We start from the raw sequence: 142,891 nt of genomic DNA on the forward strand, positions 1-142,891 counted from the left end.
ACTCCAGCATGCAGAAACTACCCTTATGGCAGGACCAACCGAAATAGGTTGCAAAGTCTTGTACTTGAGAGCAACCTGACCTGGGAAACAGGCAGAGAAGTTCACACGCAAGCAATGTTCAATTGTCTTCTGAGGCTCTCAGAGTGGATCAAGGCATACTGGAGGACACTGCAAAGGTAAAAAGCACACTCAGTTGGTGAACTGAACTAAGTGGCTGAACAAACATTTCCCCTGTTGAAAGAAAAATCTTCCCAGAGATGCCTTTGGGATTCCTGGGCAGCACACATGAAAGAAAAACAAAGCAGAGATTGTCCCTAGAGAGTAGATTATGAAAATTACATTAAGGCCAGTCTCTACAGGACACTATTCGGTGCCAGGTGGGTACTCTTTAGTCCGCAGGGTGGATTTTAAAAAAAAAAAAAAAAGAGAGGGAAGACTAGGATTGTCTCACCATCCCAGTAAATTACATAGCCTCATAGAAAATCACTTTTTTCCAATGTATCAGTAGACAACTGCAAATTGCTTATGCTAGAAGAACTCTGGCTATCGAAGGTGTGAGACAAATAACCTGTATCTCAGAGATTTCTAGTCCTCAAACCTGCCACATTTTGTTGTCTTGCCCTCATTACTCTTTATGCACAACAGTCTTCCTATAGGAAAGAAATCCGGGTTTTGTTCTTCTTTCAGCCAAGCTCTCCACTCTCAATCAAATCTACAGAGTCAACAACTTTTTATGAGTCCTGATGACACCCATCACTGGTAGATCACAGGAGGACTAAATCACAGGAAGACAGCAGAAGTACAAGCATACCAAAGAAGAATAGTTTCAGACCAAATTCAGAGTCTTGCATAAATCTCAAGACAGGCTCCCAAGTCCCAGCTCATCAAGATGAAAATGTAGCTCCTAATTCTTCCCATATGTTTCAAACAAAATGTTATGAATGAAAGATGGATCTTCTTCGCAGTTGTTCCCTTCCAGCACAACCCACCCAACTCCAGATTAACCCACTTTGTTCTAGTTCAGTCTCCTCTGTGTGGTCAGAAGCAAAGCAGGGAGCTGCGCCAACAGAGACACTGGACTTCTTCTCACCAAAGGAGCAGGCGCATGAGGTAGAAGGCAGCACATGCTGAAAAACTCAAATGTTGAAACACGTGTTTTTCTCCAGCAAAATGAGAGAGGGAGGGGTTGCATGGAGTGAGGCAGTGCAGTTCCTCTCTTTTATGTTGGGAGAGCTGCCAAAAGAGAAGTGTCTTTCAAACAAAAGTGAGGCATGGGTAGCTTTCCAAATATTCTCATTTATTTCCGATAGTTGTCTTCATTTAAGGATCAATGTGTTTTCTCTTGAGTCTCGCATAGCCACTGGCTGAAGCAACAGATGTACCACACTGATGATCCTGAAGGAGGAAAACACATCTGCCTGCAGTAGCTTTTTTGGACTCTGAGGACCGAGTGTGTAAGCCTGTGGGAACTCCACAGACACTTGAAGTCCTAATTTATTCATTGTTGATTTATCTATATACCTTTATGCAAGAGATTTGGTGATACACAGTAATGTTTATAGAAAGGTTTTAGCATATAAATTACATCTGTTCCCCATTTTAAGATATCAAGAAAAAAAAAAAAAAGAAGGGGCTTTAGGTATCTGCAAAGTGCCATGACGTTAGAGACTTGTGTATTGAGGTAGGCATCAGACGTTTTATAGTGTACACAATTGGCACACCTGGGAAAATGCATACACTGCCAGCTAAAATGCCTAATCTTTTCTTTAGCACATTTGTGGTTTAATTACAAAAGCCTAGTGAACAATTAAAAATCAGGTCAGCACACAGCAGCACTACCAGCCTTTGATGTGGGGTCAGTATTGGTCACAGTCCTGTACTCATTACATAGGTTAATCAACTTAGTGGAGTAAATATGACAGGACTGACCAAAAATCCGTGTAATTACCACCGCTCTGAGAGCACTGGCAAGCAGGGCTGGTTTATTTGTTTGATACATGAGCATTATTTTTTCTAAATAAAACATACATCCAGAGCTGTTAGTGTAAAGCAGATTTGTGTCTTCCATGAGCAGCCCCTCTGGTTGCTGCTGTCCATCTGCACGCGCATGTGCATGCAGCTGGGTGTGCACCCACCCACACACAATAGTTTCATCATTAGGTTTATACCAGTGACTACTTCTGCCCCTGCAGCGTCCCACTGACCACAGCTGATTATGTTCTGTGCTGACTTGCAAAGCCACCACGCAGACTCCGCTGCAGTAATTTCGTACGAAATGACGCACACATTGCTGTTCACCTCAGAAAGAGAAAGGCATCTGTGTAACAGTGGCTCTGAAATGGGCTGGGAATATATGGCAATATATGTTTGTGACGGCCCCAGCCATCTTCACCCCCTAGCCCATCTCATGAGGCCTAATTTTTGTCAGGGCAAATTTTTGGGCACTTAGTAGAAATGGATCGCTACGCCAGATCAAATATGACTTTCTCTTGCCCAGACATAGATTCATCTTGATCCTTGGATAAAGGAAGCCCATCACAAGCCTCGGACAGGTCATACTCGGTTCAGCTTGAGGGATGTAGCTAAGGCCAAAATGTCAAAACCCTCTGGACTGGAAAAGAGAGATTCCTGCTGGCTTTCAGGTAGGATGCACAGTGCTTGCTTCCTGCCCTGAAAGCCAGGAGTTATCAGGCTGTTCAGCCTGGGATTTTTGCAATAGGAACCCAATTCCCCCTGAAAGGAGAGTGACAGTTAGGAGGTTTGAGCTGGGATTTTTGCAACAGTCACCAAACTCCCAGGGAAATTCAGCAAGAGCTGAAGAGTTTTGATCCCTCACATGAAAGTTGATAGCAAATTAATATGCATTTCAATAGGGGTAGAAGTAGGTCTGGGTGCCACACTCCCATAAGCTCTTCCGCAAATCACAGCCTTAAATGGTAATATTCTGATAGTCCAAATATGTGGGGTTTGGTAATTTTTTATAATTCGTATTAGTCATAATTTTCTTCTGCCTTTCAGTCCCTATGAGATAAAAGAAGTGTGGCTTTACAAGGAGCAAGATTTACCAAAATAGCCCCAGAGAATTTTTAAACCATTTTCTACAATATTTCCAAATTATTTCCCAGTTTTCTTTCTGTAAAATATATGCCGTACAGAGTGCAGGACTGTGGGCACTGCCCCGGCTGAGCATTTGCCTGGGTCAACGCGTGTGTGTTTGTGATGGGTGTTGCCTGAACCCTATCGATTACCTTTGCACATCCTCCCTAGGAGCAGCCAGCCAGCCATAGGTGACAATTAACCGAGGGGGGAAGCTGCAGAAACACGCTGGAGGGTACACATGGCCATAAAATGACATGACAACAGAGTACAGCACGGCATTATAGTGGCATGCTGTGTTTTCATTAGGGTGTGTCAAAATATTAAAATAGGACAATAAAGAAGAAAAGGTTTTTGTAATAAACCATGGGTCGTCCCTTTGTAAAACAAAAGGTTAATTGCTGTAGAGGCAAGGTCTGTGTCTTCTTGTGCTTTCTTTCTGGTGTCTATCTCAATGGCCTCTTTATATACTATTGGAATAACAATAAATAACAGGAGCCTTTAAGTGCTGCTACAGCGTTAATGCTTACTACTAGTAAAAGGCGTTGATGAACAGCTATTTACTGCTCATTTTCTGTTTGAGTTCTACTCCCTACAAGACTCTGCTCTCTCATTCTCCCCACCCACTGCATTTAAACGAACAAACCACGTTTTCTTTATGTCATCTCCATCAATCCCAAGAGCTTTGATCACCAAAGGGAACATGCCAGTGCTGGCAGTGCTCTCATTCTGGGGGAAATGTTGATATTTCAAACTTATTTTTGGTGTGCATCTAAATGACAGCAAGTATTTTCTATTGTTTTAGTTTTCCAAGGGAAAAACCACTTTGGTCAGGATAGCTTATTTAGCTTACGTTTAACATACCATTTGCAGTTTCATTTATTTTATTTTTAAAACTGACTTTTAAACTGCTTTCTAAAAAAATAAAATACAAACCTTCAGGGAAAAAATGCTTGGAAACAAAACACAGAAGCTGCTTGTTGTGGCAGTAATCAAAAAGGAGGTATTAATATCTTGCTTTTATATTTTAAAATAAAATTCACTGAAATGCTCACAAATGTACTAGACTTTCACTTTTTAAATAAAAATGGCATTTTTGGTGGAAAAACATTCCAAATTATTTTTCATGGACTAGTTGAAGCTACCAGGGACAAGCACAATGTCTTCTTGCTATTTCTCACCTCCCTATTCCCGAGTTTTACCGGTAGCTATTCTGTGGACTTCAGCTGGGTCACCATAGAAATATGGGAACAGAAAGTGTGTTACGGCCCTCTTGAACTGAATTAGTTGAGTACAAATACTCCATTAGGGACTATATAAATGTGTATCAGTAGCAGATTGGGTAATGAGTCACCAGAGCATCCCTATCACCATTCACAGTGGCAGAGCTGGTCCCACGCCGACCATTTTTCCTTTATCTCAAGAAACCTTGCTTGGCTTCCTTGTTATTCCCAAGTCTGGAAAACAGGCAGTCCAAGGGCAGTGCAGTGCAGAGCCAGCAGGAGGTGCTTCTATAGCAAGAAAATCCATCCAACAGACTAAATCATAGATATGTGGCACTAAATTTCCTTTCCACTATAATATAATAAACATTTGGCATACTCAAAAAAAGGGAGTTCAGCATAGCAGGGAAACTGGTTTGAGCTTTTCTACCGCAGAAACCTAGACAGATGCAATATTTCTCTTGTTTTTAAGCTACTGTAATCAAGCAGATTGCGAAAGAGGAAAAAAAAAACAACCAAAAATATGTTATTAGGCCCTAGTAGACTTGCAATTTCTGAATTTCTTTTACAAATGCCCATAGAGTATTCCGTCTTTATCCTCCCAAGTCACTGAGAATAACACATCAAAGAGCATGTTTGCATTTCTATAATAGATAACAGCATTGACATAAGCTTCAGGGTTCATACAAACTATAAACTGAATTACCAATCTCCTATCTCACATATTTATAAACTGTAAGTTGAGCCTGGAGAAAAAATTCCAACTCCAGGTGAAATAATTATTCTGGAGCTTTGAAAGAGTCACTCTGAGCTGCAATCTGAATTCCATTGGATATGAATTATCGGTTTGGTTTGTACCAGCCTCTGCTTGTGTAGTGGGAATCAAATGGTAACCCAGACTCTGCTGGTCAGTGCCGCAGCAAGGTTGGCATCGTCATTTGAACAAGGGATTTTGTAAAAGCCAGGGGTCTCTTAGTCTCTCCTGGCTGAGGAAGGAAATTATTTGCTGCTGCTGCCATGTTCTTGCATTGCCTCCAAAGCCTGCTGTGGGAGCCAGCTCTCTTGCAATCCTCTGAGATGCCAGAGCCTCAACAGAGCAAGCCCTGATAGCCCAGAGCTTCTGCTTACAAACCTGAAAGCACTGTAAACTATGACACTTTTCTCCTTAGGCCTTAAGGAGGAAGAATATAACACCCCTTATTTTTATGAACCAGAAAGCTCACACAGAAGGGGCCCATCTTTGGAGAACCTGGGCACGTTCCAAGCTTCTTTGACACCAAAACATCAATGAAGCCAGAGGACCCTGCCTAAGAGGCAAAGGTCAGTGCAACAGATAGAGTGCTTCCACAAGACCACAGGTAACCCAGCAGTAAGTATGCCCTGACAAGGGCATAACTGGGAAAAGTCAATGAAAGCTGCCTTTCTCCTGCTGCCAGGTGCTGGGTTGAGCGTGACTCACCTAAACCACAGGGCTGAGACCATAGTTCTCAGATTAGGACGCACGCCAGTGAAATACAATGTCTGGAGACAGCATGAGTCACTCACGCATCAGCTCTCTATACAACCACATTGAGTTTTTGTGCACTATATTGTCAGAAAGAAAAACAAAGTGAAAAGGAAAACATTGCTAAAAAAAGGCTGTCATGCTGTCTCACACAAATAGGTTAAAACAGAGACCAAAACCCTTAAGCCAATACCACTTCTGGAGCTCCAACACTGGTCTGAGCCATCAGCTCCTCGCCGTAACTCCCCAGAGCGTCTCTTCTCCTGCTGCTACTGTTCAGCATGCCCAAAAGGAGAAGAAACAATAGCTGTCAGAGGAAATAATGGTATGGGATTTGAGGCAGAATGGTTTTTTTTCTGGGTAGTTTGACAAAGACTGACTGGAGTCTAAGGTGGACACGTTCGTTTCTAGACCTCACACAAAAACAGTGGACCCAATTTTTTAACATGAACTTCTCACTAGGACACAAGAGTCTTTGGTTCTGGAATATATAACAGTGCATAGGCATTTAAGACATGCAAGATTAGGGGACTTTAATTATTATGGTTTTGTTTTGAGAATTCAGACCTTCCCTCTTACAGTCCTAAGAAACTATCTTGTCAGAAATGGCTCTAATTTTTCATCTTAGAGACTTTACAGTGTGGTTCTTCACCACAATACAGATAGGAACAATCCTTTTCCTTGCATCATCCCCTATTGCATTATGCAAACTCTGGAAATTCATTAAATCCAATGTTATTGAACATGAATGAAGAGTGTGCCTTGGCAGCCAAGAGGGCCAGCCATGTCCTGGGGTGCATCGAGCCCTGCATTGCAGCTGGTCAAGGGAGGTGATTGTCCCGCTCTACCCTGCGCTGGTGCGGCCTCACCTCAACTACTGTGTGCAGCTTTGGGTGCCACACTACATTAAGGTTATAAACCTACTAGAGAGTGTCCAGAGAAGGGCCACAAAGTTGGTGAAGGGTTTAGAGGGGAAGCTCTATGGGGAGCAGCTAAAGTCGCTTGGTTTGTTCAGCCTGGAGAAGAGAAGACTGAGGACAGAGCTCATCGCGTTCTGCAGCTTCCTCACAAGGTGAGGAGGAGGGGCAGGTGCTGACCTCTTCTCTCTGGTGACCAATAACAGGACCCAAGGGAATTGGGCAGGAAAATGTACCAGGAGAGGTTTAGGTTGGGTATTAGGAAAAGGTTCTTCACCCAGAGGGAGGTGGAGCCCTGGAACAGGCTCCCCAGGGAGGCAGTCACGGCGCCAAGCCTGATGATATTCCAGAAGCATTTGGACAATGCCCTCAGTGACATGGCATGAATTTGGGGTTGTCCTGTGCAGGGGCAGGAGTTGGAATTGATGATCCTTGTGGGTCCCTTCCAGCTCAGGACATTCTGTGATTCTATGATTCTATGATTATTAACTACCTTTTCAACTGAAATCATCAACCATTTTTAGTTCAGTGATAGGACAAAAAGCTTTTCTGTGAGGTTTTGCTAATTTACTAAGTATTTACTAATTTAAAAACCTTTCCTGACAGTCAGGACCAATTTCAAACCAGACCAGGTATAACACACCTGAAGTTATGCCTCTTGTTGACAAAACCAGCCTATAAAATGACTTTTTGGAGATTCTCTTAGCCTCGTCATCATGATCGATTCTTGTCCGCTTACTACCACACCAGTAAGCGCAGAGTTGGCGTTAGGATTTGGGGTTGAATCAGTGAAAGGATTCTGGTGACAATAGCAGCATTCACAAGCTCTGTAAACATGGCATGGTTTATTTAATTCAGCAAACACTTAGCTTTGGCGGCAGAGAAAGGCAAAGCAATGTAGACAGAAATATTAAGGTAGAAGTGCAAAGAAAAAAAATTCTCCTGGCTAGACCACGTCTAGATTCAAAGGAAAATTGATGGGGGGAGAAAGGGAGTGGGATTTTTTTTGTTGTTGTTCCTGGGTTGTTTTTTTCTGAAACAGAGTCCTGTTCTTGTGCTGCAAGTGGCAGAAACACGAGGTGAGGATCATTAGTGGTGAAGGCTCTGCGGCTGACAGATTACAGGACAGATTCAGCTCAGTCTCTTTAAATTTGCTTCTCTGCAAACTGAAGCACTCTCTTATTTTTCTCATTGGAGACATCATCTAAAAGGATCAATAAAGGGGAGAGAAGCGAGTTCAGCTTTCTGAGAAACAGAGACACAGCACTGAAAAGATGCTCAAAAAGGGACTAAAAAGTACTTGACTCTTGAATAGGTTAGTATTTTAAAAATTGGACTGTATAGGTGAAAGATGAAAACCCGTTCCAGTAGAATAGGCAACAACACTTTAAAATGGAAGTTTACAAACAAGAGCCCCTTTGTATAGTGGCACAGTTTCGTTTGGGGTTTGGAGGGTGTTTTGTTTCTTTCTGGCTCCAAATTGCCTTAAAAGAAGCTAAAAATAAATTTGGCTCCAAAATCTTGCTGAAAACATATTTTTAGGTTAAAACACACAAGAAAGCACATGAACAGGATGGGATGGGATGTTTGACCAACTGCCATGTCAAATGATTTCAGAATTTGGTTGTAATAGAGAAGTGGGTCAGATCCTCCTGTATGTCAAGGAAGCACCAAAACAGCCCCAAAACTTACACTGCTCAATAACGTCCAGGTACAATTATTGAGTGTCCCTCACACCTCCACATGACATCTTATTGTCAGGTGTCTTACTTCTTTTCTCCAAATGGCTTGCAGCTTTTCTGCTTGCGCTACTCCATAACCATCATAGCTGGCAGAGGTGCTTGGACCAGATGCTGTGAAATTTGAAGGAAGAAGGGCTCCGGGATACAGCATTTACTATGAGGCTCGTCCAGCTTTATGGAGAGCTCTCGCCACCCTTCCCAGGACAGCATCAGCAAAGGCTCTTCACACACTGCAAAGAATATATATCTAGGCTGCAGCCAGCAGAGGTGGGTTTCTGAGAGAGGAGTTGGGCTTGCAGAATTGAGTGAACAGTTTTGTGTTCTTCTAATAGTTTCATTTGGTTTAGGCATTTAAAGCCTTACAAACTTAGAGAGGCCTCCTTATAGTTTTTGTGTAAATAAAATAAACCAGTGTTCCTGCAAAATTCCTGCCGATAAAACCTCCCCATTACATTGGTGTGTCTGAATGGCCTGACCTACTCACCATTACTGAACAGATGGTGGACTGTTTACAGAAACCCTCCTAGGTAAAGTAAGTAGTTAGTGGTATAGTCCAGCACAACAGCTTGTTTTCATACACAGTAACTTGCACAGAAGAAAGCCTTTCATTGGAAAGGAAAAGTATAGCCAACAAACTAGTCCATTTAGGTGTACATGCATTGCCCCACAGCTACGTGAACTAAACTCAGACAGGGAGAGGACGTAACAACAAATAAAAAACTCCGGTTCAGGGCCTCATGCCTTTCCCAAGGAGAAGGCTGAAAACTTCCCCTCAGGACAACCCCTCCCAGTCTCCCAGCTTGGCCATCTAGTTGAAATAAATACATTTTCTATCCTCAAAACCAAAATCGTACCACATGCTGTTATGCTGTATGGCCAAAGTGAGTGCTGTTGCTCTGAGAGGCCCCCACCGGCCTGCCACCACTCTCCACATGAGCTAATCAAAGAGCGCAAGCAGCACTTATGAATTAAAATACAACATACATTTAGTATTTGTGACTATCATGGAGCTGCAGTGTTACAATTGCCAAGAAAAAGGCCTGCCAAATAGGCTTCACCTGAGCAAAGAACGGGGAAGAGCAAGGTTTCTCCTGTGCCAAGGCAGGAAGTTGTGCTGCCAAACCAGCAAAAGGAGGTCTAGTCTGGACCCTTCTGGGTCTGCTTGCCTGGGCAACTGCCTTGGCCACAGACATGTTCACATTGATGCTGCTCAGCCTACTTATATATGCTAGTTGTATATATACATGTATATGCACATGCACATACAGGTGCATATTCAGACTCTAATTGGGATTCGAGTCCTGTTGTGTTCCTCACAGAGGATACCATGGGCCTGCTCCAAGAGGCAAGTCTTTGAAACCACAAGCAAGGATTAATTTTAAGTAACTGCTGCCAGGACTGCTGAAAGTATGTGCCTGAAAACTCTTTCATTGTCCCTTGTGCTGGAATCCAAGAGATTAGGCATGAGCAACTTGGCCTTGTTCAAACGACTTCTTACAGGACCCTAAGCCCAGGAGCACCATGGCGGCTCTGGCAATCGCTCCCTCAACTTCTGCGAAGAGTTCGTGTTTTCTCCCCTTTACCAAAGACCAATTGACATTAAATCCTTCTATGTCCTGGTCAATGCTGTTTTCTTTGTTCGCTTCATGTCTCAGTCTTCTAAAACTGGGACCAAGAGACAGGAAGTGACCTTGAGGCAATTTTCAGTCTGTTGCACAGACAAAAGGCAAAAGGCAAAAGGCAAAAGGGCCTGTGCCCCTGGGACATCCAGCGCAGGTGGAAAAAACTCCCCAGAGGACAACTGTGAAGGCTAGGTCACATCTTGTGGCGAGACCTAGGGCTGCTGTAAGCCTCTAACAAGCTATGCTTTCAGAGCTGACCACCTATCAAGCTCTTCCAGCCTTGGGATGGCCAGGGAGCAGCCATTTTCAAGGATTTCCCCCATCTTTCATCCATCTCCTTCCACACTGCTCAGTTTAGCCACCAGTTGCGCCTCAGCCTTCCCACCTGCAGGAAAGCTGCTGCCTCCTTTCAGAGAGCCGAACTCTTCTCCCCTGCCCAGCTAATGACATGGCTCCCCCATTGCCTGCCCACCAGCCAGGCTCCTCTTGTGCACCTCTGCCAAGCACACTGCCATGCTGTGTGCTCTCTGTCCTCAACCAGCCTGGCCCATCTTTCCTTGAAACCGCTTCCAACAATCCCGTCAGGCCACGGCCATTTTCTTCCTGGGCCTGATGGTAACTCATGGTTCTCTCCAGGACCCTCCAGCCACATAGCAATCTCAGAGGAAGCTGAGCACCTGAGTCAAGCCTAAGCTGTGCTTCTTCCGCACCACCCAAGGATGGCTGACATTTAGGCTCCTGGCAGAACAAAAAAGCTAGAGAAGTTAAATGTTAACTATTGCATGCTTACTAAATTATGTTATATTATATTAATCTCTCCATTACCATAGCGATGGATTTCAGAATCAGCACGAAAGTTGCTGCTGCTGCTGCTGTTTCCTTCTCCTGGGTATTTGTGCTTTTGACAGGAGTAAGGCGCAAAGGATCCCTGCTCACACGACGGACAATAGCCACCGCAGGCAGAGGCCCTTAGCCTGGGCCGAGGGTGCTCACTGGGGGCTCTTGCATTTATGCAGAGCCCCACTGAACCGACATGCAGGCGTTGGCCCAAGCACAATAGTTACAGGTGTTGCTCCACACCAAGTTATGTTTAATGCAGGGGCCTAAATCACACAGCAGATGAGGAGAGCTCCCTTTGAAAAGGCTTACGAGGTGCCACCTGTTTCCCAGGTCAGAGTCAGGACTTTTGAAAGCACATATGTTTACAAGATCCAGATCAACTGAACAAAGTAACATTAATAGGACCCCCTCCCCTTCTGGGCCGTTGGGCACAAGGCAGCTGCCCTGATGCATGGCTTGAAATTAGCAGCAGCTCCCAGGGGATGTTGCAGGCTTCCCCAGCTGCGGGGAGAGTTCATAGGAAGGATGTGCAGCAATAGCAAGGGAGACGAAAAGTGTAACTGAGAGAACAGGGAGCTTCTGAGGTGAGAAGAGGCTGAGGGATAATTCATTTCCCAGATGAGGATAATTCAAATACGTTCAAAGATATGAGCTTCTTCCAAACAAGAAGCTCCTCTGGAACAGAGACCTCCTAACTCAGAGAGCATCCCATGTGCAACAGAGGCTGCACAAGCACCTCCACAACCCACAGAGGGGGAGCAGATGGGGGGACCTTCCTGCCTGAATAAGACCTTCGTTCGGACCCACAACATCAAATCCACCAGCACAGGTCAGGGTGAGGATGAAATAAAACCAGGTCATTGCAATGCTGTGCAAGAGCTTGCATAAAACAATTGACCTGAACACCCCCAAAAGTTGCTCTGCACCCTTCCTCTGGGTCTGCCTCTGCAGCCTGCCTCAGCTGTTTTTCAAAACACCATAGCAGTTCTTAAAGTGCCACCATTTTAATGTCTACCTACAAAACCTCCTGATGTGTAGGGTGAACCACAAACTACCTTAAAAATGCAACATAAAATTAAAGAATTCACTGTTCATAGCTCCAGGTAGGGAACCGAGTAATTAATATATAGCTTAATCTACAGCTTCTGCTATCCTTACACAGCTCTAGCGCTTTGGCCTGCAGCCCCTTTGCTTTAATTGCACTCGCTAAAGATAGCACTGTTCTAATGCAAAATAATCTGGTGAATCCTACGCCTGTATCAGGGCTAAATGCAGGGTGCGTAACAGGAAAGGAAGAGAGCTCAGCAAAACAAGCTGTTTGCTTGCATTCAAGGGAAAACAGAAAGGTTTACTGAAGGTCAAATATATCACAAATTAAATTAAATCACATTAAAAGCTAAATTTTCTAATTATCTAATATTATTTTTGTTACAGTGAACGTTTCATGGATGATCTTTTGTTAACATACAATGTTGAGCCACAGCCTGTCTGCATGCCAGGGATATCCTTTTTAAAGAAATATAAATACCATGCAACACTTCTGATCTTTCTCATATCAAGATTTTTTTTTTTATGAGACAGTATTTAGATGCTTCATGGCCAGCAAACATAAATAAAGGTTATAAAAAGTAGTCTTGGCTGTGAGAGAGGTCTGAAAGACTGAATTCCTCGAAGGACAAATAAACCAGGGGAAGTTTTATTTCATTATCAACATAGTAGAGGCATACACACATCGGCTGGTATTAATCTTGGCTATAGCTTGAGGCCAGTGGCTGCCGGCATGCTGCGAATTCAAATTCTAAAGAAAAAAAAAGTGATCCTCTTGACTGATATATTAAATCTCACTTTAAGTTAGATTGGATTGCAGACATCTGACTTTTCTGTCACAGCACATGTTTGGGTCGGTTTCTGCAGTTTTTGGTTTCCCACTCTGCACTCCTCTGCTGTGTGACCTTCGTGTGCCTGGAAGGACTGCCAGCAACTGGAGGTTCAGGGAGGACTTTTTAAGATGGAGGTTATATCTGACCAGTCATGTTTCATAGCCAAAATGAATTTGCCTAATCCTTTTCTGAATCCATTCATTCTTTTGGCCTCATAACATCTTATAAGAAGGAGCTTCATGATTTAATTACACATTGCATAAAACGGTACTGAAATTAGTAGAAGTTATACTTTCTTTTAGCCAAGAAGAGTATTATGAGCTGGAGTCCCTTGTTTGTTTGAGAAGCCTTGCTGGGTGGGCAAGAAGAGTCAGTTCAGCTGCTGGAGGTCCACCCAGATATGCAAGTTTTGCACGGCTTTCTGTGGAGATACGCAAGCCAGGAGAAGGCTGATCAGTCATGGTGTAAATGGCCGACATGGTAGCTGAGCAACAACAGCCATCATCTGGACCGTGTCTGGATCCAACCTGGCTGGTCTCAGCAGGTCCCACTCTCCCATTAGCCTTCTCCAGCAGGGTAGAAACCATGCTCCTCATTAGGCAGGGCTTATTCCCAGGGGGGTTGAGCACCCACAGATCTGGCTGAACTCAGCAGGAAATGCAAGTGATCCAAGAGACTCAGGCTAGCACCTCATGGGCAATTTTGTGAGGGTAAGCACAACCATTCACTTACTGTTCTTCATGCTGTCCTTATTGTCATCCCCCTCTTTTTCAGTCAGGATCTCATCTCTATGTCCCTGCTCCAGCACAATTATGAGTCAAGGTCTGCAGAATTTGACCCAAACCTCCTCGTGTGTAGTGTTCACCCTCCTTTGACATCCCAGCCACACCTGCAGGAATTTTGCTCACATCCCTTTGCTTCCCTCAGCCTTAGAGAGCCTCCCTGAAATTCTGAATTGCAAGCCAAAACTGCCCATTTTCCCAGGAGGTGGACACAGTAGCCCATGAGACCCAGGCAAAGGAGAATGGAGCTAAAGGTGAAGGGGCCAGCTGCAACTTGGACTGATCTCGCTCTTCATCAAAAGGTAAGCCCTACCTGCTGTCCCCATATGCCACGCCTGCCTTCCAGACACGATGAAGACATGTATTTTTGGATCATTACCAGACCCAAAACTGTGAGGCTCTGATGCTGAGATGACAAAGCTCTGAATGATACCCCAGACTCTTGCAAACTCCTAATTGTCTTCTTCTGGCACTTCCTTAGCAAACACCACTGCCTTTGACTGGCATTCAGCTGTTACTGTTTAATACCTCTGTCGGGCAAATTAATGGCGGTTACTTCCCTGGGAAGTAAGAGATGATACTTTAAAATAAGACCCACCTCCAAATAACTTCCTCAGCAAGAAGGAAAATTCACCACCTCATTACTTGCTTCAAACGCTTCTCCTGGGGGAGTGCCGCACGTTTCTCCGAGCGCAGCGAGATCCCTGGTACAGCCTGGCTGCTGTTCCCCCTCCCCATCCAGCTGCGTATGGGCGATGGACTTGGTCAGACAGAGGTCAGAGAATTGAAAAAAAAAGTAAACAGGAGTCATGCACTGGGAGCACACATTCATTGCATTGCTGAACTGTCTTACTAACCCCGGAGAAGCCTCCCACACTCCCATGCCGTTAGTGCACAGCTGCCGCTGGAAAGTTGCCTGCGGAGCCTCCCTCCCCTCCCACCTCTTTCAAAGGACCTTGTCTGGAGCTACCCAGCTTCTGCCGGCAATATTTGTCAGGACACAGAGGACTACTGTCACTTAAAAACAAGCGAGGGATTACAAGATGCTTTGATTTTGTTGGGAGCACAGAATGGGAACGGTGGCCTTTTCAAAAGCGAGGAGGAAACGCTGGTGCACAGTCAGCTTTGCATGTTTGTTATATATTTGGCAGAATATATCAATTGGTTTATGCTGAATTCCAAAACAGGCCTAGCTATAGCCATGCCAAGGGATTTTGTACAAGGATGACTTCTCCACCAAGCACCTCATGTACTTCTGAGACTACAGATACTAATTTTGCACTGTACAAGCAAGTACCAATAGAAATAAATATTTTCAGCGTACGGCTTCCAACGTGTGCACAAAACCCCTGGCAAAAGCCCCTCCATACCTTTCCCTGGTGCGTGCAAGAAGTCGCAGCGTGAGGCACGCACCGGCAGTTCTGAGTGCAAAGCTAGAGGAGCAGAAGCAGGACTCGGTCGGAGGAGCCTTTGAAAACCTGCCCACAGACACTGCCCCCGGGTGCGGCATCCTGGCTTTCGGGGATGGAGAAAATCTCATCCGTTCAGGGCCACATATAGCATTTATTTATTCAGGAGCAGAACTTCCCCCTCTAAGAAAGTAGGAAATGTTGACGTAAATGGGCAAAACTGCTACTCTGCAATTAAAACACACTTCTTCAGCCAGAATCTCTCATAAATGTAGGGTCCAACAAAATCACTAAAGTTTGAATTTTCAAAGGCCCCCTCGGGGATCTAGTACTCTACTCCCTTTGAACATCTCTTCGGTCCTTTCCAGAATCCCAGCCTAAAAATCCCTGCTGGGGGGCAGCACATTACTGTGCTCTTTTCAGATCTTACCTTTAATAAAACATTAACCTCACATTTTGCATTCTCCCATGCATGGCTTTCTGGGTTTGGTTCAGACTCTGAGTCCTGCCTCCCCCTTTTATCCACACGCTGCGGATTATCTGATCTGATGAGTCATCAGAAATAATCCTGCAGTGGCACTGCTCGATGTAAGGGTTAGTTCGCAAGCTACTTCATGTCACCATTTATTTGAATAAACCATGACACTTCCCCTGTATTTCATCTCGTGCTTAAAGAACGAAGAAGAAAGCAGCTCCTGAACTGCTAACTATTTTAATCGCAAAATAAGATAACTTAACATATTCGTGAGATCTGAGCCACCAATGCCTTCTTCTAAACAAAAGCTCTTACAGCAAAAATGTGCTGGTGAGATTTGCCCACTAAAATCTCATAAAGCCCGTGTTGTCGCAAGGGCTAAGGAAACCTAGCTCTTTAAATAGAGTAATTCTGGGCTAAGAACATTAATGGCATCCCAGAACTGGAAATCTGGATGTGTAAATTAAAAAGCAAAAAGCACATATACACTCTTAATATCCTAATACCTATTACATGTGATCTCTTTCAAAGTAGCTTTAAATGAAAAGTGCAGTTACTCTTTGATATAGCTGCTAGAAACACAGCCAGGATGCCCTTTGTTATAATTTTAAAAAATGAGCCCGCGTTTCATAAAGACTCATAATAACTGAGTTTTCAAAACCAGCACATATTATTCCCTTTCTGTTTTTTCCTCCATTCAAAGCATGAATCTGCAGGATATACAGAGCTGCTCCCTTCACTCGGCAGCATCCTCTTGACTTCACCCAACCATGGACCATCAGAAAGAAACCCTTCTAGCCACCATGATGCGTGCAGTGAGAAATCTTCCCCACACCACCCCTGCCTAAGTCCCCCCTGAGGCATCCGGGGACTGGCATCACTGCTTCATCATCCAGGACCTTGCAGCCCCAGCAGTGCCTGGAGACCACAGCAGGCAACCCACGCCGATGAGCAGCTGGATGTGGGTCATGGGGCTATAGGCCACAGCGTCTGCAACCCAAACCTGGCCCCAGATCCAAAGCCACACCAGCTATCTGGACCCTGCATTAGTAAAAGTGCTGAAAATGGACTGCACTGCCAAAGGGACTGTCTGCCTGGTACAGCACAAGAGTGAGGGCGCTTTGGTTTTTGCCCAAAACCCATCCAGATCTGTTATTTACAGAGAGCCTCTTACACAGTACATCACATTTATTCTCAGAGGGTGAAAAAGAGGCTTAGAAGTATTATCCTTGTTTTAGAGGCAAGGAACAGGTCTGTATTTCTGAATACATTCATGCATCCTGAGGCAGCCCGGGGCTGGCTCCCCGGCGGTGCTGTGCAGCAGCGGCGCGCGCGGGAGACCGCAGCGATAATGCTGCAGAGCCCAGGGCTAATCGTCGCATCCCTGCTCTGGCCCTGCTCACCCCATGTCCTGACAGAGGAGGATTTATTTGCTTCAGAAGGAATTTGGGAATTCAGCCTATATATTCAACTGGCACATAAATCACGGATGTTATCTAAATATGGTGGCATACGCAGAACCAGGGAACACGCGTAATTCCATCACGTTGCCTTGAAAAGGCACTGTAAAAGCTCGATTTGAGAGATTTTGAAATCCGACAACCTTTTTTGTGCTTTGCAGTCCTGAGGGAGCAGCAGGACCCCAGAGGTGGGTGGCCATCCCTGCGGGCCCAGGGTGGGCAGGCTGTGCAGGGCGGTGGTGGGGCCCCCCGGGGCTCCCCTCCTGCACCCCAGCTCTGCCACCCATGCACCTCGCAGCTCATAAAGGAGTTGTGCTGTGCCTCAGCAGTGGGGTGTACGCCCGTCCCGTCGGGGAGCCACAGGGCACAGCGTGGGCTGCTGCAAAGGGCGTTCGCCCCCCAGTGCACTCACCCCTCGGAGGGGCCAACCTCGACATTCCCACCGCCACTCCCCTCCCGGCAGAGAAAAAGCCGCGGAGGGTTTGCCTGGAAAGCCTCCCTCCATACTGGGACCGGCCTCTTGGGCCCGGGGGGAAGGGGGCTTTTAGCCGTTTGCTCGTTTGTCGGTCACCATAAAGGACTTTCCCCCGCGGGGCCGCGCAGCCCCGGCCGGGCCGGGCGCGGGGACGCGCCGTCGGGCGGCACTTCCAGGCTGAGCCCGCTTGGCTCCACAGCCCGGTGGTTTTAAACAAAAGGGTTGTTTTTTTGGTTTGGTTTTTGATTTTGTTTTATTATTATTATTTTCTTCTCAGAAAATAACTGCAACCCTCTTTGCAGGCATATATTTTGTTTTTCCTCCCGGAGAAAACTAGCCCCTTCCCGCCTGTTCCCCCCCGCCCCCATGTGCGCAGCGCTCCCCCTCTCCCCGGTGCCTCCGGGCTGGCACGCGTCCAGGCCGGAGGATTTTTTTTTTTTTGGTAGCATTTTTTTTGTTTTAATTTTATTTCCACTGCACATTTCGGCTCCAGCTCCCCAAACTCTTTGATCTCCCCCGCTGTCTCCTTACCCGGAAGAAAACCCTTGCCCGCTCAGCTGGGAGCTCGGCGCACACGTGGGCGCCCTGGCGCGCCTCCATGCTCCTGCCAAATTTAGTCACACAAAGGGCCCGGGGGGGGCTGCCGGGGGGGGATGAAAGGGGCCGCCGGCGGGACATCAAAGGCGCCGCCGCCCCGCCCCGCTCCCGCCCTCCCCTATATAGGGGGCGCCGGCGGCGGACGCCGCTTCGCACGCCAGGGTGTCCCGGGTGTCCGTGTCCCCCCCCCCCCGGCTTATTGCGCCCCGGGGTTGGGGGGGGGAGGATCGTCCTTGGGACGCATGTTCCCCCCTCTCCTCTGTCAGCCCACCCTGGGAGGCTGCGGGCGTCGTCCCGCTGCTCCGACGGCTGGTGCTCGGCCCGCCCCGGGGCCGACGGCGGGGTTCCCCTTCCCTGTTCGCCCCCCGCGCCCCGGGATGGGCAAGCCAGGCTGGCCGTCGGGGGGTGCTCCAACCGCGGTCCCCCTCAACCCTGAAATGCAAATAAAAAAAAAAAAAAAAGAAGAAAATGAAAAAAACCACAAAAAACTCTAAAACGCCAAAACCCGCTCAAACGACCAAAAAAAAAAAAAAGCTAAACTGCAACACCGTCCAAAGCGAAAAAAAAAAAAACAAAACCAAAAACCGAAAACGCGAAAATACAACACGATGCTCAAATGAAAATAATAATAAAAAACAAACCCAAACAACAGAAAAAACAACCCCAAAACATATAAAGCGCAAAAATAAACCCTGTGAAAGTACTAAGCAGCCGGTGCGGGGCCAGGCGGGCGGCGGCAGGCAGCGGTCACGGCGGCGGGCGCGCTCCCGGCGGCGCGGTCCCGCCGGGGGCGGGAGGGGGGTACCGCGGGGCGCCCCCCCCTACCCCGGGCCTTGCCCCCCACCCCCGGCTGTGCCCCGCTCCCCAGCCCCACGAACTGCGAGTAGAGCGACAGCTTTGTGTTGTCTCCAGTCAAATCTGGCGTTGGAGCTGAGGTTTCCTGAGTTTATCCTCTTGTCATAAATCATTACGGTCTCCACCTCCTCCCCCCCCCCCGCCCCGCCGCCCCCACCCCGGCCCTTTTCTGCCTTCAAAATCCTTCCACCAAAAAACCGATCCGGGAAAAACTCCAGCCCACATGAAGGGGGAGAGCCCGGGACGGCGGAGGGGCGGGGGGAGGCTGCTTTTCCAGAGGGGACCCGGTAACGAAGCAGCCGGGTGGCCGCGCTGCCGGCCCCTCCGGCGGGGACCCCCGCCCGCTCCTGCTCCTGCTCCCGCTCCCGCTCCCGGGCCGGGCCGCCCCGTCGGGGGCGGGGGCAGCCGTCTGCAACGCTCTGGCCCTCGCCGTAGGGCTTGCTTTTCCGAAAGGCACCGCCCGGTGCCCCTTCCCCCGGCCCGGTGCCCGATGCCCGCCGAGCGCCGGGAAGGGGATGAGGGGCGGGAGGGGTGCGGCGGCACCTCCGCGCACAAACCATCCCCGAGTCGCCGTTTTCCAAACAAACCGCTTCCCAACCGCCTCTCTCCAGCCGCCCTCGGGAGCGAGGGGGCTCCCCGCCATCCCGGCAGCGCTGCACAGTTAAGCCCCTTCCCAGGGTTTACATGTCTAAATTTCTTTCTTTCTCGATTATTTATTTTACGCACTTGCTCGACTTGACAAGTCCATCCCTCGTTTCCCGCTACCTGCTCCCTTTCTCGGGGTTTGGCGGGTCTCATTTCTCAGCTGGATTTTAATTACTCGTTCGTGGGCAACGCTGCGGAGACCCCCGAGGGGCGGTGCGGGCAGCCGGGCTCAGCCCACCCGTGTCCCCGGCGGCAGTGCCGCCGCGCCGGCCGCTCCTCGCGCCGCGCCGCGCCCGGCATCTGCTGAAAACGGATTGAGCATCCACATGTTCCCGTTTTTCCGTCTCTCGGCGCTTGAAGGTTTAGCAGCCTCGCGGGGCATGTGCAAAGCGCGAACCGCACTTTTCCGATGCCAAAATCACGGGAAGTTGTTTCCTGCAAAATCTGCGCCCACCGCGTTCGCAAAAATAAAAGGAGTTGCGGATCCTGACGGTTCCCAAAGGCAGCGCCTGCTTTTGTTTGGATGATTTTTATTTATTTAATTATTTATTTTAAAATACACTCGTGCCCTGCACCGGGGCGATGCCGTGTCACCCGGGAGCTAACGGGGCAGCCCGACCGCGGAAGGAACAAGACGGGGCGACGGGGGAATCTTTGGCTCTTTTACCGCTCTGAAACCGGGGCGAGCTCGCCCCGGCTGCTTTTCTCCCCGTGGCCCGGGGGCTACTAGGCATTCCTGCCGGGAACTTGCGGGATTTCATGGCGATGCGTTAATTCTGCCCTTCGTCCGAAGCGGGCCCGCGTAGCGGCCGCGCAAATCCTCGCAGCCTCCCCCCGCTCCCCTTCCCCGAGCAGCGCCATGTGGCCGCAGCCGCCCCGCCGCACCCCTCCAGCCCCCCAAAAGGGAAATCTCAACAAAGCAGCCCGAAAAACGCCGGTCTGCCTGCCCGGGGGTGCGGCGAGTGCCTGTGCCCCCCTCGGCGGGCTCCCGGCTGGGGAGGGAAGCGGCAGTGCCCCGGCGCAGCCCCCCCACCCCCCGCTCCGACCTCCGCACCCGCTGCTCGGCGCAGCTTGAGCAAAGTTTGCCCGGGGCAGCCCCGCACCCGCTCCCCACCAAGCCGCCGGCCCACCGCCGCCCCCCCGGCCCCGGGCGCGGTGTCAGTCACGGCGGCGGCTCCTTTCATCTCCGCCGCCCCCGCCCCGCCCCGACGGCGGAGGGAGGGCGGCGGGGCGGGCGGCAGCGATGCTGAAGTTGCCGCCGCCGCCGCCGCCGCGCCCCGCGCCCCACCGCCGCCCCCCGTGGGGAGCCGCGCCCGCCGGCTGCGGCAGGCGGCCCGGGCCCGGCGCGGAGCGCGGAGCGGAGGCGGCCGGGGGCGTGGAGGCGCCGCGCCGGCAACTTTTTTCCTTGCCCGCGGGCGCGGAGGGAAGCGGGGGGGCGCCTCCCTACCCGCTCCCTCCCCCCTTCCCCCCTCCCTCCCTCCCGGGGCCGTTTCTTCCTCGCCCCCCGCCCCCCGCCGAGCCGAGCCCAGCCGTGCCCGAAGCCGCGGGCGAAGCGGCGGACAAAGGCCCGGTGGGTGCGCGCCGCCGCGGGCAGCGCCGTCCCCGTCCCCTGGGGCGCCCCCTCCCCCTGCCCGCCCTCTCCCCCCACCCCCCCACCCCCAGCTATTTTAACTCGGGCCCGCCCGGGTGGCGGCAACTTCACTCGAAGGCGAAACTCGGGCGGGCTCCGCTCCCCTCCGCGTCCCCTCACCCCCAGGGTGAGCCCGGGCCCGGGGGTGTGTGTGTGTGTGGATGGAGGGGGACGGGGCTCCTGGGGGGCGGTCCCGGCGCGGTCGCTGGGGGCGGGCGGGACACAAGCGGGTGTATTTCGACTTATTCCGGCCGTGCGGGGCGGCGGGGCGAGGCTCCCCGCGGGGCCGGTGCCGTGAGGGAGCGGGGGTACCTCGGCCCCGAGGAGGCGGGCGGGCGGGGGTCTCCGGCTGCCGAGAGCAACCCCGAGGACTTGACGGGATTTTTCCCTTCTTCTCTCCTCCTCCCTCCTCCTCCTCCTCTCTCCTCCTCCTCCTCCCTCCTCCTCCTCCTCCCCCCGCTGCTCCTCCCGCTCCCGCTCCCCTTCCCGCGGCGGGCCGGCGGCCGCAGCAGACGCCGCGCTGCCGTGAGGATGCCGCAGCTGCCGGGGGCCGGGGGCGGCGGGGGGGACCCGGAGCTCTGCGCCACCGACGAGATGATCCCCTTCAAGGACGAGGGGGACCCCCAGAAGGAGAAGATCTTCGCCGAGATCAGCCACCCCGAGGAGGAGGGCGACCTGGCCGACATCAAGTCCTCCCTCGTCAACGAGTCCGAGATCGCCCCCGGCGCCAACGGGCACGAGGTGCGCGGCCGCGGGGGCTGCGCGGGGCTGCGCGGAGCGGAGCGGCCGCGGGGGCGCGCCGTCCGGAGGGGAGGGAGGGAGCTTCGGGAAGGCACCGGGGAAACCCCTGTTTTCCAAATTTCCCCTGAAAAAAAACAAAAAACCAACCTTCCCACGCCTTTCCAGAGGGGCGGCAGGCAGAGCCGGGCGGGCTCCGCGCCCCTCCGCACCCGGGGGTGGGCTGGGGGGGGCGGCCCCTTCCGCGCTTCGGCCCGGGACGAGAAAGTTCCCGCGAGTCCCCCGACGGTGCGGTGGCATTAGACCTCAAGCAGCCATGACATTTCCTCGGTGAAATCGGCGGGGTCGGAGCATTAGCCGTAAACTCTTTAAGGGATTTGCATAAAACTGTTTGGGAAGAAATTCCCGACGCTAAAGCAACTTCAGGGCGAGCGGAGGTCCGGCTTCTTTTTTTTATTTATTTGATTTTTAAAATTTTCTTTCCTTTTTTTTCCTTCCCCCCCCCCCCCCCCCCCCAAAGATCTGGTAATAAGGGCAACCTGATTTTCATTATTATTTTTGATATCTTTTTACCAAGTGTGTTTTGACCGCCGAAGCTCCATATATTTTCCAGAAATAAGCCCCTTCAGTTAAATGTAGGACGCTTCTGCTGGAAACACTTCACAAAGCCCCATAGTTTTCAACGTTGTCATAAAACAATCGTTTACACGAACGTTTCTGGTACGGTTGCCTTCCAAGCGATTTAAGAGGGAAAAGAAGGATGTTCATCTCTTGCCCTAACTTTTTTCTTTCTGCAAGAAGCTGTAGTGCTGTGATCGATAAATGAGCATCCATACAATGACTTTTCTTCTTTTTCTTCTTCTTTTCTGATGGTGGATTCCCTGTGGTCAGGTTTCCAGGCAGGCTCAAGCACAGGATTCCTACCATGATAAAGGCAGAGAGCACCCCGAGGAAGGTGAGAAGCGCACGGTCACGTCTTGTGATATTGTCCTTCTTAGTCCCCCCATGACCCTCCGCATGGTCCTCAGACTGGAGCTTGGTTTCTGTTGGGAAACATAAATTTAATACCTTTCAGGGAAGGGGGATGCCAGGGTGCTTTCAAAGCGTATTTTAAAAGGAGGTGAATATGCAGCCCGTTTATCTTGAGTGATCAAATGGTATTTCAGTTGTTTAGAAACTGATAAGTAGGCCAAATGGATCTTTGCTGAAGAAAAAACTATTTTTAGGTTATCAGCTTAAACACATCTATCTCTTCACTCATACAGTGCAGCTGAGTTGTGTGCGTTCAGAAACTCTGTGCTTTTTTCCTCATGCCCAAAGTCTGTTGCTTAAATCTCCTCTTCCAAATCTAAGCATGATCAGAGCTCTTGCTTTTTTTCATGTACCAGCTGGTTAATTTTGATTGAGGAGGACAGAGGAAATAACAGAGTTCGCTGGATATCACTTCGGAAGCTGGACACGCGTACAAAGAATGTGTGCTGTGAAGGATGGAAGATTGTGTTTAAAATGAAATGCTTATCATCACGACCTAAACCAGATCATAAATTCCATATGAAGGCAGACACAGTTCAGTCCTGGTGCTTTCTGGGACTCTGTGGTGATCTTTCTCCAAATTGGTCATTAAACAGCCTAAAAGCAGTAATGTCCATGCTTGTAGCAGTTTGGCAGTTGAGGCAGCTCTGTATAGTTTTCTTTTCAGCCTTGCATCCTCATAAAACCTCACCCTCGAGTAGTATCATTATCAACAATCATGTAAGTGGGGGACCTGTTCACCCCGCTTTGCAGGACCTGGACCCAAAGTCTTTAATTTTCCTGCAAAATAGCCTCCCTCGCTTGGCTTCCCTCTTGACTGTAGTGCCAGGTGTGTTCAACAGCCCCCTGCCTGGCCCCCAAAATCATTAGGGTCTCCTTCCAAGCCAGCCCCTGCCCTCTAATTGTTGCCGGTGAGCACGGCCCAAATGAATTGTTCACTGCACACAGTGGCTCAGTGAGAGAAGGAAATGATTATATCTAGTTATCACTGGCCTGTTCCTCCCTTTCCTAACAATGATGTTGGAAACCCGTACTGGCAATACTTCTGAATCCACAAATCCTAGAGGGATGTATAAAATGGGGGAAAACCGCTACTTGAGAAATGTGATGTCATTGCTGATGTTTCTGCCTTGATTTGAAGAGGGGCTGGCAAAACAAATTGGGTACTCTGAGGTTATTCCATATTTTAAGCATAAACTCTTCAGAGAGAGTACTTGCTCCTTTAAGAATTAACTCTTCTTAAAAAATGTTATTACAAATTGCTGCGGACCACTTTCTGTCAGAGGTAGTTTCTATGAGCAAGGAAATGTTTGCATGCAGAACATTTTTATGAATGCACAGTACCTGTTTAAGTGCTCTAACTTATGAGAAACCCTATGTGGGGAATAATGCAATCATTGTTTCCTCTTCCATAGGAAAGCATCCAGACAGTGGCTTATACAGCAAGGGACCATCATACTCTGGTTATTCTGGGTATATCATGATGCCAAATATGAATAACGACCCGTACATGCCTAATGGATCTCTGTCGCCACCCATCCCCAGAACAGTGAGTTATCTCTTCCAAAGACTGGTTTTGGCGAGCTGGGTTTCCTCCTGTTTGGTCTGCAGCGCGTGTTCATGCCGGGGTTTTTTGGGTAGCTTCAGTTACAGTGAAGATCGCGCTTCTGCTGTTCAGAGCCTCCATCCAGTGGAGTTTGAGAGCTCTTAGAGGTGTTGGTCGTGATTGCGGTGGAAAAGCTGAGATTAACGTCTGCGGTGTCTTGATGTCCTTTGAACAGGGCTGGGAGCTTTGGGAGGGGGGAACCCTGCTTGATGACTGTAGGATAATATATGGTGGAATGATGTAAATGCTGCCTTTGTAGTGACTGGGACAGATGTGAATTTTCTGGCTTTAACTCTTCGTTTGTTGAGGAAAATCGAGGGTTGGAAGCAGAACTGCTAAAGTTACTTGTCAGTAAGATGAAAAGATTTGATTTTTTTTTTCCCTTCAGACACGGCATTGCTCTTTGCTGGTTGATGTTTATTTCTGCCATCAGTTGCTCTGCGTGGAGGCTTTATGTGTCTGGCAGTACTGCTTTGAAACGTACTCTGTATCTTTAGCCACAAATTGTGAAATGGTCGTTTAGGAATTAATGTCAACCGTGACGCAATAGTTACAGCTTTCCTTTACGTTGTGGTGGGCACTGATTCTTCCAGGTTGGTCCCTCTGATTCCATTGCTGTAGATGCACGTTTGATGGATTTTAATGTACTTTTAATTATGGATAGTCAATTCCCAATTATTTTTATAAACCTCTTGGTATGTGTATAGAGCGATGGGGAGGCAATGTTAAAATGAGCTGTGGCAATTATATTAGTAGAACCAGAGTGGAGCAGGAAACAAATTTGCTTGTAGGTATCCTGCTGAAAAAATGCCGCTGCAGTTGTGTGTGCTGTGATATGAGAAGTTGGATGCTCTTATTTCCCTGTGATTAAGCAGTTTTCCGTCTTACTGGCTCTTAGATTTTTACTTGGCTGCCTCTGTCAAACAACTAGCATTGTTTTGCTCTCCAACATTCTTGATTTTTCTTCAGGGTTATGGCTTTTGACTTCAAAACCAAAAAAGAGGCGGCCTAATCTATATTGGTAATTTGACAGTAGCAAAGCTGTCATTAATAAAATATTAAATTAGTGGATGTTCGGATTCGGGATGACAGGGCATTTCAGCACTGGGCAACACACGGATTTGCCCTTTTTATATGCCACCATTTGCATTAGAAAGATGCAAAACTTCATGCAATATGTTGCTTTCTATAACTGTTTTTAAAAAGGACCTTGTTTGTGTATAAATTACAGTTCAGAGACCTTCAGCCATTTAAGGTGAAGCATGATGACCGTGGTCTCTTGATATTTGTTGTTGTAGTCAATGCTGCTCTACAGAAAATTTCAGTTTGGATGTACTGTGGGAAAAAGGATGCAGATTCTCAAGAGGGTGCCGAGACTCAGACCTGCCCCTTTGAGGAGCGGGAAACTTTAGACCTTTTTTTTACCCCCTCTTTCCCACGTTACCTTTCCCAAGAAAGTCCCTAGTGCTGGTGCAAGGCTTTGAACAACAAAATCCAGTGTAATTATTCACTGAGGATTTTCTTCCGTGTATGCGTGCCGTGGGGCTGCCGCTCGCTACTGATCTGGCATCGACGCCCCCAGAATATCGGCTTCGTGCAGAGGCTGTCAGGTACTTGAGGAACCATCCTACGTGGGTACCTTGGAGGGGAGGAAGGGGGGAAGCGCATCTGCTTTCTAATTGCAAAGCTGCCTACTGAACATCTGAGGGGCTAATTTAGTTCAGTGTTGCTCTTGCATGTTAGAGCAGCACTGCTATTTCAGTAAAATAGTGCTGTTGCAGGGCTGCAATGTTGACATAAGCCTGGAGTTCTTTCAGTTTAACCACAAGGCTACACGCTTGAGTTATTAAACAATTTTTTTGTTTAATTGAACTATAATCTTTGTTACTCTCCTAGCTGACAGCTGGGTTTTAATGCGTGCGAGATCAAAATGCTGCATCCAGGAGATGACATGCTTGCTCGCTTCATGGCTAACCACAGCCCCAGCACCGAGTGCTGCTGCCTGTTCACCTTTGTGGGGTCCCAACGGCCACCCCGCAGGTTTGCTCTTGCTCCCCTTTTCGGGGGATGTGCCGGGGCTGGGGGGTCAAGGGGCAGCCGAGGTCAGCAGGCTCTGGAGGTGGAGGTCTCCCCTGGGGTGTTATTCCCCAGCCATTTGTGCTTGGAGCGGCCCTGCAGTGTGTACCTGCGCCCTTCCATTTGCATGACAAAGCCGCTTCTTGTTGATGCATCTGTTGCCTGGAGGTGTTAGGCAGGATTAAAAAGCCGCCCTGGGGCGCTGATACGTTTTTCGGCCCTGAGCAAACCCTTGGAAGGACTTGGCTGCCTCCAAACCGCCCCGGGGATGCACGCCTGGGGAAAGGCTGGGACCATCTCTGGTGGCCTCGGCTCACAATGCCAGTGCAGAGAGAGCAAAGCTTTCTTGGAATGGGAAAAAAGTTACTTTCACCAACATATGTGGGGAAAAAAAATGCCTTTTTTTAAAAAAGGCAAATGCTTTACATTCTAGCTCTGTAAAATTGGAAATACAAATCTGTAGTCAGACACAACATGTCTAATAAGCCTCAAAAGATAAAAACTGTAGTGTAATTTCAGTGCAGCTTTTGGAGGGGAGAGGGTGTACAAGAAGGATTTCAAATTTTCCTAAATCTGTTTTTGTTAGCATGGTCTCCTCATCCTTTTTTTTTTTTTTTAATTCTTTTACTTTTTTATCTTTTTATTTTACTGGCAACTGATTTGCCTTTTAAAAGTTGGATTTGTAGGAGCAGGAGAGTGTTAATTATAAGTTTGGGTACAACCCTCGCGCTGCAGTACGTATTATTATCAGATAGCTGGGTAAGTGAAAAAGCAAAGCAGTTGGTTTGGGTGACTGCAGAATTGGCATGTGATGGTATGAAAACCACACTAACACCTGGTGAATGTGCATCCTGTGTGCTTGAGATATCTTTTGGTGGTTTCTCAGCATCATGGGGGTACTGAAGATGGGAGATGGAGACAGCTGTTTGTTTTCTAACATGTGTGGGTTTTTTTCTTACTTTTTCGTTAACAAGACTAGTTTTGGGGTTAAAAACCTTTCTCGTCTGTGTGGTGGGAACAAGGGGACAAAGGAGGTGACTGAAGAATAATTTCTCTGTCTTAAATTCATGCAGAAAATAATTTTGTCTCTGTTCCTCCCTCTTTCCCAGTGAATTAAACTTTCTGTGGGAAAATAGAGGATTTCTGCAATCTCCCTTTTGTCTGTCCTTATCTGTTCTTGGGGTCTGGGTTTATTTTTTTGCAGCTAAACTGTCTCTTTGTAGCAGCTGGAGGTGTTAAACAGGTTGGAGGATACAATCTATAAACACCTTACAGTAGCTTGCAAAACACAGCATATCCATTTGAAAACAACGAGGAATTCTCCTAAGAGAGTTTGAACACCAGGAACAATGTTTATAGGAAGGTCCCCTCTACCCTGCCCAAGTTCTGGATGTTCCATGCATGCTTCTGCATGGCAAGGGGTATGGAGTAGCTCCTGCCTTGAAGAGCTAATGTCCCAGGAGAAATTGTGCGGATAATATGGACAGGAGGAAGGACGAAGGTAGAAATAGCAAGAATGAGTGGTTACAAAGCCTCGGTAAGAGGGGTTTATTTTCCTAGCTGCATCTTGCTGTCCCTGTGAAAGCAGACTGGTTCACTTGCTTGAGGGGAATTTTTGAGACCCCGAGGGGAACGTACATGAGCGTTAGAGCTAGCATATCCAGCTGCAGAAGGACATGAACCTGATTTTTCATAATATTGTCTTTTCCTGAGAGTCAGCTTCTGCTGAATGTGCAATTGTAGGCACTTGCTGGGAGCTGTGGTCAGCTGAAAGCTCCCTGGCCCCATATGAAATGGGCTTTGTAGCACCGATGCTGGGGCTCAGCTCCTGGCTCCTGCATCACCCATCAGAAAGCTTTGCACTAATTCCTGAGCTGGTGTCGGTGCAGGACGCTCTGAGGGCTGTAGGCAGCTGTGGTCCTGCCGCACTTCTCTTTCCTTCCTCTGCAACCCCGGACCCGTGCCTGAGCAAACGGATTGCATGGGCAGCCAGAGCTGCTCACCCAGCACCGAAGCTCTGCTGCTTCACCCTGCGTGGCGCTCGTCTTCTCAATGAAGTGAATGATGCCGATTAGCTCCTTAAATAACTTTGAAATCAGGTGCAGAGGAGCACAAAGCTTTCTGACTCTATGGAAGCAGAACTTGCTGGGGTTTATTTATGTTCACACGGGGAGGAATTTTGGCACTATTTGCTAAGGGACTCGGTGAGTCGTTCCAAATGCCAGCACTGGGGGAGAAGAGGAGTCTGCTCAGCGCTAATAGAGGGACCTCGCTGCCACAAACGTGTCTGTCAGCTGCTCTGACTCAAGCATCACAGCTGGTCAGTCTAAGATACAAGCCAGCTCTCCTTGAAACACAAATGCAAGCCATGAATGGTCGTGGGCCAAGTTTGTGTGGTGCTTTCTTCTTCCCCTTAGTGAAATGAATTCTCCGTTTGGAAAAGGGGGCAGAAGAATTTATTGCAGTGCCTCTAGGTTGGCATTTGTCCGAAGCTTGATCTGGTTGCTTGTGTTAAGATGGCACGGTCCAGGCAGAGTCTTATGTACCTATGTCCACCATGAGCGTGGTCTTTGGGCACATACTAGTGAAGAAAACAACCCTTCTGCTTTTGCTGCATTCTCCTTGTCAGGGTGATGCAATTAGCAAATCTATCTAATTGTGAATGGGCAAGGGGGAAAGAAAACATTCTCCTGACCTCTCAGTCCAGAGGCAGCAATTGTGTGTGTCTGGCTTCAAAGGAGACGCAATCAAAAACCCCACCCATTACAAATCATCTGAGTTGGAGCTTTTGTATATCAAGATGTGTGTATGCTTATGTCCTAAATCTTGTTTTCCTATATATCTAGGAGCTAATTCAATATCAACTGTAAAAGGTGGGTCTGCTGCTTTCATTTTAAGGTGGTGTAAAAGCAGAATGTCGTTTCTGTTGTTTCGGTGCTGTGCCACCTCTTCTCCAACTTAATCCCAGTCCAGAAGAAAATGTTAAAAAGAATAGCTTGTTATGGGCTGTGAGTACCAGGGAGGATACAGCTCAAGAAGAAAGCCTGAAGCTCCACAGGTTCAGGCATCAAAAGAGGAAAAGACTCTCTACAGATACTTGCAGCGCTGCATGGCTGTAGGCATCAAAATGCCTGGGTACCGCAGGCCTGGCTCCTCCTGAGTACTTAACTTCTGTTTATAGTCAGGGAAAACTCCTGATACGTGGAGGAAATAACCCACACAAAAGCATTTTACTGCTGCTGTAATATTTCTAAAGTCCCATTAGAGGCCTGTGCTTTTTTTGCTAGTAGTGAAACACTGTCTGTGTCTCAGAAGATGACACACGTGCAAGAGTCTGCTTTAATACAGACGCTGAACATGTTGCAGCCCGAGGTCTGTACGTCATGTGGCCCGCTGTGATCTCCTGTGTTGCTCTCATATGGACAGACACTGATCCAGCATGTGGCCGGTCCAAGGGAAAAGCTGCTGCGAGCGGGTGGTTTGTGAGTCCTCGACCTGGCGGAGGCAGGGTGTCCTCCCCTCTGCTGCAGGTCAGCCATGTGCCACGATGCTCCAGTTGTGCATAAATCACTCCTGTTTACACCAAACTGCCCACGTCCTGGCTAGCAGGCAGTTATTGCTAAGCTACTTCTGGCCGTAAGGCTCATCTGGCCGTCAGGTTTGGTCCCCTCTTGCAGGATGCTGGGGGGAAGGTGGTGCAGCTGCTTGGCGTGCTGCTCCTGCCCGGCCAGTTGGGGATTAGTGCCTCTGTCACTCCGGCCCTTCATAAGCATTAGATTCACTTAAGAAAATTGCATTCAGAATAACTTAACCTAGCAACCCGATGGCTTCTATTTTGAGACTTGGATCTTGTGGATATGTTTATTTAGTTTGGGTTTCCCACTTCAAAGGAATCTGTCCTCTCAGCAAGAACGTGATTGAGCACTTAAATAAAAATGTATTCATTGAATCTTTGGGATTGAGCTAAAAGTGCAGTAGGGAGTTAACATGTGCGCCAACTGTGCTAATTGGTCAGGGATTGCCTGTTCTCCTAAAGGGGAAGAAAAGTGGTCCGAACAGCCTGAGGAGAAGTGGCATGCTTTCCTCAGCCTCTGGTGGTGGTGTTGCTCGCCGATGCTTCAAGTTGAGATGAAGGACATAGAATATCTTCGCCTGTGATCTTCAAAGACACCAAATCCCTTGTGTAGAAAAGCATTTTCATGGAGTTGAAAGGTCGACTTGACGTTTGTTTATTTTCTTTAAGTGGATGTGGGTATAGGTGAAGTTGAAGCATAAAATCAATAGGATGAGCTTAGTCAGCACAAATTACAAGTGTGAAGTTACGAGGCTTTGATTGAATATTTATAAAATGGGCAGTTTAACTTAAAAAGTAAGCGTACTGTTGTCACCAGCTGTAACGCATAAACCAGAGAATTGCTTTGGTTAGGAGTTATTAGGCAAGCCAGAGAGCAGTTAATTCCCAAAAGCGTCTGTCTATCCAAGCACTTGCAGTACTCTAGCCCTGTACTTCAAACAGCGCCGCGCAAGTCAGTGGGCAGGTCTGGTTTCCCCAGGCTGGTGCCAGGGGGAGAAGTCCCTTGGGAGCCTGTGATTCCATGCACGTGTTTGCCATGAGTACCATCTGAAAACGCTGGTGCTTCGAATGAGCAGGGGTGCATGTGTGTGTGCTCGTGGTGCAAGGGTGCTCTAGTAATGCTGCTTTGGCAAAGAACAGAAGAAATCTATTTGCTAGACCTTTTTTTTTTAAAATTCCTCCTTGCTTTCTGAGTAGGGAAGCTTTAAAGTTGATTGAAGCAGGCTGCTGCTGCATGTCCAGCGCAGTGCCAGGCACTGCACATAATCAACAGCCCTGCTCTAAGAAGCCTGTAACTGTGGCTCATGGGAGCTGCAACAAACCCCATGGTGTCAGCATGGGGAGTGAGATTTCACAGAAATGAAAGGCATGATGCTGAAATCCCATTGATGCTGATGGCACTTCAGCTCCCCCCTTAGCTGACTTGAACAGAGGTCTGGATGGGGATGCAGGCATTATCCAAAAAAAAAAAGATGTCTGGAAATGGTCTGATTCATCATGTACATCCAAAAAACAGGGAAAGGGAACATGGGGCTTTTGTTGGGCAGTCCAGTTGGCTCAGAGGTGGAGAGTGATAAGCTTGCTATCCCTGTAGGCTCTGTGTTTCTGGGTTGGGGTCTTAGTGACACCAGCTTCTCAGGGGCAGCACTCTGTCTCAGTAACTGGTCACTTAGCTATGCTATAAGGGTCTATTTCTTCAATTTTCTGCCTCTTTTTATATTTCAGAACTGCCTTAGAGATTTATCTTTGTGACCGTCTGTTGTCTGTCCACAGTTTTGGCGTATCTTCTTGCCTTGATCTTTCTTCATCCCTCCCAAATCTTGCGTTGGCAAGCTTTGTATAGCATAAAAAAAGTACAATACGGAGGTGATGATTAAAGGTGTCAACGCTTGTCCAATGCAGGCCGCGCCTGGGGAGAAGGCCTTTTCCCTGCTGATGTGCTAAAATGCAGATAAACTGTGTCCAGTGATGCAAATGTGTTTACTTTGTTAAAGTGCCACAATCCAGCAATTAGTTTAGGGTCTCTAGTTTCTGAAGTTTGGTTGGTGCTGTATCAGGTTTAGGAAGCTGCAGTTCCAAGCGGTAACTGTGGTTTGGTTGCGCCCTATCCTCCCACCCCCGGTCCTATACTTCCTTCATTGCAGTTTCATATAACTCCCCACATACATACCCCCACAGTGAGGAAGGTTCCTGCCACTGACGTGTGCTACGTCCCACGCAGCCATGCCGCAAAATGGTGCTGCAGTGCGTCTTCCCACCACATGGCTTTCCGAATTCATTTTTATGTAGTGGCTTCCTTCTCACAACTATGCCCTCTCCTCAGTTCAGGGCTTGTGGCAGCTTGTTTCATCGTGTGGTGCTCCTTGCAGCCTGATAGGCGGCGTTTCTGTTTCTTAAACCAAAGAAACACTTGTTAAAGAAAAGTTGAGGTGGAGCGGGACAATAGCTGGGCTTGACACAGTGCAGGGACCCCTCTGGATCGGGGGAGACCCTGATTTCTCTCCTCAATATCTGCATATGAATTAGCCCCTGCAAAGAGTAAGAATTGTCCCTAGGTTCACATACAGTCCCTCCTCTCACAAATATAAATGCACATGCAGATTCAGCCTCTTGAGGAGCTTTTGGGAGTGAGCAGGTGGGTGATGGTCAGGTGTAGGAGCCCGGGGTGGTGGGGCAGGCTGCAGTGTGCCCGCATCCCCTCCAGGCTGCTGGGGGTCGGCACCGAAAGGAAAAGCGAGCTCACTGAGCTTGCGCTGGGAGAGCAGTCGAGGATATTGAAGAAATAAGCTGTATATTGGACGTACTAAAATACATTTTGAAAAACATAAGCAATTAAAATAATTCATCCTATAGAACACCCCCTAAAGCTTTTCGTTTTGCTACCCTCCAGCAGTAGCGTGCTGGGTTGTGTTTGTGTCTGTGCTTTACTGCCCTATTTCCTCCTGCACACAACTGAAATTCAGCTTAAAAAAAGTTTGAACTGAGCATGTTGGATTTGAAAAATTTGTTACTCAAAACCCCTCTCTTTCACACATTATTTCATTGCTTAAATACCCCTGGTACAGGAAGAAAAGGAAACTGCTGGATTTAAAAGGAAAAAACCACAAAATTTTAAAAAGCTTAGCTCTTAAATGTGTGGATTCTTCTGGTTTTGTTGGACTTTTTTCCCTCTCTTAGTTATTTTGAGGATATTTTAAGATAATAGTGCAGAGATCCTGTTTGAGATGTAAATCTTCAGAAGGAAAACTCAGAATAGGAGAAACACACAAAAAAGCTGATTTATTAGGCAACTCCCCAGACAGTTTGACAACACTATTGCAAACACATTTTTTTTTTTAAACTGGCAACTACTAAGCTTCTTATCGGAGTGACCTGTAAAAGATGACTTCATACTTTGTAATAAGGAAATAGTAAGAGACTCTTGGAGAGCTGGTCAAAATGCTGTTTTGCTTGAAACTTTTTAAATTCAAGGGCCCTTCTAAAACAACTTGTGTAAAAAGCTTTCCCCCTTCCTTTGAAACTTTAAATCCTTCCTTTTTTCCCTTTTTCTTTCCAGCAATATGTGTGTAAATGAGAATATTACAGGCTAATGATGCAGAACAATAAATATTCAGTTGGGAAATGTGGTTTCATCAAAGCCAGTTCAGAAACCCCTGTGTTTGGGGCAGAGGCAGGCTTCTTAGGAGAAGGAGATTTCAGAGGGGGGTTTGTGGAGCTTGTCTTCCAGCTCTGACTCCAGGACTGCACGTAAATATGCTCTGCTGGTTAAACAGTTGTGCTCGCTGCTCAAGAAATACCCTCCTCCATTAAATGACTCTTTCTGGCTAGCGTCTTCTGGACAAAGCATTTCTTCAGGTTCAGTTGGCAGAAGAGCCTGCTGCGTGGGTCTCGCGTTTCTCTTCTGGAGGCAGCGTTTCACAGCCTGGGAGCCCGTAGCTCACAAGTCAGCCGTGGGCTGACATTGGCCGGTAATGCGTTACCTGCATCCCCTCTACTCTGCTGGGCTCCGTGGGTTCTCCCAGGAGGGGACGCCTGGTTAAGACAGTGACTGAGATTTGAGCCTAGGGGGTTAAGCCAGGACTGGGAGAGCTGCCTATAGTAGTGCAAGTGCCGCTGGTAGGTTGTAGCTGTTTCGGGGGTGGAGCAAAAGTTTGTGCCTGTGCAATTAAGCATGAAATAGGTAAATTCTGTGTATAATTACCCAACGTAGAGTCTAGCTCAAGGACGTGACCTGTGGAAATTGCAGTGCATCGGTGGCTGCCAGCAGATTCCTGGGAGGTATCCCTGGCGCCCATGCTGGCATGTGGTGGTGGTGGGGTGTCATGTCCCCTGCCTCCCCACACCCTGCTCCCAAAAGCAGAGGCACAGTCTGGGAGGAGACCTCTGCAAATGAGGACCTGAAAAAAACCGACATTTGTTCATAGACTTAGAGGAAGTTGATGGCAGAGTTGGGAAGAAAATCCGTGTTTCCCTAAGTTCGCGTCAGGAACCCACCTGAAAGACAGCTCGCTTATAAAGATATGTTTCTTGGGTTGTTTGGTTTTGTTTTGGTTTTTTTTTTTCCCATGAACACAAACCAGAAGTCTGAGAAAGTATAAACTGGGATGTGCATGGAGGGAGGAAATAAGAGGATTAAACCGGGTGCAGATAAGGAGAAAGTTGGTGTCAGTGCTGGCTGTGGCTGTGTTTCGTACCCCGCCTTTCAATTAAGGTCCAAACAATCCTCTCAAGTTTCTATGTAAAAGCAAGGAGTGTCTTAAGGAAATTAGCTTAAAAACTTTTTGTCAAAAAGCAGACTTGTTTTTTTCTCATTTTCCCTCCCTGCCATCGCAGCAGCACCCATTATCTTCCCACTCTGTTTTCTGTTTGCTCTCCTCCCGCAGGGGGTGCAGGCTGCTTGCCCTCAGCATCATTATTTGCATCCCCCACTTCCGTCTCAGTCCCTCTCTCAGAAATTCAGCCTAATCACAGTTAGATAACAGTGCGCTCCCTCTCCCAGGAAGCTGCCACTGGTCTGTGGCTCTTGCACACGAGGTGCTGGGGATGGCCGACCAGGCTTTCTCAGCCAGCTCCCCTGGGCACCAGCGTGGTGGGGCTTTTGTCATTTAACATGGGGCTGGGAGGACGTTGCTCTGCTGCTTGTTAAAGTAGCTGTTTGGGATGGCATCTCAGCAGCGATGGCATCCATCTTCCTCTTCCAGCTGCGGTGGGCACCTGCCGTGGCCTCAGCGACGTCTGTGCCTTGTGCCTCAGCAGCCTCCGGTGGGAAGAGTGGTTTGCAGATGAGGTGCTGGCTGGTTTGAAGCTGGAGCCTTTAAACTTCTGGGCATTCTGAAATACCAGCTACTTTAATGTGCTCCAGCGAGCACAGCTCTCAGCTTCCTATCTGTGTTTCTTGAGCAGTGTGCCCCAGTCGCATTGCCTCCCTGGGGTTACCTGGGTCATCGGTGGTGTTTCCTTTTTCCTTCACAGCTCGGTAGCTGCAGCCTATACATGGTGGCCACAGCTGGCGGCTGCATATAACCCAGCACCACAGCCAAGCCTAAAACTCGGTTTGCTGCAGTCGTGCAGGTTGTCACTTTGCAGGGATCAGGATTTAAGGAAGTGGTGAGGTTTGTTGTCAGGTCCCCTGGCCCTCTCTGATGTGGTCACTGAAAAAGCCTGCATGAGGAGAAGCCGTGCCACTGCTTGGACATGGAGAGCTGCCTTTGAAGGTTATGTGGTGAGCTGCGCAGTATGAAAAGCTGGCCGGCAGCCTTCATGTGTCTCTTTTGGGCTAAATGGTGTCTCTTACATTTCAGTGAATAGTGCAAAAAAGTAGCAATCTTTCAAGCAAAAGTATCAAGTACCAAATGAATCTCTGCAAATTAACTGGAAGGGAAAATAAGCGGTAATTACGGTAAAACATACTTTTTCATCACAGTAATGGTTTGATGCTGAAAGGCAGGGTTGCAGCATCACGTAGAAGTGACTTCTCTGTTGCTGTTTCTTCATAGTGGTGAGTGTTTTGGAGACCTTTGCAATGCTACACATGTTGCTTGCTCTGTTTCTCGAGGCTGGCATTTGTTTCCAGGTACTTGGGACTCCTCGCGGGATAGGCAGAAGTTGCATTAGCTGCCCTGGCAGCAGATACCTCTGCTTACAGTCACTGCTCCAGCTCTCTGTATCTTGCCGCTTTTTCCTCAGTGTTGCTTTATGAGCATCCCCCTGGTTATCAGAGTGGACACCAGAGCCACAAAGAATTAGTCCTGATTTAAGAAAGCAAGCTGTGCAGAGGAAGCAGTAAATTTGCTGGGGATAGCAGGAGAATAGAGGCAGGGGCAATAGAACCCCAAACCTGGGATTAACACAGAAAAGACTTCTGTCTTAATGCTACTAAAAAAAATAGAAGCTTTTATATCTTGGTAAAGAGCTTGCTACGTTTGGTTCTAGTTCCAGCCTCAGTGTGGTTAGTGTGTGCTAAGGAACAGTCAAAGTAAAAACGAGACAGTTTCCCAGCCTTGAAATGACAGGGACATAAGCTCTGTGTCCACAGGGAGGGAGGGCAGATCCTTTTGCTGTTGTCTTTGAGTCCGGGTTTTAATGACTACAGGGGAAAATGGAGTGTTAGAACAGCAGAAGAAAAACGATACAACTAAGAGGAAATTATTTTTATTGCTAATACATGGGTGCTTATAATGTTTAATTCTTTACAGCTTATAATGTTTAATTCTTTACAGCTTTTGCTTTATTTGCACATTCTTCCTTCCTCACCACTCTGCACATTGTAGTGGCACCTACCACATTTCAAAATTACTGCTCTTAAAAGCTCCTGTTCAGTGGTTTTAGAATGAATAAAAATATTTGTCGAAGTAGCAGTGGTGCTCAGACTGGTCAGTGTACGGACACAAGAGTGGTTCAGCTGCTGCACCCTCCCAGGCTCTCGCTTTTTGCATCCTCCTTATCCCCGCTCCTTTCCACTGATAAGTTTTAAAAGTTCTCCGGGAGTATTTTTTCAGGGCAGTGTAGACGTATGTTTAATCAAAGTTCAGGGCAGTCTTTCTCGATGAGATTTACTTTTGTTTTCACCAGTGAAGCCAGATGAGGAGAGAGGAGGAGCGTGGGAGCGTTCGGTGCCCCTGAAAACAATGTTGTGTTAAGGATAGTTTTAAGGCAGCCTAAGAGTTGCCTGTATGACTGCAGGAAAGGGAATCTCAGAGGAAGCTTTGCGGTATTTTACACTTTTAGATCATTATTTATCTTTTTAGGAAACTAATGGGGATTTAGTGTTCATTTGCCATGTACCATGTGCCTGGTTTAGGGTAAGTGAACTGCTGTCAGTTTACTACAAGTTGCTGCAACGGGAAGGTGACAGCCTGGACATCTGCATTATTTTGCCCTGCATCAGGTGCTAAAAGACCCTAAACGTACCATGAGTCACAATATTTTTTCCCAATTTGACTCACTTGCCCAATCGTATTTTTACTTCAGCCTTTAGGCTTGAAAAAGCATGTGCATAATCAGTTCATTTTGTGTGGTCTAGGCTATAAAAATGCCCCCTCTGTTCTTTCCATATGAAAAACGTGTTTTTAATTTTGGGGAACTTATATAATTTTCTGTGCTTTCTTTTGTATCTCAGATTGAAAACAAATGCTCCCTTCCCCTAACTTTGCATGTTCCAATTATGGAGTTGTGAAAATAAGTCATCCTTCAGCTTTTGTTACTTTAAAACAGCTATCGGTGATGTCAGAGTCAATACTAAAAGCATTAAGAATGCTGGCAGAATGTAATGCAGCTGCAATCCAACATGATGTTGGAAATGGGGTTGAGAGCATAAAGGCTTTCCATATTCCCAGGGCGCACAACTGCTCGCGGCCTTGGCTTTGATCTCTTCAAAGGCTGCTGCCTCCTCCTAGATGGAGAGACTTGGCTGCCACTCGCTCGCATTGAAAAAAGGCAGAGGTCTCTATTCAGGCAGAAATCAATCACTGTGCAGAAACAATTATGTGTAATTCAACCATCATGAAAACAGGGCGAGATTATGGGTTTGTTACCTGAGTGACTGCGTGGAGATGGGGAGCAGCGGACGCGGGAGTCCTGCTGACATGCCACATCTTGATGACAATTATAGACACATGAATGATGTGGCGGGCGGGGGCGGCGAGATGACAAATGCTGGTCACGCTGTCCAGCAGAGCAGAAAATGAGGTTACAATTGGGAGATAATGTTTGCATATGTAACCATATTTCAGCAAGCTGGGCAACTTCAGGGAATAGTGGAGACGGGCGATCGTAAACAAAGTCGATGTGTGCCGTGGCTATCGGCTTTCTATGATACAGAAATGCATATGTGCAGTGAGAAACCTGGGTGCTGTGTCCTGATTCCTTGTTTAAAAGAGCCTAGCAGCATTTTTTAGGGGGGCGGGAAGAATTGCCAGGAAAAAGGAGAAATCTCCCGAGTTTGGCCCTCAGAAGGCAGAGGAAGCGAACAAAAATCCTCTTCTGTCCCTCCGTATCTCGGGACAGGGTGGTATTAACATGGCAATGAGGGATCGCTGTTTACGAGCAGCATTGACGAGCACGTCTCGCGTCTCCTGCCTTCCCCTCCCAGCGGGGATTTAGGCTGGCCTCGTGGTAGCGCATCTCTGAGCGAGAGCGTTTTTAGATTTGCATGGTAACATTTTGGCTGCAGTAGGCTGTCGGTAGTGTGACGTGATGCTCAAAATATCTTCTGATGTATAATGGCCTCCTTTAATTAGAAACTTTTTTTTCTTCCCGAGTGGTGAGCAATAGCTGACTGTCTTTAAAAAAGAGAACTGGTGTGTGTAGTATCGGCCATGAGAATATTTATTTAAAGTATTATTGCCTATAAAGTCTTAAAATAGTTTTCCTCCCAAAAAGGCAAAATAAAACACAGATGACTGATTATAAAATGGTATCCCCGCTCAGTTTGGTACACAGGACGAGCTTTACCTTTTATACTGCTCAGGCTTAGACATCAGAGGCGCAAGAAGCTGCTTTGAGTTACAGATCTTCAAACAATAAGTCAAAACAAAAAATCAATCCCTCCAGTCCCTGGGTGCAGTTAGCTAAAGATAAAAGAGAAAAATAAAGTTATGCTAAAGCAGATAGAGGAAAGGAACAGATATGCCAAGGAAACACAGAGGACAAGTGCAGAGTTGAAGTGGGCCTAGCGTGAGCCAACATCAATGAATTTTTATCTTATCAAAAAGTTTTAGGGTTGCCAATTCTTTTCAAACTGGATCCACTCTGCTCCGGGGCTGCCTGGAGCGTTGTCTTCAATAAAAGTTGCTTCTCCCCACCCTCCGCACACCTCCCTCTCACTGCTAAATGTAGTCACACACAGGGATTAGGCTGCACCTCACTCAAGGTACGAAACTTCACTGCAGACTTCAACAGTAAATTAAGGACTCTGATAATCCCTTGTTATTACAAATAACAACTGAGATTTCCTTTTAAGTATTTGGTGAAAGATGCATAATCTCAAAAAAAGTAAAACCGTTTCCTTCTGGTGATATTTCCCCCGATCACTCTGCCTCTCAATAAATTTAAATTGCAAAGGAATTTTTAAAATAGATTTTTAAAAACATTGATGGAACTTTTTAACCCCTTCTCGTAGCTGATTCATGAAATTTTTAATGTCCGTTAACTGTCTTGATTGAATCAAGTATGTGGCTTAAGCCTTAACCTGCAAAGAGGGGAGCATTGCGCCCCAAAGTTGTGATACACAAGCTAAACCCCTCTGTGTCCCTCTTCAGGATCGACATCTTGGGGTGCAGTTAAACCAAAAAAGCCTTCTTTGGAAAGAGGTCTGTTGGCTTTGAGCTTCTGTTTCTATTGCATCTTTAAAGGTGTTTGTAATAGGTGCCAGCGCTCACGTTCGAGTCCTGTCGGGGGGAGCTCAAGGCGGCTGTCGGCATCCCTGGCTCAGGAGGGCCGGTGCTGGTACCTGCCCACGGGCACGTGAGAGGCAAACAGGAGCGGGTAATGCTTCACAAAATAGCTACTGCAACAGCAAAAAACACATTTATCCAACCAAAAGTGATTAATAGGCATGGATCGTGCATCGTGTGCATAAATACCTGGAATGCACTAGTATTCGAAGGATTTGGGAAAGTCTAGTTGATGTACAACTTCAGCCCAGTAGCTGATGTCTCAGGGCCTGTTTCCCGTCTGCAGTGCAGCATAATATCCATTTCATAGATGAGACAACAGAGCAGAAGAGGAAGAATAAAGGATTCAGGATATGCAGATGCAAGTAAGCTGAGGCATGGGTATTGGTGTTAGGTCTTGCTCTTCACTGAGAATTTGAGGAGGTGATTTCAGGCAGCTTCCTGGTAACCTGGAGCTGGCTCGTCTCACTTCAGGCTGCTGAACTGCTGCCTTCGCTGCCTTGAGAAAAACAAATCATGCTTTTCTATGTAAACGATTGCATGAGCTGCTACAGAGTTGTTTATAGGATTACAAACTGAACGAGAAAAGGGTTAGTGAGCATAGATATTACTACAAGATATGGTATGGAAGATATAGCCTACAATGTGAAGAAATGATATCTCCAGTCTCTCATTTTGATAAGGTAGAAGTTACTGTAGTAACTTTACTGAGAAGAAACATTCAGCCAGTTATTGCCTTTAAAGAAACATAAAAATTATTCCCATTCATCTCTGGGTAGATTGCATCTTAAAGATAATTTTTTTAATTGCTTGAATAGTTCTCCTTACAGTTGTCTTCTTTGAAGTGAAGAGCAGCGTGGCATGATACCTCTCATCAGGAGCGGCTGCACGAGGGGCTGAGCTGAAGCTAGAGGCTGCCTGGCTACAGCTGGATGATGTGGAGCTGCTTTCATCCTTTACGAGTGTTGGTTTCCTCCAGTCCCAGCTGTAGGTGAAGTCTCGTCAGCCGTAATTGTCAGTATCTCAAAAGAAATATTTTATGTTTTGCAGAGGCAAAAATGGGTCCAGGGCTTGGTACTCAAAATGCTGGGTATGGGGCGTGCTGCTTACCCACTGGTCAGTAGGACGAAGACTAGTAGTCCTTGGGACAGCTGATGCAGAGCAAAGATTACTGAAAAATAATAAATCTTGCCCAGAGAAAAGGGGGACATACGAGGTGTGTTGTGATCTTTTCTGTGTCCTTCCTGAAGGGATGCTAAGCACAATCTCCCAAATGTGCTGTTTTGAATCAGGGTGAACTAGGAGACTTGCAGGGCTTAAACAACCCAACCTGGATGGAAAGTGCCTTAACTGCACTTACAGAGTATTTTGCTTTTCTGTGTTTGTGTGAAGTGCGTGTTGAATAGAAACAAAGGATGGAGGAGAGGTGAATGGGAGCTGCAGCACTCTGCCTATCCTCTCTGCCCCTCCTGCCCTAGGAAAGCAAGCCTGCATCTAGTCACTTCGGGAAGCATCAGCCATCTCCCTTTTCCATTGCAAATATGATGATTAAAGTACTGGAGCTAAATGTGTTGACTGGGCCTGGTTCCTCTTGGCGTGGGGCTTTTCTTTCTTTGTCTTTTTTGATCTGGCCTGGCTGAGCATCCCAGCAATAGCAGCTAATTGATTTAGCCTGTGTCAACTCGCTGCAGTACAGAGACTTGGTTATTTCAGCTCTCCCAGTATAGTATGCAGGGAATAAAACCAGCAGCCAAACGCTGCGTCAGGCTGGGATGGAGCAGGGGCTAAACACAGAGCAAGGGCATGGCGCAGAGGTGCGTGGCGAGGAGCCGGTGCTCCATCCTGTAGCCTCTGAGGAGCCACCGGGAAGCCGGAGCTTGCAGGATGGCGGGGCAGGCGTGATTTCTCAAAGCTGGCCTACTTAGCCTCTAAAGTAAACACCAATTTGCGGTCTCTTAGTAGGGAGGGAGCAGTCCAATAACGCCAGAATAACTTTCTTGCCAGCAACGCTCGCTGTTCAGGGCAGCATTTAACTTCATCTAATTGGGACAGTCCGCTTGCAAAAATGGCAGACAACCTGAAGGTGCCAAATGATTTGTTTGACGCCTGTGATACGCAGCCCGTGTCTCTCTGGGTAAGATAACCCTGGCTGGGTCCTCCCGCGGGTGGCACAGTCTCTGGGGGCAGCTCATTGGCGTGAGCAGGTAATTCTGGCAGAGACGGGGGCAGAGCCCTTCTGCGATGGGAGTAGGAGCGTCAGCAGCGTGCAGGGAAAACGGCAGAAACGTGAAGCTCTTTGTGGCCACGAGAGCAAGGAGTGGCCACCCTTACCTCCCGGCAGACACGTTTCTGCCCTGAGGTTGCTCCAGCAGCAAGAAGCCCTCTGCGGACGCGCTGGCTCAAAGGTCTGCCCTGTTCAACTTCGGTCCCGGTGGAGCCAAGCCTTAAATAACAGGCAGATGTTTGCAGAGCGCGTATTATGGAAATCAGACCAGTCATAACTTGACTGCTCTAAAATAATGTGTGTCTCTTTAGAAGAGTGGCGGCTTAGGTTTTTTTGGCTGGAGGCAGAGACAAATTTGTGTGCACAAGGCAGTGGCCTGTGTGGGGCAGCTGGGGGCCAAGCCGTGCCATTCCCACCCCTCGGGGTGCTCGGGCTGTCCCGAGGCAGCCCCGGCAGCACATCCCCTGCTCCCGTGACAGGGTTTCACTCCTTCCTGCTCCTCATGGCTCCCCCCCCACCCGCCCCGAGAGAGCGGCGGGCGTCGTGGCAATTAGGAGGTTGCTGTTGTGGCAATGAGGAGGTTGCCGGTACGGCTGTGCAGCTGCTGATTTGCATGTCTGCCTACGTCGGGCAACTTTCATGTCGCTCCGCTTTCCTCCCCGGGGCCGCCAGTGTGCAGCCGTCTCCCGTGAGCTCCTTCCCACGCCCCGGCAGGCGCTACCCAGCACGCACGTGACGCGACTCCTGCCTCCGGTACCCCGAATCGGTGGGTCCAGCTCGGCGGAGTGGCTCAGCAGCACGCAGCAGGTTGGAAACTTGCAGCTGCCTTGCAGGGTTTTGCCTTTCCTCATCCTGACAGGTAGTTGCGGGGAGCGCTGCTCCGTCGTTAGTGCTTGCACAGGGTGGCCCCGAAGATTAATTTGATTTTAAAAATAAGCCTTAGTCTTGTTATTGGAAACTTACTTTATTTTCTACATTTCCTGCCCTTCTAACCCTCCGTCCATTTACGTCGCCCTCTCTTCCAGAGGAGGTGTCGGCACAGCAGGAGGAAGGCTGTCTCCTGCTCTCCCGTGGCAGCCTCATCAGCTGGACCTGAAGAAGTATTGAATTAGCTTTATTATGCCGCTGATTTGAAGTCATTACTGGTGTAAGCCGATGCAGTTCCATTATTGTTGATGGGATTGGGGCTCTTCATGTCACAGGTGAATTGGACTCAATTAACCAAAGCCGTGGTCTTAATTAGAAGCTTGGCTTTCAGTGGCTCCTCCTAGGTGCTGGAGGTGGGACGCCCCTGCCTTGCCTCGCTGCCCCACAGGGCTCAGCAAGTCAATGGGGGAAGGTGCCATTTCGTCCTGTGCAGCATCCACAGGGACCATGCGGCATCCTTTCCTCCTCGTGCTGTGCATCCCCTTGGCTTGCTCTGGGGGAGAGGAAACCCAGCACGAGCTGCGGGAAGTGCAAAACCACCCCTTTGGGCTTCCCGGTGCAGAGCCTGGGGCCTGCCTCAGCTCCAGATCTGCCCCTGTAGCCTAAGCAGTCCAGCCAGTAGGTAGGTGTTTTGTTGTTTACTGGGGAGGTGGTTAGTCAAGGGTTTTGACGGATGCTTGGCTTGGCAAGCTAAGCAGGAGATTTTGTGTTTTCACTAGCTGACAAATTTTCAGTGACCCTTATTAAATACTACTTCCTACAGCTGTACCTGGCTCTCCTGAGTGCCTGGATGAAGCAACACATCCATAAGTGCTTTATGAAGAACATGAGGCCCATTATCCCACTTACACAGGGAGAAACCGAGGCACAGGGAAGGAAGCATCCACGCATGGGACAGGCCAGCGGCACAGCTCCCAGGGAAGGCCAGGCTCCTGCCCCCCACTCGGCTGCTCTGGAGCAGGGACCACTACCCAGCAGTCTTGCTAACGGCCTCCTGCAGCCTGCTTTTGCCTTTCTGTAGGAAAATGTGACTCTTGTGAGGCATGCTCGTGCTGGGTGCCAGTATGTGGGACCATCCTGAGGGCATGCCCATTGGCCTTGCCCCTGCTGTCGGAGGTGACAACGGCCCTTCTAAAAGCATGCACCCTCCCGCTAAACATAGCATCAGTGCAGGCTCTATTTTTAGTGTGCATTTTAAGTGTGCTTTTCAGCAGGAGCCCTGCAGGATTTCGGCAGCAGACCCCGCAGCTGGGCTTCCTGGGAGTTCATGTCCTTTCCTGGCGAGGAAGGATGTGCCGGGAATGGAGAGCTCACATGGTGCTCGCCGGCGGCCCCCTTCACCGCGTGCTCGCCTGGCTGGCTACTGTAAAACAGGCAGCGTAGCGGCTGATTGCTGCCTCCTGCTAATGAAGAGCTTTTTCCTCTGCCTGGCTGCTGGGTCTTTTGTCTTTTCTCTCCCCTCCAAAAGCTGGTAGGAGCGTAGCTGCTTGGTGACCTCTGCCCCCTGCTCACGTGTGGCCACAGTTGGCCAGCATGCTCCGGAGTCAAGAAGGACTAAGCCGTAAGTGTGGGCAAAGGTTGGTTTAACCTGCAGCCTCAAGTAAATCCCTCTCAGACCACTTCCCCCGTTCTATTTAGGATTTGGTACCATTGCTGTTGCACCCCATTGTGAGTCTAGCTGTGGACTGGCACTCCCTCTAGATGGTGAGGAAGAGGTGAGAAGATGAAGTCTTAGGCAGCAGGGAAGGCTCAGTGTGCCATGGTTTTAGGCTTTTTGCATGGGCCCAAACTGTTTTGAGCCAGTCCTGTAGATGCTCACCCACCCGATTGTACCACAGGCAGCAGCTTTCCTTGGGCCAAGCTGGAGATTGCACCCACCAGCAGCCTGGGGGGAACCATCCCTCCCTGCTGCACGGCTGTTTGGTAAGGGCTGCTCTTTCTGGTAGCCATCAGGAAGGACTCTGAGGTTCCCTAAGAAGTGTCTGGGTGCAAGATAAGGATGGGAGACCCATGCTTAGCACCTCTGAGTTTGTGATCTGCAAAATATACTTGGAGCTGCGCATGTAGGCAGTACCGTCCTGCATGTGGCCTGTGCCTGGGGGAGGCAGGGGAGAGAAAGATGCTGCTATTTTTGTTCCAGCAGTGGTTTATGATGGTTGTTTCGTTGCCTAGATAGGTTATGGTGGGTGGCATTCACATCAGACACTACCCCACACCCAAAAACCAGAAAACAAACAAAAGCTGAGATAAGCAGTACTTTAAGGAAGATCAAAAACTCGCCTGTGTGTTTCTTCTTCTTGGGGGAACCTACAGTCCTACTGGCAGATCAAATGCAGGTTTATGTATGTATACACAGGGCTCTCAGTGGGCCCTGTTGTTGCCCTCTAAAAGTAGCAAATGAGCAGTATTACTGAGAGGATGTGACAGGTTTGGTATGAATCACCCCATCAGCACACAAGAAAAGTATTCTCTGAAGAGGTTACTTTTGTCCCAATGTAGGTGGTCAAACATGGTCCCAGTGTTGCTGGGACAGTGCAGTATATGGTGGGAGACAGTAAAATGGCTGCTTTTCAGGTGGTAATTGCACAAAACACACATCTTGTTACTTTTATCTCCTTAATGAACCTGCAGCAGCGCACGTCATTACTTTCTAAGCCTGCTTTATTCTCATTTCAGCTTGGCTTTACTGGAGCGGCCCTGGTTTGCTCTCAGCGTACCGTGTACCTGTCTGTGTATTTCCAGCCCTGTTACCCCAGATGGGTCGAAACCTGATGGCTGAATAAAAAGTATAACGTTGTTGAGCTGCATTTTCTTGCTGATGGTTTATGTGCATCTTTATTTCACTTGCATAACTGGCATACATAGGGGCTACTTTCTGCTGCTATTGCTATGCAAGAAGTCAGTCTCTAAACTTAGCTCTGATTCAAGCCACCTTCCCCCGACGACGCATAGCACTTCCCACTGTCATTATTGACAGGCGGGTTTTATTCAATTCACATCAAAGATCTTCTTTCAGTGCTCTTCGGTGCCTGTGTTTCTTTCAGTTTTACACTCCGTGTCCCTCGCATGGTGGCCCTTCTGTCGCAGCGGTGCAGGCAGCGGGGCCGGTGGGTGCCTGGCACGTGTGGCTGCGGGAGCTGCCGCTGGTGTTTCGCAGGGCACAGAGCTGACTCTCCTCCAATCTAAGCAAAATCCTGTGCCAGCTGGGTAATGGGGAGAGATTAATGACTGCCTTGGAAGCCAGTTTTCCAGCATACTGGCCGGAGGGCAAGCATCATGATAGTTGTAGCAGCTGGTTTGGAGAGGAGGGAAATGAGGGGAAGATAAAATTGCACGCCCAGAATGCCAGGGTAGCCTGTGTCCATGCTTTGATGTCTTCTCCCTCCACACCCTCCTGTGGGTTAAAAATGAAACTAGACTGCATTTATAATGGGTGTGTGAATATCTGTATTTAGCTCCAGCAAGCAAGCTCCCGGACTGGATCCTCATGTGTGGACAGATACAGTTTGGCCAAATGCAGGAATGAGTATTTTCTGGGCCCTCGTTGTGGGGATGGATGGACACACACCCCCACAGACACATCATCTCATCAATTCAGGCATTGCAGCCTAACACATTCTGACACACATGTGCATGCTGGGTTATGAAAGGGAACAAAGGGAGATTAAACGTCCTTTTATTCCTCTTTAATGGTCCTGAAGGGTGTAGGTCAGAGTGTTGGATCTCCCTGTCCCCCTTTGCCACCGCTTTGGGGTTAGGGCTGTGGGGAGATGGCCCTGTTCAGGTCTGCGGCGAGGATGCAGGCACCCTGCAATAAGGAAATGTAGCTGCAGACCAGCCTTGAAATCTCTAAAATCGATTTGTGCAACTGGAGAAGCGGAGGTGAGCATCCTCCCTGTGATGCCGGTCAGAGGCGGCAGGAGCCTTCCTTGCACCCTTGGGAAGGCCAGGGTAAAAGACAGGGTTTCTCCAAAGTGGCGGGTGGGTTGTGTACGCGAAGGTAGGTAGCTTGGAGGAATTCAGTCTTCCTCCTGTTACTGTGCAACACTTCTGCATCCACTTCTGCACGGCACGCTTTAATCAGCAGCCTTCCCCCCTTGGCCCCCAGGCCTCGAAATTCCACAAAACCCAATTAACAGAGATGAGAGAGCTCTAGCATGTATACATATGAAATTTCAGAAGGCTGAAAAAGAGACTCTTAATACCATAAAGCCTGCCCTAAAGTAAAATTTGCATCTGAAATCTACATAGTTAACCCCCGTGAGGAAGACAGCATAGCTGAGCACAACTTTTTTCCCCCCGGAGGGGTAACTTATCCAGGTCTGCTCAGTTTGGCATCAGCCTGCTTGCAGCTGAGGAGTGCTGCAGAGCAAGCCCCGCGCCTTGCGTACAGCCTGCAGAGAGCACCTAGGAATTGTAGCTCTAACTTTAGAGACCATACTGCAGTGGCCCGAACAAAACAAAACAACCCCAGCCTGAGAAGATCATGTGAACTGCTCTAGGTTGGTGACCAAAAGCAGGCTGGGTGGATGTGGAGCTTGTGTAGACTCGTTAAAGGAAGTATTCAAGACTGATCTAATTATCACTTACAGATTGAGCACATTCAACCCAGGGCTCCAGGTGTTTCATGCTTTACTAACCTGGTACTACACTGGCTTGTTTAAATTGCCATCATGAAATGTCCTGAGAAAGACCCCCCCCCCCCCCCCCTTTAAAATAATTACAAACAAACAAAAAAAAAACAGCAAATCCAGTCCTTTCTGTATGGGTTCAATATTCAGAGGGGAACTGGGGATAAAGCTTTATTCCCCTTCTGTGATTTTATCTATCTCTTTTGCTATCTTGTTTGTGTAAGATACAAAATTTCTCCTCCTATTATCCTACTTACAGCTTAATTGCGTACTAATTGGAGACTGTCCTCCTGTTGCTCTGCTCTTGTTTGAGTCTCTGTACGTGCATCTTCCATAAGAGCGATACACAAGTATTCTCTTCAATTAAGAGAAATTAAACAAGAGCTGAAAACTCTCACCTGAGTGCTTTACATGATTCCCTTAGCTGACAGTGATGGGTTTGGCTTTAAAGTGTCTGGTATCTGGGGAGGGCGGTGGGGACTGGGCAGTGTGCTGGGAACACAGGTAAGTATTTCCCTGCAAAAACACGAGGCCTCAAAGCTGCTTTTTTTATTACCTCCGGATTCTGCAAAGGGCTGGTTATCTCACGCTGCGAGCCAGCATGATCAAAGCCCCGGGAAAGGTCAGGCATTCCTCCAGGAGTGACACTCGGCTGCCGGCAGCACTCCTCCAGCCCACGGCTCCCACAGCCCAGTCTGCGGCACCGCACTGAAATCCTTTATCTCGTTAACGAGTGAACCTACAGATTAGCCAGCCTGGCCTTAGCTTCATGTCGAGAGCATGTAACACCTGGCCTGGCTTTTCTGAAGAGGAAAGGTGGTTTTTTTTGAAAAAAAAAAAAAAAAAATTGTGGGGGAGGCAGCATTTCCTTCCTCTGACTTAGTGCAAGAGAGCTCGATGCTGAGAAAAGCTGTGCTCCATCTCCCTGCAACACCGAAGGAGCTGCTTTCCTAATGTTTTCAGCTCCTAGTTTTGTGCAAGTGATACAAACGGTGAGTTCCAAAATATTGGGTGTATGAGAAATTATCCACAGTATCTTCCTCCGAGAGGTATTGACTGGCATTTAATTACTCATTTTGAGCTGGTTGTTCCCCATGAGCAGCTTATGCATGGACAGGGACGTTTGGGGAGGGCGAACGGAAGGAAGAGATGTTTGAGAAGAGCAAATCCCATCTCTGCTTCCGTGCATTAGATGTCATATTTTTGCATCTGTGCTAGTCTGGTGGCATGAGGGGCTGCACCTTTCGAGTTGGGGTGATGTGGGTTCACTCCGTGGCTCATGGTCCCATCTCTGGCTGTGGCTGGGGGTGACTGTCCTGAGCCCGGTTGGTTGGCATGGTGTTTTTGCCAGCTTTGTCTTCAGGCGTGGGTGCTCAAACTACATGAAAGGCAGGGGGGACTTCTGCCTGCGATTCACGGTGTGATAGTGTCTTGGCTGTGAGCCGGCACCTGTGAGATGTGGGAAGCATGTTAAGAGCCTGAAATTTGGGGTAATTTTTATTTTTAAATGAGGTTAAGGTATCGTTATCCTAGGTATAGGATAGGAGTAAGAGAGACATATACATGCTTTCTGTCCAGCAGCATGCAATATTACACAGCAAGGGCACTTTACTGCCATAAAAGGGAAAAAAATTTTTTTTAAGAACAGAGCACTTGATTCCTTGTTTAAAGGTCTGAAATAGATTCCCCTGAATCTATCTCCAAGGTTGTTTCTTGAATAAAGGGGCAGTAAACATTTGCCTCATCCACAAATAAATGTGGCAAACTGTGCAACTAGCTGTGGACAAGCAACCTCTGAAACCAACTGAAAATGTGTCTGAGTGTAGCATCCCCCAGGCCTGCAGCCAGAGCACCCACCTCTGCCGCCCAACCTCCAGATGCTCCTCAGATCCCAGAGTGTCAAGCCAAAAAGCATGCTCCCTCTGCAGGGGAGAGGGGAGGGTCTGCTCCTGACCTCTGAAATACAGTGCTGGGAACGGGGAGGGAGCCTGCCAGTTCTGCTGGGAGCAGGGGAAAGAGAGAAGGAGGGGGAAAAAACAAGATTTAAAATTAAAATCTTCTCCAGTATGTGGTTGCAGACCTTGGGCATGCTTCTGGGTGGTGGCAGTGGGAAGGATTGCTGGGTGGGACTGTCGCTGGCTGAGTTCGCCCACCCCACCCCAGGTGCTGCAGCGGTTTCAGGGTTTACTGCCCCATGGCAGCGCGTGTACAATGGGCAGGTCTCGTGTAGGTCCCTTGTGTGTCCACCCCAAAAAAGAAAGGTGTTAGCATTGCGTTTGGGCATCTCTGGCACTCAACTGTTCGCCCTGTTGGCAGTGGAGTGGGGAGAGGGACTGATTGCTTCCCCAAGCTCTCCTGGCATGAGCTAATTTTTTGCCTGATAAATTGTTTAGCGGTGTCTGGCAGAGTCTAACGTGGCTGTATTTCTCCCAAGCACAGCCTTTACTGCAATGGAAAGTACTGAGGAGGGATGTGGTTATGATAAAAAATTGTCCCCCTCTTCCCTCGCCATGCTTTGGGGGGGAGTTAATTGCACAGAGGAGCACTAATTGCATGAAAAATCAAACTGTTGGTAATGATGGGCTGATGGTAAACTTCGGAACTGCCTCTTTAATGAAACCAAGCATAACTCTTATATAATGTTTGTTGAGTTTAGTAGGATTGAAATATAATTACGGGGCGACCCGTTGCTACTAGCGGGGCTCTGTGTGCAGCCGTAAGCCCATCTGGAAGGGTGATTTATTGGAGGCTTGGGCAATCTGGCAATTTAGGCTCTTTTTTACGATGTTTAGACTTCTACCCATGTTATAAAGTGCAGCCCAGCATTTTTATGAGGATGTAGGTGCCTGCTGCACAAAACTTAGGTTGTGGGCTGGGTGTGGTTTTTTTCCTTTTAAAAGTGATTTTTAAATTTTAAAGGGCAGCTCTTGAATTAAAAAAAAAAATCAAGTCTAGCAGCAGGCAGAAATATCCTATGCAGGATTTAAAAGGCATCATGTGTGTTGTTGATACCAGCAACAATTTTTTAAGCCCTGTGGCCAGCTGGGGGAAGCAGCTTAGTAGTAACAGACCAAATTGAGTTGGGTGGGAAGGGGGAGGAGGTGAGCCCCATGTTTCTCCCCATCTCATGGGCTGCCCAAGCTGGGGCCACCCCAGCCACCAGAGAGCCTTCGGGTCAGTGCTCTGGATGGCTGTGTGCCTGTATGGGCAAGGCCTGAAAACTGAGGGAAATGCCTGTTTTTGGGGAGCCTGAAGGTGCTGTGCAGTGCAGTAAAACAAGCTGAGTGGGGTCAAGGGTGTCCAGGCAGCTTCCTGGGGGCAAGCACAGGGTGGTGGGCAGAGGTGAGGATGGGTTGGAGCAAAGCCAGAGGAGAGCCAATGCCACCAACACTGGGAAAGATGCATTTTGGGTCTGAGCACTCCCTGGGTCATGAGGGTGTGTTTCAGCAGGGATGGGAGCTCTCGGAGGCTGATCTAGCCCCAAAGCTGACGTAGGAGCATCCTCCAGGGCTCCTTTGTTGGCTCCTCTCTTGCAGCTGGAGGCAAGACTTGCCCTGAGGTTGCTGTGACTGCTTTTTGGGGAGGAGAGAAAAAAATTATTCCTAAGGTGCTCTGGGAGACAGCAGGCACAAAGAAGGAGTGCTCCATCTTTTCTGGGTACCCCTTTTCCCTTCTTTTTTCTGCCTCTCCTGCAAACAGGCTGGCAGCTTGCACAGGCCCATTAAAATTTACAGTACTCCCCTGACCTGAGTCTTCTCCCACTGGCAGCCCATGGCTGAGAGGTGTTGGTCCCTTTTCTGTATCTTCTGAATTGATGATTGGCAAATGGGACTAAAAATACTGAGCGTTTAGATTATGTGTCGGTAGCTCAGCGTCCAGCAGTGTTTTGCAGTAGGTTTATTGATCCTTTTTATGCCAAGAGTCCAAATGAAACAGTCAGCATCGATGGTTTGGGCCAAAAAAAGTGGTTGCAGCCCTGCTCCTTTGAGCCCGTGCCTTGTTGAAGTCATTCTTTGCTCCTCCTTAGCTGTGTGCTGTGATTTTTATATTTTTAGCTACACATAATGTAATTTTAGGGCATGTTTTTGTGTCTAATTGACGTGACGAACCCTCGTGGGGCTGATCTATAAAATTAAGTTAGTAGCTTTTCAACACTTTTGTTTGTACTGAAATCATCTTGCACAATGTGGTAGAGAAATAATTCCTGTTGTGACCTTCCAGTGATGGTTCAAATAACCTGTCTAAGAGACATCCTGTTTCTGGAGGGCCCTATTGCTTTAATTCCTGTTAAAATAGGGTTTGCCTTCTGTGGAACAGTGCTGCAGAAATTAAGTACTTGCAAATGCGTTTTACCTCCAGATAAATGTTGCAGTTTGCATTTTCAATCCTAGTGACGCTTTAGCAGACTGCTGCTTTTGGCCTAATCATTTGTACGTTTTTAGGGATTTTTTTTTTTTGTAGTTTAAAAATGAATATTTTATTTTAAGCCTTTGGACCATCTTGCCCACATCCAATGACGGCTGTCTAATGAGATGAATTTTTACCTCCACTAAATGGTTATATTGTTTGCACTGATGTATGCTAAGACTTGATGCATTAAATCTTTGGTCATTAGCAGATGCCATTAGCAGAAAAGTCCAAATCACTTAGAGCAGGGGCTTAAGACTTTTCATTAAAACCTGAATTTGCATGCTATTGGATAAATCTGTTAATATGGTTTAGCTGGACTCAGGGAAGTTTTGTGAAAACTTTTTCCAGTGCATACAAAGGGTCAGTGGTGCCTGGGAGCCTCGAGTTTGGAGAAACTGGCCCTTCTGGTGTTTCCTTCGTACCCCATCATACACTGAGTGACCTCTGTGTCGATCCCACCCAGCCCTGCCTGCCCCTACCGTCCTTAACGCCATGCACGCAGCCCCAGCTGTCGGTGTTGGGCTTCAAGCTGGGCATGCATCGGCTCCCGTTCTGCCAGGAAATCCCCCTGAAGCGGCTAAAATCCCAATGGTGGAGGCTCCTTCTGGCAAAGTGTGGACAGCCCTTCCTGGCACTTCGGGGCCAGAGGGGGTCAGGCTTGGTGGTGATTTCCCCACAGGAGCCTTTCGGCAGTGATGGCGTGGTGGGGAGCAGGACTTGCCAGGAGCAAGGACCAGCTGAGGAATCATTAGTGTAGTCAAATTTATCACTCTTCCTTCTTCACACCCATTTCTATCTTCCCCCCCTGTTTTTTCAGAAGGCTGATGAAGCAGTAGCACTTCTGAAAACATCAGTCACATTTGGGTAGGATGGCCAGCAGAACTTTGTCTCTGTTTTGCTAGAAGTAAGCAGTTGCTGCCAGATCAACCTCTAAGCTGCAAATTCAGACATGGTGAACAGAGGCTTTGGACTTGTAAAGGTGTGTCAGGTACTTGTACAGGCATCCGTACCTTCTATGAGACAGAGCTCAGATGTCTTCCTGATGCATGTCATGGTCTCGCATTTTCTTAGTCAAGAACGTTTCTATTCAGTGTGTCTTAAAAATTGCTGCTCAAAGAGAGGTTGACCCATTTCTCAGTCTTCTGGGTCTCTTTTTTGATGGCATGTGGTGTTGAATAGGCTGTAACACGGAATTAATGTATATACATTTACTGGAGGTCCTATTTCAAGCACTTTTGATCCATTGCCTATGTGATGCTGAAAGGCATCTTCCTGTCACCAGGGTGCAGGACGGGGTTTTTTCTCGGTTTCCCCCAGGAGCCTTGGTCCGTATCCTGTGGGACATGAGGAGGCCGATGAGGAAAAGTCATTCCATCCTGTGACGCATGTTGTCTGCCAGAACAGGAACGCCAGGCTTCAGAGGCTGCTGTTGGACCGCCTGCTTTCACACAAAATGTGTATGTTTATGTAGTAGGTGGTGTTTCACTTGCCCGAGTGGTTTCCATGCTTGATTTAAGTGGGTGCTTGAGGGTGCAGAGGAGCCCCTGATTTGAATATCGGACCGAAGTGCTTCCCTTTGCCCAGGAGAGGCACATTAGCTCAGGGGTCTGAGTACCCCGGAGAAGATGCCGAAGCTGTTGTGAGTGGGGATGCTGATAACCTCGAGGCAAGCAAAACAAGCTTGTGTCTTTGTCTTAACTCAACAGGCAGCTCAAGCTCTGGTGACAGAAACCAGAGCAGTGTTTTCCCCAGGGAAGAGCTGAAGACTGCACAAGAGGTGACACCAGGATGGGCTCCAGCATCTTTCCCCTCTGCCCAAAACCCCTGGGGGTCCCTGGCACATAACACCCCTGCTGATCCTCCCACCCCCGGCATGCAGCCAGGCTTCAGGCACTGGCTCCTCTGATGTCCCATGGGCTTCCTCTGCTGGTTTAGGGCAGCCGTCCTTATTGTCAAAGCAGTTAATAAGCCAGACCCCTGCGACTCTGAGGCTTGAGCTTGAGCTTGTTAAAACATTGCAGTGCTTATGTTACCCTTGGCCAGCAGAGGACAGAAAGGGCTCTGGACAGGTCAGGAAATGATAGGGAAACATGCCTTTTCAGCTGACGGGACTGGCTTGAGTGTGACAAGGGTGGACGAGGCAGGAGTAGGGATGATGTGCGGGGTAAAGGCTGGGGAGCCACGGCCTGTGGGACGTGTTGCCATCTGGGAGTTAAGTCTTTCCAGAGCTGGCAGTCCCCTTTACCAGGTTTTGGGACCACTTAGTGACCCCTGGGGTCAAGTGTGATTTGTTGCTGCAGGTTGCCGCTTGTTGGGTGTGGGCTTCTTGGTGCATGTGTTTACATCAGGAAAAAGATGAACTGTTCAGGACCAGTTAAAAGGACCATCATGTGGGAACCAGAGCTTAAAACGAACATTGGCTGGCAAATTGTGGAATATTTACTGGCAATTAATGGCTGTCAGAGAGGACCCAGTACTGAGTTTGGAGAACAAAATAAAATGGTGCAAAATACTTTAACAGGGAAACCCTTCCCTGCAAACAGGTAGCTTTGCTGGCTATTTAATGCCCTATCAGTCATTAGGACATATTTCTAAAACTAATGGGCTGTGCAACATAAGTCTGATCTGTGTACATGTGAACTTGCAGTATGTAAGTAGAAATGGACTTGTCCTCCCCTGGTCGGAGCCTTGCAAGACCTTCCTGGCTCCCTGCATGGTTCACCAGCACTCCAGGTCTCCCGACAGCCTTCCTGAGCAGGCGAGAACAAACAAATTAAGAAGTCACGGGAGAGAAGAAAACAGAGATAGCAGGGGATTTCTAATCAAGCTATTTTAATACTGGGTGTGCGTTAATCACTTACTTAATGGCAGTGCTTAATGAACGCTTGAAATAAAGCATGTTTCTGTCAGAGATTCAACACCCGTGTTTTTAAAGCTGTCTTGAGGGAACTCAAATGTTTATTACAATTTTTCAGCAAAAACCCGTCACAGTTGTGCTATATTAATTTCCAAGATTGAAGGGGTGGGGGGGGAGTGTTGGGGGGGGAAGTTGGAAAAAGACAAGAATGTAGACAAGCCATTAAGTGTGGTGGTTTCTCACTAACATCGCAATTAACCTGAATCCGGTTGCTGATTGTAATCCATCTAGATAGATGCTTATCCCAGGCTTTATCAAATCGCATTTACTCTTTTCTTTGCAATGCTCCCCTGGCTCTTGTACTGAAGTTTTTATCGCGCACCAACCCTTTGGGCTTCAGGCAGAGCAGTTTGCTTCAAATCCTCTTGCCTCTTCTTGTACGCTGCCTGTGTTTCCAGCCCCAAAACCCCCAACACCCCCTTTGCTTTGGGTGCTGATCTTTGTGCCCGCAGACCATAGCACAGTACCATAGGCCATGAAGCTGTCTTTCCCATGCATTGCAGCCGCAGCTGGTTGCTGCTGGGGTTCCCAAAAAGGAAGGCAGTCTGGGCAGCTGGAAAAGGGGCACAAACTTTTCCTCCTGAATAACCATGGGAAACCCTAGCAAGGATCCTGGGTGCCTCTTTTGCCTGCTGATGCACTGGCAGCTTCTTCTCTTCATCTCCCGGGGGTCTTCTGGGCTGCTGCGGTTCTGCAGTCACCTGATGCAATGTGTCTTGGGGAGGCGGGGAAGTCTTCAATGACTGACTTAAAGTAACTTTCTTGTTCTCCCCTTCCCTGGCTCCCAGCACTAAATACGACTTAATTACCTAGCAAAGCGCTGAAATGCAGGATGTGAGGAACAGGGGGACCAGGACGATGTTTTTTCTGACTTCAGCCTGCCATCAGTTTACCTCCTGAAATGTGCGATTTTGATTCTAGTTTTGTTCTGACTAAGCGTTAGCAGTTGTAAATCTTCACATTGAAGTGGATGCAGCGTTTCACTTTGCCTCCTTACCGCAGCAGGTCCCTGGGGTGTCACCCCCTCTGTTTGTAAGCACGAAAGGTCAGTGAGATAAATCATCTCCCATTGTCAAGATGTGAAGCAGGGTAAAAAGACTATGCCATTTTTATCTGGCTTTCATAAATCACAATATTCCTAAGCCCCTGTTGCCTGTGAATGGGGTGTTCCTGTGGGCATGCTTTCCCCTCCCTGCTCCTTTTAGCCTCAGGTGAGGCTAAAAGTAGGGTTACCAAATCCACCCCTTCCCCCATCCGCTATGTAATTTTCCCAGTTGCACTGTCTAGCAATTGGAGGAGGTGTTGAAAATTAAGCATAAAATGATCTCTGCTGTCAAGAGCCTAGAGGGATGTTGGCTTTGGGCATAAAGCTATTTGCTCTAAATAAATGGTTTGGGAACAGGGGGAAGTAACCTGAGCTCTCTGTTTGTTCGGCTTGCTGCACCTCTGCAAAGGTGTCTATGGGAAGGGATTGTACGATGGCTCCCAGGGAGGTGGCAAATTCTAATTGCAGTTATTGCTGGTGTTGATTAGCTTGTTTCATCTATTGGTAACTAGTTCTGGCCAAACCATCTTACTGTTGCCTCCTCTCCTTCCACCTCTGGTCTCCCTGTGCTAAAGTTTGTCTATGACGACAGGTCCATGATGAACCAGGACATGGGCCTGGATTTGACCTTGCTCCAAAAGTACATTCTTCTTGGTCTTGCATTTTTATTGCAGCAGCTGGTTGGCAAAGGCATAAATGCAGGGTTAGTTTAGCCATTAAAATGCTATCGCTATTTTGAGAAGAAAACTGAAACTGCTGTCTTCTGGGTTTTCTAAAACCTTTTGCCTAAGGATGATCTCAGGGCTCTAGAAACTATAAGTTAAATAAGCTAAAAAATGGACGGATTTTTGGTGTCTCTTTAGGTCAAGGTATCCTCGAATCCTCCAGCAAGTCATTGGTCGTTTTATTTTGCTCAGCTGCTGTAGCAATAGTGGAAGAGTGTGGGTTTGGTTTGGTTTTGGGTTTTTTGGAGGAGCTGTCTGTTTTTGTGTTTTCCCCCCTGAATTTAACATTTGCTGTCAAAAACTCAAAGCCACATTTTTTTCAAAATTACCCTCTCTTTCAGGAACAAAAGGGAATGCATGCATTTCTCAAGTTTTTGTTTGTTTGGGGTTTTTTGTTTTGTTTTGGTTTTGTATTATTTTAATTGGCTTATTTTAGGCTGAGTTGAGAAGACCATCTGCTAGTCCCTGTACCCAACACACAACTTGTTGACAGGAGAGGAAAAGTAGACAGGCTGGGGCCTTTTTTGGCTTTTTAGAAGCAGGTTAATGTTTAAAGAAAAAAGGAAAAACAAAACAAAAAACAACGCATCACCTCTTTGGGTGTTGACCCAGGGACGCCTGGGTCTTATGTGCACAGGCTCACTTGCTTGTGGCTCCCTGTGAACTTCCCTGCCTGCCTGCGACCTCCTTTGTAGAGATGTGCCTCCTTTGAAGGATCACTACTTTAGTATCTTTCTCTGTACAGCAGCTGGAATAAATGGTCACCCCAGCTCCAGCGGGAGCTCCCAGCTGTCCACCTCGCCCGGCGCTGACCTACAGGCATTTTTGCTTTTTATAGTTTTTGCACACTTGTTGCATATAGGATACCTTACAGGTGCGGGCCTTTGCTGAGGCATTAGCTTGCTGTTTAGAATTTTTTTTCTGGCATCTTGCTTTTCAAAAGTCAGGAAAAACGTGCTGGGTTCAGACTGAATCCAAGATGCAGCATTTCACCATCAACTCACCAGAGATTAATTTACGCTGTCTCAAAGTGTACTCCTTGGATGAGAGGACAGCGCTCATTTGAAATGGCGAGTAACGCTGCTGTATTTGTGTGCTGGTAGAGGAGCTTCGCCGCCGGCGCTGGGTGCTGCACGTGGCACAGGAGCCGCTTCCCGCAGGGAGGCAGCAGCTGTGCCAATGGTTCCTTCCTCCCATCCTCGCCCTGCCCAGAATGCCCGAGTACGATTCAAGCCTGATTCTTGCAGACTGTGATTGCTGTTTGCAAGAGAAGCATTTGCTCTTTTACGGACTTGAGCGGTTGTTCCTGCGTTACCTTCACGCAGCAATAGTTTTAAACTGGTGGCCGGTGCACAGTGAAGTTCCTGCTGGGGTAATGCCCGCTGCTGGGTCAGAGTCCTCGTCCCTGCGAGCTCTTATCCTTTGCTCACTAATGTTTCATTGCAGATTTTAGTTTTTGGTTTGTTTTTTTTTTTTCCAGTTTGGTCATAAAACTGAATAGCAGCTTCATCCCTGCACTAACTGGTCAAATAATTCAGCTCCTGCTGTTTCCAGTAGATGTATTCTCTCCAGCCCTGCCTGTTTGCCCTGTTGGTGTCCCTTCAGGGGACCATCCCCTGCCTGCACTGCCTCACCTCAGCCTGAGCATGTGCTTGGGAGAAATAAAAGATACCAACTGTGAAGGGCAGGCTGATGAGCAAACATCCAAGCATCAGAAGTGTCCCAGGGAGGGCCAGGGAGAGGTCCTTTGGGTGCAAGGCCAGCTCCCAGAGGATGCTACTGCAGGCTCTGCTGCGAGACTGTGCTGTGGTAGCAGAGCCCTGATGGGCTCCTCTGCCTTGGAGGCCACCAAGGTTTAGTTGCTCAGGAGTGAGTGTCGCTTTGGTCTGGATCCTGTGGGGTACAGCTGGGTGTCCCCAGGCCAACAGGTGTGGGTGATCCCTTCAACATTAACCTTTAACGTTCATAACGGGTTATGACACCCATGTGGCAAGGTGCCGTAAAGCCTTACAACTTTGAAGCCACAGGTCCTCATTTTTAGCTCCTTATTTATTTTTTCCAAATTGAAGATCTTGACCTAGGCTGTACATTCAATTTCCTTTACTTTCCAGGGTGTGTGAAGAAGCTTAGGCCCAGAGTTTAATGAAGATGACAGAACTGATGTGGTGTGGAAATATACCACATAAGCTGTGTTGGAGCTGTGTTAGGACCTGTTTCAGTGAAGCCCAGCTTTTTCAATTGTCTTGGAAATGAGAATTGCATTCTCACCTGCTTTATTGTGTTTCTAGAAGCTGCTTACCTACCAACTTGCACCAAAATACTACATTTTGGTGGGTGGATGAAGTATAATTTCTGTACTGAGATATTGAAGAACCTCATGTAGGACAATGGGTAGTTATGTAATTGTCTCTTTGAAGGTGTGTGGACTGACAGGATTTTGCAGGGGAAGGTTTTTAAGGTTGTATTGAGGAGAACAGGTCCTCCGCGAACTGTGCCTATATTAGATGTAAATGTCACCAGTGTGCTGGGGAGAGCCGTGGTGGTTGCTAGCTTGGTTAGCAGGGGCTGACCGAAGCGTGAGGGACCAAGTTCCCCCTGCATGGAGATCACATTGACCCAGACCAGTGGTCCCTGGGTTTAGGTCTCTGTCAGTCGCTCAAGTGTTTCTGCAGCTGTACGCTCTGTCTTCAGAGGATCTGGGGAGGTGAATGTAGTAGGCATGGCATGTTTGTGGGAGGAGGAGGAAGCCTATGGGCAAAGACACTGGGCTGCGGTAGGAGGATTCTAATTAGCACTGTCTTGTACCTCAGCCTGAGGTAGGGTTTTGGCCATGTCACTCAGCCCTGAAAAGCCTGTGGGGCTGTAATGCCCACTGAGAGCTGTAGGTGGTGGAAGGGGCTTCAGCATTGTCCCCAGTCCAGATGTCCCCAAGAAGGAAGGGACAGCATCTGTGGGAACAGCTGGGGCATGTGGGGCCACTCTGCTCCTCCGCTCACCCCAGCCCAGGGCTGGGAGTGTTAAGAGGGCCCCGAGAGGGGCATCCAGGTCTGTGTAGAAGATCTTGGTCTCCTGCCCTGAACCTTCTCTAGGAGAAGGGCCTGGATAACCCATCTGGGTTGACCTGTAGGGCAGGTGCCATAGCAGAACTGATTTAGTCCATAGGGCTTTTGGAAAATATGTCATCAGGCCTTCCTCATCCTGGTTTAATTTCGCACGTGTCGCCCTGTGCTTTCTGCCCATCAGTCACTGTGATCGTCTTGGTGGGAACACAGGGAATGGGGAGCCTCGGCCTGTTCCCACTGAGCCCCTGTCTGGTGGCACATCTGGGTGCCCGGCAAGATTTAGATGGCCAGAGCTCCCTAGGTCCTCCCAAAGTGGTGCGGGGCAGGCAGGCTGGAGAGCTTTTTATTATTGTTATTATTTATTATTACTTTTTCTTTTTCAGTTTCTGGCTCTGCAAGACCCCCACATGCTCTTAATGGTGATACGGCCCGTTTATATGTTAATTTTAAGCCTGCTGACAAGCGGTTTGCTTTTCTCCTGACTTCTCACGGTTCCTTTGCCCGTTGAAAGCCGCTGCCTTGGGCTTAGGGGATAAGGTGTTGAGAATTAGGAAAAAAAAAGAAATCTGCAGGGTGCTGGAAAGCAAGGGGGTACGGGGATTGCCTTGCTCAAAGTACAAATAGGTGATTTCTGAAAGCAAGTAACCCTGATACCAGAGGCGTGCATGACAATTACATCCAGTATAATACAAAATGTTAATTACTGAATTTTGAGAAATTAATGCTGATTAGCAGCTGCATGTGTGTGACCTAAATACATCTATTGCTTGATCTTTATTCATAATATACAGTTTATTGTTGATAAAGTAATTGCTGAATGGTGGGTTGGCCCACAAGCCTTGCAGCTAAAGACTGAGGCCTGGTTTGTAAAGCGTCTGAAATTTGTTGGCATCTGTTTTTTGTTGAATTTATACAAACAGGGAAGATGAACACCAGTCTGAACTATCCCCTTTACAACTCAACTCATATATATTACTGAGAATTCATATTGCTTTTATTATTTGGTCACAAAAATGGACCTAATGCTTGTTGGCTTTAAAACACCTACTGGCGCTGCTTTCTCTCTCCGTCTTGCAAAATATAAGACAAGGCCGAAGCTTAAATTAAAATCCTCAGGTTCTTATCTCTTTCCCACAGGAAAGCAAATCTGTGTTGAAAACCGTAAAATTAAGAGGAGAGCAAGGATAGCATAATTTAGCAAAAATTCATGGCACCAGATTCTGAGCTATATGACTGGAGGGATAGGTCAGACATTAAGAAGATACTGCCTGCTAATGCAAGTTCCTTAAGGTAGAGCTCTGGAAACAAGGCAAGCAGAAAAGGCAGCACTGGTTCCCATTTGCTCCCTTTCCTCTACTCCTACCGGCCTTAACAATAAATCGAGTTGTCCATTTAATAACCCCTCTGCTTCTAGAAGTCCAGACAAATCCTGGGTTTGTGCTTGGAGTATTGTCCTAACATCTGTGTGTGCCAGGATTTCAACAGTGAGCTCAAAGAAAATTAATTTCACTGGGCTTTTAAATTATTTTTTTCTTTTCTTAATGCCTAGTATTTGACAGGCTGTCATTGCCAAGTTTTATCAGCATTCCTTTCTGAAGGACTACTGAGCTTTTTTTGACCTTTTTTTTTTTTTTTTTTTTGTTAATTTTAATAAAAACCTGTTTGGGTTGTAAATATTTTTGCTAAGGGGCAGGATACAGTGTGGCAAGGGTACAAATGAATAGCACCTGTTACACGCTGGCATCGTCACTATGTCTCATCCTACCATGGGAAGAGCAACTTGTGTTTCAAGCAGTGTTAATACAGCAGCATGTTGCCAGGATGGACAAGCCCCTTTATCTTGCAGCCTTGATCCAAAAGTGTGATTTTGGGCAGCATCACACGGAATGCCCCCTCCCCTGTGCCTCTGTGGGAAGGGCTGATGGGAAGCATGCATCTTGACCTGCATGGACATCGCTTTATGGCACCCATTTCGGGACCCTCTTGGGCATTTGTAGCGCTTCTGATTTCTCCTTGGCATGACGCAGCGAGAGGCGTCCCAGCTGTCCCTGGGCAGTCAACGGGTCTCCTCCCTAACTGGCTCCTCTGAGAGGCTACTGCCAACCCCTTATATATGAAATCAGGCTTTGAAGGGTGATTTTTCAGTTACCTGCTACCCAGACCAGGAGGTTTCAAGTGGAGTTTGTAAAATTGCCAGGGGAAAAGCCCTCCGTACCGTTTGGCAAGTCTGGGGCCTTGTCCCCTCTGCACCGTGCCACAGTTGTGCAGGAGAGCAATGAAGAGGAGGAGTGAGATCGATGATGCTTGTGTTGCTTTTAGGCTGGAGATGTGGCAAACCTGTGCTTTATTTAAACCTAGGGTTTTTTTTTTAATGCTGATCCCGTAACCAAATGGTTTTTTCAGGGCTGCTGCTGGCTCTGATGCCCCTTGGTCACAGCCCTCGGTGCGCGGTGCCTGCCCAGCATGGTGCTCCTCCCGCCCTGCGGCTCTCCGGCCGCTGCTTCCCCATCCCCATCTCTGTGTCTCCCAAACGCCTTTCCTCCTGCTCCTGGCCCCACCCATTTCCTTGCATTTTCTCAATCCCTCCTCAGGCACCGGTGGTTCGAGGACACCGATTCCAGCAGCAAACCGGGTTGCCATCTGGCAGCTCCAGTGTTGTCCCCCTCCTTAGTAAATACAAATACATAAAAATTGCATTTTGGAAGTGCTTTTTTTTTTTTAATGCAGAAGCCCCACCTTGCTAACAATAATGTAATTTTTCTTTTCTTCTCTTGCAGTCAAACAAGGTGCCAGTGGTTCAGCCTTCTCATGCGGTTCACCCCCTCACCCCTCTTATCACCTACAGCGATGAGCACTTTTCCCCGGGGTCGCACCCATCTCACATCCCCTCTGACGTCAGCTCCAAACAAGGTGAGCCCATCCCGTCCTGGCAGAGACGCAGGGCAGTCCCAGTGCCCCCCGTGCTGCTGATAGGGCTTTATTCTTAATATTTTAGAGGGAGGGTTCCAGGCGTGCATGTCAGCTTTCAGAGATGGCAATTCTGCCATGATGGTGATATTTAACTTGGGCTTTTAAATCTTCGTGCTCTTTCTAATGTGATAATTCGGCTTTATTCATCAAAATCTTTTAAAATCTCAATAAGCAGCAGCCAGTCTTCACCACCCCCTGTTGTGCCTGAGGCTTGCAGTGTGCAGATGCAGAAACGCAATCATCCTTCACCTTCCCAAAACTGGGAGAAAAGTACTTCAATGGTGGTGTTATTGAAACCTTTTCTTTCTCTCTTTTACTCAAAATTGTATTTTATGTCCTGGTATTCTGGCTGTCCGAATTCTTCCGTGCATCAGTTGGTGTAGCTGAAGCGTAGCCCATAAAATACAGCTTTGAGCCTGCGCAGGATAAGGCTTTGCAAACATGACATTTTTTAACCTCTGATGCCCACTGCCTTCTGCAGAAAGCATTGTGTTAGATGCCAGAGTTGCTGTGTCAGTTTTTTCTGTGCCCCTAGGACCCCTTAAAACAAACAAAAAAAACCCCCAGATCCTTGTCTGGGAGCGTCAGACCACCCTGCTCCGGGTTGGTCTGTGGGCCCCCGGGGCAGCGCCGACTGTCTCCGAGGTGCCGAGCCCAGCCTGCACAGAGACCTCCCGCCCAGCGTCCTGGTGAACCCTCCCCAGGAAACCCTTGGGTGTGTTTGCTTGCAGTGGGATGCAGGAGCTGGGGGGGGGGGATGCAATTGTTGTTGGGGGGGTGCAGGGGGACGACTGACCCTGGACAGCACAGGTCCGAGCCAGGGTTTGGGTAAGCCGCCCGAGGAGAAGCCTGCGCAGGAGAACTGGTGTCGAGGAGGGAAGGAGAGGGAGCAGAGGGTTTACGAGGACATTTGCTGTAGTCGGGACGCCATTGCGTGGGTGTGAAGTCTGTCAGTGCCAGGGCTGGGGCTGGAGGGTGCCGCTCCCTGCCTCTTTCTGCACGTGCGTGTCCCACCACGTGGTGTGACACCTAGCTGACAACTTCATGAAGCTCTGCTTTACCTGAGCACATGTCCACATGCACAGTTGTCCTGTTTATCTGGAGAGGTGTCTAGACACCACCATTCAGGGAGAGAGACTTTATTTTAGTTCTGACTTGCCCTGAATGCCTAGTTTTTATTTTGGCCTTGCCCTGCACATAATAACATGGGCTACATCCAGAAAATACCATGGCCTTGTGGCTTTGCGTGGTTTTTGCTGTTTGTTGGTTTGTTGGTTGTTGGTTTTTTTTAAGGGAGAGGGAATACAAAAACCACTCTGCCTGGAAAGCCTGACCTATAAATACATGTATAATATCTTTTTCAGAGTTGGAAAAAACAAATAGAGGCCTCCTGTCCTCATTTGTCTTCCTCCTTTGCATCAGTGCCCAGAGAAGGTTATTCATGCTTGTTTCTTGAAATCCCGTGGGTGCCACACGTGTTAGAATACAGGATTCCCACCTCTTGCCCAAGCTGGCTGTGACAGCTGGGGCACACCCTACTGCTGCAGTTCATGAGCTCAAGCGGTTTTCACTTAACTGTGCAATGGGTTCGCCCTCCTGCACCCCAATTCTTTGCCTTTACCCCTGGTTTATTGTTGTAGTCCTCTCCTGCGGACCCAAACTGAACGTCTGGTTTGTTGTTTCTGCTGCCCTCTGCCTCGTCTCTCCCTCTCCCCTGTCCAGCCCCAGTGCGTCTCACCGCTCGTGTCCCCGTCCCCGAGCACAAGCCCAGAGAAGGGCTCTGCCAGGGGGTGGCCAGGGACGTCTCTGGCGCAGAGCTCATGCCCCTCCAGTGTTCCTGAATGGGCTGTTGATCCCTCTGCACAGTGTCTGATGGAGATGGATAATGTGGGCTGGAGATTTCTGGTTTTGGCTGTGATGGTCTCCTTGATGTGTGTGGTCTTTCCATGCTCCCCGTTTTGGTGCCGCTGGCGTGTGGGAACAGCCCCAGTGAAGTGGCCCATGCAGTTGCTGTGAAGAGAGGATTTTTTTCCCTCAGGTCCTCTGCCAAATGCCTCCAACCATTGTTTCTGTCCTTGCCTCCCACCGTGGGTCTGGAGCGAGGCACTGCCCAATGCCCCAGCCCAGGCGCCGGGGTCCCCCTCCTCCCACTGAAATCCCCCGGCGGGGGGGCGACGGGGGGCCACAGTGCCTTGCCCACAGTGCTGCCGCTCACACCCCAGGCATGTTGGGGTGGACACACAGCCACTGCCTTGCTAAAGGCAGTCACTTCTTTCTTCCCTTTTATATTATTTTATTTTTTTTCTTAACCCTCCCATGAGCAAAACCTTGCTTTGGAGAGCACTGGCCATGCAGTAGCTGCGCATGTTCCTGCTGGGCATCAGGTAGCTGACAGCCCCCCATCAGGGGCCACAAGTTTTGGGCTAGTGATAACGATAACTGCTGTGCATTAGTGTGGAAAGAGCAGCGTTATCTTTGTGGGTCAGAAATCTGGACTTTGGGGAAGGAGCAGAACTTGGTCTGGCAGGGGCAAGGTCATGTCGTCACCCCTAGGAGCATCCACTGTCACCGGAGGTGAGAGGCTGGGCTTGTTTCTCAGCCTTTTTTTTTTTTTTTTTTTTAAAAAAAACAGCTCTGGAAGAGCATTCCCTCTCACATGAAAACCCTGGGATATATAAAGTGTTTCCTTTTCTTTCAGCCACCAGCTGTTTTACACCTTTGAAAAGACAACTGGTTAAAAATGTGCTCCTCAGGTTGTGGTTCCAGACCAGAGAATTTAGCTTTTTTGTGACAGTAATAGCACTGGTATTGTTTTCCACTGTTTTCTGTGCACAATCTTGAAAGATATTATTCAAATCTTATAATTAAATTCAGAAGACTTAAATACAAACTGGGGGGAGAAATAAATCAGTAGCATCAATCTATAAACCAAGTCTCAAGGTAGCACACATTCAGTCTTGGACCTTTGGAGTGTCACCACATAAATATTTAATGCCCTTTTCAAGCAGCTGATTTAACATGTGAAGTAGACCTAACAATTCCTTCTGCTTCAGCCCCCTCTTCCCCAAACACATTTAAATAAACCGATGTCTTTGTGGCCTCTGCAACTGTAATTCCATGTCTCCTGGGGGCACAAGGTTTAGGTGAAGAATGGAGACAGCAGACCCTTTTGGGATGAGATTAGCTTTAATCTTGAGGTGATTCTTGCAGTTGTAGGACTCTGTGTTCTGGGGAATGTGAGCTGATGGATCATTTCTGATGGGACTCTTATTTTTCCATGAAATACTACCAATGCAAAACAGATTGACCTTGGAGCCCACAGGAGTCAACTTGACGAAGAGCTTAGTTGGAGCTGGAGTGACAATTGGAAGCCAAATGAATCATATCAAGTGTGACCATTACAGGCCTGAAAATGATTCTTAATTAACCACTGATCCTCTGTGGTAGCAAGTTTCCAAAATCTGTGAATCCATAAGAGAACCCGTGAAAATGTACAAGTAGCAATTTACCTAATCTAATAGCTCTGCTGCACTGCCTCTTTGACAACGCTTGATTTTCCTCTTGTTTCATGCTGTGTTAGAAGAGGTCCTCAGGATCCGATCGGGTTTGGTGAAACAACTGAGGGGCCAGTATTGCCTAAAGCATTTTACAGGAGATCTAAACTTGCACGGGCCCTTACCCATACACTTATTCCCCCTGCCCACTTAATTTTTTCCCAGTATTTCCCTTTGAATTGCAATATTGTGAGCAAGTTAATATATTATTTTAAAGGTGGCATGGGTAGCCTTTTGCTTTTAACACTAGCCAAAATGTCATTATTTCTTATCTAGAGCGCTGATTCCATCGTAGTGTTGTCTCTGTTAGCTGTGAACTGTAGCTCACGTGTAGTATTTTGAGGGGAAAGTCATTCATTCTTCTGTGCTCTTTAACAGGCATGTCCAGGCATCCTCCAGCTCCTGATCTCCCTACCTTCTATCCCTTGTCTCCAGGGGGGGTTGGACAGATAACACCACCTCTTGGCTGGTAAGATCTTTTAGCTTCTTTTCAGACAAAGGTGCATGTTCACACCGTTCGCTGTTGTTGCATCGGTCGCAGCATTTACAAAATAAGAATGTCGCTGAAGTAAGAAATTACTACATTATTTTAGTTGAAAGATCAAAAAATGTCGATCGTGAATTGAATCTGTTTTTTGAACACGTACAGAAATTGAAGTGTGTAGATTTCACTTTGAAGTCTATATATTTCTTATGGCTCAGATTTGTGGCTCTTGGCATTTGGAAAGATAGCAGAAAACAGTTCTCAAGGAATTAAATGTAAATTTTTAATAAACAGAATTGCAATTACTGAGGGGAGGGGAGGTAAGAAGGAACTTTGAAGTGTGTGTGTGGGGAAATCTTGAAACTGCACCAAAATGGCAAACACGCTTTTATAGTCTGCTGCTTTTTACAGTCTCTGTATGGAGAGAAGCCTCTGCCGTTGGGAGATTTTGCTGCTCTTGCTAATACTAGCCCTCTCAGGATCCTTCTCTGCCATCCAGGGTGTCATTTTTCCTTTTGGAGGAAATATGTGGTATTTTTACAGCAATCAGTTTGGCAGGATGTTTCATGTCTGCTTGGGGTAGATAGGTGCTTGCCCTTAGATCTGTCAGAGCAAGGAATAAGGAAACTTAGCAGCAATTTCAGTGCTTTAGAATCTGTATCTTGGCTAATCTGTGCCCATGCAATGAGCGATGCAGATTTTCTTCTTTATTTTTTTAGTGCTTTTATGGGAAGGAAACACGATTCAGATGACAATAAGCATAGAAAGTAGAGAGCAGAAGATTGTGAAATGCTGTATTGCTGGCAAACCTTTCAGGAAGTGCCACATGCCTTTTGGGAATAAATTATTATCAGATACCAAACTAAAATATGGAAGTATGTGACTCTGGGTTGTTTTTTTTTCTTATTCTCCCCCCCCCCCGGCCTCCTCCCCATTCGTTGCTACTCAGCTGACTCCCCACCTCCACCACTACCAGGCAGTTCCTGGAACTCGTTTTCCAGATGTGGTCAATCATTTCTTTTGAATGGTTTCTCGATGCAGTGGCTGGGGGGAGGGAAGAGAGAAAAGAGAAGGAAGAGGGGAGACAAGATCCGATCTTACACGGCTTGGGGATGTGTTCCGCAGTGCTCACTGACAGCAGGACGCACCCAGCCGTCCCTTATGCTATTGAGCTTCCAGCTGCCTTCTGTACAGTAGTGCTGCCGAGGCTTCCTCCACCTGTTTTTTCCCCCCCACCTTCCCTTTGAGCACTGCACGTTTCTAGTCACTTACTCCAAGTGTGAAACCTGTGTCCTGAACCTTACAAAGGCCAATATCCCCCTTTTTCCGCCTCTGAAAGCTGTTCTGCCACTCAGTGAGTAACTGTTTGAATAGGATTGATTGGTGTGGTGGTCTTTCTGGGCTGGCTCAGGTATTTGGGCTGAGCTGGCATTTGTTTTCATTACCATAGCGTGCTACTTGTAGTCACGACCTGAGCCATTGCTAACTGAAATTAACCAAAATGGTGGTAAAAACTAGAGTCCAAATGACAGGCTGGTGACAAAACATTCCATATATGTGGGAGTATAAAAGGAGGTAAGAATTTCATACAAGCTTCTTTTACTGGATTGCAAAGTTTGAACTTTAAGTAGTTAAGATGGCCTTGTGTTGCTGCAGGCTTTTAGGTGGTTGTGGGGTTTTTTACCAAATAAACTTCTACTTTCTTAGAAAAGCTGGCCACTTCTACCTCACTGTAGAAAATGCAAATGGAGAGAGTCCTACATTTTCAAAGACTTAATAAAACTGTTCAAAAGGCTTTCTAGCTTGACAATTCACAGTCCGGTGTTCTTCACTGATCTACAGTAGAACTCTTTGGAATAAAATGCCTCTTTCCTAAGAGTTAGTTAACTAAATCTGATTCCAATGCTTTTAAAACTAGGTGAGGGAGGGATAGAGAGTGGCCATGCATGCATGTGTGTGTGTTTGCGTGGGCGTGCGTGTGTGCTTTGGGGGAGGAAGGCTGGTTGTTTTGCTTTCTTCCCCAGTGGAAACCCCGATTGGGAACCTTTCAGTAGGGAGGGAGAAAGTCCAAAGTGTTCAAGTGTTTGTTAGCTTTGAATACAGCAGAACTCTTGAAAGTGTAACCTATTAGTATTTTTTGTGACTAGTGCTGAGTTCCCATCAAGTGCTTGTAACTCTAGAGTAACTACTGAATACCGTATCGTATGATTGATGGGTTCCTTTCTTCTGTGACCTCAGGCAAGGTCAGCCTGTATATCCCATCTCGAGTGGATTCAGGCAGCCCTATCCATCCTCACTCTCAGTCGACCCTTCCATGTCCAGGTAGGTGTAGGAGGTGAATGACTGACTGGGGAGTAACTGCTGGCATTAGAGGGCAAGTTGCTCTTCTGCTTGCATCTTGGTCTGCCTTTGCTTGCTTTTCAGTCAGCTAAAACTTTATGCGTACATTTTTATTTAACATACTTGTGTATATACAGTTTGCCTGGATCCCACACTGGTCTCATTCAGCATTTTCTTGGCAGTCTCTGAAGTATTGCAATTAGGAGCACCAGTGAATTGTCAACGATGAATTGAGCTGTTTCATCTGAAATGAGTCGTTAGTTCATTTCTAGATGCAACATATAGTGTGCATTCTTGGATTTTGCTCATGCAAGCATGCAACCAGGTGGATTGTCACTCTAGTCTGTGTTCTCTAGTTCTAATTTCAAAGTTGTTGGTAATTACTCTTGAATCATTTAGGTATCACTCCATGTGGAAACTTGCCTGCAAGTAGGTGTTTCATAGCCCAAAGCCACTAATGGCGAGGGATGCCAGCACAGTGTGTTTGCACTGGTGTGTGAATCAGGCACTGTGTCTTTATGTCTAAGTGCAAGTGAGCAATGCTAACTGAGACTTGGCCATGACACACTCCAGACTCCTCTCCTCTGCTTTTGCACTCTAAAGACAGCTTCTGCATCCTGTGCTTGGTGTACACAAGGTTGCAATGTGCCATTCTTGGGTTTGTTTTTTTTTTGTGTGTGTGTGACCTGTAGAAGACACATACTCTTGCACGGGAACTTAAGGCATACCACTTGATAAGTGGTGGGTCCTATTGCCTCTATTTGTGTGGGCTCCTTTGGATTATCACTGTCCCTTCAGTTCTTTACAGGACAATGATAAGCATGTGCCTGTCAGGATGATTGGGAAGAAACCCCATTCTTTCTCCATAATAAAATGACCTGATTTATTTACAGGGCTTTGTGTTTGCTTTATTTTGAGGGCATGAAGGAAAAGGGCAAGGTGACTAGGGAACGGAGAAAAGAGAGGCTGGATGCAATTCCTTAACCAGCACTCATTCAGCAAACCTTTGGAGCTTGAGCTTCCTGTTGATGTTGTATTTTCCACCAGTTCAAAATAAAGCATGCAGGTTTTCTGCTGCGCCTGAGCTTGCAATGCTCAGCACCCTCAAGATCTGTCTCAGTTATCCTTGACAATGACCTGGGTTAGTAGGGTGGAATGATTGAGTTAGTGGTACTTTGGTTTTCTTTTCATTTTCCTTCTTGTACAAATAAAAGGAAGGTTTATTTAGCACAGAAGTTTCCCTCCTACCCTCCCCCTCCTCCCCCAGCTTCTTCCAGGATGCAGGATTTTTTAGTTGATTTTTATTTTGAGCATTTGAGGGAAGAATAGTGATTTTAGGTGAAGTGATGTTAAAATCTTTTAGCTTAAGTACCTTGAGAAGTAAGAGATTCCTTAGAGAGCCATCAGGGGACTTCTTGAAAAGATTATTCTTCTTTTATTTTATTTGTTTCTGCATGGCAGTCCCCTCCTTTGCATTGGCTGGTGGTGGATATTTTAAGAATGTTTATATCTTGGTGTGGAAATACAGTTTTTGGTTAAGAAATGTGTATTTTTATTGCTAGTCAGTGCAACAGTACAGCCATTAAATGTTTCTTGTATGCATTGCTAAAACTGTTTGCCTGAAAGGTAATAAAATAACTTCTTTACAACCAAAATGCTGATTTATTTTTTTGTTTGTTTGTTTGTTTTTGAGTAAGTTGGCTACAATGCACAAATCTTAGCCAAATATTTTTCGTGCACTCTTAAAGTATTGTCTTCCATTGCAAGCTCTGTAGCATTTGCATTCTTGGGGCATCCCGCTGCTGTCATACATGTTCGATGCCTGCCTTCGGTAAGGTTACAGACCTTCCTTTGTTTTCTCTTTTAGGTTTTCACATCACATGATTCCTGGTCCTCCAGGCCCTCACACAACTGGAATCCCTCACCCAGCTATTGTAACACCTCAAGTAAAACAGGAACATCCGCACAACGACAGTGAGCTAATGCATGTGTGAGTCTGCCTTTCTGCACTAGCCCTTAATCTATAAATGTTTGGGAACTAACTCTATCTGAAGAAGAGTAAAGGAGGTTAAAAAAAGTGCCTTTCGTGTCCTCTCTGAATTTTAGCTCCTCTTAACCTAAAACAGGAGATGTGGGCTACTGGTTGGGGAGAGTAATGAGACATAAAACCATTTCTCATTCTAGTCCAGCACTTTTTAGCTGTCAGCAAGTCTTTTGATTCAGACATAATCATGGACCTGTCTACCTGCAGATGTTGCTTGAGTGTGAACTCATGAACTTCTGCTGGAAAAGGTCTTAACTGCAAAAGCTACTGGTAAAATGCAGCCCTTGTGCTTAGTACTTGAAGGCAAAAGGCCTAAGAAAGAAGTGGATGAGGAGCTATCCTCCTGCCTGTAGCAGTGGTCTCCCAGGGTACTAGGGATAGCCATTCAAAAAGAGAATTGAGACAAATGATGAATTTGGAGCAGATTCACAGATCAAACGTTATTTGCTAGAGAATGCTAACCTGACATCCTCCCTGAGTATTAAATTAAGTCAGTTCTCTGAAAGATATGAAAGTAGATGGAACATGACCACTGAATTCTCATTCTTACTGCTAAATGCTACTGTAACCACAGGTTGGTATTTTTCCATTGGGGTTTTTTTTAGGCTGAAGGTAAATGGATGCTTTTTTCCCCCTCCTTTCTCTTTCCCCCACCACGTTTTAGGAAGCCTCAGCACGAACAGAGAAAAGAACAAGAGCCAAAAAGACCTCATATTAAGAAACCTCTGAATGCTTTCATGTTGTACATGAAAGAAATGAGAGCGAACGTTGTAGCAGAGTGTACTCTGAAAGAAAGCGCAGCTATCAACCAGATTCTTGGCAGAAGGGTATGTACAGGAGGGTGTGTGTGTACTCACGTGTGCTGCTAATTTGTGTGTGTTTCCCTTTAGCTGGGTGTGATGGCTCACTTTGTGCTTGAGGTGCTAACTAATGTGCAACTATCAAATTAGCTACAGAAGATAAAACACACAACTAAAAATAAAAGCAGTATCTTGATTTTCTTTTTCCAGCATTAGCAACATCATCAAATTGGTGTCTGTTCCACTTATGTCATGGTGTCAGCACCTCAGGCATGAAAAAACCTCACTCACACATGGCACGAGCATTCAGATCACCTTCTGGGCCCTCCCTTAGGCTGGCGTCCGTCAGAGCAGGAAAGGATCATTCAAAGATGAACACTGGATGCCAGTGGAGGTGGAACTTGAAAGTGAAGACAACATGGTCCAATTGTAAAATCCCGCAGGTTCAGAGGGACCTGCGGAGGTCATTTAGTCCAACACCTGCTCAAAGCAGGTCTAGTTACATCAGGTTGCTCAGGGAATTATCCAGTCAAGTTTTGAATGTGTCTAACGTCAACAGCTGAGTGCTGATGATCATGGTATACGTCCCAGAGCCTTGCTGAGAGCTGTTTGCTTCTGTGGCATTGTAGGCATGTTTTCTTCTTTCCACGCTCCAAAAAAAATATGCAGGCCAACCCACAATTACAAACTTCATGTTCGCTGTCAGTGTTGTTCTTCCAAGGGAAAGCAGCAGAGGTAAATGCCCATTTTGCCTTTAACTGTCCTGGAAATGAGAAAAGGGATGACTTTTATATTAATCTGAGTCTGAGTAGGGATTTTTCAAATCCCCTTGCTCCATGAACCCCTCTTCTCGACCACTGACGAAGGCAGTATTGAGAGGCACTACAGCTCCCTGAAAACCTTGTGCTTTTTAAGTGGGAAGTCAGTACATGACCTTAACTGCTACTTCTCTGTTACAGTCTGAAGACTTCACACACACACACCCCCAAACAGAGCAAAAATCTATTGGTACTTGTCCCGGTTCCTGCAGCCTTCTGCCTTCACCTTGATGTTCTTGTTACCTTCTCTTAAAGGACATCTTGGTGCTTGTCTTTTCCATTCTTTCATGCAAGCCTCTAGGATCATGTTTTCATTCCCACTCCCTCAGTAATCGATCTTAGTTGCTTAGTATGTCTTTGTTTTAGTTAGCCTTGTTTTCTTGGCCTGAATGAGGGCAGTGGCTTATTTACTTCCATTTTGGTAATGAATCAAGCGTCAGTGCTCCATTGCCTGCTTTTTCCACAGCATGGACTCCTCCTTTCAAGTTACTGTTCTCCATGAAAGTACCTCAAGTTCCACTTCTACTGTGGTACAAACCATGCATGAGTTATCCAATATAATTGCTTGGAGATTAATTATTATCAAATGTTTTGTGTCCAGTGATCCTGGTCACTATTTACTATAATTTGTGCCACTCCGGAACAGGAACCACCTCTGTTCTCAAGAGCTGATGTTTTGCATGCTGCTGGGCTCTCTGGTGCCATGGCATCATGTTCACTGCCTTCCAGTTTTGGAATGCACGTGTGGAGCTTGAGAGTTGCAAACAGGCTGAACTGCTGTGCTCTCGCTAACACATTGAACTTGCCAAGTCAAGACAGAAAAGTGCTTCAGTTCGCATCTTCTGATGTAAAACAAAACTACATATTAAATCATACAAATGCCATCTGATCTGAAATCCTCGTTCTATAAATTATTCTTGTATGAGTGGCTTAATGATTTCATGTCTGATTTTGGGGGTATTTTTTTAATAGCTGCTTCTCCTCCCCCAGACCCTCATGCATGTTCTCCAAGTCTAACAAGACAATGTGTCTAATGCTGCAGCAGTAGAACCTGATATTAAATGAAAGGCCTTTCCTCTTTTTGGTTCAGGTCTATGATAGGTGTTTCAGCAAGAACAAAAGTACTAGACACTGTTGTAGCTGGTGCCTTTTCAAATGTGCAGGTTGTGAAGGTATTTTTGTTTGGTGAGTTTTTAAATTCTTTTTAAGTACATAAAAGCAGGACGTTTATCCCTACCTAGCTACAGAGGTGAACTCATGTAATTTGGAAGACTACAGTTCTGTAGTTTCTATATCCTAGAAACTATTTGCGGTTGTCATTTTCTTTTCTTCTATTACAACAAGAAGAAATCAGCAAGCAGATATCTTGAAGCTCAATGCTTAGAGGTTGCTCTTGGAACAGGAGCCTGCTGGTGCCCAGAAAGCCCTCTGCATTGACATTGAAAACCTGTGTGTAGCTGCTGCTTAAAAACAAGACAGCAAACTGTTCTGTGGTGGGGAGCTCACTGCCCTTTAAAAGCAGCACAAAACCTTCCTGTTTTGTTGGGAGTTGAAGGGTGCTTTTTGGTTGTTTGGGTTTTTTGGCTTTTTTTTAAAGTAGTGTTGGGAGAGCATGGTTCTGTGAGCAGATTATTTAGTGAGCCCTGTTTCCATAAATGATTTTTGTCTTGCTCAAGGCACTTGGCAGTTGTAGAGCTGACAAATGCCTGAAAGTTGGTTAATAAACACGGGTACTTGTAATTGCTAATGAATTTCATTTTTGGAGTGGGGAAGGACTGAATCAAAGTCACAAAAACACTTGCCCATGTCATACTTTGCCTAGGTATGAGTTATTTCCTAGTCTAATGCTATGTTTATTTTGTTTGCAGTGGCATGCTCTCTCCCGTGAAGAACAAGCGAAATATTATGAACTAGCTCGTAAAGAAAGGCAGCTACACATGCAGCTTTATCCTGGCTGGTCTGCAAGAGACAACTATGTAAGTCGCTCACTTGAAGGCTCTTTTCAAATTAATTTCCTTTACCTAACTTTTTTTTTTTTTCTTTCTTCTTTTTCTCTTTAACTTGTGGAAAGTTCTGCCTGGAGGGATGGTGAACAAACTTATAACATAAGCCTTGTATTTGTTTGCATTTCAAGCATCCAGAAAACTTGAGATTTTTGTTGTTGTTGTTGTTGTTGTGATGCTTCTTATGAAGATCACAATTTTTGAGGGGAAAATATTAGCATGGAAGGTTTTTTTTCCTAAGACAATTGTCAGTACCCTCTGAAAGGTTATGTTCTACTGTACAGCTGTGAATTTTCCACGATTTTATATTTGATCACTTGCTATCCAGAAATCTTCTTTAGACCTGAGCAAAAAAGGGCTGTCTCTCTTTCAAGAACACCAAAAGCCCAGGGATCTTAATGCAAACTGAACTTCAGCTGAAAGTAATTTAGAATGGTCCATCTCTGAAATGAAGCCTGCAAACTTTGTATAAGTAAACTTCATGATAGATTCTGCTTTTATTCAGTTTGGTGAAGCTACGAAGTTTTCTTACAACTACTCTTATTTTATAATTAAATATCAGACAAGCATTAATAGCACATTGCACAGCTTGCAATGCACAATTATACTATTGTGCTTACAATGAGCTGTCAGTGTAGTCATATGTTATGTTACGAAACTCACAAGCTGCAATCTTGAGAGACTGATCCTAGCCTGAGATCTGGGCTCCTTTCCGTCCCCCCATCAACTGTGACGTTATTTACTGTGATAGGAAGTGTACATACTATATCTGGCTCAGTTTTCCTTCTGTATTAGGTGGACAGTAGTATTTCTCTACTTCAGTGATGTCTTGTGGCCATGTGGACATTAAAGAGTATGAGGCACCTAAATACAGCGTTAACAGAAACTGCGGAAGTACCCAACATTTCCAACCCAGCACAGCTACTGTTCAGCTTAAACAAAATTTTCATTGTAAGCTAGAGTCTCTCAGGAAGATCTTTGGCATTGACACAGAAACTAGGTGATCATCTCCAAAGCAAATGCCTTGGTCTTGCTGGCATCCATGCCTAGTTTTGTAAGCACACACACTACTGCAAGCCTCAGCAGCTTCTTTCTGCCTGTTTTCTACAGTCATCTTTCCTAGCAGATGAGCTGCCGTGACCGTACGCATGTAGGGTTTATTTCCAGTAACCAGACTGTGTCAACAGAGTTGTCTTGAAATACACCTGGGAACAAAGAGGGCCTTAGTGATATGCTCCCTGAAAACAAGGGGATTTCAACTGTCTTGAACTTACTTACTGGAAAATCAAACCACTTTGGACCCTTATTAGTTCACACTTACTGGACGTCAGTTGTCAAGATTGTCCTGTGATGCTTGGTCACGTTGACTTTGAGAACCTGCCATGTTCTGCCACAGCCTACCGCCGTATAGCACAAGCAGTGGCCCTGCAGTTTCTTAAATGCCTTGATAGACATTCAGAGTGTGTATGATGGCATGTATGAATTCTCTCTTTGACGTGCTTCTAACCTACATCCTGTGTGGAAGTACAGCTCTGACATTCTCCAGTCCTTTATGTTGCAACGGAGAACTCTGCTGGCTTCCTCTTGCAGCCTTTCTCTCTGCCTCTCCAGGAATGCACGTGCTTGTTGCAGTGCTGGTGAGAAGGTGATCATAGTATACCACAGTTTATCACTGAAACCTTTTCAGGTATATGCCATCTTTTTCTTTTTCTTTTTTCTCTTCTTTTTTTTTAAATTTGAGCAGTCAAAAAAATGAAATTTTATTTATTTAGCACAGATATCACTACACCATTTTGAAACTTGGAGGTGACTTAGGGGTGACTCCTCTGTTTCACATGGCTGAATTTCACAAAGCAGTACAATTAAAAAATATGTACTACTTGGTTTTAGTTCTTCTAATTTGGTTTTTCTGGTTATTCAGGATTTCAGAAATGTCAAGAAAATGTTAAGCATTGCTGTTCAACTGTTGACGTATCTGTGTGCTTTTTACTATGCTTTTATTACTGACACCCAAAGTAGTCTTGCAAAGTTGTGTGATAGGCACAAGGAGCACAATGTTTTCATAATGTGGTAGTGTCTGCATGTGCTGGAGTGGTCAGAAACTACCTCATTTGGGAATGCTGACAAGAAGTTTTCAGCCCAGCCTTTTCCTTCTGTTCCTCCACTTCTCGTATCCCATAGATGGCTCTCAGATCACCTTTGGGTGTGTTTTAGCACATTAAGTCAGCCTGCCATAGAGAATAAAACATAACTTTCCTCGCATGATTTTTTCCATCTTAACGTCCACACTAATGCGGAAGTATTGCCTTGGTGCCCAAGTGATAAAGCTTTCCAGCTTCAGTCTTGGTCCCGTGTTTGGGAGCTCACTCACAAGGCATTGCTCAGCCCTGTTGCCGGCCTCAGGATAAATAAGACCAGGAGCTTAAGAGTCAGGCAGGCCCACACTATCAGAGCATACTGGAGACTACTTAAATTCATCTGCCGTAGATTCACTGTAGCCTGTATTTGGGGCCCTCGCTTGCCGTCCATCAGGGAGCCCTGCGGTGGTTTGAGGTGGTTTCTCACATCACCTGCTCTCCATCCCGTCGCCTTGCAGAGCTAGCTAATGGAAAGATGTTCCCCCCGCCTCAGCCCTCCCAGTTTGTGGCCACTGTGCTGGGCATGGTCTACACAGGGACATGCGTTGGCGGCTGCCAGCTGTGCTGAGTGGGGTAACCTCTGGCTGGGGGGCAGAAGGACGGACAGCGGGCTGCAGTCCCACTTACACCAACTGCACCAAAGCTTGCCAGAGCTCATCTGTTAGAGTCCACCCTGGCAGCTTGAAGGCTTCTTTAAAATATAAATAGAAATTACTCTTTAAAACAAAAAAAAAAAAAAAAAAAACAAAAAAACCCCACCAAAAACCAAAGCAAGACAAAAGAAAACAAACCCAAAAAACAGAAAACAAAACAAAAAAAGCTTTGATTGACAATACAGGACAATAAAGAGACGTCATATGGAGGAATAGCAAAGTGGTAATTAGAGCAATGCAAGACGACTGAGGTTTAAAATTGTGGGTCTAAACTGACCTTTTGTTTCCTGAAAGACTGTGCGAACTGGGAGCTCTGGCCTTTTCCATAGATGGGGGTGCGGGAGAAGGCTGAGTGTGTGGGTTGGCGCGATGAGCCTGCGCCGGCACGCTGGTGCCAGTGTGGTGTGCAAGAAAAACAGCTGCCAGGCGTCCGTTTCTGTCCTGCACCTTGGTCACGTTAAGGGTGCTCCGCTGTACAGCAGCCTGCTACTGGCTTATTGCACAGCGCGTTCTCCAGGCACAGCCATGTGAGACTTGGCTTTTGTTAAGGTACGAGCATTATCAGAACAGTTTTAGTTGGCTGGTTTGCACCCTGGGGACAAGTCATGGTCGTCCTAGGTACTTTCAACACCCTGTCTGCTGTTGCCGTGTATGACAGTGTAAGTATCTGAATGAGTGAAGAGTTCTTGTAAGAGCCATAAATTATTATATCAACATATGTGTCATCAGATTATTAAGCGTGAGAAGCCTTTTAGATGCTTGCGGCTGCCAGCATTAGTTGAAAAACTGCCAGAAATTGTAATTCCATGTGGATATAAAAATGTGTATTGCTCATGTGCGTATTTCTCCGTAGATGCTGAGAGAAAACCTTGTTAGCATTGAAACAGTTGGAAGTGGGTTAGAAAAGATTTTAGCTACCCCGAAAACAATTGGGTTTTTTCCTTTCTCAGTGTCCAGGTGGCTTTCGTTTCTATGCTGTGAGGTGGGGGAGCGACAAAAAAAGAGCTCTGTGCATGTAATGGTATGGTAACATTTCCTGTTTTTCAGGGGAAGAAAAAGAAGAGGAAGAGAGAAAAGTTGCAGGAATCGGCATCAGGTAGGCCATGAGCAACTCTTAGTCACTGTTCACCTCAGGTATATTTTAGAAACCAGGGCTTGCGCTATTTAATTTTTACATCCTTTTCTCTAACACTTGCTTCTAACGGATGTTTTAAGATGCTTCACTTTGAATGCAAGCTTGTGAAAATGCACACAATAAACGTCTCCTTTCCCTTACGCCTGTCCGTGCAGCAGTCCTGACGGCATCAACATCTTTGGCTGAACTTATGCATTGCTGCCATCACTGTCCTGCTTCACCTTTGCTTTTCTTCTCAATCAATGTTTTATCATCCTCAGACTTAATTATGTCTCAAATGCTGCGTGGGATTATTGGACACTGGAAATTTTGGACACTGGAAATTTTACACTGACCCCTTTGTAGCCACTGTATTTTTTAATCGCTGTATTTTACGTTTCTGTGTACACTAACAGCTGCCTAGTAGGTTGGCTAAAAGCATCAGTGAGGTCTCCTCTTTGCCTGTAAAATATATACAGAGAAACACCCTGTTTTCCCCAACAAAAATGGCTGGTATAAGAACCATAAAAAAAACCAAACAAACAACAAAACCAAAAAAAAAACCACACCAAAAAATCCGTGTAACACTGTAGCAAACAAACTTATTTGGAATGTGCAAAAACTCTGTAACAGAAATTTGTTAAAGGAAAACAATCTTCTACAGGTACAGGCCCCAGAATGACAGCTGCCTACATCTGAAGCATGGTAAGAACATCTCTAAAGCTTTCCTGATGATAGAACTGAATTGTAAAATAAGCTTTCTTATAAATTTTATGCAATAATATGAACTTAGCAAAAATTGCAGAAGTATCATATCCCAAAGCTAATGTTACTTTGACTACTGATGGTTTTTATACCGGCTATCTATTAGGTGTTCACCATTTCACTTCTTAACCTTAATATTTTCAAATTGGCCATACCTCACTGACTCGCTGCAAGTCTGCCTGTGACGCGCAGGGACGGGTTTGTTTATTAAGCAGTGCAAACCCTCCCAGCCAGCAGACTCACAGTTTGTAAGAGCAGGTTAGACGCTGGCTTCAGAGTACATGTTATGTCCTGACATCTACAAGATGCTGGCTGGCTGGGTACACTTTTTAAGAATTTATTCACCTGTATACTAACAAAACATCTGCTAAGAAAATGGGACTGTATTTCAGTTATATCAAGAATTTCTCCCTCGACTGTACAGTGGTATTTCATATGTGGTGCGGGCTGGTTTTTTTGTTGTATTTCCAGCGTGCGTTTTCTCTCTTTGTATCGTATCATCTGCACTGAAGGTGGAATGACTAGTGATTAGACACATCCAGTAACACCATCTAGTCTGGTTGTGAGTGCGCACAGTACCACAGTGAGAGCCCCATTTCTCAGTGTTTGTGTTGGAAGGCTGGTTCTTCTCTTCCTCTGTGTGATACGTCTTCTAGTAGGAATGGCATTCGTTTGACATAGTAGTTGCTTCTGCACTGCCTAGCCCAGGCTTAACCCAGACTGCTCTTAGGAGGTTCCTGAGAATTCCAGGAACCGTGCAAAAAAAATAACACTTTCTAAACTCACCTATGCATTATAACAGAAACGGGCTCTTTATCCCCTCTCCCTCTGCCTTGTTTGGCCGTGTGATCCCCTTGGCACTCGCGGTGGTCAGCAAAGCAGCCTCCTGTTGGCCCTCTGCTCTGCTTGGACTTTCAGCTGGAGATGGCCAAGTTAAGTTTGCTGTGTGCAGCGTGTCGGTCATCAGTCAGTCAGCGTGGTTCAAGCCTCTTCTGTGGTTATGCCATTATGCTGGTTAGTCTAAACTTGGTTGGGTTTAAGACTTTGGCTTTTGGGTTTGGTTTTTTTTTTTAAGCTGAAGTAAAGTAAAAAGGCAAAATGCGTGCTCTTTTTTTCTTCCTGCTAAGCAAATGTTTTTCAGGCAAGCAGTCAGTGTTGCCCTTTGCAATATGCCGGAGTCATGCTGATTTTAGATGTGGATTGCAGCATTTGGGTTCTGTAGCCTACACAACAAATGTAGCTGTAAAGTATTGCTAACAGTGACTGTCATAAGTATTATATCTATTAAAAAAAAACAAACCACAAGTGCTTTAACCTTGAGTTTTATAACTGCTATTTCAGTTTAGGTGCCCAGGTCCATGATTGTATTTTTCCCTTTTGATGTTAACACAGTACCAATAGTCAAAACACACATAATTTTATCTGAATTGCCACAGAGCACTCAGTTAGCATTGGAATACAACTAAGGTTCAAGTGACAGTTAAAAACTGATATTTGGTTTCTTGGATGCCTTACAATCTACGGATGACTGCCTCGCCTACACTGAATTACTTCTGTTGGCTTTTCTCTGTTTGCATTTTCCGTAGTAGAGGATGAGTTGAAGTAGAAGAGGATGAATGTTCTGAGTATGTGGGTTTTCCCCCCTTTCCCTTTTACCTCCACACCTATTCCTTCCTTCCTTCCCCTTAAGCTCTGTAACGGTGTGGAAACTGTTGGTAATACCTGCCTCTCCATCCTCATGCAGTTTATAACACGGAGTATGAGAACAGTAGGTATCTTCTTCCACTGAAGGGGGAGTGTGCTGTTGACTCCATATATGCGCATGTAGGCAGCCTCACTAAATGTTGCGTGCCGAGTGAATGCTCTCCGCTGGAGATGTACAGATGTGCTCTAGCTGGAAGTAAACGTGCAGAATGATTTAGGGAACCTGAATCAGACAGACTTCAAAGTAAACTTCTGAAGGTTAAGACTCTTGCCCTTTGCAAGCCTAATCCAAAGAATGTTTTGCCCACAAGCGTAATATCTTACCAGGCCCACAGCAGAGCTGTTGTAGTCTTTACTGGATGGAGATAATACGTTTGGGAATGCCTTTCAGTGAGTGCCGCAAAGAGCTCTTGAAGACAGGAAAACACTAGCTTTCTTACTTGTACGGATGGTGCAAGGAAGAGGGGGAAGGAGGGTGGGAGGTCTGGGAAGGAGACAAGCATTCTGTTATCTGAGAGGAATCAGAAATGAGTAGGTGGCAAGACCAAAGAAAGAATCTCGAGATCAGCACAAAGGAGATCAGCCAGGGCTGTAATTAACGGTGATGTAAGTGAGAAGGATGAAATGGTGGGAGGGTTGTGTGGTGGGATGTTCAGAGGAAAGTAACGGAAGAGACATGCAAACAGACATGATTTAAGATACTGTGAAAGTTTTGGGTGTGGATTTTTTTTTTTCCTTTTTTTGGGTCCATGAACACTTCAGCACACAACCGATTTTTAAGGTGGACCTCTAACCTGCTCTTTGGCTGGGACATCATATGAGCGGTGAAGTCAAGGTGGTGTAACGTTAAGTTGCTGCCCTTCCTGGGGTTGTAGACAGCAGCAGGCTTCTTACGGCTTCATCGCTTAGGATTTAGCCGAGTTCTGCAATCTCTTCCAGCCTGACAAATGGCCAATTTGTAAAACACTTTAATATTAGAGTGCTTTAGGAATACTGCAACCTGGTGCTCCAGTCTTTGGTAAAGTATCCCGGGGTACTCCAAAGCATGTTGCCATTCTTTAGGAGTTGTGGAACTGTCCCCAGGCAGGATTTTGTTTTTCAGTTGAGAGGGCCCAAGGCAATGTTTGGAATAACTTTTATTTGTTGAAGAAATAACTTGTATTTATCCTCTTCCTTTGAAATCAACCGAGGGTGGCATAAGACCTGATAATGCTAAAAATGAGTTTGCGAGAGGCTGGGAGGGAAGGGGAAATGAGGAAAGCTAAGATTAAGGACAATGTAGAGATCATCTGAGCACCTTTCAGAAAGGTGGGTGCTTTCGTGTTACTTTAAGCACAACCTTCTAGTAGACTTGTAAATAAGAGCAAATGTTGGAAGCGGAGATTCCTGAATTCCTATCTGATTTGACTTTTGGAAGGAAATAGAAGGGTACTAATGAAAATTCCTCCTGATTGTTCTGCAACATGGAAACAGTTAACTTCTTATGACTTGCTATGTACAGTAATTGTAAAAAGCACATCATTTGACATACGGCAGGATGCAACTGGGAAGTCCTCACAAACTACATAATTTAGCATTGTGTTTTGGCATATCTTCAAGGACTAAAAAGAGTGATCTCTATCACTTAACAAACATTTGAAAACCTGTGAGAAGTGTATTTGTGGCTTGCAAAATTCCATGACAATTAGCATTTAGATTAGCAAAGCTTTCAAAAACGAGAAAACTTGACTAATGCTGATTTACAATCAGAATCTCTTAAAAGGATTAGATTAAGACTGTTTAAACAATCAACTATCTATAACATTTCAAACTTCCTACATGGAAATTAGAGTTAAATTTCGGTGCAGAAGTGATTTTTGGATAGTGTTGTAACAAACAATTTATGACTGGATTACCTTTTACTTATTACTGGAGTGAGGCTGTGAAAGCAGACTATAAAGTGGACCAATCTACAGCCGGAATACAGTGGAAAAAAACTGTCTGATGACTGTGGTCATGGTTGACCATGGGTTTCTGGCCAGCACGCTAGAAAGCAGATGCAAAGAGGATGTGGTACCTTGTTTTTTGAGGCACATCTTTTCTAACCTGGCTTGTCCAGCGCTTTTGAAATTGCTGCTGGAGTGGTTGAAAATTAAACAAACGCTCCACCCCTTTCCATACCCCTTCACTGTTCGGAAGCTTTAAAGAGAGCCTGGAGGATTTGCTCCTCCACAAGGAGAAGTTAGTGTGTGTGTGAGTTTGTGTGGTGATGATGGTGCAGAGACATGTCCTGATTCGCTTTAAAAATTATGTTTCCTGTGTGACCCGTGTTCCCCCGTTCCCTGTTTTGCCTATGAATGGTGGTCTTCAGCATCGGCAAGAGAGACAGAACGAACAGAAGAGAATTTGCTGGGCTGAAACATTTATATGATTGAATACTTTGGTTAACATCAGCCTTTTTCAGACAGGCATAGAAATTTCCAAAGAAAAGGAGTATAGCCCTCAGACAGATCCCCTCCGGCAACTTAATTCTGACCCGACACTGATCTTGCCGGGTGAAAGATAGAAAACCTCCTCTCTTTCAGGCTCTCTGACATCAAGAAAAACGTCAAAAGAGCAGTCCTGAAGAAAAGTCACTCACCGTTTAGGCAGCAGGTACAGAAGGGCACTGACACCTGCTGGGAGAGATGCGGCAGAGCAGAGCGAGTTCCCCGTTTTCCTTTACCACCCTGGCGGAGAAACCTTGTGAAGTGCAGGAGGGAAGGAAGGAAGGAAGGAAGGGTATAAAAGCTATTTTAGGTGCAATCAGAGACTATGGGAGGGATAAGGGTAAGTCGGGGGGGGCTGAGGGGGGGAAGCACAGGTTTTTTGAAAAAGAAAAAAAAAACCCAGCCAAAACCCCCAGCAGAACACATTCAACTAGACAATCAGCATAGATATGGGATTAGAGAAGCAAGACATTTTTTTAAAGTATTTACAAAACAGTTTTTGCAATCAAAGGGTGTAGCACAGTCAGCTGCGAAGCTGACCTTCAGCATCTCATGTTTTAAACTGACACTGACAAAGGGCAAAAATAGGTAATTCAGCAGGTGAGTGTCTAAAACCTGCGTATTTTGTCAGAGGTGCTCGTCGCAGATGCTGCTGTGAAGTCAGAGATGCCTGATGAAGTTTGAACTCGGCCACGTTCACAAGTGATTAAAAAAACTCCATGTCGTTTCACTTGTGAGGTGTTAGCAGTGGGCGGCTTGGGCTAGAATGAAGGAGCAGTGGGACAACTATTGTTCTAACTCTTCCTGTGGGAGAGGGTGGGGACAGGGAGTTGACGGCTGGTGCACCATTCTTCTCTGGATGAGAACGGTGTATTTTAGTGGATTTAGTAAGCTTGCCACCAGATTGAGAAGTCTAAGGTCATGAGAAAAAATTCTGTAGAAGCAAACTGTTTCATAAAGAAAACGTAAGATTTTGAAATGTGGTTTCATTCCCATTTGGAAGAAAACCTCAGCGGTTTAGCGGTCATTTCAGGTCTGTATTGCATTTTCATTTTTTAGAGTATTTCCATGGAACATTTCAAAATGAGAAATTGATACTCTATTCCTGAACAGCTAGAAAGCAAGTTGTTTTGACATCATCAAAGTTTTTCCCATTTGTTTCTGGAGACTAAGCTTGGGTGAAATCTGTCCTCTAATTTCGGCAGAGTTGTAGTCAAATGCAATTCTGTCAAAGCTTAGCAAACTCTAGCACTGAGTTTTGTTTGTCTGCCTCTGATTTTTAGGGATTATGATTGAAGAGGTCGTCTGATAAACATGAATGCAAAACCAGCCATCCTGAAGACTAAAACAACTAAAACCAAAAAGCCTGAACTGATGTTGCAAAAGTCACTGCTAATAGAGTCAGCCTTCTCATACCAGTCAGTTCCTTAATCCTCTAAGACTTTTTATGCAAGTCATCTTTTAAAAAACTGATCATTTACCTGCTTGTTAAGACTGTATCATATAAGCGATTTGAAAGTGTGCAGACTGGAAATCTATACAAGGAAGGAACTCACAGCCGGGCCAGCTGAAGCACTGCTCTCTAGCCAATTAAACGTGAGACACGCAGCCAGTTAGACAGTATGGGTTTTAGCCCGACCCTTCAGGACACCAGCTTTCTGCTGTTGGCTCCAGCGGTAGGCGCAGATGTTGGAAGCGTTTGTGCGGTGAACGTGGTGTTGGCACTGGGGCGTGTGCGCAGGGTTTCGCACAACCATTTTGTACCAGCGACCATCTCTCTGAATTAGTGTTCACAGGCATCTGTAGGGTGGGATCAGGGGGTAAGAGAACTAAGGAGGCTTAACTGAGCAGAGAGACATAATTTCTGAAGTTGCTTTCTCCTTGCAAAACTAAGATTATATGTTCCCTCATTAAGTTGCATCAGAATTAAACTCAGGAGTTTTGAGAGGCCTCTATCCTTCATCTCAGGGATACCTGAAATTGCACGAGGTAAAATGTTACTGCCAAAGTAACTATATATAATTAGTTTTATGGTGCGTGCGTTTGCCTTGACGCTAGGGGAGACTATGTTTTGAGGAATAGTTGGGTTTCTTCCCATATGTGTGTTCCTTGAGATACACAACAGCAGGCTTGTGTATTTCGGAGCAGTAGAGATTTTCTGCTGAAATGACTTAGTTGTATCAAAGTGAAGTTGATGTGTTTGAATTCTGTAGTGGTTTCTGCGTACTGCTGTCTTACTCTGGTAGTGTTGCTCTGTGGGTGCCCATGTGCAGAACGGTTGATGAAGTGCAAGACGATATTCAGGTTACATCGAACTTACCTCTGGTTGCATGAAAGCAACTATTTAAATTATTCCATCTATCACAACATTTAAATGTTGAGACTGCCTTTCAAAGTACAGTGTAAATTCTAACCTATGTTTAATTGTGGCAGAAAAGATGATCTACAACTTCACCTGTGTTATTTCTTTGTTTTGAAAGAATTTTCAATTACTACTTTACCAGTACCTCGAGTCTTTTCTGTTACAGCAGGTAAAAACTGAGGTAGCAATTTCAGCGCCCCTAGAACTGATGCATCTTTCTTCTCAGCTCTCAGTCTATAAAATAAGGAATTTTTAAAAAGTCTTCTGATATTTATTATATGCCATAAAGCTACAAAAAAGGGACAAGCCTATTTCTTCCTCCCTTGCAGCTGACTTTTAGTATATTATTCCTCTTTAAGAAGCTGCTAGAGACAGCTGTCTAGAGGTAATCTGTTTTTTATTATAAACATGGAACCTCTCTCCCCTCCCACCCCCAACAGGAAAAACACGTCCTGGGTCTTCCAGTAGGATCATTTCAAAGATTGTAGCTTAGTGATAGAGCTTTTAGTTTCATGCTGCCTACACTGGGGCCTCTGATAAGAGCCACACCTGCGTTGGCATCACTGAGTTCAGCTGCACAAAGCAGGAACCCTAAAATACCTGGGTGTTTCCCGTGCTGACACTAACCTGCTCTGGAAGAGATCCCTGGCTCATGGAGTGGGGGGGGGTGGGGTGTGTGTGTGGAATATGTTCACTTAATGCTTCTAGCTCAGGCCAAACTAAGAGGACAGAAGTTAGGACGCCAGTCTCCACCTGTACTCAGCGGAGCGGTATTTTCCGGGGTAGTTACTTCAGGGCATCTAAAACACTAGTGGATAATTTGTTACCGGAGTCTCCATTCAGTTGCCAGCAATGGGCTGAGGCTAACAGTGGCAAGGCGGGGGGAGAGGGGAACACAGGAAAAACTAGTCACATAGCTTCACCATGGCAGTATCTGTTACAGTTTTAGGGTACAATCTTAGGTAATTTCTTTTGCAACAAAGGCAGCTTAAAAGGTTTCCTCTGCTGCCTGCTGGTGTCCAGCTCTTGCAGAGAGGGCTTTTTCTTGTCTCCCGTAGGTCCCTCCATCCATGTGCTCTAACAGCTTGTGGAACCCTGCAGCAAATCGGATTACTGAAATGACTGGGGTTTTGTTGGGAGGTGTTTTTTTTTGTTTAGAAACAACAAAGGTTGTGGAGTGTTTGTTTTTGTTTGCCCAGAACATTTCAAGGATCTGGTTTAGGCTAACCCCGCAAACCATGGCACAGCTGGGCAGGAAGAGGAGCAGACTGCAGCGCCGGCATCTATCTGCTTGCGCCTGAAACTCTCTCCAGCTCTGCTGCTAAAGGAAATACAAAGGGGCTTCACCAGCAGCACGAAGCTTTCTGATAAATAGTGACCTGGTTTTGCATACCCAAGTTTCTGGAGCATTGGATAAACCCTAGCAGTAAGTCGAACATGTTCATTTTGGACTTCAAAAGAAAATGACAGTTTCAGCTGCTGGGTACCTGAGTTTGCCATATTGTTTGAAGTACTGGATTAAAAGCCAGGTTTGAAGGCTGACTGGTTGTTTTTTGTTGTTTTTGTTTGTTTGTTTGGTTTTTTTTCTTTTATAATACACAAAACTGCTGTTATATGTAGTCTTGTGTCTTCTTACAACTGTATGAAAACAACCTATGGTGGGGAAGGGTGTAGAAAATAAGCACCTGGTTTAAAATTTTCACTTTCTCTTGCTTTCTGGGAAGGGTTAGATATCTCTTTTACTCTGTACTTACTCCTTTACTGACCCAGACACTCCTGATTTCCTTCCAGAACCCCTTCCGATTAGCATGACCTGGATGAAGCATAATCCTCTCCCTTGTTCTAGAGAAGTGGAGATGAGTTAAAGACTAGAGGAGGAGCACAAGGCCTTTGTGGACCCACCCTTCACTCCATCTCATTCCCAAGCTCAAGCTTGGGGGAGGACTTCTGCTCCCCCTCTGATGCTCTTGCCCTCAGCCATCCAGCCCAGGCTTGTTAGGAGGCTTTAGTTTAACTGTAATGATTCCTGAAATACCGTTTTCATCACTTCAGTAGTAAGGCTTTTCTTTTTTACACTGAATCATTGTTGAATTTTATTTCTGTTTCTTTCTCGAGGTGGTTTTTCTCCCCGCCCCCCCACCCCCCTTTTCCTGCTGCAGTCAGATGTACACTGCAAATGGCACAGACAGTGCCTCCTATTGTGGCTCGGGCTCAAGACTTCACATATGTAAAATGTGACTTGCAGCACTTTCTTTGAAGCCTAACCACAGCCAGGGAGCTGTAATTGCAGTCTTTGATTGTGCCGACTTCACTTGTGGATTGGGCTTTGCTAGGGCATGCCTCGCTTGGCGAGACTTCAGCTACAGCCCCCCAGTGAAGCCTTAGATGTGGGAAGTCTTCAGTCTCCTTAGCACATGCCTGTGGTTTCTTGAAAAGAATCCTGATTTGACCTGTTTTATATCTGTAAGGCAATGCCATCATCATTCGTATTTTTTAGGTATTATTTGGTTTATCAGCAGTAGAAGCAATTTCCAGCGTGTAGCCTTAATGTGCAGCTGGGGAAAGGCTGGGTTCTAGAGACTGTTTTCAGGACAGCTACTGTGTAATTTGCTGTACTGCAATATTCGCTCAGAAATAAAAATACGTGGGGCTTCACTGTGCCCGTCCCCTTGCAGGATTACAGTAGTATCTGCAGCCTCTCTGTTAGGGCAGGGGATAATGAGGCTACAGAAAGGAGGCAGGCGCTGCAAAAGCTGCTGTTTGGGTTGAGAAAGAAGCAACGGCCGCTGTTTGAAAAAGCTGAGGGCCAGAGCAAGGCCGCGGTCGTTATTTTAACCTCCTGACTTCAAAGACAGCTTGCTGGTAAGGGAAGGGGGGAGGAGGCAGGGAACCATCTCAACAGAAGAGCATTTCATTTCCTTCAGTGAAGTAGACATTCCTGGCTGCTAATGGGGAGTAGCTCTGAATCACAGCGCTTGTATCAGGCTGCTGTGAACTACTGGCCTGGCGCCTCAAGGCCATTCCTCAACAGGAAGCTGAATGTTTTCATGTAAGACTGAGAGGAAAACCTTCCCAGGAAGAGCAACCTGGACCAAACCTTTGAAAATCCAGGATGAAAAGGCACAAAATAAATATAAAGCTGCAGGGTGCTCTCCCCAGTGTTCCTCTGCTGTTTGCTTGGCCCCTCTTTCGTGCTCCTTGGAAAGGTAGAGCCCTTCGCAGCTCTTTGATCCGCATGTGTTACGGAGCACTGGGCTACTTTATAAAACAAAAAAAAAAAAAAAGGCAGGAAGCTCAGAAGGCTTTTTTTTAGTTGGGACTTCGGCTGGTTTTATGAGGAAATAGGAACTGAATTAGTCAACACAGACCACCTCTGTTGAAACCACTGGTTTGCCAGTGGACTTTCAGCTGTGCTGTTTAAGAGGCCACAGTGGCTTTCAATGTCCTTTTGTGGCTACCAGCAGCAGGTGAAAATTATTCATTATGCATCAGGGATGGTGGTATTTGGGGGAGGGGAGAGCATCCTTCAAATTAAAGCTATACAGGACAGTTTGATATAAATTCGTGCTTGTTCTTTCTACCTTACTTAGCCTGCAGCTAAAATTCTTCAGTTCCTCAACTTTCCTTTCCACTAAAACAATGGTCATGTGGGTGGCCTCTGATGAGGAGGCAATTTGTTTAGTAAGATTGTGGGGCCTCAGCTTGTGCTCACTAAAATCAAAGGGTCCAAAATTAGTTTTGGAGGCTTTCTACCCTGGAGTACATTAGCCTGCGCAACTCCTTGTTCAGGACCTGTGCTCAACCGGTACAGGCAAAACACTTTTCGTTGTAATGGCTTACACGGAAGCTGGAGCTGATGGGAGGTGGGTGCCCAGTTATAAATGGCTCTGGTTTAAATGCTGCTGCTGTAATATTTGCTGATTAATTCTGCTTGTGGCTCTTACAGGCTCAGGCAGTCTATCTATTATGATTAGTCTAACAGAAGTTTGACTCGTGGTTTAAAACATTTCTTCATAAACTTGTTCTGTCCTGCCTTGCACGACTCAAGGTGCTGGCAGTGTATCTCCTTTGCGTGACTAAGCATTTTGTGCTGCTTCTGGTGAAAATTCACTCACCTTCTACACCAAACTGCATTCCTGTGCTAATTTTGGTCATTCTTAGAAACTCTGCTCATTGAACCCACCACTTGTTTGGCAGCTGCGTAGTACCCGGAGGCCTAGAGGTTAATGCAGATTTTTCTGAGATACAATAATCCTGAGACCATTACTGGAGCGCATGTGTCCGTCTATGGAAAAATGCCTGACTCATTAGACAGTCTTTGGGTGGAGTCCCTGTTATAACCCAGTTGTCTGGGTCAGAAGGGCAGGGGTGATGGTTGGTTGAGTTAGCAATTGTGTAAGTCAGCTGATATAACCCAGAGACCAAATGATGAAAAAATGTCCCTCTCTGGGTGGGCAATACCTATAATGCTTGCACTGTTGGCATTTTGACATGCTATAAGAACATAAATCCCTCCAGAATTTCTAGTGAACTTCACCGCTAGGTGAGAGGCCCATAGCTCATGCACAACTAGAATATGTACTCTACCCCACTGAAGAGCAGAACAAATCCTCCCGAGCTGGGTAGATGCATGGTGGGGTCAGTGTTCACACAAGTCTTGCTCACCACATTCCCCGACCCAGCTGCTTAGAGAAGACAGCATTTCTTTGTTTCTGCAGTAGAACCTGAGGCTCTGAAGTAGAGGTTTGACCTCAACCACTGTAGTACCGAAGCCTGAGGATATCTGGTTTTGTAATGGGTATCTGGGTCAAATGTTACAGATAAATGAAATCCACTACAAAAGGGAATTACTTCTGTAATATGTTGAATGTCTAAATAGCTTAGAAACCCCACCTTCCTAGCTGGTGTGGACATCTATTTATGATCCAACATACTCTCTGTAACTACTCGTGCAAACTTCAAGCAAGAGCAAATAGCAATACTCTGCACTTAACTCTGACGTTGCAAAGGATACGTTCCACTAATACAGTTGTGTCATAGAGTTACAAAGATCCAGCAAGAGCTTCTTTTGAAGGCTTTTGTTTAAAAAACAACAACAACAAAAGCTTCATGTAGTCTTTATCACTCTCTTTCTCTCTCTCCCTTCCCTGTAGGTGGGAAAAGAAATGCTTTCTCAACTTGCAAAGCAAAGGCGGCGACACCAGGACCCCTTCTGGAGATGGAAGCTTGTTAAACCCTAGGTGTGTCCTTCATCCGCACAGACCACCCCCAAGGAGTCTGTCTAGGATGTCATTCACCCTGATGTCACTGCTAGAGACACTGAATCATAAAGACAATCACTGCCAAAATCCTTCACTATCACGAGGTCCAGCCCCGATATAAATAGAGCAAATGAGCTCCTGGGTCAGCAGAGCAGCTTTTGTCTTCACTCCACCTCTGCCTTGCACTCTTAAGCCCCGTCTCATCTGTGTCCATATCGAGTCAGCAAACAAAGTAGCATGGCTGTCTCTGCCTGCTTCAGCCAACAGAATAACGCAGACCACAGCTGCCCCACACAGCACACCGAGGAATGGAATTTGCCTGGACCAGGATGACACACTCAACCTTCTTTTTATTTAATGGTGCGACAGGATCAATTTTGGTTTTAGCTTTTTTAAGAAACTTGAATGCTTTTATATTTTAACTTTTAGTTTGTAATTTCTTTGGTGTATATTTTACTAGGTATGAGCTTTTAAACAAGTGTCAGAAATCTGAAATACTTTTTAAATAAAAGGGGGTTTTCTTTTTTTTTTTTTTTTCTGCCAGAGGAAAAACCTGTATGGAAGAAAGGTGGTGTTTTTGTTAAACTATTTGTAACAAATAGTGGCCTCTCAGTCTATATAATACAGTGTCCTATAGAATTAAATAAATGTAACAACAGTCAGCTGGTCAGTAGACACGTCAGTCTTGCATCATCTACTCTGTAAACATAAGCAATACATCCAGCAAATCTGACTGCAGTGAGTTCTCCTTCTCACCCATTCCCTTCTCCTTGTAAAAAGCCCAGCACTTGAATTATTACTTCAATTGTTCTGTATTTGTATCTGTTTTTGTTAGCCTGTTAGTGGGATTTTATGCCAGTTGTTGAAATGAGCATTGATGTACCCATTTTTTAAAATAGTAAGGCACAGCCTTTGCCAAAAATACTGTCAACCGATTATTTTTTTTTTGTCATTCCAGTTTGAGTTAATGTGCTGAGCATTTGTTTTTTAATAAAAGCTTTGTAATAAAACTGAAGTCAATTGTCTGGCTTAAAAAAAAAAAGAGAATGGCTCACGCTTGATGGAGTAGAATCCCTCAAAGGTAGAAGCAAACCCAGGAAGGCACGGGCACTTCGAAGGCTGAAGACTTTTGGCTGTCTTCCCTTGCAGGAAATGCAACGTCTCTGGCTGTTTGCTCACTCGAAGTAAAGTAATTTTGGAAGATTACTTTCTTTTTCTTCCTAAAGAGAGCAGAATTCTCTTGTTTTCATACCAGGAGTAAGGAGTGGGCAGGCTGGGTGCTCTCTTACGCGACTCACATTTGGCCCAAGTGCAAGTACCAGGGTCTGCAATCCCTCCCTCTATCTTCAGTTTCCTGCTAAAATCTTAGTGACCGCAGCAGTGGTTTTAAGCTGACGATCAGGAATATGGAGGATCCCCTTCCTCCTGGATGCAGTCTGTGCCCACACAGGGGGAGGAGGCTACAGTTAAATTTCTTAGAGCTGTATAAATTATCCCACAGTCAGGGACCAGAGCTGGCTGCAGAATCAGCTGTGGAGGGCCTGGTTTCATGGTGTCAGATCCAGAGAGTCGGCATTGGCTGCCTACTGCCAGTGGTGCCCATGAGATGTGTTCCTGCAATAGCTAGCAGCTCCTCGGCATGCTTCAAAACGGAAAAGATGGGCGTTTTGAGTCTTTCAAGCCCCAAACACTACCAGCAACTTCTCTATCGCTTTTGTTCAGGGAATGGTGTTCCACAGCTTTGAAAGACAGACACAGCTGCCTGACTTCTGCTAAAGGACTTCAAAAGGAAAAAACCCACTGTAGCCATACATAAACTATTCCGATGGTATGTGAGCACCACTGCAAAGCAAACATTAATCACTGTACATTGAATCAGCATACCTTGTATTCTAGCTCCTGAATCCAGTGTGAGACTGGACTGAGTCAAGCTTGAGCTACAAGAAATTACATAGGTGAGTTACTGCCTAAGGAAGCTTAGTGATTAGGTTGTTTATAACTGACCCTTAAACTCTGTTGCATAAGAAGTTTCATAATTAAAAATGTTATAAAACAGCGTCCTCTTAAACCAGCACGCACTGCACACAAACCCAACTGTAAGAACGTAACCAGCATATTAGTCCTTGCAATATTTATTTCTAGCAACTAGTGATTATGTTGAAGAAAGCAAAACAAGCGACCAGGCAAGCGAATGCTCTCAGATGGCAGGAGAAAAGACCTCTGAGAGAACAGCGACAGTCCACTGGAGTTTCGCAAGACTTGGTTACATTTCAATTCCAGTCAATTATCCCAGCCTTTGCTGGAAACCTGTCTGGTTTTTGGTTTGGGGTTTGGTTTTGGTTTTTGTTTTTAAAGGGAAAAAAGCAAGTACTTTAGTGCAGTAATTGTTCTAAATCAAGGATTACTGCAGCGAGTTCTCTAAATTACATGTTCCAAAGATAACAGTTCTTTTTAAAACACAACTATATTTAGATTTTTAATTACTATTTTAAAAGCCACTTATACCCATTTTGCAAAAAAGTTGTTCCCAGCAGAGGTGTTAGCCTTATGTAGCACATTGTCCCAAATACACTATGTAGTGAACAGTTGCCTGTCTTAAGGACGAAAGGTCTTTCAGCTGTAATAGTGAAGGAGAAAAATAATTCAGGAGCTAAAAATAACATCTCTGCCCTTAACATACAGTAAGCAAGCACCATGTGTTGGGCTCATTCATAGATCAAAGACCTTTCACATATAGTAACTATGGGAAAGGTTAACTAATATGCAAGTCTTTGGATGCTCCCATGAGAGGACCTGAACAGAGTAACTGTGCTATCCTGGAATACCCTCTGTGACTTGGGTCAGTGTCTGCTCCTGCCCCCCCACAGCTGATCAGCGTTTGTTCCTGAGGGACTGAAAGAGCAAACTGACCTGGGCCCTCACTGTACTGCACCAGCTCGTTGGTGGATACAGATGAGGTAGTAAAAATAGCCTAGTGATGATGGTGGTACCCTGGCAGTAAGACTAGGTTTAAACCTATGTGACACTGAATAAATTATTCCACGTGAGACTCAAAAATGACACCTGAATTCCTGATGTGCAATTAAGGCAGAAGTCAGCATCTAACCATGTCTTTCTTGGGTGCCTGAGGAGACGATTACCCCACATTTCCCACAGCAAATGCCTTTAAGGATTTAAATGTTCCTACCTAATGGCTGAGTTAATCATCCAGATGCTTCTGTACAAGCATTCATAAACCCACTCTCTCCCTCCATACTTCATTCCATGCATCTGCCAAAACCAGTTCTGCACAGATCACAGTACGGGTAGTCCCATTCATAAACACAGGAGATCTCCTAGTAGCTAGGAAACACACGTCCTTCCCCCTCCCCTCACCGAAAAAAAACAGCAAAGGGCACAAGACACAGAACAGGGCAGTTCAGCCAGGATTATTTACAGCTAATCAGGCCAACATCACAGGATGGTCTAGCTCCTCAGGCTTCTGGATCACCTGGACCAGAGCCACTTCCCCTCTGTTACATAAAAGAACAATGCCCCAGGCTAACTTTGGCTTCTCACACAGCAAGTGATGACAGATTCACTAGTTGTGCTTATAGGGACTCACCAGCTCTAGAGAATTATCTTCTGTTGTAGTTTCCACTTTGCATTAGCTAACAGAAAAGGCAGTAAAAGTTAGTTGTAAAAGTGCTAGTTCGATGGTTAGGTCAATCTGCAGCACACATGGGACCTTAAGGACCCAATCCTTGCTCCAGGCTGTAGGACAGCAGAACCCAGAGCATCAGTCATCTGCACTCCCCTGAAACCACAACAGTGCACAAGGCTCTGAAACAACCACTCCCTGTTTCCTGATGACCTCCTGCTCTGATCTACACAGCAGCTCCTTAGGCTAAAGCAAGACAGGCAGAAAATGAAGGACACTGCAGAGACTAAGAAATGCCCAGTAACCTCCCCAGTAAGGTAACTGGAGTTTGTTCCCTTGCACTCACAAGGGGGCTAACACGCCAGGCAGGCTCCCCTCCAGCATGTGGACCTAATACAAAGTAGAACATTATTGGGGAAAGAAGCGGTGGCTCCACAAATAGCCAGAAGCCTGTCAGCTATGAACACATTCCTCCTAAGTCAGGTCAGTGACAAAACTACTGGACTAAGAAGGCAGTTAATGAAAAGGAGAGCAGCTGTAACAGGAAAATGGCCTGCTGTAAACACAGATGTTCTGTGATGAAGCCAAAAACCTAGAAAGTGTGCCTGAACACATTCATTTTTCCATATGACAGGCCAGGAAGAGAACCTCTGGATTAGTGTATGAATTTACCCTGTGGATTTACCTCATGGATACTAAGATCAGCTTTAGAAAGCAGGCAAGCAAAGAAGCATCTGCAGCCCCAGGAAAAGGGATGTATCTGCCAGAAATACAGGAAATGAACCTCTTAACCACCAGCTTTCAGCCAGGTCGAAAGCAAGGACTAAAATTCTGCTCCCCATCCAGGTAAGTACTCATACCTTCAGGCCATGGGCATCACATGACTTCTCACTGGCTGGCACTCTCCTCCCACAACAACCATAACTTCACTGAGCCACAGAAGTAGCGCCTGCTTGGCTGAAATAATAGTCACTGCTTACCTGGTCTGGGATACTAAGGTTTTCTTCCTGTGAATGATTTTCTACAAAACACATTTTGATAAACTAATCCATCCCACCTCCCAGAAACCCAACACATACAAATAAATGACAGGTTTGTTCATCCCTCTCACCTATGGAAAATCAGCATGAACCAGGAGCTAGGAGAAAAATTTCTATCTGCTTCATAGCAGAAGAGCAACTTGCCCAAGAACTGGTCTGCCCTGTTCACTGCACTGCGGCAGGACCATCTCTGTGTCTTCTTTTAGAAGAGAACAAGCCACAGAAGCAAGAACTCAGAACTTGACAAAGCAAAATGCTATATAAGGGTTAGGTTTTCTCAGCACCTGCCTGTGAAAGTGAAGTGCTGGGTATTAAAAAAGGAGACAGTACACACCAGAACACGGCAGTGGCTACACTCCTTGACTGAGATGAAGTTCCAAAGCCTGAGATGGACAAGATTCTTAAAAGCTAGTTGCTACTTTTGCTACCCTGAAACAGGTTTTCTTCTCACTCTTCTCCTGTGAAATCTGTTTCATTTTGTCATGACTAACATCATCAGCAACAACTCCTTCCTCTCCACTCAATCCTAAATTAGATAGGCAGTAATCATATTTGCAAACAAACCATGCCTGAGGAATCACAGAACGGCCACTGCTTTTTTCCATCAGTTTTCCAGCTTTTTTCCAGAGTTTCCAGCTCAAACTCTACCCAACTTTTCAGTACAATGTCCTGAAAGAATTCACAATCAAAATTCCTTAATCTAAGGTCCTTCAACAAATTTAACAAGTAGTTTTAGTCACTGTTTGAAAATTCAGACTGTATAAGGACAACTTTGACATATGGTCTAAAAGTTCCCCTTTGTGTGGGACTGGTATAACTCCATGATGCAGAAATAAAACCATTCACAGCACTCAGTTAACCACTGCGCAGTCTAGTTCTGCCTATGCTGGTATTCTAAAGCAGTTACTCCCCACCTTATTTGGTTGGGTTTGTTTTTTTGAGTTAGTTTGTTCTGAAGTGTGAATTTACTGAAATTACTTACTGAAACAGAATAGCAAGCAATTTCTCAATATCCAAGCAGTTTATTCCCTTCTTCCTCTGGTCCATTCGATTTCACTCCTGCTCTAGGGTTTCTCCATCCTCCCACTTCTCTCTTGTGTTTGACTGACCCTCCCCATTCCTGCCCTGTCCTCACAGGCAGCTGGGGCTTCCCTGCTGATGGAACAGCAATGCTAAGCGCTCTCGCCACTGGGAAGGAGTCTCCCCATTCAAATGACCTGACACTGGATTTCCTATGAACATGAAAAGATGGACTTAAATCTAGCACAGGACTAACACCTATATTGTATCTTCATTCAGCCCAGTTTGGAAATAAATACCATTTGAAGAAAGAATGGGTGAAAAGGCTACTTCTGAGTCAATTTAAGGAAGAATTTCCCTGTATATCTGTTCCCCAAATGCATTCCAAAGATGGTACTTCCTTAGCTCTCAGGTATGTATGGAGGATCAGATACAATTATATATAACTAGTGTAAACCACAGACAGAAGAATTAAGGGATATCTTAAATGAGATGCATACAAGTACGCTACAGGTACAGGTAGTAAAACTGCTACCACCCAATTATATAAACATGGAATATATTGTATTTATCAACCAACATTTGAAGAATTCTTCAACAGCTGTCTCACTAGCTTAACCCCTTGTCATTTTTGTTTGGGAGTTACCTCACTTCCAGAGGCAACAGTAACAACTCAGAGAAGAGTAAGCAAAAAGAGTAAGTTGATAGGCGTGGATTTTTTCACCTGAGCTATTTTCTGGTGTGCACTGTGGTAGCATTACCCTTTGACAATCCCTGGGAAGCAGAACTAGCAGCTCACAGAAAAGGTGAAATGGAAAAGCATAAGACCAGTCCCAACTACCCACCACTACTATGAGTGTTGAACACTGAAGATAGGCAGCATTTCCTCACCTGTCCCTTTACCAAATTTCATGCAATTTTTTTCAGACATTATGGCCAATACTTAGTTAAATTGGGTAATTTATAGACATGACAACTCCTAAACAGGACAGGAAAGCCTGCAAAGTTCTTTGGAGCATACACTAGTTGGGGTTGAAGGAAGTCCTTGCTAATTCACATCTTGAAATCAGTTCTATTCAAAGGTATCTAAAATCCTGTAACACATGCTGGATTTCCAGCTGCCATGTCAAATATCACATTTTGATACTTCTCTCTCCATTCCTCAGCAGATCCAGTGAGTTCTCCAAAAGAACTTCCTTCCATGCAGAAGGCAGAGAAAGTGGGTCTCCTTGCCTGCCAGTAGCCAAAAATTTACATAGAATATCAGTTAAAAGAAAGCAAGCTGTGTGGGCAAGCAAGCCTTAGCAAACTGCTATATTTCAATCAGAACCGCCCGCTGTATGGACACTGCCTTTGTTTAGACTGATTTAATTCAATTATTTAGATTGATTTTTAGATTTTAATTCCCAATTTCAATATTAATCAGTTGGAAGCTGAGCTTGATGCCTGCAGGTTTGCACTACTCTTAGAATATAATTTTAAGTCATATTATAAGTCAAACTGATACCAGCCATAGCTACGCTCAGTCTTACCTGTCACTGAAACAGTTCATTTCCTAAAAACACAATAAAAGTGATTTTTCAAAATCACAGTCTTCACTGGAAACCTTCCTCCTTGTAATGTTAGCTGCCACTTCAGAAAAGTTCTGCCCTTTGCCAAAAAGCAGTGAGCCTGCGGGTGAGGATCCTGTCTATTGTATGACCATTTGACATATTCATCATCATTTGCCATTATTTTTCCCTTCCACCAACATGCTACTTTAACTGCCATGTGTCAATAAGCCAAGAAATGTTTTCAGCTGTAAACCTGTGCAAATAATCTTTAGAGTATAACTAACTCTGCCCTTGAGGTAAACTATGTGCTCAACTTTTATTCTAAGACGACCAAATGTCCTTACAAATTTAGATCCAAGTAACAATACTGGCTTCAGTTCATAGATTTGCCAGTTTAGCGTCAACTTAGGCAACAATAGCTTTCAGTCTTAGCCAAAACTAAAATGCCAAGTCTCTAAGAAAGAGAAAGACTTCTTCCTCAGTTCCAATAAATGCTTTTGTTTAAAGAAATAAAAAAGATGCTATCAGGAAAACCACTTGCATGAAGTTAACAGCATCTCCCCCCCCAGTATTCTCTCTCCTTTTAAGAGAAAAATTTACCATTTTAAAAAACTCATCTTTCTAGTACTGAATAAATTACATTCAGTATCTTCTGTCTCCTAAAGTAAGCTATTTAAATACTTATCATATATCTCACTCTTCACAGACACTGCCATTTTCCTAAAAGCACCCTGTGTTTTAGAATCCACAGCCTCATTCAAATCAGCTCGCTCTCAATGAAGTATTTCCCTGTGGCTTATTTCACCCATGCTCCTTCCTCAAAGGGCTCACGCAAGTTTTTTTAGGCACTTAAAACATTATTTGGGTGCCTAACTTTTGCTGCTTGCTCTCTGACACTAATGTCATGATAGTACCCAGAAATCCATCCATAAGCAGTTGTGATAACCCTTTGGCTCAAAAGAAAGTGAGATGGGAGGGTGAAGAAATCTCAAGGCAGTATTGTTTCTGACTGTTAGAAGTATACTCTAATTGCTGCTGCCCGAAATTTGTAACTAGCAGCATGAGCAGAGTTTTTTTCCTGCAACTGATTCTGTGTTCAAGAAAACAGATAAACAGCAAACGGAGAAGGAAAAGGCTGAAAATTGCTGTTTGCTTCCCGATGCCCTGGAGCAGGGTGGGGGAACTTGTCGTTCAAATCCATGCCAGTTCTCTTCTAATATTGCCCATTCTTTTAAAAATAAAGTTCAAGATTTGAACAAAACTAGTACTTCCAAAACTGAGCTCTTCCATAAATACTTAAGGTTCTGAGAGGCGTTTCAATGCTGAAAAGAAATCATTAGAAGCTAGATGCCTCACCTGCTTAGACATTCTGGAAAACATCACTAGGCTTTCAACTGAAACAAAAGGCTTTTAGAAATCTCACCCGAAACTGCAAAGAGGAAAGAATTGCAACATCAGCTGTAAGGAATCCATTAACCCTCTTGTCACCTTCAGAGAAATAAGGACTTCAAGTAGTTGTCAGAAACATTTTACCTTTTACAACCTCTTTAGAGAAAACCAACAACTTAAAAGCCTGTGAAATATAAATGCAGTATATCTTACACCTGCTTATTATGCTTATAGCTTTGTAGGATTCAAAGCAGCAGGCCTCAAACAAAGTTATTGTAAAGTAGTTGAAGAGTTGGAGTTGAAGCAAGGGCTTCCAATGGCTGGAGCACTTCAGTCAGGCTCAGGGCATCACTGCATGCCCAGGAGGAGTCAGGGAACAGAGAGGTCCCTTCATCAGATCATAGACCACTATGTTACCTGCAGAGGCCCTGCCACTGGCAGAGCCGGCAAGTCTCAGTCTCTGCACAAATTTACTTACTGTAAATGTGTGGTTTTACCAATTTCTGTTGCACAAACGTTTAACAGATCCATTTTGAGTATGCAAGGATAATTAAGAAAAAAAAAAAGGGGGGGGGGGTTATTTGGTGCTAATTCACCACATGCAAATTCCAGCTGTTTACTGCAGATCTACCGCCAAGCATACACTTCTTCCCACAGCTCATCAGAAAGCCTCTTGCTGGTGAAAGTGGTTAATCCACAAGATTTTTGTTGCTGAAGCCAAGACTCCAAATGTGGGGGTTTAGGTTAGTAATGACAAAAATTTTGCATTCTTTAACTAGCGAATACTGTAAGGGTTTGTCCATTTACAGAAAACCACCCTAGAAGTGGTTGCTGGCAGAAAAATGGGACCAGAATAGAAGAAGCTGTTACCAGGCAGGACAGAGATGCACCAAGCAAAGCAGCAGTGAAAACAGGCTAGGAAAAAATCCTGTTATCTGGCAGTATGAAACAGCCAAAGTAAGCGACAAGTTCCTCAGTGCCCACCAAGCAAAAGCCTTGTGCTAAAATATCCTCCTGTGCCCTGGCCAACTTAGAGCATCTGACCCAAGGCTGGAAGCAAAACTTGGCCTTATGCCTCATTGTGATGCCTCATGCCACCACAAGACAAAAGAAACTGCTCCTTTAATAACTAGGTTGGTATTTTGTATTATTCCTACCCCAGAAGCAACCGAAACATCCAGCCAGCATTACAGCTCTATGGTGCTAGTTTCTCTGCAAAGGACGCATTGCTGTGAGTTATTTGCAATTTATAAAAAAACAAATAGAAAACCTCTAAGGGAATGAAAGTGAATTGAACAAGTGCAAAGTTGCTCCATGGGCATAAAAACCTAAATCTGTTTAATATATTATGAGTGACAACCCCAGACCTCATTACATACTGTTCTGTGATCATATACATTTAAGACTCTACATAGCACTTCATTTATAAACGGCAAAGTATACCAGACAGCAAATGGTACATAAAAAGGGCTTTCAGTTTTAACGTGAACTTTTGAGAAGATCATAAAATTCAAGACAGATCATTCTACAAATCATCTTTACCGTTACCAGATTGTGGCCCTACCTAACCCTTCTCTAACAGAATTCAGAAGCACTTCCCTCTGTTTGTGAACAACAGGAAAATCTACTGAAGGAACATATAACACGAAAAGATCTAGCTCTCAAAAGTATCATAGTATCTGCTTTTGCTCCTGGTCTCAGCTCTTCCAAAAGCACAGGGAAATAGGCATCATTCAGCTCAGTTTTATAATTGCCCACGTGATTGCAAATTGCAGTGAATAAAAATACCAAGATGTGGGTGACTGCTGTGGTACTAGTTAGAAAAGTAAGAACATAGAACCGGAGCTACAAGTGCAAGACTACTGCCTCTCCTGAAAAATTTAACTCCAAAACTGTCCACAGTAAATTTTTAGGGAAAGTAGGTCACTACAAACGACAAAAACTCCTTCCAGTTTGCCCACGTCTTTAAAGCCACTTGATAGTGTGAAGTGACTTTATCTAGATGCAAGAATAACAAGCATGCATTAAACTCTGGCAATTATGTGTCGATAGCTTAATAAAAACTATGAGTATGAACATTTGCAAGAACCATCATCTATGGATCTATCAAAATGGACACAGACTTTAAGAGCAATATGCTGAAACATGGAAAACATTTCATATCTCATGCTACACGGTGGATGCTGACACAAAGAATTCACTAGAGAACAGCAAGCAGAGTTCTCCAATGTCTCTGCAAGGAGAATTTTTCATGAAATAAAAGAAGCCAAAAATGCTTTCCCAAAGCAGCAGCAGAAGCAACACATGCTTCCTCATGGCTGATCATACTTTTTTTTCCCCTAAGGAACAATGCAGTCCCATCACCTTTATGCTACTGCACTGCACACACCCAAACAACACCGTCCTCAGGGATCTCAGCCCTCGATACTGCACTGCAATTAAAATACGAAGTAACACAACAGAAATGGTTTGCTAGCACCTACATCCCCTAGAACCTACCGTTCTGACCACACGAATATGTTACCTGAGTTAGCTTACACCTAACTCATTTGCAGACCGTACCGACCAAAGCCTGGCACAAAGTGAGGAACACGCAAGACCTTTTCACACCAACCATTGGGTGGGCAACTGGAAATACCTCCTTTTCAGATACCCTTCTCTTTCTAATAGCAAGTACAGATTTAACCAGACAATCACCTCTCACTACACTTAGCTTTATACATCAAGTTTCTCGGCTTTTTCTTCTCCAGCCTGATAAACATTCATTAATTTATAGTAAGTGGACCTACAGAAGAGAGACACTGACAAACCTCGAAAGTTTCACAGATAACTGAAAGTGTGATAAGAGTCTTGTCCACAGAACAAACACTGGGAGAAGAACTACCACCAAATATGGCATTAAGAAAACAAAACCAAAACAAAGCTCTGAATCTCACTTTGAAGCCACCACCATGCTTTTCAGAGGCCTGAATCACTGGGCTGGTAGTACTGGATCTCATGGCTCTGAAGAGCCCATGCTAGATGCCGGAGTTAATGCCGGTCTTGTTATAAATGGCAGGCTATTGACAACTGGTTTTTGAAGGACATTTGCATTGTCACTTCAAAACTGTTGAATCAGATGGTTTCATGGAAAAATACAACTTGTCTAAGAAAGAAAAAAGACACTTTTTCAAGTTGTTTTATGCAGTTGCTCAGTCAACCCTTCTTCCTACCGTGTAAAATAAGGCATAGGTTCACAAAACTCCCATCTGGACAGAGCTGGGAAATTCACTTCAAGGCAGCTACTCATTTCCAGGGGCTAAACTGCATCAAGAGACTATTAACGTACATTAAATTCTTTGGCAATGCTGTTTCCTAACTAAATTCCTACTAAGGTGATGTTCTGCAAGTCCCCACAATGAAGGAAGAAGCAACAAATTTTCCGTTCAAGATTCAGATCCATACTGCCAGCAGATATCCAGATCTTAAGAAAATTGATCTCCTACAGTAATATACTGGAAAAGCGCAATGACTTTTGCAAACAGAAATGTAGATTCAGAACTTCAGGACATCCGCACTCAACAAATAGGCAGCTGTTACTATTGAACTACATACAAGTATTATTGTTCTCAGTGCCATTAATGGAGAATATTTCATTTGTTAGAGCAAAGCCAAATTTTAACTTCTACACGCTTAATTCCTCTTCAGATCAAACTATTGCTGCTTCTTGCACTTCATACGCCATAAGCCACTCACGCAGAGCATCCTCCTCCAGTCCAATTAATTAGATTCTGCTTTCAACTCCCTCTGTAAAGTTTGCTGTGCTCCCATCTTCTCCAAAGCTGCATCAGCAGCTAGGATGACCATAGATGGAGCATGTTTGGCAGCTGAAATGACCCAGATGCTGAATCTGGAGCCATCTTGCTAGCTGCAATAGCTGGGCTCATGGCCGACTCCTCAGCTATTGGCTGTCAAGCTGCCCCCAAGCTGTGCCAAGCATACATCTCAAAGCTTTGACTGAAGTGGGGCAAATGCTCTAAATCTGTGAGGCCTGCTGACAAAAAGGATAATGAAGACTTAAGGTTTTAAAAGTAGGCAGTGAGGGAAACCTAACACCCTTCCTCCTTTCTCTTCTCTCTCTTATTTTTTTCCACAATCTCTTTTCCCCTATTAATAAAAATTCAGGAAGAGCTGACTGGTGAGGGCAGGTCTAATGCATCATGTCCTAGGCTGGAGGTACTGACTAGCAGGAGATTCCCCTTCACTCATAAACACTACATACAGTGAAAGGTGGCTCATGTTCCTCCACATCAAGTCCAGGCATAGCAAGGTCTGGAAAATAATCTTTATTGAGGGAAAGGTAGAGTCACACAATTCCTTTATTTCATTACTCATTCTTTAAGCCTCCTAGATATCTTTGAACTGTCAAAGTTGCAGAAAATTCTTGTACAAATCAGAAGCAACTACTATTTAGTATCGTACCTCTGACCAATTTCATCATGATCTTGAACCCACAAAGAGATTTCTGCATCCTCCACATATCACTGAGGAGCAAAAGAAAAGGCTTACCTTGATACATTGGTCTCAGTCATTCAATTACAACTGTGTGTTCGGATCTAGATTTAAGGAATCATATTTGAAGTTTTGGCCCTTTACCTCACGTCTGCTTGCCCTGGCACAGTACTCCACATGCTGATAAAATAAACCATCCCCACCCACCAGTAAAGTACCTCCACATGGCCTGTTCACTACAGAGAAAAAGAAGTCTCTTCTGAAACAGCAAGCCAAACTTACAAATGCCTCTTTCAGGTTTCTTGTATATATTACATATATACATACTGTACCTGTTAGAGCTCCTGAAAGGAAAACACTGTTTTAGAGAAAGTTTGTTTTTCTAAAATATCACATTTAATAGTGAAAAATATTTTGCACATTTGTTAAATAGCCTATGCCTTGCTATAAACCTAAGTGTTTCCAACTTAAAAATAAAGATGATCTTCTGAGTAAAGGGGGCAGCATCAAGTTAATTCTGCCCAAATATTTTTGTAAAAAACAAATAGCATTGTTTAAGACACAAGAGTAATACATGTTTCCATATTTAATTACTACTGAAAACAGTAGTCCTGAAGCTAACTTCACCCTGGAGCACTTAAAAGACATTAAACTTAATTACAGGCACTAAGAGCCTTCAAGTGAAACAGACTTCAGGCGCAAGAAGTGGACTGTATTTTAGGAAAACCAATTCAAATTGGCAATATATTAGTAAAGTAAAGAGACCGTCTACAGTACCATTTCTTTCCTTTAACCCTTTCCTTTCAAGACAAGCGTCTCAAAATCAGAAGATCTGTAATGAGGAACCAGGATCCAATAAACCAACAATTTTTATTCTCTACTCAGAGATTTCTTGTGTGATCCTGTGCAAGGAAATTAACATCTGTCAGCCTCAGTTTCTTTATACGTAATCTGGATTAGATGTTTGGGGAGGGATGAAGAGGCAACAGAGTTAAATTATATATTTTAATTAAAGACATGATAATAAGTGCTCAGTTTGCAGATCCAAAATACACGAAGTAAAATAAGGCTACTTCTCAGCTGAACTGGCACTCCAACCCTCATGCCCACTTGCTCTGCAGTATTTGGAGAAAAGGCAGGATTTGCAGCACTCCCACCATGAACAAATCCAGGCTCTGCAAAGCTCCAAGGAAATAAAGCTGCACACAGCCAGACACACCTCTTTGTTCACACAGCACAGACTCCAATTTCGATCCCCTGAAGTACTCAAACTACAGTAGTAGTGTAGTGTGTAAAAATGACACTTCAAATGAATTGCCAGTAAATAAAGCCAATTTACAGGACTCTAGAAAGCGTATGGAAACTTCCACCAGCTTCCTAGTGTAGTTAACAAAAAACAAATCTATGTATTAGGCCCTTCAGAATAGAAAACACCTCTTCATTATGTTTCTAGAGTACCTAGCAAAAGGAGGCCCTTAATTGGTAATTGAAAATGCCAGAAAATCCCAAGACAAATCATGAGTCCTGCTTTTAAATGTTGCACTGGGAACCTTCTGTCCAGGTGACAGCCTGCCATTGCAGGATTTTTATTTTTCAACAGTATGACATTCAAAAATAAAATATTGTTCAAGGCACTGTAATTTACACCTACAGATTAGCACTGCATTTAAGAAAAATCCTAACAAAACAACTTACTGCCTTTCGATCGCTACATTTGCCAGTGAAAAGAGACTGCCACCCAGTGGACTACAACCAAGTACATCGACTGCAAACCATGACATTCAATAGAGTATTGTTGAAAATTTTAATTTTAAGAAAGTACGGTTATTTTTAGGATTTTTCCCGTTAATATAATAATGTTTCAAATACAGAAATTCACTTGTCATTCTGTCCTGCACCTGAAAAATCAACATCTGCATGAAGGCACTGTACATATAAAGCTTTTCAGAATTACAAGAAAAAAAATCTACTAAATCAAGCTTTCAGCAGAGAAATAGTTAACTAGTGCAATCACTCAGTTGAGAGGTGGGTTATGTTCTAAATGCAGCTTGTGCCATCCTTGGGAAGGTTTAAACAGAATTCACCTGTAATATGGCAATGCTGAATAGCATACAGGGATAGGTTTGGAGTTCATTTGTATTTGTAAAATCCTTCTCCAGTCTTCTTACCCAGCTTCTTCTCTTCTACCAGTTTATTCAGGAGTGGGCTGGGAGCAAAAAGAGGATTGTTGGGCTCTAATGAATGCCATCCTGGTGGAAGAAAAGAAGTGCATGAATTAGTAACAGTTCTGTTTATATGCAAAGATAATAAAGATCTGCATCTTCTTAGAAAAATACTAGGAGCTCAGAAAACTGAATGAAGTTTGGAACTTACTCTAGACTCTGTGAGACCCTTCAATACAGCTTCATAAAGCACAGATCAGTATTGATGATTACGAGCAAATCTAGCAACTCGTCTTTAGGCATAGTCTACTCTGAACACTTTATAATCTCCATGATTCAGGCTTTTTAATACTTTTTAATACTAAAAAAATTGAGAACTTTTAAAATATAGATACATACAAGGAAATAAAACAAAGGCTAAGCTGAAAAGAAATTCAAGCAGAAAGAAATTCCGAGTTGAATTTATACCTGCAAAGGACATGGTCAGTTAGAACAATATAACATCACTCCACAGTACTGGCTAAAAGCAAAAATAGTTTCACTGAAGAAGCTGTTCTGAAAGTGACATTCTGCCTTGGAGAATATTTAAGCTGCTCATTCAAAATAATACAACCACCATCAACAAGCCATCACCAATTATGCTTTTTTCACTATCGTACTGACATTTATCCACTTATCAACTGAAGTGAAAGGGAGATGGTATACTTGCATCTTTTAAGGTATTTACTGGGTTTCCTATTAATTTAGAATGAAAACATGGCTGGCAGAAACAGGATAGGGAGTCTCAACATTTGTTGCTTTTCATCAGAATTTCTTAGCTCCAGTACATGTGTCTCTTCTCACCGATTCTTTTTAGTCATATAAAGTTCCACAAACATTATTATTATTTTCCACTGGAATTTTATGAAGTCAGCAAAACCACCACTGTTCTGTCCCCATGTGCATAGGGTACAGGCATACAGTACAAATGCTGTACTTATACAGCATTCTGAGCTGAATTCTCATTTGCTTCTCCTCAACAGTTAAAAGGCTCTACCATAAACATTCAGAGCAAACCAAGAGTCAGATTTTCATTAGAACATTAATTTGCAACTTAGCTAAAAAGGGGAAAAACAGAAGAAATCAAGCATGCAGTACCATCTATAATGTATTTACTGGTATCCAACCCAACATAGTCCAGCAGTTCAAATGGACCCATGGGATAGCCAGCCCCAAGCTTCATAGCAACATCAATATCTTCCTTTGATGCATCTCCTAGAGAAAAGATTGACAGTTTGATGAACAGAGAAGATCCTGCATCTACTTGGCGCCACTTATAAATAATTAACAGGGTGTTATTTCAGCTCTTCACAGAAATCTCTGCACGTTTCAGAACTACAAAAACTGGAGTCAGCATACACATGCTGGAGTATAAACCTGAATCTCTCACAAAAAACCCAAAGCCCTGCAGGCCTGCTTTCCATTTTTCTAGCTTCCTCTTGCATTTCAGTATAGATCACTACATTATTCATGGAACCACAGCTACTGTGCTGAACCTATTAGAAAGACTAGAGGAAGAATTGGTTACTATGAAGAACCAAGAGCTTCTTTAGGAGGCAACCAAATAGTCTAAGTAAGGAAAGATCTCAATTTCAGCTTCATGAGACCATCAGCAGCTTTTGAATGATGCACAGGGCAGAGCTACCCTTACTCTACAACAGCCAGAAGGCAAGTGATATCCAGCTGATGGACAAGGCAGGCATGGTGGGGGAGCTGCAGCAGCAGCTGAGTGACATGCTTAGTTACAGCAGCTTTCACTGGAGGCTATCTATCAGCACCAAAGACGGCAGATAGGAGTGACCTGAAAACACTGTGCAGGTGCAGTTAAATCTGTGATTCCAAAATTATTATAAAAAATTGTCAGAAATCTGTTACTTTTACTTCAGTCTGTGCCTATAAAAATACAAATCCTGCATTGCCACGTTTTCACAGTTAACATTCACCTCACTCTTTTGCTGAGAATGCGAATTTTATACTGTCATGAAAGAAGATGCACCTCTACTGCTTATTTCTAACATATATTTTGATAAAGACAGTGCACTTCTTTGCCGATCCTGTAAAAAGGACAAAATTAAACAAACCCCAGAGTTACTTGTTAAATAACCTCCATGCTCAATGCGTACAGGTACTTAGGGTGTCCAAAAGCTTGGCGGACATAACCTATGCAATTTATACACCTAAGATCAGACAAACTTAGGAATAAATTTTCAAAATCTCTTGTAAAGTCAACAACTTCAGTGAAAGTTCTGTATGGAGTTTTATACATCTCCTTTTACTCTTTAAAGCTGACAACTTTTGTTTTTTCAAACCACATTTTATTTCTAAGAAACTGGGAAAATTAGCCTTAATTCTAAGGTAATTTCAGTCCCCCAAAATTCAAACACACCTAAATCCTCAACTCATTTGAAGTTGATGCAGATGTATGTACTTCTATCAACAGATTTATCCTGCTTTGTTTGTCAAATCTGGGACTCGGCTACCTGGCAGTATACAGTTGCGTTACAATGCAATTAAAAAAAAGTAGATGGGCAAACAAGCATTGTATCCCTAGTCCATACTAGTCTCCTAATATAAAGCAGACTTTCACAGAAACATGACTGACTGCTTTTTCGGTTTTCCACTAAGAATAGGGCAGTACAGACCACCATACATTAATATTTATAATATGCCTGCTGTTTAAATTATCGTTAATATGCTAAAGGTATTTTGCCTATGCAAAAGCGCACATTTACCCCAAAGAGATTTTGTATAAAGACTCAAAGGCTGACCCAATAAAATGGTATTTCAGTGCTTGGGGTTGCCAGGAAAAAGACCCAGATTTCATACTAATGTGGATGACAGACTGGCTCAAGTGTCTGCTCTGAGACTTAACGCAAAGGATATGATAAAAATTTAACCTGATTCAATGAAAAATATGAATTAGAAGACAGCCATCAGGCTTTTTGAAACATTAACTAGCTTTTTAAATAATGTCATTAGAGTTAAAAATTCATAAATGACTTTAACAAGTTTGGAAATATCATACTGTTGAACAAAATACAAACAGAATAAAGATGAAATCAAAATATTGTTTTGCTTAGGCAGAAAATAGCCAACTTTAGCATACAATCTCAGTGACTGTTTTCTTCTACATTTAATTAAAAGTTCTATTGTCTCCTGAAATATGCGTAATGCTGCATGTCACATAAGGCACCTTTTTTACATACACTGGAACACCCATACACTTTATTTAAAATTGTGACTTTTTCTAAGCGAATAACGCCCCCTCACATCCATGCCTTTGCCTTTCAAGTCACTAAATTTGCTCTTTCCTCCCTTTGAGATGTAATTAGGTACATCTGTTGATGGATAAACAAGTAGTATTGGTTTATATTTTTTTATGGAGATCAAATCATCCCTTCCATGTGCTATAAAAGAGATTTTTAATATTTAAAGCATATTTGGTGGAATCCTGATAATGGAGTGCTTTTATCTGTAAGAAAAGCAATGATTTCAAAAACAGTGTGTTTCAAATGACATTCTTAGTAGCACACAGCTATAAGCAGAGCACTTGAAATAAAAGCAATTATACTCCACAATTTCCTCTTTATCCACTACATTATTGGCTTGTTTCCTTTTCCAAACAATTATCAATGCTTTAGAAAATTTAGTGGTTCTTTGGAGATTTGTGGTTATTTCTACCTACCCTCAGTATGAACGTAAGAGACCAGCAGTGAGATGGGAGTTACTAAAGAACCTATGTCTAAAAAAGGACACAAAAGGGGAACAGGAGGTTTCGTGGGGCAACAGTTGAGCCCAAATCACTTGTATGCCATTACCATAGTGTGGCACTGAGTATTGTACTACTTGCCTCACCTGAAAACTGGTGTTCTATTTCACAAGCCCAATATAAATGAACTCGGGAGAACTTTGCTAGTGGCCCTGCTATGGGATTTGCAGGCACTTTCATTAACATCTCTTGGGATAGAGAGAGGGAGGTTCCTGATCAGTTGGCAGAGGGTGTTTTTCACAATGTCACTACACTCACCTTGTCGTCTCCAAAGCAGAAACATTTTCCACTACCAGAAATTTCCCACACAAGTAACAAGTACCTTCTGACTCTGCATACCAGGACATTTCAAAGTGAAGACAAGGTCTTTCCAACTACACATATTGGCTCATATTTGATGTTCACTGTTTGCTTCCAGCCTTTAAGATCTGAAAGTTTTGAGTGAATCCCAAGGCTTTTCTGAAGGGATATAACATTTAGCAGTGTTATATGGTGACATTCCCTGAAGTCAATATCCCAACAAGTACCTCTCTCAAAAAGTCGAACAGCTTCCATCATATATGGCACCAAGAGGCGGTTTACAATAAATCCTGGAGTATCCTAAGAGGAGAAAAGAAGGGTTTCTAAATAAACATTCTTTACCAATACTACACTCAAATGCTACATGACAAATTAAACAAGTGGATGAAGACACTTTTGAATCATCAACTTCTGGTACTCTGTAAACTGTATTTTTAATCTGATTTATCTGCTCGATATTAGAACACAAAAGATTAATTTCACAACAAGGAATGGCACATAGACATCATGACTGAGAACAATAAGACTACTACAAGACCAACTCAATCTTAAAACAATTTAAGGTGGTAAGTTGGAAAACACCTTTTCTTCAGCAAAATTCTGCTGATACAATTTCCTGAAGAATATGAGAAGAGCAGTTCTTCCCTAATAGTTTTTTGTGTGTGTCCACTACTAGAACCACTACTCCTGTCTAAATAGTGTAGTTCTCCCCATTTGCTCACTGATAAACCATGCTTTTGAAAGTTAGGATCACTTCAATAGCAAACACCAATGCTACCAATGAGAAGATAAGATACATGCTGTCAGAAGGAGGTAACAAACTGATACAGAACTTATTTTACACAAGCTTTAACCAAAATTAAAAATACAAAGAAAAGAGAAAGAGCTTCGCAAATATACTATTATTTCATATACAACTTCTGTTTCAGATATTTATTTTTCACGCCATTTTATCTCAATATTTTATCCAGAGAATTCCAAGCAACTTGCCTCTACAAACAGGAATTAAAAATAAAGAAAAAAGGTTCGTCTATGGAGACTGCACTACCCCCTACACAAGCTAATTTATAAACAATAATTCATCATCTATTCTGCACATTACATACTGCAAAACTGTGACAGAAACAGGAAAAAAGTCAATTAAGGCCACAGAGCAATTCAGCAGTACAGCCAGAATTAGAGTCCAGCATCCAGATGCTGAATTACTGGTAACTACTGTATTGCAGGCCCTTCTTTTTATGACCAAATGTCTCCTGGGGGCTGTGAAACTCAAGGCAATAGCTTGCATAAAGCTACCCAGACCACAACTTAATGGATTCAGAAAAAGTGTGCTTAGGAAGTAGGTGTTCCTCTAGAGAAAAAAAAAAAAACAAAGCTGCGAAGCAATGAAGATTAATACGGGTCTAGTTACTGCAGTCTTAAGAAACACTTGCAATGAGCACACACCATGGACGATCCATCCAACTGCCTCACAGTACAAGAGGTAGCAGTCTTGTCTCTAGCATGGCTCAAGATGAGCTCCTGCTTAAGCTCTCCAGTCCAGGCTTCTGCAAGACTGGAAAAGAAAAACCAAAAACTGTAAACCCTGATACTTGTGAGTTTTAACGCTTCTCACAAGATGTCTAGAGTCACTCTACTTTAAGGAATTTGTGGTAAATGTGGGCCTTTTCTTTGTGAAAATGCTTTTAATAGGGAAGAAAAACTGGACAAAAAGCAGCCTGGAAATTCTTGAAGTGCTCTCCGATCTACTAAAAACTACCACCTTAAGATTAACAGTTTTCAAGAACAGACCTTCCGAACCCTATGCAATCAAAATGTACTCACCTTACAACTGACAGGACTCTTTCCTACTGCTTTACTGAAATCCACAAGTGATTCAAAAGTTTTTTGGCTGGTCATTGGAGTCTTGATGACCTGGGCAGAGCATAAGCACATTTATGAGCAGAATCTCTCTCATTTCCCAGTACAGCAATGATTAAACTGTAATCCAGAAAACTATTCCAGAAATTCACAAAACATTCCTTTTGCAAAAACCAGTTTCAGCGGATATATACGTAACAGACACAGAGATCTATTTTAAAGATAGATAGAGCATTTTGTGCATTTTGAAATTACGTGTTTAAGGTACTTTCCCACTCGGCCAGTATGGATGGTAAAAGGGACCATCATCTGGGATCCCATTTAGAGATTATAGTATAACAAAAGCAACTTTAAAAGCTACATAGTCTCTGTCGCCTTAGGAAACATGATGGCATCAATCTAGGGAACCATAGTAACAGACATAGTTCCTGATATAAAGGGTTGTAACATCCACCCTGTACCCAATGTAAACATGACACAGACACTTAATTCTAAAGAAAATTTTAAATCTATCTTTCAAATACGTGACAGCCTCTTAGCTTTTGAGTAGTACGTTTCCATGTTGATTTTCTTTACAACTGAGTCTTTTGTCACACGTAGTATTTTCTGTACTTCACTGGAGTTGGGATGTCTCATTTATTAGAGACCTACCTCCCCACCCGGGAAAAAAAAAAAAAAAACAAATAAAAGACTTGCAGAAGCTGAACTGCTTGTGATATTTGTGACCTCCATGTGCAGTAACTGAAAAATGCTATATACATGCTGTATATGTTATATATAGCATTATGCATATATATAAAACGCTATGTTAAGGCTGACCACCTTGTCCATACAATTAAGTCATACAGAGATTCCTCCCCCATTCTAATGACTGTTGCAAGGCCAACACAAAAACCACACTGTTAGGACTGAGGAAAAGGCTTGTTTCTAAGCAGAAAAAATAGTATTCTTTGACATTAGATGAAAATATCTGAGATACATAAGTCTGCAACAGTTTCAAGAATGAATTTTTAATAGACACTTCAGAATTCTGAAACACTATCACTACTCTTTTGGATTATTAGAGAAAGAAATCCCCCCAAAGCTATGCACTTCTGACCATGAGATCAACAACATATGAAAATAGCAGATAAGACTGAAAGGCACTGCAGACTTGTGACCCATGAAGGACACCTTCCATGAGAGATTACTGGCAATTCCAGTAATATCTTTTAAAGTTTGGGCAATTCTCCTGATTTCCCCGATTATTTCAAACTGAAACATCTGCTTTACATAGAAAATGTTGTTTTACGGTGTTTGTCAATGCCAATCCTGATTTACAGCAGATCTGAAACAAAACCAAAGCCTTAAAAAGTGTATCTATTCACTAATCTTGGTGCTTTTCAAGACCAAGTCACTAAAAGCACAGCTTCTCTGTTTTAAAGTTCTTCAAATCCTACCCATCAACTGGAGTGACTTTGAGCTAGGACATTCTTCTGTCAGGTGGAAAAACCCACAAACTATAAAGACTGACCGCAGCAGTCATACAGAGATTGCTCTGTTATATTTTTTACAAACAATGATAGACATCATCTATATTTTTCAAACCTCGCAGAGGCTTAGTTTAGATTTCTAAAGACTAGCATTTGTTTTAGGCTTGAGACAAGGCATGGAACATTTCATCCATAGAAATAAATTACGGCCAACAAGCAGTTCTTAGCACAGAAATCAATAAAGCCTGTTAGCCTACGGAATTATGCTAAAGATTTTTACCTCTGACAACACCTACAAAATTTCTTCCTTTCCTTCTTACAACATTTTCCCAGAGCATTTAGTCACAATATACAGTATGCAATATTAAACTAAAAAAAAAAAACCAAGACCACATGGGTACAGAAGTTAGCAAGAGAGAATTTAGAAGTGTCTGAGCTTATCAAGGTCAGCCATAACAGGGAAAGGTGAGAAGAAGCAGAAGAGGAGACACCTGTTGGGTTTTCTGCAATGTGATCTTTGGAGGCTCAGATAAACTCTAATATCAAATTATTTCTCATTCTGCTCTGCATTGCGGTATTATTAGTAATGGCATGATGTAGCCAAAAAGAGCATGTTTAGAAAAGACATCTGAAGAGTTACGTAAAATCTTGTTTTTACACCTCCTTAAAGGTTGGGAAATATTGTAATGCTTTCAGACAAATCATCTGGAACACTGAAACAAACATGACTTTGTTTCAAAAGTCACAAGGCAATAAGATCTCACTTGCACATAATTTCCTATCAATTTCTACACTGGTAACAATCAAATTCCTCTGTCAGTCCTGGGATTATTTTGTTCAAGCTTTAGTAGTTCTTATTAATCAGCTTGTCTGCGTGCCTGAAATGATCGCTATAAATAGCGCCTCTGTTGGCAGCTCAGTGGAGAACTTCAGAGCCTCGAGGCTGAAGAAGTAACCTCTCTGTTCAACCTGCCCCTCAACGATGACTTCACCACCCTCTTACCGCTAGAGGTAGCTTATTCCGTATTAGAAGAGCTGCAAACTGAGATCACAGAATCACAGAATCTCAGGTTGGAAGGGACCTCAGGGATCATCTAGTCCAACCTACTCTTTCATCGGAATTCTTTCACCTGAATTCTTCATGATGGCAATTGCACTGCTGTGCTACAGTGGTTATTATGATGATCTTATAAAACACTCACCTCCACAAGCTTCATCATAGGCACAGGATTGAAGAAATGGAGACCACCAAATCGGTCCTGCCTGGTGGTCGAGTTAGCCAGCTGCGTGATTTGCAAGGATGAAGTGTTGCTCGCAAATATCGTATGCCTGGAAAAAAGAAACATACGGATCGCATAAATGACAGTTATTTTTCTGACAGTAGGAAATTGGTGCACTAGACACAGGCGCCCATTGGCTAACCCTCCACAGAATTCTCAGAAATGTCCCTGCAAATTATCATGGTCCTTTCGCTGAGGGCTTAGTACAGCAACGATGAACTGGAAGGGCTGTGTGAGTTTCTGACTCCCAATTAAGTATGCTGAATACTTACATTAGGTGACAGAAAAAGACTCTGTAAGTGGAAAATTTTTGTTAACTCCCCAGATCTATTCCAGGTAATTCCTTCAGCAACCCTGGAAACCTAATGGTATATTTTTATTGTTTTTTATTGTTGATCATTTACATATTCTAGAAACCCAATCATTTGCCATGTCAAAAATGCACTTTGGAGCCTTAAGAAAAATTCAGAATCTTTTTTTTTTTTTTAATAATGATCAATGGTAGACGTGATGAGCAAACCTACCACCAGAGCGAAGAGCTGATGGAAAAAAACAAAGAAAAGATAAAAAACACCATGCGTAGAACACTGCAAAGGATATACAAAAACATAAGAATTGTAAGGTATATATGTAGTCCTTCTCCAGACATAAACCAGATTTACTAATTGCAATTTATAATGGTTTTTGTTTGGGTCGGTTTTGGGTTTTGGGTTTTTTTTTCGGAAATCTCTCAGAACCTCAACAGCCCTGCTCTACTCGCATCACACCGAAAAACTTAAGAGAAATGGCTTTTTCTTCAAACCACAAAAATCAGAAACTAAATTAGAGATGAAACCCTACCTTCCACCCTGGGCTGTCTCCTACTGACCTTTCAAAAAGTTATCCTACCGGACTCATCAAAAGTTAATCTAAATTGCTATTATGTTTATATTTCACCAAGATATAACTGATCTTCACAACAGAACCTTCAGAAAAATTACACCCAAGTCATGGGGACATCTTATAGTGGCCTTAAAAGAAAACACGTGGGGATTAAAAAAACCCACACTGACTTCCATTTTTATGTTTTCTCACTTTTTGAGAATTAGTTACAGAGAATGAAATGAAAAATCCTGAAAATTTGTGCTAAACTTCTTACAAATATTCTTTTGTTATTTCCCCACCACAAAGTGGGCCTTATATTGTTCTGAGGTTGGGTACTAAAAAGAGTATTCTATATTTCATAGTTTTGATCTTGCAAGGTCAACCAAAAGGACACTTATATTCACTGAAAATCTGCTGCTGTATACAAAGAATTCAAATATTTATATAAAAATCGGGCACATTGATTTGTGAGATATAATCATTGCTAGGTTTACATCTGGGTTCTCTTAAAGTATAAGATTCTACCTCAGCACCACTTCTGCAGGTGAATACTGTAGTCTCACACAACATAAAGCAGTGTGTATTGTGTACAAGGGTGTTCTATTTACACTTCCTGCTCTGACCAACCAATTGATTTAAATTGAGTTTAAAATAGAATTTACATGCCTCTGTGACTTAGAAGTACATAATCCACGCTTCAGGTGACAGCAGAGTTGGAAAGCTTTTGAAAGCAACAGTGGTAGTGAAGCCCTAGTGTTGCTCTCCCAGGCACCAGGGTGCTGCTTTCTCTTGGTGCCCTCTAGTGGGTCGTGGGAAGACGTTAAAAACGGAGTCCAGCACAAGAGAAATGCACCATTTCAATAAAACTGACTCTACAGTCCAGCTCCATTATACAGTGAACACTGAACAATCCTTCTTTTGTAACAGTTTTATAACACACTGATTTTAACACAGAGAACAGCTGAAAACCACTGGCCGGCTTCTAGCTGAGTTTCCACATCTAAAGATAAATCCTAGACCAAGAGAAGATGTGGAAGGGCATTCTCACCACCCAGAAATAAACAGAAAGCAAGTAGGCAAGAGGTCTTAAAGTGGATACCCCAAAATTCTTTTGTCATGTTCATTACGATCCTGTTTAGAAAAGTGCTGCAGTGTTCAAAGGCCTAAAAGCCAGAAAGAACTTGGGGATATTCTACTAAAACCTTAGCCTGACCTTTTCAAAATGGAAACATGAGACCGACTCAATTCAAGAAAAGGAAAACAGAACTGAAGAGTGAGCAGCAATGCTTTATCGCCTGCTCTGATGATGATGACCATGTAACACGGTAACAATTACCATATTAGGAGGATGAGTATAACACTGAGAGGAATGTAACATACACAAGCAATTCTGCAAAGCACTGAGAACAAATCAGCATGCACTCAGACTGATGGCATTCAAGAAACAGCAATCACTGTTCCACCTGGACAGTTACCCAGATGAGTTCCCAGTGCTCTCTGGGGTTGCCAAACTTTCCCAGCTCATTACACTTTCTCTGAAAAATTAAAAGAAATTGACTCCCTAGGCCCAAACAAAACTTTTCTCAATAAAGAATAGCTTTCCCACTCCCCTCCATTTATAGATCCACTTTCAGAGAAATTATAGTTATTTTACAGAGAAAAAGGAAGAGGAAATAAGTTAATTGTGTTTTGTTTTTTTTTTTTAATGCAACACTTGGGTTTTTGCTGTCTCCAGACTTATCTTCACTGGAGAGGTTGTCATAGTGCAAAAATGGGAGGTGAACACGTAGCTGTTGCAGCTGAAGAAACACACAAGACATGGGATACAGTACAAAGGAAGAAAAATGCAAGGTTTCGCACAGCTGATGCTCCAAAGGCATAATCTGGTCTGAGCCACTGTAATACACAGCCCCTTACATTTTGATCAGCTACCCCCGTGGTAAGCCCCGAGAGTTGAATTAAGACAAGCCCTCCCTCCTCAGAAGCCTGGTCTTCCAGGACCTCTGCCCGTAGCATACACTTCACAGTGCCATTAATGCCCAGGGCTCCACAGATGCCCAGGTCTTCTCCTGAGACTCAAAGCTATCTTTAAACAAATATCGTCTTCGTTACCCATCAACCACAAGCCCACCACCCCCACTAAGCTGACACAGCAGTTAGTCCACACACTAGTTTTAGACATTTTGAAACACTGAATCTTTGCGAACGCTGTAGGGTGCCTGCCGCAACAGGGAGAGCTTTCCACGCCACTGCAGTGCCACACGGGATGAATAAAGCCTACTGCTTCCTTCTACATGCAGAAAAACACTCACTAGACATTTCTGCCTCTCCTCATGCTACTCACACGATCTGCAACTTTATATTCCTCACATAATTACAAATTACCATTTGTATCTAATAGCTAATATTTTAAACATTTGGCTACTAAGTTTCACTATTTTACTAGTTTTTCTTTCGTTTCATCTAGACTTGCTACACTGCAACCTATATTCTTCACCATTCACTTCCCTTTTCTTTGTCCTACATGTAAGGTATCTGTGCATTTATCATCATTTCTCTTAAAAGGGAAGGCTTCTTGTCTAATGCCATTTTTCCCAATCCTGCAAAATCATGCCTTTTGCTATAGAAAGGAGCATATCTGAACAACTCCCAATATCTTTTAACACTCTGTAATGTAAAATTTGATGTTTTAAGGCAGCTACGCTTACAAACAGCTCAGTCTTACAAAAAATAGCCTCAGGTGTTCCACATATACATATTATTAAATGAGGCTCCAAGTCCCTGTGCCCACTTTTCCTTGCTGACTGAGTTCAAGACAGTTTGTCGTTTAGCACACACTAATTTGCTCATTACATGTCTCTGCTGAATATGAACAAAGACTCAGGCGACCAACTGTCTGTTTTCACAAAATAAGCACAATCTAATCATGACAAGGTATCCTGATAATTGCCAAAGGCACTTACTTAATTTTGTCTGTCAGACTAAGGGTAACAGCAAGTTATCCTGTGCTCAGCGCACTGCTGTTTGTGATCATTTATTGTCTTCAGAAGTACCAGGTAATTCTGATTACTGACCATATGGGACAGCCTGAAAATCTCCCCAGGCTGAGGGCAACTAATAACATCATCTTTTTTTCCCTTCACATTATATTCAAGCTGCAGCTTGCCCGGTCCTTCAGTTAGAGTGTCTAGAATACCTCTTAGCCAATACCCCCAGATTTAGCTGTACTAGTTAAAACCTCCAATTGCAAGCAGTGAAGGTCTGGTGATCCTGAGTCAACCATTAAAAGAATCAAGCTTCTGAGACTGAACACTCACTTAACAGCATGTTTGGGTTTGGATATAATTCAACAGTAACTTCCAACAGTTATCGAATATAGTTCAAGGAAAGTTCCAGGGGCTGTAGGCAACTGAGTGAGCGCACGCTAAGTTATTTACACTTCTACCTCACACACAACGACCAGCAATGAGCTATCTCCAAACTCTTGTAATATAAGAGAACACAAGTTCACCTAAGCCACTGTTGAGCTGACTGTGACTTACAGCTGAGACTTCTAAAAACTTGTTCATGCTAGGCGTGCTGAAAACAAGTATTTTATCACCCCTATTTAAGTATGGGAACACATATATTAACCATACCTCATGTGTATGCTTATTCTACTGTTGTGCGTTTGGATTTGAACTTGCTGAGTAGGTGGACAAACCTTATGACTAAACATACCTGGAAGCACATCAAATGAAGAAATACAACAAGTAAATAAACCTGGCTGAATACACCTGAAAGTGCTTGTAGCGTATGCACCTGGCACAACAACTATTCCACACCACATGACAGTCTGGAGTTAGTCTAAGGGAGAAAAAATCCTGTTTTTTTTTAAAAAGAAAAAAAAAGCAGCTAAGACAATGCAGAACTAGTGGTGTAAGAATAATAACAGAATATACAAAGGAAAAATACACGTACTCTGGAGCAAACTTATCCAGCCTCTTGAAGAGCTCATTTTTAATTTCCTGGTTCTCCACAATGGCTTCTATCACCAGATCCGTGCTGTGGACCACTGCTACCGCATCTGTGCTTGTTGTGAGGTTCTTTAAGGTCTTCTCAATGAACTCAGCACCGGCCTGAAACATTTCCAAGATGTTGCGATGTCTATTTATAATTATATAATTTATTTTTACACATAAATCCCCTCAGGTGCTTAGTGAACAACTGGTTGGTCAAACAGTAGTTTCTGAGACAACCTGGACTTGCCCTCCATAAAGAGGAACTTTTCCAGTTTCAAGCTTTTTTTCATGCAGTGATTTTCTGGTTTCTCTCCTACGAACAGATACGTGCTTGCTCATGAACACTTCAGGAAATGAAACAGCCTATACTTGCTAGAGTTTCAGTGCAAATGTGAGAAAAAATTATTGGTTTCTGACTAGTAAATCTGCCCATCACTGACATAGTTTGTGAGGACAGAAATTAAACAGAATGGCAAGACTTTAAACCAAGAGTAAATGGAGATGTACTACAAGTAGAAACACACCTGCACACTAGAATATAATGTCATATGTAAGTACAAGCATCATGCAGACAATATTCTTCTGGATTAAAAGACTCCCCACAATTACGTACAGGAAATTATATTGCTTTGGTTATCCTGGTATTACTATAGTTTTTCTTCTGTACTCCCTCATGTAAACAAGCCCTTTTTCATTTCCTTTGTCTGATGCATCATTAATGCTATTAATCATCAATACCAGTATGCAATATATATGTTAATATGTATCAAAAGAAGAATTGAATCTGCTGTGGAATTTTGAGAGACAGGCATAGCAACAAATAATCTTTAGGACACTTAGGATATAAATTTAGATGCACCAACTGCTTCACAGAGTCTTGCTGTAGGTCTTAGTAATGTAAATGCAAAGTATCTTATATGTCTAATTCATGTTACTTCAGGGTAGTTAAACCTGCACTTTAATTTCCTTTGCAGTAATCCCGTGACCAAGTTTTTTGCCTTTTTTTTTTTTTTAAAAAGTCCTTGCAATGGTATTAAGACAAATTTGTTACTGTTGGCTTTTGGACAAAATTGGTACATTCCCAGGTAAACACTCAAAGATAGCTTGTTATTAAGTCAGGATGAATAATTTGGCACCATTTTATATTTAGCATGTTTTAAAATGTCACCAAATTGTTTTAACTATTTATCTCAAGGCTGAAGTCTACAAAGTAAAGAAAATAAGACATCTTCCAACCTCCCTGAATCAAAAAACAACAAAAAAGTAAAAAAAAAATCCAAGTTCTTGATAGACTGCACACTGGAAAAGTTTTCTTTTTAAGCCAGTATATTAACATGGTCTATAATACATAACTGTACACAATATCAAAACTTCAGTATGGTAGTTTTATTCTCCTAAGTTTCCTAGAGGTATAAAGAATGTGATGTTAACCTCAGGCTTTTCTGCAAATTTCTTCTTTGCCACTCTCTTCAAACTCTCTTCAATTCCTTTTGTCGACTTTGTAAGGATTTCATCTGACTGGTCTACTAACACCACAGTGTGACCACTGGCTGCTGCAACCTAAAAGTTAAAAAAAGAAAAGATTCAATATCAGTATCATAAAACAACCAACCATATTGATTTGTGTCGGGGCAGAGAATGCACTTGGCAATGAATTAGGCAGAAAAGAGCTAGAGAACGTTGAATCAAGACTTATCCACTTTACTAGAAAAATCATAAACACCTGCACGCAGTTGGGGTGGAGGGGGTGGGATAAACGCCTCAAACAACTTGAGGGAAAGGGAAAGAGAAATCCATTTTTCCCCCAAGCTGTGTGTAGAACGCTACCTGCACCTGGCGGCAGCTGAATTCTGCAGCTATGGCTGAAGAACGAACAGCTGTCAGAAAAGAGCAAGCAGCCTAGCTGTGATCCTTGGATCATGAAAGGAGAAAGAGCTGTGGAGACCAAAACTGGAATGCTGGCAGGGTTAGGCGGGTGACATAAGGGATGCCTAACCCCATGTTCCTGGGACCTAGCATAACACAGCTCTGCTGCCAGGCCATGAGCCTGTCCCTGCAACAGCAGGAAGGTGACAGTGGAGCTGGGAGTAGCAGTGAAACGTTCACTACTCCAGGACTCTGCACAGACCTGAATGGCCTGCAAACTCTCCTTACTACACGCTTGGTACCAGTGCTGGCTCAGCTACAGACAGCACTATGGGGTTGTCTTTTTGGATGGTATTCAATTAATTTCAAATATAAAATATCACCTTCTCACAGTGCAACGGCCTATTAAAAATCAGCTGTTCGTTATCTGTTACCTCACCATTCATTAATTTCTGTTTCTCTTGTTAGTTATACCTGTCTTCGTTTTCAGAACTCCTGAACTAACAGAGTTGTAATACAGTAATTGTGGAAAAGAGATGTTAAAACGTGGTTCCACTGACTGTTTTTAAAGTCACACAACTTAGGAGCTTTTTTTATTTTCACTATGGCCATTTCATAAAACAACTGAATCATAAAAAAAATGTTTAAACCAAGCTTGGACTTGAACTCCTAACAGTTCATCTGTTGCTGATCATTTCAAACGGCAAAGCAAGACCCTCCACTCTTCAGAAGAAAGACCAATACCAAGTGGGCTTATAAGAGATGCTTCACTGTTTATCCATTTACAATTACACCATCACTGACCAGTTGGCAAAAATCCCAGAAAAATGACCATACCCCTTTTCCCACCTCATTCTTACCATATTTACATAGACAGGGAAGAAGAAAAATGGCAAAAGGTCATACCACCTCCTTCCAATTCGAACACACGCTTGCTCAGACTCTACTGTCCAATGATCTTGAGAATACTAAATAAGAAACATAAGAGTTCTGGGGAGTCAATTAATGCTCTTCTCATAGAGAAGTGCTTTTCACGTGGCAGAATCATGAATTATAATGTATGGCTGAAAGCCATACATTTTTGCAGAGGTTAACGTCTCCTGACAGTATGAGAAAGCAAGGAAAGAGGAGACACAATTTCTTAAGCATTGTAAAAGGGAGGAAAAACTTTATTAATAGGGTGCAGAGGAGACCCCACTCAGTGTTACAATCATCTCTGCTTTAAGATAATTCTGGATTGATAAATGGGAGGCAGATGGTCAGCAAAACAATCCTTAGTCCTTAACATGGGTACAAGGCTGCAACCCGTTACTGCCAAATACCAGACGCGTTTCTCTTGACAAGCTGCTCTCTGAAAACCTGCCGTCTAACAGAATATGCAGATCAGCTCACTTTCCCTGCAGAAGTACAAGCTTTGCATAGTGTGCATCTTCCTCAAGCAGGAGAACAACTTTCTTCAAAGTTGTTCATTGATGATTCCTTCAGTAGAAGCCTCAAGCTCTAGTATCGAGGCAGAGGGGTGTTTTTACCAGAGAAGTTATTGAAGAACTAGCTAATTCCTTAGCAAAAAAAAACCAAAACCAACCCACAAACAAACAAAAAACCAAAAGCCCCTGTATTCCTCCTGACAGAAGTTTGCCAGGAATGTGAGAAATCTTCAGTTCTGAGAAGGAAACCCATTAATTCATTAAAATGGAGAACTGCTATTTATGAACTCCAACCTCAGTGTCAGTTTCCACTTGGGAACGCCTGCATACTCCAGTTATTCTTTGTGAAGTCTGTGAACTACTCTGGTATCTTGGGCAACAGGCTCTTTCTGTGAATTAAGTAAATATATAAATCTTAAACCACTGCCAAGACTGTCCAGTCTTTTGTGCCAAAGCTACCAAGTTAAAGATGAACTTGAAAGTCAAAGGCCTGAGATTAAATGCTAGTAAAATAACTCCCATTTAAATATTAACCACTTCATAATTCTGCAGGTGATTGGCAGCTAAATGTTCGTTTTAGCTGCTGTATTCTACTTTAATAACTTGCAAAATGTCACTTGATCTGCTCCCTTGGCCAGTTAGAAGACACTTCTTTCTTGGACCAGCGTTTTGCAAATACTATTACACACCGTCTGGTTTATCTTTAAATCCACGCATTGCCTCAAGAACCACCTTAAACAATTGAAAACATTGACCTCGGTGGTTCTCGCCTACCCGTCCGACCTGAAGATGTGTAGATTAACAAGAGAACAAAAAGTCTGGCAGCTGAGCAACAGGGCGGCGGCAGCAGCAGCGGTGCGGCAGCGCTTTCTACTCCTCCTCCGCAGCAGCAAAACCAAAATTTGCAGGAGCGTGCCACCAGGGCAGACGGGGTAGGTCCCCCCACGCCCGCGCCCCGAGAGGCGGAGGCCGCGCCGCCGAGACCCGCGGCGTGCTGCAGCGGGCCCGTCCGCCTGCGCCGGGGCCGCTTCTCACGCAAACGCGGGCTGAAAAAAAGCATTGCATGAAATAATCTGCACGCAAACTGTAACGTATACAGAGAAGCTGCGCTCGGTTGGGCCTTTTTTAACGCTGCTCCCGCCGTGCAGCTGCGGGAGGACGCCGGAGCGGCGGCCGGACCCGCGGACGGGGCGGGCGGGAAAAGGCCCGGCAGCCGCCTCGCCTCCGCCCGCCCCTTCCCGCCCGGGGCAGGCCAGAGCGCTGCGTCGGAACCGGGTGAAGCAAACAGTAAGTTTTTAAGTAAAAAAAAAAAAAACAAAAAAAAACGAATTGGGAAGCGAGAAGCGCAGGGGCGGGGGGGAGGGGAGGAGGAGCGGGAGCAGCCGCGCGGGGCGGCTGGAGCCGGGGCTCCCCCACCGCCTCAGCCCGGCAGGGTCCCAGCCGGGCGCGAAGGGCGGCCGCCGCCAGCACGGCCCCCGGAGGGGCGAGGGGGGGCCCTCCCGCCGCGGGCGCCGAGCGGGCAGGGGCCGCCCCACGGCCGCCATGGCGCCCCCGCCGCCCCGCCGGGCTCGGCTCACCTGGGCGATGCCGGCGCCCATGAGGCCGCCGCCGATGACCGTCACGTGCTTAACGATCAGCTTCTTGGCGGCCGCCGTGGCGGCGGCGGAGGAGGCGGCGCGCACGAAGCGGCGGGTGGCGAAGGCCATGGCGAAGGCGGGCGGCGGGGAGCGCAGAGCCAGGGGCGGCGGCGGCGGCGGGGCCCGGGGCGGGCCGAGGGCCGCGCTCCGCCCCGGGGCGGCGCGGGGGGCGGCGGCCGTTCCCCCGGGCCCGGCTGCCCGCCGCGGGGAGGGGCGCTTTGGCTCCTTCACCTTCGCCGCCGTCGGTTCCCTGAGGGGAGCCGAGCAGCTCCAGCCCGGCCCGCAGCGCGGCTGAAAGCCCCCGCCAGCCCCCGGCGGCTCCAGTGCCTGCCCTTTGCAGCGGGGGTCACGGCGGCGCCTGCCAAATGCTCAGCAGCCCGCTGTTGCAGCCGCTCGTTTCCTCAACGTTTTAAGCACTCCCTAATCAATCAGTTTCCAAACTAGAAGGGGATTTCATTTTCAGGCTAGCACAAACTATAATAATGAATTTTAAAAAAATCAAATCCTTCCTTTAAAAATACTGAATTATATCAGATCCGATGCAGACCACCTTCCTTAGTTTTCCATCTAACTCCTTTATCGCCAGAATGACTGGCGCTTCAAGCCAGCAGCAGCTGGCAACACAGCAATTACAGTGTATTCTACTTGAGTCAGCCGCAGGGTAAACATTAAGCAACTTGTTTTCTTCAAACAGAAGAAGTGGAGAATTCTCATATCTCTGCACTTTGTACCAAAAGCGCATGCAAAAAATTCCCTTTCCTCACTCAGCCTCATCTGACAGCAGATTAGCCAGGAGCAGTGTGTGGCTGCTGGAAACAGCTTTACCCAAACAGCGACTCAGAGTTCCTGTTCCTTGTGTAGGAACAACAGCTGAGCAGGTAATTAATGTAATTCCCTAAAGAAATAGCACTGTGCCAAGTTACCTGCAACCTAGCACCAGGCTGTAAGACACAGGATTTCCACACACAGGTGTTACTCTGGAGCGCCCAGCTCTCCGTATGTGCCAGCACTTGCACCCACTCCTTCCTCACAAGCACCTCCGTTGCCTCCTGCTCAGCTCTCGCATTCTGCGTGCGAGGATCTCCTGCCTCTCCCCGGGCTCCTCCCAGGCCAGAGGCTGCAGCTCTCTGCCCCTCACCCCAGGCTCTCCCTGGGCACCCCCTTCCCTCTCCGACCCCTCTATGCCAGGAGTCCAACAAAACTACACCTCGACTCTGCCTGTGGTTTTCTTTCCCACCTCGTTCCTCAGACTGTGCATCTCCTCCTGGTGGCAACTTATTCGCCGTTCTATCTTCCTCATCTCTTCTCTCTCCTCCTCTTATTCCAAGCAACAGTTTTAAAACTCCGTTGAGAGAATGAACAGACATACTCACTCTTCCCAGCATTTGCTCATAACATGCCTAGCATTGTGTTTTCCCAGTTTCACTTTACTCCCCCACCTCCTTCACTCCTCATCCAAAACATTTCGTAACATTCTCACTCAAAAGCCTTCTTTATAAGAGGTAAAACACCAAACTCCACAAGCTTAGTCAATAACGGGAACTTATTAAAATGACTATGCAAAGCTGTCAAACGCTTACTTGGGCATTTCTTTATTAAAAATAAAATTACACTGAAGCAAAGTCTTTTTTAGAAATAAAGACGCTTTCAGCATTCAGAAATAGCCATCCACTTACATAAACATACATTTTTCAGTAAGGCATTTGAGGTGTTTCCTCTGCTAAAAAAGGGGAGGGGAAGGACACATTTACAAACACAAAACAAATCTGCTGCTGCTTTACTTACAGTTTACCAACGATGGCACACACTTTTAAAACCACAAACGTTCCATTGCTTCTATCTATTGTTTAGCTACTTTCATGGTATCCTGTGAAAATTGCAGTGCACCTGGAAGGCGTGAAAGGCATGTATTTCCAACAGCATCCTGCATTCTGGCAGACACTGACATGGTTGCAACTTCACATCAGTATTTTTAGCTTGTCGCACTAGGCAGCACTTGATTATAGGTATCATCAAAAACCGCATCTCAAAGTACTATTTGTAGATGGATAATTTTCAAAGGATAGTTTTCAAAGGTGACATTTTAAACTAAACCCAGCAGAGAAAACAAGGACAAATATGTACAATTCCACATACTAGGGGATTACGCAAACTGTGTCTTCTTTGGAATCTGTTTAAAAAAAAACAACCCTAAAGCGCTTTTCAATTGTGTCCTCATCAATTAAAAGGACACGTATTTTATATAAGCAGTCAGCCGCACACCAACATCATCACGTTGCTTAGAGGCATTTCAACAGAAAGATAAATATTATCAGCACTTAATTTTAGCTTTGCAATTAAGCATATACCATTTTAAGGATTTCCAGACACAAATCCCAACTACACAGAATCTATTTATTCACTGGAAAATATAAAGTTAAAGAAACAAGTGCTTATTATTACACCAATACTGTCAGCTTTTAGTGCAAGTTTACTAGCATTGGTACCAACTCAACTTTTTGTTTTGCTATGTGGTTTTCAAAAATTTCATACAAAGAAAAAAATCTTAACACGAGCATGGGCTAACCTCTAAAGTCAAAAGTTAACCAGTAGGAGAACTGGAAGTTTTCACACAAACAGTGGGGTACCTGACCAACCAAATACATCATTCGGAAATTAAGCCCCTCTATTATTCAAAACAGCTAACAGAAAACCTTAATTTAAATCCAAAATAACTATGTTACAGTCTTTGCTAGGCACTACCTGGCTTTTAAAACTTCAAGTTAAATAGTGGCAAAAACAGAGGTTAATTTAAAGCTGAAGAGCTGACTCTTCTTTTACAATTTAGGTTTAACTTCTGCTATGGAATACCCAATTCCACTTTACAGTCCAGTCTTGTAAACCTGACATGAGGAGGACTGCTAGTATTTTCTACATCTCCAGTGGGGAGCAGGGCAGGAGAAATGTATTTCCTTAAGAGCATATATGTACTTATTTCATCTGATACAAAATCCTGCTAGATCAAAAGGTGTATAAAGAGATTTAAGGATGATTAAAAACAAGTATTTAAAGGTTAATTGTTACATGTCCCCCAAAAGGTTGCTTTCGATGTTTGAGATCTTTTTCAAAAGGCAAGATTGACTGCCCCTTCTGAAACACCTAACAACAGGTTTCCTTGGCAATTGGTTTGATAGTGGTAAATACCACTAAAATTTTGCATGTGAAAAGAGTAAGGTACTGATACACTAATATTGAATGAGCTACAGATCTTTTACTTCATATGGAAGACAACAAAGAGAAAGCCTTTACGCTCAAACATCAAGTTTGTCAGATTCCTCATGTTCCATGCCTAAACGTGTAAGATCTACATCTGTAGTGCTGTACTGTTGCCATATTTGAAGAAAGACTCCAGTTCCCAAAGCCAAACGTGTTGTGGCAGTACTGTCCACACTGCCTGGAAATTAACAACCAGAGTGCAAGCCCCAACTTCAGGATTATGCATAGAGTTCTCCCTGATGAGCAGGCTGTTGGTCTCGTCCAGACTGCAGCCGCTGCTGATGTGGGGAAAACAGCGAATGCAAAGCGGCAGCACAAAGGTCTTGAATATCTGCTTGGCACCAGAAAGAACAGACTTCTGTTTCTTGTTAGAGAAATCTGCTCTCGTTTATGTTCTGAGATAAAACATCTGCATCCAGATGCTGCACACTCCTTTCATGTTCTGAACATGGTACATTGAAGGATTTGTTTGGCCTCCAAGTCTGTGTTTTCAGAGTTGGCACCTGCTTGTTTATAGTGAGCCCTGACAGTCAAGAATGTCGGGATCCAGGAATCCAGACTGATTCAATCCAATCTACACCTGAGTCACTTGCAAGAAAGAAACCTCCAAAGTTAGTCATTTCCAAAAAGTATTTGTCATTATTTAAGCTCAGTTAAAATGCTTCTTTACACAGAAAATGTTACTACCCTCTCATTCATTAATCCTTTTGGTATTAGATGATGTCCTTCACTCATTTGGTAAATTAAATGCTTACGTACTGCTTCTACCAAAATTACGATTACTGTTTGCTAAAGCATTAACAGATGTTTTGGACCATTCTCCCATCATTAGTATTTGACAAACTGACAGTAATAGCTTATAGACGGAGCGGTTAAACCCAGCAAGTTTTAATAACAAATTGCAAACTATGCTGTCAGTTCATTTGTGGAATGCAACAGGTGACAAAAAAACCCCAACAATCTTCTCTTTCCAGAAGTGTTAATGGATCATTCTCACTGACTCTGAAAGCCTATGCAGTTGGTGTTTTTCTGGACAGAAAGTAACAAAATAAGCTGGAAACAAAATAAAGCTGGATTTTAAAAGTGCAGTATTTCTTTGTTTAATCTTTTTCAATATTATGTCATTTCTTCAAAGCTATTATATTGAATGGACATGGAGCTAAAGTTAGACCAAACCTTCCTTCCATAGATGGTTTTGCAGCATTTTCAGGATACACAAAGGTAAAACCTTGCATTAGACTTGTAAAAATTAAGAACAGCTCCATTTTTGCCAACTGCTCTCCCATGCACACACGTTTACCTAAAGAACAGTTAGAAGAGACATATTACTGTTTTTATACTGTTGATCCATTTGTTAACGCACATGCAATTCCTATGCTAGCACAGTCCAAACACAGAAAGGCTCAAGCTACTATTAAGCCATAAACCTTGAAGCTTTGGTCTCCCATATTTGAGTCTAAGCCTTGCCCAGCTGTACTGCTTCACATTAACAGCATTTACATCCATAGTTAAAGCATTATCAAAGAACAATTAATCATTTCTCATTTCTGCCTGGCAACTGGAGCTTTTAGGAACCCAACCCATTTTGCAAGCCACCAAATGTAATAATAAAACAAGTTCTGTAGTTGCTCCTATGCGCAACTTTCACATCTCACGCCTCCAAGGCGCTACACTTGGAAGACCACCACCACCGCCAACCAGCTACTGACTGCATGTGGATATCTTACCCATTCCGAAAGGAATGAATGCCTCTTTCTTAATTATCTGGCCATTTTCATCCAGAAATCTTGATGGTTGAAATTCATCTGGCTTCTCCCAAATGTTAGGATCTCTGTGTACCGACCACAAGTTGGGCACAATCACGCTGCCCTTCGGAATAGTATATCCCTGCAGCACTTTAAACAAAAGCACAGAGACACAGGATCTGACAAGTCGATTGCTAAAAGTAAACAGGGGAGACTTACACTTATTAAAAAGACAACTAGAAGATGTCACAAAAATTATATGGATCCCTAGCTGCGGGCTGCGAACGTATCAGGAGCTTAAGGCAAAGGTGATCTCCTCTAGCCTGCCTGAGTCAGAATCATGCAGGCCAGGGCAGCTGGGAAGACATCAAGTTACACCAACAGCTCCCTGCGGGGAAAAGGCAGCAGCAATCGTTAGAAATGCACTCTGCTGCATGGAAGTGCTGTGACCCAGTTTCTTCCTGTTCCAGTGCTGTCACAGAGCCCTACCACAGTGACGGTAGAGGTAAGGAAGAGGGACAGGTCTTGAAGTGTTGTGACAAAAGGGTTTTGAAGTTACTCGTCTCATTTCAGCTTGTTGCACCTCACTGTCCTGCAAACCAACACATTTAAAAAAGCAGATCAATTCTGTACTGGGTTTGAAATCTAAGTATTGCTACCTCCCACTCACTTTAGCTAGTGTCCAGCTACGTTTATAAAAACATATGCCAACACGATGACTTGGAAAGGGATATTTATTATTGCTTTCTGTAGATGCAGCACACCGTGGTATTAGCCTTTCAAGCATTTGCTCCGAACTGATGTTTTCAGAACTTTGTGTCAGATGGCCAAAAACAACTCTGCTGTTTCAGGTACAAAGGTGGAGTCTTAGCGGCCAACTACCACTAAGCACATCAGTCAACACAAGCTCACCTCCAGAAAAGAAACTGCTCTAAATTAGAAAACTACTTCTGGACGCTAGGTCAGACATGCTACTTAAATAGAAGAGTACCTCAAGCCCACCTGCTCTCTATAAATGGCATTTATACTTTGGTTACATGTCTAATGCATAAATAAGGTCTTTGTAAATTCTCACTAGGTCCGTTGGATCATCTACAAAGAAATGCTATATTAACAAGTCTCTACAAATGCTTACCAGCAGTTTCTGAGGCCATTCGAGGAATAGAAAGGGGAACAACCGTGGTCATCCTCTGCACTTCCATAATGGTTGCCTCTGTAAAGGGCATTTGAGCCTTGTGGATAAGAGAGGGAACTTTGTCACATCCTAGAACTGCTTCAATTTCTGCATGAACCTTCTCTATTCAAAGGGAGTGAGAAAAATAAACAAAAAAAAAAAAGAGAAGATGCATAATATGTGGTAAGACACCATCTCAATTTAATTTGCCTATGCTTCATTGTTTACATAGGTTTGTCAAAAATGACTACAAGTCACGTGATCCCTAGCTGAAATAACTACACCAACATAAGCCTCAGGAATGGACTCTGTTAAGAACAAAACAACCAAGTGCAATCTTGACAACCGTCAAAAGTAACGCTACTGAGACGACAGACACTGCTAGCACTTCTGGATTAGAAAAGTACAGCAAAAGTTCTGTTCAGATTCCGAATATATTCATAATCTTAAAGAGTTTCACCATGCAGTAATCTGAATGGTGAAAACATCAAGCTTCTGGCCTGCATTAAAAAAAAAAACCTAATAAAAAGAGACTGCATGCAGTATGTGCCTGCGCTGGCCTCAGTCCCTGGGGAGATCCAGTTCTCAGAACTGGGAAAGGTGGTGAAGAGATGGGAAAGCTTTTCTTGCAGCTGGCATTAGATACTTCATTCTGGAGCAGGAATTCTGGTGCTGTTACTGCAAGCACTGAAGCTATTTAACTTGCTCCTGCAGTTTCCTACTTTCTATTTGCAGAACTCAAGCCCCAGCGATTTCCCAGTTCCCCCAAAATGCAGCAGCAGATGCTCATTCCCCCACATAGCCCTCCTGCAAAGGAAAAATAGAAGTTAGCGAGCTTCCCTCCTCTCTCATTCATGTGAGGCACGAAGTGTCAAAATATTTGTTTGCCCCTTTGATCTCACTAAAGGCTCAGCACACAAGTAATTCTCTTCGTAGAAGTTTCCAAGATGCAAGATTTGCTTCACCCATTGTCATGGTTTAACCCCAGCCAACAACTCAGCCCCACACAGCCACCTGTTCACTTGCCCCTAGTGGGATGGGGGAGAGAATCGGAAGAGTAAAAGTGAGGAAACTCGTGGGTTGAGACAAAGACAGTTTAATAGGTAAAGCAAAAGCTGCACACTCAAGCAGAGCAAAACAAGGAACTCGCTCGCTGCTTCCCATTGGCCACAGGTGTTCAGCCACCTCCAGGAAACCAGGGCTTCACCACGTGTAACGGTTACTTGGGAAGACAAACGCCATCACTCCAAATGTCCCCCCCTTTCTTCTTCTTCCCACCTGTGTATGCTGAGCATGACGCCATATGGTGGGGGATGTCCCTTTGGTCAGTTGGGGTCAGCTGTCCCAGCTCTGTCACCTCCCAGCTTCTTGTGCACCCCCAGCCTGCTCGCTGGTGGGGTGGGGTGAGGGGCAGAAAGGGCCTTGACTCTGTGTTAGCCCTGCTCTGCAGTAACTGAAACACACTGTTTTCAGCACAAATCCAAACCATGCCCCATACTAGCTACTCTGAAGAAAATTAACACTATCCCAGCCAAAACCAGCACACCCATGTAGAGGACGATGCACCTTTTCTTCCAGGTAACTTGGAATCTGGCTACACAGCAAAAGACAATCTTCTTGAAAGATGAGACCTCAAAAATTAACCTTTAATCAAAAACTAACCTCTAATGAAAAATTTTCCTATTTTACCACTGATAACCTGAATATTTTGTGGTTGTCCTGCTTGCCTTTTCCAAGATTCAGAACCCACGCTGCTGATATTCAGAGTTTTTGCTCTTTCTCTCCTTAGCACGGATTCAAGATTAAATAAAAGCTCAACGTGGAAAAGTTTCTCTGTATTCGGAGAAGCATTCAGAAACACCATACAAACTGTGTTCAACAAACAGTTGCTGCCACCTACTGGGTTTGCCAGGAAAACGAGTTCTCGTATGAGGCACACAGTAAATACCTTGACAGCAAGAGATTTGCTAATGGTGTGGCTCTCAAGTACCTGCATTGTAGGGTTTTGCTACTTTTTTTAAGGACACATTACACCCCTGTACTCAGGTATGCACATCCACAGTAATTTAAACGAGTGAAGTTTTCAATATTAAAAAAAAATTAAGAAGTGTGTCTCATGCCAAATGTCACACCAGCATTTTATCCTGAACAATATTTCTTCGGGGTTTGTAAAGATATGTGGCACTATACAGAAAGCAGCCGAACTGCTGCTCACATTACCAACTGCAAAACGTAGACTTCAAGATTTTTTTGCCAACAGCATGTTATTTAAACTGCTCCACTCCATTTCATACATTTAAAAGTCTCTCAGATCTTCAGAAGTCAAGGACCAAAACAAAGTCAAGGTTGAGACGAAACCAAAAACTCACCACTGCCTCCCTGTATGCATGCATGCACATGCCCATCCTTCCCTTTTTTCCATGTAAAAAGCAAAACCGGCTTCCACAGACAAATACATTCTTTCTGATTTTTCCCCGATAGCCCTTCATTTGTCTTTCCATGTGTGCAACATTTGCTACTGCTAAAAGTTATGTAATTCAAGTATTTCCTTTAGGGGATAACAGGAACATACCATCAGGAAAACCACAAACAACAACAACAAAAAAAAAAACCAGAAAAGAATAATAATAATAAAAACAAAAAGCCCACAAAAAAAAAAAAAAAACAACAAAAAAAAAACCAGAAAAGCAGCCCATACATATCCCAGGCAATCAGGATACATAATGAATGTGATACTAGAAGTAAGAGAATAACATTACATAGCTAAGTGATACTGAGCTTATTTCTATTGTTTGACAATAACCACAGCATAAGGAAAGGGGAAATCAGAGAGGGGCAATAAAACTGTTAGAGGTCAGCAGAAGAGAGAAAACTGACCAGCACATACATATACAGTACCAGGCAGCAGGGAAAGGGATTAAAAAAAACCCCAAACACAAAACTCTTCTAGATCTCATTCATGTAATTTAGAACATATCTAATTCACGTAACTGCATATCAAGTCAAGCAGTGATAACACACCAAACCATTAAAAATAGAAGAATAAGCCTATGCAATAAAATGTTATTTTACATTTGTCTCCAGGGGACTCACTCTCCCATATACTGAACTGATGCCCTATTTTGCAATGTTTGCAAAACAGGCTGACTTTGTGCAATAAACTATGCTCTTGACCTGTTTAAAGAGACTATTCCAGACAGATAGGTGCAGTAAACAAGCATATCTATTTGCTTATCTGCAAAGCAGCTACAGTACATGAAAACCTCAAAAACTCAAATACTTGATAAAAGTTTTCCAGGTTTATATTGTTCTTAGATAACTTCAGGTTTACCCTTCTTCACTCAGGTTAGTCAGAAGTCTGAGCAAAGCAGTGGTCTCTTGGAGAAGTGTTTCACTACTATAAACGGAGGTAGAATCACGCAAGTAGAATCTGTCCGCCCTGCCAAAGTTTCCAGTCCTCATACACCCAACAATCTTTCTAGTGGAACAATCTTTCAGTTGCTATGTAGGACTTCACGAGAAGCTGCTAATAAATTAATAAATCAATTGCTTTATTTTTCCTGAATTCAACCATCTAAATTTTCTAAATCGTGCTAAAGAAAATGCTGGCTTTGCAACCGCATGTACTGTCACAAGACTTATTATAGTAAGATATTTAACCAAAATTAATTTCAAGTCTTTGGCAATAGAAAATTTATCCTAAGTCCCAAAATACACCTCCAGCAAGTACTATTTTAACCCTGTAACCTCTCCAACACCACTGGTATTTTTTATATCCGCAAAAGTCCACAAGTCATTTTCTGGAACTCTCTCACAAACAGTAACCAGATCATAGCACCATCAAATAATTTGGGTTGCAAGAAGCCCCTCTGGTGGTCACCTGATCTAAACACTCAAAGCGAAGTCATCTTCCAAGTTAGATCCAACTCTGGGGGTAGATCAGGCTACTCAGGTTCATACCTCCTCTGAGTTTTAAATACTTCCAAAGTCAGAGATTCTGTTAACTCTCAGGTCAATCTGTTGCACTCCTTGCTATCTTCATAGAGCTTTTTTTTTTCCCTAGTATCTCATCAGAATTTTCTTCTTGTAGACTCTCTCTGCTGCTTCTCTTCCCTCCCTCCACTGCACACCTCAGAGGAGGCTGCCTCCATCTTAGCATTTTCCAATCAGGTAGTTGTAAAACAGCATAAGGTCTCCCCTCAGTCATCGTTCCCTAACACTGAACAAGCCCAGTTCCTTCTGCCTCTCCTCTGGGGCCATGTGCTCCATGTGTCTTTCCCCCCGCCCTCGCCATCAGCAACCTAGCCAACTGTCACGACCATTCAAGACTGATGGGGAGAGGCGTTGCAATGACATCAACCAGCTGGTGCCATGGACTTGTGTAAGTCCAATTTGCTTAAGCTGTCTCTGATCTGATCTTCCTCTACAGTGGGTAGTGTTTCACTTCCCCAGACTCTGCCACTAGGCTCAAGAACCTCCCTGCTCAGGGAGGCATAAAAGCAGGCCTTACCACTACGTATCTCACATACCATATGTCACTACGAGAGACCGGGAATGCCATGATTGCCAAAGCTTTTGAAACATGCTCAGGTTCCCTGGAGTTGCTTGGGAAAGATAAAGTTGTCCCAAACGAGAAGAAATACATAGACTAAAGGGCCATTTAGATAGTTAACATATAGCACTAACCTGGGGATCATGATAGCAGAGCAGGATAGATGATGTCTGATTATGTATCAGCCTTTCAGATTACACACACGCGTGCACTATTTGCACTCCAAATGACTTCTCTACTGTCACTGTTTGCTTCTGGTTTTGAACACCCATTTAAAGCTTTACAGTCTGGAATAAAATACCTAAAATAAAAATAGTCTTACCTTGTACTTCTGGGTAGAGAGACATGTAGAGCAGGCACCACAGTAGTGTGTTGGAAGTAGTGTCTGTGCCTGCAATGAAGAGGTCACCAATGATAAAAAATAAGTAGTCTTCATTAAAACTGCTCTCCTTGTTGTTCTTTTCTTCTTCCGCATGGATGAAGTACATATCAATGAAGTCCCTGGGATTTGCTGCATCCAGTGTATCCCTGTGCTGTGCAATTATTTTCTTTAGAAAAGCAGTAATATCTAATTCTGTTTTCCTAAGCTCCCAGAAAGGCCCAAAGGGAAGGTAGTACAGCCAAGGGCAGATATTGACCAGGATCATATAGCTGTTCACACTCAGCTCTAGTGCACGGGACATGTTCTTCAGCATCGTCTTGAACTCAACATCTTCATAGTTAAAACGCCTGCCAAAGGCCATGGAACAGATAACATTGGACACTGCGTTGCGAATGATTGGAAAGGGATTAAATGGATCCTTCCCATGCTTCAGCATTTCCTCCTTTATAAACTTCAGCTCCTCAATGATTTTAGGCTCTAAGCTGTGTCTTCCTACTCCAAAATGACGCAGCGTTGAGAGAGAGAATTTCCTCTGTTGCTTCCAGACAGGGCCGTAAGGTGCAAAAATAACACCTGGAAGAGAAAGGGAGAGTCTGAAAGCAAAATGATCTATTTTCACGAAGGAGTTAGACAGGCCTGCGACCCAAGAGCCAGAAGAGAGGGAAACAACAGATAGCAAATCTGTCCCAAGCACTGGGCAAGGAGCTACAGGAAGAACACAAGGCTCCTTTTAATAGTTTTGGGAAATCCTGTCCCTCCTTTTCCTGATCAGTGAAATTAATATAACAGTTGCATCAATAGTTTTATTAGTCTATGCAAGACACTAATAGATGGTGAAAAGGTACTGTAGATGCTTTATTACAAATGTTAACAATTTTGTAGGAACTGTTACTCTGGGGCATATGTTAGCTATAGCCTTTTCTCCTCAACGTCTTGAGACAGGAATTCCTTCAGCAAGGCAGAACACAAGATATTAAAACACAAAGCAGCTTGTATTTCTTTTCCCCTTCGTGTTACACTAACTTCTCAATAATGTTTGTGTGTGCACATATTTCTATTACAAGCAAGGCTTTTCTTTAACATGCAATCAAACGCAGGATGCTTTGCAGCAAACTGGGAAAGTCATGACAGGTTCAGAGCAACTTGGCAAAAACCTGCTTGATTTGCATCTCAAGAGTTTTGATGGCTCTAGGCACCTGTTCTGCAAGACTGTGTCATTACAAAACACCATTTAAATTAAATCCCTTAGCTTGGTGTATAAATATTGCTCACTTACAAACAGAAACATCTCTCTTGTGGAATTAACAGACCACACGAAAGATACCAAAGGGTAATCAAATACACCACCTGCTATTTCCTAATGTCCTCCACAGTTAACCTGAGAAAGTTTAAAGTCATCAAAACACAGGCTAGTTCTGCTTTTCTTCTTCCAGTAAAGTTACACCACACCCGTTTTTCTTCTGGAAATAAAAAGTTACTTTATAGAAGCAACACCAATTCTTCTGTCAACTGCAAATCTTAATGTTAAAGTCAGGGTTCATGGCTGAGGTGGGGAAGAAACAGAGATTTCTTGGAACAAAACAATTTTATCGCTATTTCTATCCCACAACGATCATCTCCAAAACAGACTATACAACCACAGTCTCTTCCCTTTTCTCTCATAAGGAAAATTAGTTTTAGGATCCAAATACCTTTATAAAGGAAGAGAGACCTATTATCTTGAATGTAAAGAAGACTCTCCCAGCCACATAGAAAGTCTAACACCAACAACAAACCTCTCCATGCTCAGAGTGTCTCTCCTGCAGTCCTGCACGGGACATGGCTGCATGGCATGAAGCCTTCTGAAATCCTGAAGCCCCAAAGTACCGCAGAATACTAACGTTTGATTTACAAATTGGGAAATAATAACATAGGAGACAGACTAAAGAGGAAGAAGAACATAAAGTTAGGATAACAGATAAAAGAGAAGAAAACTGCCAACTGGATCACTCCGAGGTAATAATAATGGAACAGTACTTCACTATTTTCAAAGAAAATCTCTGCATGACCTGAAAAGTCAACATACCCAGCACAAAAAGTACTCTTAAAAAAAACCCAAAACTAAAAAAACCCAAAACAACAACCACCAAAACAAACCCCCAAAACAAAAAACCAAAATGCCTGAAGAAAATACAATAAATTCTGAAGCAACAAAAACCCAGAATAACCAGGAGTTCACGCTCATTACAGAGGACTAATTTCTATGAACTGATAATGAAAACCTTTCAATACAACCAACAGAGCAACAAACGCACAGAAGAACAGAAAGTTTGTTTTATTCTCTCTTTTTACATTAAAAATTCAAACCCTTATGAGAAACAAGTTCTGGCAAAGGCTAACTCCCCCCTCAAATTTCTCGCTGCTAAGCTAGTAGTGCTGCTGCAATACTGGGAACATTGACTAACACAGAATTCATTACATATAACAACATTTTTCTTCAGTATTGTCCGGCATCCATATCTGGATGTGTACAGGGCAGGACTATAAAGGCAAATGACCACTCAAGCTCCATCCACTCTAGAGAATGAGTCTTTGCGACCTCTCATAGCTATAGAATACAAAAACACTAAAACAAAATACCAAAATGTTTTCTTCCCCCAGCCTAGTATTTCTCTTTCTGCAAGCGTACGTGCAGAAGCCTTTGATTAAGAATTGATGTCTACTTCTCCCTTAAGTTCTCACCACACTTCCCATCCAGCCTAGGCGGCCTCCCTTCTTTGCTGTTCAGTTGCTGAAATGCAGTATTTGCCATTTCTGATACTTCTACATGCTCTCCCCCAGACGCAATATTTTGTTTACATCTTTCAATCAATAAAGCCACACCCAGCCGAGATAAGCCCTTCTTTCTTCCCTAATACACCCAGCAGGTCAGCTCAGGGTAAAGATGAAACTGCAACAGAAAATGTAGCTTAAAAGAAAACAGCCCCATAACTTTACACCAGGTAGTTTGTTTACAGAACGGAGATGGAGGAATCCGAAATGGACACTCACTGACTCAAAGCATCCCAGCGCTGTAGCACCCAAGTTGTGAGCGGTAGATCTGAAGTTACACAACCGTCCCACTTCTATCGATCCCCTTCCTAGTACATGCGAGCACAACTGTCACCGCCACGATCTGTAGCAAAGTCTCACCCACGAACTCCTGAAACTAAGCACAGGAGGTTACCAGACCTTAACAGGCCTCCAGTTTAAGCGTTGTAACCCACCCACCTCCTCCATGAACCACACACAAAAAGAAACGCTAGTTAGCCCAGAGCTCTTATAGACAATATCCAAAAACTGAGCTTGGATATTTACACCGTACCTATAGCATAAAAAACAAAAAACAAAACCCCCACCTATGCCCCCAAAGCTTTCAGAAAACATGTATGGCTCACCTGTTACCCAACCGCTTCCACAGCAAGTGCCTTCCCAGTAGCACAAATGCAGCATTGCAAAGGTTCGGTTAGCTCCTACATCCCACCACTAAACCCAAGCCAGCCCACGGCGAACAGCTGCAACTTCCAGCGGCTTTTGGAGAACCTCCTTGCGCGGGGGCCAGGCAGGCGCACGCTGCCCATATTCACTGACTTTTCCTTTTGTGTACTCGAAACACACTACCCCCATGGTTCATTCTACAATACTCTTGCCTCTGCAGCAATGCAACCTGTTGTGCCAGCTAACGTAAGCAATACATAACAGCTCGGTGTGTTTTATGGACAACTGGGCAACCTGCACGTAACAGTCCTTGTGCCTGAACACAGCTGCAGTGACCTTCCAGAGAAAACTAAATGTAAAGCAATGTGATGACCCTGCCGCAGCGCGGTGCGACGCAAGCAGGCACGGCCCCTGCGCTTGGCCGCAGCACGCTCCAGGCAACAGGCTCCGTGCACTTCTGACTCCCCTGGAGCATCCAACCACGGGAGCTGCCAACTTAGTTATCAGAGATTTTATTCAGGCGTTTACATTAATTCTTTGTAAGTAGCATGCATCGACTGCCCTGTCTACTCGTGTCACCATGGTCAAAAAAAGTCTACAAGAGACTGTCTGAAAAAAACCAAGAAACATACAAATTCACAGCATTCAAGGAAAAAGAAATCCACAAGCCTGAACGCACAGTTTTGCGGCACTGCTAAAATTGATCCGATGTCTAACTGCTCTTCCTCCTTTCCTCCTCCAGTCCTTGCTAAATGTACCGTGCCCAAAAATATTCATGCGCTATAACAACAACTACGCGCTAGTCAGATCTGTCTCAGACCTCTCATTAAACAAGTATCATTAATCATTTATTTTTTTATTCTTTAAACCAATTACAGCAATGGTACCTGATTGCTTTTTAATAAACACGATCTAGGTTCATCGCTTCCCTCTTATCTTTACTGGGGTAATTCTGGTACAGTAAAAAAATGAAGATAAAAAGTTTCAGGCACTTAATCAATAGATTTCCCTGGCCTCAGTGGGGATGGGGGGGAGATAAACAAGTTTCACCATACAGTTCGCACATTAACAAGCCTCCTGGGCTACCCCTCCCGAACTGAAAAAGGAAAGGTAGTTTTCCACAAACACTGAGATCTATAATGGACCTAAAGACTAAACATTCTAAGAACGTCTAGAAGAAATTCTGACTGCGATATCGCCATCACATGCCTGAACACCCCGTGACCTTTTGTTGCAAAAGCCAGCAGACTCTCCTTTGACCTATTAAAAAAAAAAAAACCCAAATACGCTCAGTAAGTTTTGACAAGCAGAATAACGCACCTGCCAACGTCCCAGCAGGAGCAGCTCGCGCGCCGGCACCGCACACCGCGCGCCTCCGGGACCCGGCGGGAGCCCGCTCTCAGCCACCGTTACTTTGGTAAGAACCGGGGAAGCACACAGTTATTTCACAGTGCTGCCAAAGCACCCGGAATTCCTTCTCCCGATATAGCCGAAATCAGAAAGGCCCTGGGTGACAGCCTGGCTGTTCCCTACCCCCCTGCCCCCGCTGTAGGCAGGGGTACAGGGACGAGGCATTTCGGCCGCGGCGACGTCGCCTGCCGCGCACCCCGGGCACCGCCGAGCTCACGGGGATGCCGCCCGTTCCCCCGCACGTCGGGCGAGCCCCTCCGTACGTCTCCGGTCACCAACCGGCAGGCCGAGGGACACACGCGATGAGCAGCACAAAGCAAGCTGGTGGCTCAGCCTGTAATTCACAACCGTTGCCGGTAAATTTTGGCTCGGCAGCCTCGAAACCGGACAGCTCCCGGCCGGTATTCGCGCTAGGGGAGGCCCTGGCAGCCCAGGTGCCCGCCGGGCCCCCCAGCAGCCCCGCCGGCCGCCCCCGGGGGCCCTTACCCTTCTTGTGGGTGATCATGAGGACGATGGGGACGGAAGGCCGGTCGCTGAACACCTCCGCCTTCTGCACCAGCGCCTCCCGCACCGCCCCGAAGGTGTTGAGGACGATGAAGGGGCGGCTGCCCACGAAGAGCCGGAAGACGCCGCCGTACATCTCGGTGAGGCCGGTGAGGAAGACGTGGGGCGAGAAGGCGGGGGAGCCCCGGCCGCCGCCCCGCACCTCCACCGCCCACCTCCGCAGCAGCGGCGGCGGCAGCAGGGCGAAGGCGAAGTTGCCCACCAGCGGCCAGGGCGCCGGGCCCGGCGGCAGCCCCGGCGGGGCCCGCGGCCGCCGCAGCAGCCAGTAGCAGCCCAGCCAGCACAGGGCCGCCAGCAGCAGCTCAGTGGCGGTAGGGGCCCGCCACAGCCACGTCCAAGCGGCCATGCCCTCCCCCGCCGCCATCCCCTCAAGGGGGCGCCGCGCCCCGCCGCCCTCCTCCTCCCGGCCCGCCCTCGCCCCCCACGCAGCGGCTTAAGATGGCGGGGGCGGGCGGGAGGCGAGGCCCGCCGGCGCCCTGACCCCGCCGCCGCCGCCGCCGGCCGGGGTGTGGGCGGGTAGCGGTCCGCCCCGGGGCCGGGCTCCGCTCCCGCCCCGCCGCCTCAGCGCCTCAGGGCCGGCGGCGGGGGCGCAGCACCCAGAAATCCAGGCACTGACGGGCGGCCTCAGGCGGGCTTTGGTAGAGGGGGTGAGGTGCAAAATCAGTCACCATCAGAGGGGGTGTGGGGGTGTGTGTGTGTGTGTGGAAAGCTGACCCTGCCCTTGGACTTGGGCTGATAACTGAATGACATCGTTTAAAAAAAAAAAAAAAACAAAAAACAAAAAACAAACACCCAACCCTGACTGCTCATCACAGCCTTATAGAACTTACTTTCAAGTGCCCCTTATGCAAAAATAGAAAAGCATAATTAAAAAAAGGTAAAAAAATATTTTTATTGGGAAAGGAAATAGAAATCTTTCATGCCCTTCCCTAATACAAAATCTGGCACTTCTGGGTAACACACCAAAATTTTCTGTTTTCATAACCAAGGTATAACCTGCAACAGCATCCCAGCTCTAGGTTAAGTAACTGCTTGGCGAATGCAGTACAGCAG

The 142,891-nt window shown here is 44.9% G+C and overlaps 3 protein-coding genes across 11 annotated transcripts; 1 reads left to right on the forward strand and 2 right to left on the reverse strand.

The window, feature by feature from the left end:
* Positions 1 to 20,819: 20,819 nt before the first annotated feature.
* Positions 20,820 to 92,537, forward strand: LEF1 (lymphoid enhancer binding factor 1). Of its 9 annotated transcripts, none has more exons than XM_075090686.1 (12): positions 20,820 to 21,092; positions 21,662 to 21,893; positions 22,782 to 22,845; positions 24,338 to 24,471; positions 62,790 to 62,922; positions 66,915 to 67,005; positions 69,259 to 69,342; positions 71,228 to 71,350; positions 72,069 to 72,231; positions 74,891 to 74,998; positions 78,864 to 78,912; positions 91,383 to 92,537. In XM_075090686.1, the coding sequence occupies exons 2-12, from the start codon at positions 21,684 to 21,686 to the stop codon at positions 91,460 to 91,462; spliced, it is 1,239 nt and encodes a 412-aa protein (XP_074946787.1). In that variant the 5' UTR covers positions 20,820 to 21,092; positions 21,662 to 21,683; the 3' UTR covers positions 91,463 to 92,537. The 9 variants fall into 9 exon arrangements, with proteins under 9 accessions (XP_074946787.1, XP_074946788.1, XP_074946786.1 ...); XM_075090687.1 differs by having other exon boundaries at positions 21,665 to 21,893; XM_075090685.1 differs by lacking the exon at positions 20,820 to 21,092 and adding an exon at positions 21,181 to 21,279.
* A 13,871-nt stretch (positions 92,538 to 106,408) lies between these two features.
* HADH (hydroxyacyl-CoA dehydrogenase) lies at positions 106,409 to 125,457 on the reverse strand. The gene is made up of 8 exons (XM_075090699.1): positions 125,241 to 125,457; positions 121,802 to 121,930; positions 120,330 to 120,487; positions 115,428 to 115,554; positions 112,718 to 112,807; positions 111,121 to 111,193; positions 107,923 to 108,039; positions 106,409 to 106,872 (listed from the first exon to the last, which is right to left on the reverse strand). The coding sequence occupies exons 1-8, from the start codon at positions 125,367 to 125,369 to the stop codon at positions 106,754 to 106,756; spliced, it is 942 nt and encodes a 313-aa protein (XP_074946800.1). The 5' UTR covers positions 125,370 to 125,457; the 3' UTR covers positions 106,409 to 106,753.
* Positions 125,458 to 126,871: 1,414 nt separating this feature from the next.
* Positions 126,872 to 142,630, reverse strand: CYP2U1 (cytochrome P450 family 2 subfamily U member 1). The gene is made up of 5 exons (XM_075090683.1): positions 141,761 to 142,630; positions 136,349 to 136,981; positions 131,436 to 131,597; positions 130,283 to 130,450; positions 126,872 to 129,855 (listed from the first exon to the last, which is right to left on the reverse strand). The coding sequence occupies exons 1-5, from the start codon at positions 142,200 to 142,202 to the stop codon at positions 129,677 to 129,679; spliced, it is 1,584 nt and encodes a 527-aa protein (XP_074946784.1). The 5' UTR covers positions 142,203 to 142,630; the 3' UTR covers positions 126,872 to 129,676.
* Between the last annotated feature and the right edge of the window lie 261 nt (positions 142,631 to 142,891).

This window comes from Phalacrocorax aristotelis, chromosome 4 (genome assembly GCF_949628215.1).
Source record: "Phalacrocorax aristotelis chromosome 4, bGulAri2.1, whole genome shotgun sequence".
Classification (NCBI taxonomy): Eukaryota; Metazoa; Chordata; class Aves; order Suliformes; family Phalacrocoracidae; genus Phalacrocorax; species Phalacrocorax aristotelis.

Excerpts from the sequence above, each read along its gene's own strand:
- LEF1 (XM_075090686.1), top strand. The coding sequence starts at position 21,684 with ATGCCGCAGCTGCCGGGGGCCGGGGGCGGCGGGGGGGACCCGGAGCTC. Across the intron at positions 24,472-62,789 it reads CGCCACCCATCCCCAGAACA|TCAAACAAGGTGCCAGTGGT; the intron begins GTGAGTTATCTC and ends CTTCTCTTGCAG. Across the intron at positions 62,923-66,914 it reads TGACGTCAGCTCCAAACAAG|GCATGTCCAGGCATCCTCCA; the intron begins GTGAGCCCATCC and ends GCTCTTTAACAG.
- HADH (XM_075090699.1), bottom strand. The coding sequence starts at position 125,369 with ATGGCCTTCGCCACCCGCCGCTTCGTGCGCGCCGCCTCCTCCGCCGCC. Across the intron at positions 111,194-112,717 it reads AGAGTCCTGTCAGTTGTAAG|GATACTCCAGGATTTATTGT; the intron begins GTGAGTACATTT and ends TTCTCCTCTTAG. Across the intron at positions 108,040-111,120 it reads TGTTCGACTTTTTGAGAGAG|GAGATGCATCAAAGGAAGAT; the intron begins GTACTTGTTGGG and ends TCTTTTCTCTAG.
- CYP2U1 (XM_075090683.1), bottom strand. The coding sequence starts at position 142,202 with ATGGCGGCGGGGGAGGGCATGGCCGCTTGGACGTGGCTGTGGCGGGCC. Across the intron at positions 136,982-141,760 it reads CATGATCACCCACAAGAAGG|GTGTTATTTTTGCACCTTAC; the intron begins GTAAGGGCCCCC and ends TTTCTCTTCCAG. Across the intron at positions 129,856-130,282 it reads ATTCATTCCTTTCGGAATGG|GTAAACGTGTGTGCATGGGA; the intron begins GTAAGATATCCA and ends ACTGTTCTTTAG.